Below are 142295 nucleotides of genomic sequence, written 5' to 3'. Positions count from 1 at the left end.
CGTCTATTTGCGGAAGAATGGATCTACATACACAACTGCAGGTATGTTGCACTGAATCAATTGCACCAGTCACACTCGTATTCTACCTCATATCTCTCCTTTTGTACCACACAACAATCAAATGATGAGGAAAACAATCGAATCAATCTACACAACAAGCCCACCTGTTTCATCATCAAAAGGTGACAAATCCACCAAAGTTTGATCACTGGCTTCTCCTAAGCTCAAAGGATGTATCAATTAAAAGAATAGCAAGTTTGTCACCAAATCAAAATTACAAATTAACTTAGACCTAGTCCATCCATCTCTCAAGAATCCCTACTCAACTGTTCATATGTATCCCTCCTACACTTGAATATCAAACTCAGCCACTGAAAATGCACAGGTTGCTGCCTGTAGATCATTTTTCAACTAACACCCTCTAAAATTCAACTTGGAAGTTGTCATAGAAATGTTTTACACACAAATATTAGTCCATACCATGCATTACATCATGAAAGGCCTCTACCGATCCCTGAATAAAAACAGAACACCTATAACAAATGCATGTAAATGACACATATTAGACATAAAATTAATACTATTGAATTAAGAAAAAAATTACCTATATTTCCATGAACTAAACAATAGATTCTGTCTATTTGACATAAAAGGTAACACCATTATGCAGCCCAATAGCTTTTATTGACTCAATCATAGGCCAAAGTCCATGAAAATTTGCTCTCCGCCTCAGCTTATGATAATTGAATTAGGACACGTGTCATTACTAATGTCGTTTCAGAAAACTTTGAATAAAGTTTATGTTGACCATAAAGATTCCATCCAAGGACAATCTAAGTGTTTTGATGATAACAAACCATTAATGGTGTTTAAAGACTAATGTTTTCATTGAGTGTTATAAATGATTTACATTCAAAAAAGAACCTCAATGAAGATCATAAAGACCATTCCAAGTATTCCACTACTCAATATCACATCATGGAAAACAAGGATACAAAGAAGACTTCAAATCGCAAGGAAAGATAGCTTGGACTACAACGAGCAAGAAAACAACTCTAAGAAAGGAAGAAGACAAGTCTACCTAAAAGCCTATACGATCATGGACAAAGCATGAAAAAATGGTTAAATAGGTTGGTGAGTGTTTAGGATTCAATGTCAAAGTATTTATGAATCCATTTGAAGCTCATCTTTATAGGACCATGCATATCATTACATCATTCATATGCTCCTATATCCATTAGCAATAGACTATGCACTTCATTCATATAATTGACACAAGAAGTCTTTGCTAAAAGAATGAGTTAGTTCAAGCTTGCATAAACTTAGAAAGAACTCATCACTTGTGCTAGAAATGCTAAGACCATGCACATCAATCACATGATTCATATCGGTCAACGATTAAGGCATATGGAGCCTTCATTACCATGACTTGGTAAAGGACTTTAGGAGCCTTATATGCGCATCATGAAAACTGTATTTTTGGCTAAGTGTGAAAAATGAATTTTTGAAGAAAACATTTTTTCAAGATAATTTTTTCCGGTAATTACTCCTTATACTTCAACTAGCCTAAACTGATTTTATCAGATTTTTTGACTAAGTCTACATTGGTCTACATAAGGATTCATTTTTACTAAAACTGTCGAAAATCCAAATTTGCACTAAAACTGAATTTTCACATTTTGATTTAGTTGGATTTCAATTTTCTTATATTTTTTATTGAATCCAAATGGGGGGTACTTCCTTATTTACATTGTAAATTTAAAGTAAATGGACATATAAATCCTGTGCAGATACATGTTGCAGAGCACTGAACAGTTTCATTTTTTGGTATAAATGCAACTCAGCCGACTCAGTCAGCAATCCAGCCGACTGGATTAGGCCAAGGCTCATCAAAATCAAAATGCAACTCAGCCGACTCTCTTCTTAACTCAGCCGACTCAATTAGGCCGAGGCTCATCAAAATCAAAATGCAACTCAGCCGACTAAATTAATAATTCAGTCGACTCCCTTCTCAACTTAGCCGACTCCCTTCTCAACTCAGCCGACTCAGTCTTGAACTGAGCCAACTTAGTTCTCAACTAAGTCGACTTAGTTGATGGTCAACCAGATCTGCATTGAAATCCTCCATATTTTAACCCGTGCTTCTCTTTATGCTTTTACAGTTTGACTCACATGGGTTCACTGACATATTGTGTGTCTTCTAGCTCTTGTCTTGATGTCAACAGCCATTTTATCTATTAAAGGATCATACACATGATTTCAAATCTTATCTGCCCTATGCACTGAACACCTCTGTCAAACAAGGAATCTCTGTCATGGGAAGCTTCTCTACTAAATGAGCTGTGACAAGTCTTAATCAAGAAAAGGATTTTCAACAGCTAAGTCAAGGGTTTACAATGGCTATTAACCAAGGAAGATGTCTATATATGCTAAGTTATGTTGTTTGCAAATGGGTGTGCTTGAGCCTCAAAAGACAAAGTTGTTAGAGCCATTTTCGTGCATCCAATAGAGCTTTTGCTCTACCATTCTACAGAACTTTTGTTCTGGTATTACTCCTTGAGAAAGCTCTTGTTCTGAACAATCAATCATATTCTCCTACACAAGCTTGCATAGCCAAAACAGAGAGAGAGAAGCTGCGAATTTACTGAGCATTTTTCAGACCATCATTCAGAGCTTTTGTTCTGAGATATTCACATTGATACAGAGCTGTTGTTTAGTTTTCCATCCTCTCACATTCATTACACTTAGAAAGTGAGCTTCACTTGTATTCATTGATTCTCTAGAGTAAGCTATAACCTGTAAATCAGAGAGAAAGAGAGATTTGTAACACTTCTATATTACCAACAAATCTATTGTAAGCCTAAGAGAAGGAGTTCTCTTAGCAAAGTTATTGTAAGGGCTGGTTTGGCCCAAAGGAAGTCTAAGAGAGGGTGTCTCTTAACAAGAAGAAGCAAGGGAGTTGCTTCACTACAAGGTTTGCTCTCCACCCGTAAGGAGAAGCCATAGTGGATTGGGAAGTCTCAAGAGGGGTCCTGAGCCGAGAAGTAGGAGTTTCCGAACCTCGCTAAAATCACCGTGTCTATGTTTGCAATTTCTCTTCCTTATCTCTCTTATAATTGTGCTATTTAATTGCTGCATTCACATCTACATTATTGCACAATTGCTATAAGTTACTTACTGGAAATTGGAATTGTATAAACTAAAAATCAACCACTGCTTGCACTACATTAATGTGTTGATTTTGTTTAGCACATATTTGTAAAATAGAATTTGTATCTTGTTCATCTACTTAGTTTTTAAATCTGTCATTATTAGACAAGGACTCTATTCACCCCCCACCCCCCCCCCCCCCCCCCCCCCCACCCCCCTAGAGTTCATTCTTGGGCAACAAGTGGTATCAGAGCCTAAACTCTATCTAAAAAACTTAACCGTCTTAGAGTACGATCATGTCTAACATTGGTTCATCCACCTCCTTAGAAGGACATTACATTGATAGACCTCCTTGTTTTGATGGAATTGATTATATCTATTGGAAAATTAGAATGAAGGTCTTTCTAGAAAGCATTGATATTGATGTATGGGATGTCATAGAAAATGGTGATCATATCCCCGCCAAAGTTATTGAAGGAAATGAATTTCCTAAATCAAAAGAGGAATGTTCTGAAAATGAGCATAGATTAATTCATTGCAATGCTCTTGCTATATGCTATCTTTATTGTGCATTAAGTAAAAATGAGTTTAATAAAATTGTCTTTTGTAATACGGCTAAAGATATTTGGAACTTACTTGAATTAACCTATGAAGGCATATGTCAAGTTGAGGAATCAAATATGCACCTCAATGAGTATGATTCTTTTAGTTTAAAAGACAATGTATCATTTCATGAAGTGCATTCTTGTTCAACTAACATCTCTAACCATTTGAATGCTCTTGATAGAACTCACTCATACTCCTATAGTGAAAAAGATGGAGTAACTCAAGAGAAGAGTATAGCTCCTCAAGCTTCTAGCAAAGAAGCAAGTGCTATCAAAGAGGAAATTAAAAATCATGAAGATGATGCCTTGTGTCTCATGGCCTTCGAAGAAGAGGTAAACTCTAATATTGACTCATTATGTGATGAAGATATTTCTTACAACAGCATCCCTAAAATCATCATGCCTCTATGGATTAACCAGTTGACCCTCAAGCACATTGAAATCAGGCATAGTCGTGTTCAATGCAGGGACCTATATTCTAGCTATAAATGATAAGCATGCCTTGTCATTAAACAGCACCTGCGGACACCACTAAATGTTTTGATTTAGAAACCTCTAACTATGATTTTGGAATTCCTTCTTGCATACTACGGTTATCAAACCCACTTTATTTTTAGCCAATAAATTGAGTTTCCTTCTGGCAGCAAAGCATCCATAAACTATGTAGTTGATTAAAATTTCAATCCTAATTTGATTTTATTCTTCCCCATATATTTTGCCACTGTAAAAAGATCTGGGTTAGTGATTCATTATCGAACCTCATCTTTTTTTGATGACCCATTCAAACAACAAAGCTCATCACTAGGTTCATATATTGTCTCGTTGTCAGAGATATCAATAGTATCAGTTGCATCATCCTCAAACTCATAATCTGGTGTATCAAAATATGTTTGACCTTCACTAGTTTGCAGTGCTTGAAACTGTTCAACGTCAACAACAAATACATCCTCTTCTTCTCTATTGCTGCTACAACTTACTACTACAAGTTCGAAAAGCGATTTTGTACCTCAAATATCTTAAAGCACAACTTTTATCACTTTTTAATAATTTCAAGCCCTCATCCCCATCAGCCATACTTGGTATCTTTTTAAATAATTTTTTTTTCTTTTTCATTTTGCAACGAGAAATTATGTAATTTTCTCACAGCTAAGTGACAATTTATAGTATGAAGAACAAGAGGTTATTTGCAAAAGTGCAATAGTTCATGGTTTTGTTTTTTTCATTTTTTTCCTTTACTTTCAATTTTAACTTAGGTTATATAAGAATCAATTACCACATAGACGAGCTAACTTCCTTACAAATTATCTTATTGCTAATCTATTTCTTTGTTCATCTTAGGATTAAAAATAATTTCTAAAGGTCTTATCAAATTTGCCATTGAAGCAACCATATAGGCAAATAAACAAGCAGAATGCAAAATATAGTACAATGCAATAGGGCATGTAGATTCATTGCATTTACTTTGAATTGGTTCACTTTGCATCTTATTTTGTGAAACCTTAAGGAAGAAATATAAATTCCTACTTACACAAAAAAAAAAAAAATTTAATTCCTCTAAAAATACAAGTACCAACATACTATTAATTACCCACATTACCTCAAAGATAATTAAATAATTATAAGAGCCCAGAAAAAAGGGGAAATAAAATAAAATAAAAGAGCAAGGGGTTACAAAATTCTTCTTGAACATTCACCACCATTATTTGTTAAGGCATACGACCAAATGACATACATTAGCCACCAAAAGTTTCATTTCTTAATTGTTTTAGGAGATCATGATTTCTTTATAAGGTACTTTTTGTCTAGCCATACAAATAATCAAATATATATATATATATTCCTTAAACATAATGTGGCTCCATAACAGTATTGCAAATGTAATATTAAATAAATTATACAGTGCATTATAAAACTCAGGGAAAGAATACTAAAAGATTATCAAAATTCAATCTTACCTTTTTTTTATTTGTTAGTTAATGTTGCTCCTGAATCTCATTGCCAGCATTAGGTGAAACAAGGCTCTCAACATAAGTATCACTTTAAGACAAGTACGGAAATTATGAATGGAATGATACCTAAATGTACCCTCTTTTAAGTCATATATAACTAAAAACCCTCAAATTCCAACAAAATATCACCGTTCTTAGAAATGCACAATGGTGCCGAGTACTGACAATTCGCGGGATCTTTCAAATAGGGAATACTGACTAATTTAGTCCAATAATCTTTCACACCGTATTCATTCATAACCCATACATTAGCATGTTTTCCATGGTAGTTACACAACACACGTAGGCATCCTCTCAAAATCCCCAATGTCAAATCGAAAACACCATCTCCGTACTTTGGTTGCACCACCTCCTTGTATGTCTCATTTGTTAAATCAAGGGAAACAATCACTCAAAAATAATTTGATCCGGTACCCCAAGTCACAACCCAATGGAGAGCTCCATTTGCAAATTTACCCGAATCATCGATATGAATACCATAAGGGAAGTCCTGAATCCTTCTCCAGTATTAGTCCTTAAGGTATAAACCTTGACTTCGGTTCCATAGGAACCCCCAACACCACCAAAGACTCCTACCACCTTCTAATCATCAATGGATTCATTATAACCAAACCTGTATTTCATAAAACAACCGCACCGCATTCAAACTTTTAAAATTTCCTAATAGATGGGACCATATGAACAGAGCAACCCATTACAAGAACCCACTAGCCAAGCCGCGTCATGGGATCCTTCAATGGAGAATCAAGCTCAGAGGCACCAGCAAATGGTTTATACAATACAGAGTAAATGTGAACAAGACTTGAAACCAAATTTTGCTCGAATTAAGCACAAAATGACTCGTGTTTATAGTCATCGTCTTTAGTTGACATACTAAGATGGGTTTTAACGAAATGTGAATCAGAAATCAAAGAGTACCATGATTTGCAAACGCACCTGAATTGTAAAAGAGACTTGACCGGTAATATGGAGAGTATTTTGACGATGATTACATGGGGAAGGTTCGCCAATAGCTTTGAATTTTCAGGCAGAGCAGTGCTCGGTTTGGTCTTATTGGTTCTTTTCTCTTTTGGTTCTGCTACGTCCCTTTCGCTCGCCTTCGTATGTATGGTGCTGCATTGCGTTCTAAGTCTTATTTGTGTGCAGAGAAAAAGGGGCCATTGGCCACTGGCCACAGTATATATGGGTATTAAATATCCCAATGGTATTTTAGGTCAAAATATAAAAGCCCCTTTTAATTTGTCACATTTCAAATAAAATTTCTAAAGGTTAGAAATCAATTATTGTATAATTTTTCAGTAAATTTTTTTTTTCATTTTTTAAAAATTTTATGTCTAATTTTATAAGGCTATATTAAAGTTTGAATTTATAAATAACTTAACATGAGTATATTTAGTTAGTAGGGTATAAATGAAAATTTAGGGATTTAAGAATTAAATGGAAAAGAATAATTTACACTTAGCTCCCCTGTATGTCAAATCACTTTTCTAGTTTGCATAATTTCGGTTACCTCCTTTACTTTTGAAACTTTGTAACAAATACATCCCTCCGGTTAACTTCCGGCACCGTCAATGCTGACATCATCACTATCTCACCCTAAAATTGACTATACTACCCCTTTACTAATGTTCTGTATTATTTAATGAAATTTAACTTACGAAATTAGACCCTTACCTCCTAGCTTTTATCTGTATACACAGACCCACGTTCTATATATATGTACATGTGTTGTATACACACTTCATTGTAGGAAGACAAAGGTCATGGGTCTCAAGAAAACTAAGACAATTAGTTACAAGGAAGATGAATATAGAGGAAGAACTTATGCCAATGTGAAGAAGACCTAACCCTAACCAATCCACCTCAAAAAGATTTTAAAATTACCCACGTTGTCATCCCCCCTTGCACTGCCAATTAAGTCACCATCGTCGTTGATGGCGTTCCCAACAGCAAGCCATCTCAATAAATCACGGATTCGCTTCCCGATTTGAAGCGTCAACGGGCTTGTGAAAGGTGAAGATGTCACCATCACTGGCACGTATCGAGCACGAGTTATCGTTTCCAAAATTGTTTGAAGCTTCAGCGTTCACATTAGAAAATTTTAAAGCGCATGATTCGTTCATCTAACCTCCTCTGAAACCCTTAGGAAACTTTTCCACCATCGTAAACAAGTCCTTATTGTCATCAATGCAAAGATTATGATATATATGTATATAGGTGTCTCTCTCTCTCTACATATATATAATATATGATTCATGGTCTTTTTGGAGAATTAAGGATTAGATTTAATGATTTAAATGTTGTAAGGCTTAGACACATAGGTTAATTGTTTGAATTGGTGGTGATTGAGTCAAATTGAGGTTCATTCATGGTGGAAATTGTGAAAACCTAATTATTTTCATGGTGAAACTCTCTCTATATATATATATATCAGAATTTTTTTTTTTTTTTTTTTTTTTGAAGAAGAAGAAGAAGAAATACTTACCTAACAGTTTTGACAGCACTAGTTTTGGTGAGAAACATATCGGAGGAGTCACAAAGCTTACGCTTCTGTTGGTCCCACCTTTGAATTAGGGTTGGCCCATTATAATGTTAAAAATGTTGTCTCATGTCCATTTCAGGGAATTATCCATGATTCTGGTATGCTCAATGCATCACAGTGTCATACAGGGATAGTATGGTCATTGTACCTTCATGAGATAACATTTCATACAGCTTAAGGAAGGTACATTGTGTTGGCAGTACAATTTATAAGCCCTAATAGTGTATTGTTTCTGGTTTTGCAAGTGATATATGGCTTCAGATGCTTTCAGGGGAAAATATATATTTTCACAGACGTACCCTATCATTTTACACTTGCCTGTGTTGCTGCATTGTAGTGTACAGCTCAAAAATCCAATGCATTTATAAATACACAGTTGCAGCTAAAGAATTATGTATATATTGACAAGTGCCCTTCTCAAGGGTATTTTGGTCATTACAAATGATTATCACTTGTGTGACACGTGTCATGTGGTCCTAGTGTGGGAAACTAAGGCATGTTATGCATTGCTTAGTGATTGAGCTTGATACATACTACTAATATATATTCATTCACAAGCTATCAAATTGCATGTTTACTTGAAGATAAAATAGTGAGTTGTACCAAGGGTATTATAGTTATTTCACTTAGAGAATGTCAGAATATTCTCTGGACAATGATTGGTAGATGGGGCCATGTGGATTTCCTCTTTAGGGTATGACTACATTCCAATGACACCTATATATCTCATGTTATAGCAATGAGACTCCGAAGCCTTATGTAAGCGCACTTGTGAGCTACATTGTGACATATACTCAAAACACCAAGAACAATGAACAATATCTGAGATTTGAATATAATTTGTAAGCTAATTCAACTCAAAGATCCATATAGTGTGTGTATACATTTGAATATAATGATCAATGTTGTTGAATAACTGATTTGCTGCTGCTGAGAGGTGGTTCAGAGGTTCAGTACAAGCTTGAGTTCATTCCAAAGATTCCTAGAGGCTGGGACAAGTTTGTTTTATTATTTCTCAACTGCAGAATTAGTATTCATGTTCATGCTCTTGCTGTTGTTGAGTTTGATGTCTCAACCCTCTATTTGTGCTTTGTTTTTCTAGTTTAGCCTTCTGATATAAGTGCATATGTATGATATTGTGTTGTGATTTGAACTCTTATCATCTATACAAGTTTATATAGCTAAATCAAGGCTATTGAAGTTGAGTTTTGCACAGGATTATGGTCATTTGTGGTTTTGACCTTTCAAACCCTAGGTTTTAGGATTTTTTGCAGAATAAGGCCTTTTGAATACTGTCATTGATATACCATGTTTGTTTCATTGTGTTCATCATCTGAGTATGTGTAGATAGTTGATACAAATTTATGAGAACCATTTTCTGGTCTGTGACAAGAAAACATACAGAAGTTAAAGGAGCTACCAAGGCAAGCCGCCCCAAACAAGCCACTAAGGGAGAAATTATAGGAAGTTTGTTTCGAAGGTTGCCTCAAGTAGTACTACTAGTAAATAACTACCCAAATAGTGTAACACCTGTTGAGGAAATTGTTGAAATTAAGCAGAATGCTGAGGTTTCCATCTGCAGGTCCGAACATGCTAAAAGTTTGTAGCATGCATTCAACCACCAAACCAACTCTTCAGAAGTTGCAGATAATGATAGAACATGTCCTTACATGTGTAACCACTAAGTGAGAACCAAGGAGTGCTTGGGGAACATAGTATAATTGGGATAGTCCAAGGAGGTGGCAGTAGTGGTAAATGTGCTTATGGAGGTGGCGATGGCGGTGGTGATGGTGGTGATAGAAGTCGGTTGCAGTGGCAGTGGAGGCGTTGGTGGATGTGGTGACAATGGTGGTGGTGGAAGTCGGCTACGATAGTGGCGGTGGCAATGACGTGGTGGTGATGGTGAAAGCGGCGACAGTGGTGGTGGTAATGTTGATGGTAGTGGTGGTGGTGGTGGCAATGGCGGTGGTTGAAAGTGATAGTGGTGGAAGGTGGTGGCATTGGTGAAAGTCAGTGTTGGCGGTGGCTAAAGGCTGTGGAGGTGGCGGTGGTGTGGTGGTTGAAGGTGGCAACAATGGTGGCATTGGCAATGACGGTGGTGGAAGGCAATAGAGTGGCGGTGATGGTGAAAGTTGGCAGTGGTTGTGGCAGAAGGTGGTGGTGGTGGTTTATGCACTTGAAGCATAAGGATGTCTTAAGAACTTGATTTTTTAAAAAACATTAATTGGGAATGGAATAGTCATTCCATAAGTTTAGTTGTGGAATAGATTTCATTCCAATGAAATGGTCATTCCCACTATTTTAAATTGCATATTAAACAAAAAAAATGGTTAGAATGAACATTCCATTCCATTTCATTCATGCATACCAAACATAGCATAAAAATATCATTTGCCAATAAATTCTCAATCGCATCTTCTTAGTTAGGCAATGTAGTTCTCCTTGTGCCAAATAAATATGCGAAACCTAGAACTTCCCAAACCCATTTTTCTTACCCCACTGAAAAAAAAAAAAAAAAAAAAAAAAAAAAATTCTTTAGCTTGGCTAGTTGATTTGACAGTGCTCTTGCCTTGAAATTTTGATGAGGTTGTGCCCTAATTCCGTTGACTTTCCTATCCTGTTGGTCTGTTATTTCCATTACTGTTGTTCATATTCTGAATGTGGATTAAGGGCAATTGACTTGGTTGGGCGTGTTTTGGACTTCACTGTCTGTGACTTTGTTGTCTTGGGCTTGATTTGTGTGTTGGACTTAACTAATCCATGTTTTTAGCCCAAGTTTTGTTTGCTGGTTAGTGTAGCCTGCTCTTATCCGGGAGTATGCCCCCTTTGTCTATTGTACATGTTTTCTTTTGCCTCTGTTTGGTTAGATAGAAAAAAGAAAGAAAAGAAAAGAAATATAAAATAAAAGAAAAGTAAAGTGAATGAAAAGAAAAGTTGTTTTCTATGAAGCATTTGGTTAGTATGAAAATTTATTCAGGAAAATTGTAATAAAATATTAGTTTGTTAGTTTGGATAGTATGAAAATGAAAAGAAAGTGATTATGCATACCAAAATTACCATTATGATTTCAAATACTAAAAAAATAAATAAATTTGTGTTTAAATTAAAACAATACTTCAACACTTCTGAGGTAGAACCCTAGAAGCAAAACTATCTATTCATTTAAAAGAAATTAGGAAGCTTAAAAATAAAAATAAAAATAAAAAATTTAAAAAAATTTGGACTCATGGACTCATGGGCTTTCAACCAGAAAACACAAAAAGAGAAAATTATATATATTATTCTCTGTTTATATAATAAAGGTGTATAATATATCTGATACAATGTATATATTTAGAACCCAAAAAAAAAAAAATTCGTCCAAATAGTATTTTAAGAAAACATGTTTAGAGAGAAGTTGCCTTCTAGAGTCCACTAAAATATAAATTGTTAAAGAACTTGCCTCTAGTAGAAAAGAAACCCAGTTAGAAAATAAAGAAATTAATTATTTTACTTGATTCAATTGTTGGATAAGATAGGAACTTAAAATAAAAAGAAGCAGTTTTCACGAGAAAATATTATTTCCCCGTATTTTATGTGAGAAAAATTTTGGGAGAAAGTAGTCTAATGCGGGAAATTATATTTTCTATTACAATTCTTTTTCCATCTATCCAAACTTAAAAAAAATTTAAAAATTTTCTCTTTCCTTTCTTTTTTAGTTGATTCCATCTAACCAAACGAAGCCTTGGAAAATAATAAAATTAACAACACCAGACTGTTCTCACGCAGCTGTGGAGCCCACAACATATATATATATATATTGGATACAGCCTTGGGACTTTTCACTTCTGTTAGTTTACTCTGCTCTCCAGTCGCCTTTTGGACACATTTTTACTCCTGTATAAGTATAAATGCAGTGTTGGTGTTGAGGACAGAAAAGCACACCAGAAATCTGATTAAATACACAAATTAAAAGTCGAGCTAATAGTGAGCAATTGGTCTTGGCAACTCTACTTTTAAGTTCTAGTTTGACACTTCAATTAAAAGTCCCATGTGCCAACTAGACCATTGTTAGATATAAAATTCAAGCCCTTGACTGTTAATTTACTGATAGGAGTGATATATACTGCAACTGATTTTGAGAATCTCCCATCAATTAAATACACAAATTTCATTTTTCCAGATTTTTTTTGTATTCTCTCACTTATGGCAGTCATTGGAAATCAAAGTTTGAAGACGTTAGCGAAGGAGGCATAACCCTTTAGGCTTTATGTGCACAGCATTTTACTGTATATTTCTTGTTTAATTTGTTCTTCATTTCTCTCTTCCATATACCTTCTATCAGTATTAGTTTGTTTATCAAGTCTTGCACAAAAAAGTATGCAAGATTTAGAAACCAGGATGACTATTTCATACATCCAAAGAAAGCAAACAATGTATTGAATCCAAGACATATGTCACACAAGAAGGAATGGGGTTGTTGGTGAGAAACTAAGGAATGTTGGAAGTGACCATCCCATGTGTTTCCATTAATTTCTTGGAAACTGTGGTTTCTATATGGAAGGTTTCAGATCAGTGACAAAAAAAAAAAAAAAAAAAAAAAAAATAATGTAGAAGCTCCAAAGGAAAAGGGACAGAAATACAACTGTAATTCCCAAGTTGCAATCTGGAAGTGGTGCAAAATCCAAAAACTCAAATCTGTGCGTGAAACAAGTTAAGAGAACTGCTGCATGTTATATGTTATATATGTTTTTAAATTGACCTCACATTAATATATATATATATACATTGAAAGATCTTAGTTTGAAGAGAAAGGTTTCTGCATGTTTAAAACTTCAAATCAACAGCATGGGACTCATATGGGTTGTCTTTCTATATGTTTTTTATTTTATTTTGGTCATTTAAGGAATATTCATGTTTCATATATATATATATTTTTATCATATGTAAAATGAAAAAGTTAAAACAATGTTTGAACACGAGGGGAAGGAAAATAATTGACTTACATGGCAAGAGGATTTTCTTGTGGTTATGTTTGGTTTAGTTGTGGTGATACACATTTCTTATGATGTGACTATTTCATATAAATGGTTGTGAACATTTATTTAATAAAATGGAAAACTATTTTAGGGTATTTACTATTTACTCCTTTTCACTTGTACTAAATTGGTTCTTGCAGATTTCATTGCAAAGACATATTTAATAAAAACAACACTTTCCATTTTATTTATACGGTTGACATGACATGATATAATTAAATTATATTAATAGATAAGGATGAACCATCATCCTTCTATTTGAAAAGGTGAGAAAATATTGGTGGTGATTTGGTATCAGTTTGACCAACCTAAAAAAAAAAAAAAGTAAGTTATTTTTTTTTTCTTTTTTATTTATTTTTAATTTTATAAAAAGACATATGATTCAAATAACACATTAGTTGTAAGGAAGAAAACATTATTTGAGCCGAAGTTACGGTGCACCTTACTCACGATAGTGGTGGGATCCACTAATAGAGTCCACTTTTTATGCGAATAAGCAGCATTATACCTCCGATTCAAATAAGTTCTTCTCGTTGTAAGGAGTCATTTAATAAAAGGACAATACTAGTTGTTTTGGTTCAATTGGCCTGCTAAATATTAAATGATCTGAAAATTTATTAAATTATTCCGAATCAGCAACCCTTGGTGGCAATTCAATTCATAGTCTTTGAAAATAATAGTCCCACCCAAAAGTGTGTTGGTAAAAAAGGACTATAAAGTTTAAACTGGGCATCAGTGTTTTACTGTTACATGTTGACTTTGGAAAGGGTAATTTGTGGAAGAAAGAGGGTTGAAATTCTGTGATAGGCTTTTGGGAATTCCTAGATCTTTTGGGAATAGAGAAAACTTCATGCACTCAACTGTTTACTTCGGAATTAAGATGTCTATACCTATATGTGGTCATGACTAGTAGAGATAGATGTGGCAAACATGCAGAGTATTGGAACACAAAATTGATATTGGTCAAAAACTGTTCAATGGACCTAGATTTAAATATGAATCACACAGTCACTGAGCTATAAATTATGCCAAAACTAGAGAATTCACCTACACATTCCTCTTTATTGCTCATCCTCGTTGTGGGCTCTATCCATGTGCAGGGCACCACAAAATAGAGGATTTCATGTATATAGTATATACTTTTTTTTTTCGGAAATTATATAGTATATACTTCCTAAGCAAGACCAGTCAAGACTTAGTGTCAGTGTCGCATTAAAGGGAATATAGATGTTAGAAATTAATGGGAAATGGGCCCACAATATTTAATGGGCCCTCTTGTGGACCAGATAATGGAGATAAAGCCCATGAGTCTTATTAATAACAAGGTGGACCAAAATCAGATTGTGAAGACTGGATAGGGAGGAGAGAGACACAGTCCAATTCAATTTTACTTGGATTAATACAGAGTCCTTTTCATTTCACTTGGATTGTTATTGAATTTGTATACAAAAAGCCTTAGAGAGAGAGAGAGAGAGAGAGAGAGAAGTTCTTTTCATTTCACATGGATTATTGAATTTGTATACAAAAAGCCTTAAAACTAGAACATCAAAAAGCCTCATCTTCCTATTCACAAAATGCCCAAACCCTGCTAGGACTTGGTATTCTCCTGAAGAGGGCTGCTCTCAGTTTCATGTGTCCCCTTTCTTGTTACATTATTTTGTACACAACCCGAACTTAGTTTGATTAATCTGTAACAATCTTTTTTTTCTTTTCTTTTTTTCTTTTTTTCTTTTTTTTTTCCTAATCTGTAACAAGTTAACAAAGGAAAATTGATAAAAAAAAAAAAAAATGGCAGAGACATCCTTATTAGTACTAAATCCACCATATTAGCAATGTGATTTGCATCTTCTATGGCGAGCGACCGCGACCGTGACCGAATGTTTTTTGTGGTTTGTTTCTTCATTCCAGATTTTGCCAATGTCATGAGCTACTCTAATGGCATCTAATGATGCACCAGAGAGACCTCTCTTTGTGAACCCAACTGCATAGAGACCATCTTTGGCTTTCCACCCATTTGGAAATGGAGATTTGGGAATCCCACTTCGGGAAAAGAATTTATTTTCCTGAACAACACAAACAAAAAAAAAAGTTATTAGCCCATTTATCCTCTTATCCAGGAAAATAAGTCCCTATATAGCCAAACATTCAAGACACTTTTACAACATTTTTCAACTCAAATGGTTAAAATAAAATACCAAACAACACCCAATCAGTTGTCAGCTGCAATTATTTCACAGACTACATCAACATCGATCAGCTAAATATAAAGTGCTGGTAACAATTTATCAGTATATCTTGGAAAATTTAATTCCACAACATAGTTGGATAATAGAATAAACTTCTAAAAAATATGTTTTTTTTTTTCTTTTAATATTGTAAAACAAATATGACAATAAAACCACCAAACAGAGCCAACAACCTGATCAGTAACAGGATAGGAACAGAGAATCTACAAGAAACCCAACTTCCATAACTGTCACATGAATCCATAAATAGAAAACATAGCATATAATATAAAATGTTTTAAGTATAGAAATAAAAAATAAAAAAATAAAAAAAATTTCTCACCTTTAACCATGAAGGGACATTGCTGCAATACCCTGTTGCCAAAATAACAGAATCAATCTCAAGATTTTCACCATTAATAAGCTCGGCTCTACCGGGCGAGAACTTTTTAATTCCAGGGACAATCCTGATCTCACCAGATCTAATTTTCTGTAAAGCACCAACGTCCAACACAGGAGTCTTTCCTTCAGTGTTCTTGAGCTGTAAAGGTCCCATTGATGGCCTTTTCAGACCGTACTTCTCTATATTTCCAAGCACCATTCTTGCAATAACAAGCAGTGTTTTATCAACTAGCCAAATTGGCAGCCATTTCATCATTGAAACTGCTAATTCGAACGTCGATTTCCCAAGAACTTCCCTTGGCAAGACATGAACCTGTTGTTGAATGATCAAAACAGAAAATACCCAATTAAAATTTAGACCTAAAGAGGTACAAATGTGGAGAAAAAGAGAAAAACTTAATTGAGTCGGACCAGCCTGTTATAGCGATGACATGATATCACCAACTTATTACATATTGCGAGGATACAACCTACTAAAATAAAATAATTTTTATTTATGTGACATGATACAATTGGTTGAGGACACCGATAACGAAGTATTAAAGATGCAACGAAGTTTTTCTCATAGATGTGGTAGTAGAAAACAACTTTGACTTACCGAGCTTCGAACCACCATAGATGGATGAGCATTGTGGTGGCAAAGATCAAGAGAGACCTCCATGCCTGAATTGCCACAACCAACTACTAACACACGCTTACCACGATAAGTCTCACCGGACTTATAGTCACAAGCATGCATGACATTGCCACCAAAGTCCTGCAAGCCCTCGAATTCAGGCACCATCTTCTCTGCATTCTCTCCGGTGGCCACCACAAGCCATCTACAAATGTACTCAACTTCACCCTTTATTGAGCCGCTGCTAGTAACGGTCTTGACACGCCACAAACCACAAGTTTCATCATACTTAGCAGACTCCACAGATTCATTGAACCTTGGGCTTATCTCAAAGTGCTTTGCATAGGACTCAAGATAGTCAATGAACTGATATTTTGTTGGGTATTCTGGGAAGTTGTTTGGGAATTGGAAATAGGGTAGTTGGCAGAATTGTTTGGGAAGGTGAAGCTTGAGGCGGTCATACGTATTGTTTTGCCATAGAGAGGCAATGCAATTAGCTCTTTCGAGCATTATAAATGGCACACCTTGTTGTTTAAGGCCAGCGCCAACTGCTAGACCAGATGGACCTGCACCAACAATGACGGGTCCATTAACCCATAAGCATCGACGCGCGAAGAAGTTTTCAGGATCAAAAGCATTAGCCATAATTGGGTAGTAATGTGTTTGGGGATTATGCAGGAGATTGAGGTAAAAGTAGTAGTAAAAGATGAGACAGAAGAGAGAGAAAGAATGGTACAACTTTTCCAAGTGTAGGAAATAGTTTATCTACGTTGATAGATGGATTGGGACAAAGAAGAGTGGAGAAGAGAAAAGAGTGTTGTTTGTTTTGAAAGAAAATGTGTGGAGGGGGGTGAGAGGGATGGAGAGGTTTAAATAGGGAAGCTGTCCATGAGAGCTGCATGTGCTTGGAATTGGAAAATGTTTCTTTGAGGCTCTTCTTCAGATGATAAGCCTGTGGTCGCCTCCATTTGTTTAATGCATACACATGTATAAATATAAAACACACACACACATATTTACATATAACACTCTATAGGTATATCTATATATTAACTCTCAAATATTATACTATTTCTTTACCAACGTGAATGTCACTTGTTAATGAGAAAGTAAATTGGTAACCACATGTGTCCAGGGGTCGCAATTCGTATTGGCAGGTTATGTTCGTGTGGTGTTAGAATATAGGTATTCTATTATATGGGTCGAAACGAACACGACACGATTATTAATCGTCACACAAACACATCACAATTTTTACACGGGTAACATGGCACGACACGCGTAACCCGTTTAATAAATAAGTTAAAACTTGACAAGACATGAAATGACACGTTTAAGTCATTTCTGACACGAACACAATATGTTTATTCAACACGTTTAGCTAAACGAGTCATTTTTAACATGAAAACAACACATTTATTTAACATATTTAATTAAACCGATTATAAATAGATTAGTAGTTCAAACACGAACACAATACATTTTATCTTATCAATTCGAGTCGACATAATTATGACACGAATCCGATTAAGCCAAATTCAAACCCATTTATTCAATATCGTGTTCGAATCGTATTCATTTAAAATTTAACGTTTCATGTGAAATATTATCACCCCACCCATGTTTAATATAACTCTTTAACAAAAGCATCCAATATTCTTCCAAGTTTTAGCCATATAGTATCCTAGACTCCTAGTATGACCCCGAAACTAGCTTCTAACACTCCATACCCTATATGATAAGAAAACCTAAAAAGTTGGCACATGCATAATCTGCATCCTTCCAAGAGTTGGTAGACCCAAAATGTTGCCCCATTACTTCGATTCCGGTAGCAAATCAAGTGTCCCCAAGTCAGCCTATTTACTTAGAATTTAACTGGCATGATAACATCATTGTTTTTCCGTGTCAAACTTTTCTTAGACAGGAAATTCATACACACGTCTGTGTTTACGAGAACTTGAACTTTCACCTCACTTTAAGATATTAAAAAAATATTATTAAACTATAACTTTTAAACTCGAACCCTCACATTCCTAGAGAAATTAGTACAGTTAGGCCGATACAAGTGATAATCTGATAAAGGGTGAATGTACTAATAAAGGTGATGATACATTTACCAAATCCTAGAGCCGTATAGGGGAAAGAGAAGTTCAAAACCATTAGATGCAATTAAGTGGGACCACATTGCATCAATCCGGCTTTGTTGCATGCAATGGCTTTCAATCTATCGGTCAAGAATGTCGGCTATAGTTTTCCAGTTCATCTACTAATTGAAAAAATACAAAAATGAGCCTGTTTGTACTGCCAGGTCTACTCCTTTCCTTCAAATGAGTTGAGAGGCTGTCAGCAGATTTTCATCTGAAAATAGGCCTCATTTACTATTACTTAATAGTGAAACTAATTGGTACTCTATGTGAAAGACAACGTCAATCATACATGCCTATATTCTTGATATAATCTTCCTTTCAACTACTAGCTATATCAATAAATGTCATTGCTCATGTCATAGTAAAATATTTCAATTTAATTTCACATTAGCTTCTGATTAGTAAAAAAAAAATACTTGAGTTCAATTCAGGTTGAATGAACTTCATCCAACTTGTTAATGTGGTCAATAAAATTGCGACAAATATTAAAATTAAATTAACTTAGTAAAATATCTCAATTTAATTCATTCTAACAAGCAATTCTATGCAGCAGTCATAGCTTGCTGTAGCTAAATAAGTCTTCCATGCACGTATGTATTGGATTTTTCACAATAAAGCACCATGAACATGCATGATCCTAGTGAACAATTAAATCTTGCTAGATTTATGGAAGGCATGTGAGTCGGGATACGAAAGTGGTTAGTAAATTTAGTGGAAGGGGGTGAACCAGACCTAGAGGTGGTAAATATGTCTTCTTACCTGATCTTTATGATTTGATTAATTATTCATAACAATTAAACATTGACAATCGCAAAATAAAATAATAAAGTAAAGCAAGCTAGGGAAAAACACCGAACAATCAGACCTAGAGGGGGTGATCTTCTTATTTGATTCACCAGATTTCTCTTTAAAATAAAATTTCTTGAATGGTAAAAACAAACAGGCGTACACCATTTTGTCCACGTCCGGGTTCAAACTCCTCCCTTCTTTTTTGAGGATAGAAAAATTATATCGCTAAGCCAAAAGATATTTAGTTAATATATCAAAGTTGAACCTTTATACTCTAATAGCATGTTGCATCAAAGGGCTCTCAACCCTAAGATGCATGCATTGAGACTCAATGTTGATTCTCAATACATGCATTTGGGGGCTGGTAGTCCTTTGTTGCGATTAGAGAAGCATTGCCCTTAAAATAATGAGACGGATTGTTATTTACATTAATAAGAAGGTAACAAATGATTAATCAAAGACGACAAAATCTGAAATACCACCGATTGTAAATAATAATGATATTTGCTATATAACTTATTGATTACTAGCATAAAAAATAATAATAATAATAAAGTCGGTAATTACTTCATGTACAACTTTTTTTTATTGTATGGGGTTGCTCAATGAGTCCCTAATCCCCTGCAACGTCTATAAGTTCCCAAAACCTTTATATATATATATATATATATATATATATATATATGTTTCTAGTTATGGATAATATAGATTAATTTAATCCAGATGTAAGAAGTTTGATTGCTGGACTGCAAAGTCACATATATTCTTCTACTTTATCAAGTTCCGACATGGTCTCGTAGTTGGGTTTCAAAACTAGCGGCTTCAAATTCAACAGGTTTCTGAAATTACATAATAATTAACCTCAACCATAAATAATATTTTAATAATAAATGTTATATTACATAAATAAAAATAGTATTTTACGTGTATCGCAGTAGTCAAGATTTCAAATTTAACATAAATCATACTTTTGATCACACCTGAGGAGCAAAGAATATATATATATATAGAAGACTGTTTACTGGTTTATTGATATGTAAAAAATTTATGTACGAATTCAATCTTAATCATTAGATATAAAAAAATAAATATATATTTATCAAATAGTCACACACTTTTTTTTATTATCCCGAACTCGAACTCCCCCTCCTTTTCTTTTTAAGAGTTAGGAAGGTTTTATCAGTCAACCGGAAGTTAATGGTTTTCTTAAGTGGATTTCAAAACTATGGAAACAGCAAACTATATAGTATAAGGAAGAAACATTGTATCAAGATTGGCTTCCCCCTCTCTTTTTTTACCTGCAATTATAATTCAAAATAATTATTGAAAGTTGTGGTTAGTTTCTCTTTTATCTCTTAAAATAGAAGTTAACCGTTATATTTGTTTGGTTTATCATTCTAAAAATAATTTTTTATTTTTAAAATATTAAATTAAAATTTAAAAATTGTACAAAAATTCTGTCTGATTCAATTTTCTTAAATTAGTTTTTTTTAAATTAAGTTATAAAAATGTCCAATTGTCTTTTACAATTTTCTATTTCCAAACTATTTTTTAAGTAACAAATCAAGCAAACCCTAAAATCACAAATTCTTGTAAAAAACAAAGTAGGTGTGTAAATTATTTATCAATACGTACATGAATAAAAGATTATAATTCTACAAATTAAAATATTATTTAAATAGATATGTGAAGTGATATTTCTTCTACTTTTCAAAAAGTAAAATATAAGAATTTAAGATCGTAGTGGCAACGATACTTGGTTTCTTGTCAAAAACAAATTAATATATATATAATCGAGCTAACCGATCAAACAAGCAAATACGTTAACCGAAAGAATTGGGTTCCACACTGTGCATGGAACAGTTGCCACACATTCGGTCTTCTTATTATGTTAATTTGGTCGGTTTAAATAACATTTTTTTTATAGAATTTGTCAAAACATTGGTGAGAGTGAAATGAATGGTAGTGGTGGTAATCTATGTGCGGTGGTACATTGACAGTGGCGGTGGCCGTGCCTAGGAGAGTGCAATAACAGGCTTGGTGGAGGTTCTGATAGAAGTCATAATAAAATGGCGTAACCTTTAAATTCACAAAGAATAATAAATGTAATCTTTATAAAGATATAATTATTTTATAATAAAGATATATATTAGTTTTGGATGCTTGTTAAGCGATTACTTTTTTTTTTCTCCATAATTAAAGTAAATTGAGATTAGACACAAAAAACTATACAGCTATAAAACTACATAATTCGCATTTTACAGTTTATACTACACTAGAATTGATTAGCCTAGGTCCTAACATGCATTGTTCACAGCAATGCAATCTTGCCATTATAAGAGAAAAATGGGAAAAACTAATATATTAGATATTATTTTTATTTAGGAAAATATATATTCGTTTATGTATTGGATGCTATTTAGGAGGAAAAAAAAATTTGTGCCCGTTACACTAAGTAATAAGCACATCTAATTATTTATTATCGTGTCTGTAGACACCGACACATGTATTACATAGACATACATATTATATAAACGGTCTGAATGTGCGGCCCAAGAAAGTTTCTCTCTCTATGTATATTGGAGGCTATCTAGGAGGCTATTCAAATCTAACATCAAATCATACCACACCAGATTTTGCCCTAAATACTCCAAATTCACCATGAAGGTGGAATTCCATCATTCAATAGCCTTTCGTGTCAATTCCATCATTTGATTTGTGAAAACGAGAAACCCTAATTAAGATTTTGGGTACACAAATTCCAATTTCAATCAACATCGAAGGTCACAATCATCATTCTACCTTAAGTTGAACACATCATTTTGAAATATAATTCATCCAAAGCAGCCCCCTCCCCCCATTTCTCAATTTCACCATTTTATCATCAAACCATTAGATTGACACTTTCATAGTAAAATTCCCGTTATTTTACCTTTAAACTGCCAAAATTGCCCTTTAATCGGATTACTTCCATGTTGGATTTGATGGGAGCCCCAAAATTGTGAGTTCAACTATATGGAATGGTTGTGAAAGTTTAATTCAAAAATAATAATATAGAAGGGTGAATAGGTTTAATTTTCTTTTTTATCTAATTTTTTATTATTTTAATACCAAATTAGAATGAAACCAATTGTACAAAGCAAGTAAATTAAAGTCCGATAAAGTAAGAGATGACACAGAGACTAATTGGGAAAAGAATCACGAAGACTTATTTGTCTCAAACGAAATGATCCACTATCTCGAAACAAATTACAACAGACTCTATCTCAGGCTCACACTCACTCCACTCTATCAAGAACCAGTTGTGCGCAGAACACCTCCGGCTTACTCTTGTGACTCCTCGTCCAATTATTACCGACTTTTGGCCTACTCCTCAATCCTTGCAAAAGGATTACAAGAAAAACATGAATGGATCCACGAACACTATGTCCACATTGTAATACAATTGGTTCGGCTTCCTTACAAACATGATATTTTAAGGAGAAAAATAAATCCTACTTTCTGAATGGAATCATCCGAATCTTCAGTAAGCTCTGAAACGTGATCAGACTGAGAATACCATCTTAATTCACTCACATGCAATAGTATGTGCTTAATTTCAAAGAAAGAAAAATACATAGAAAAAATCAAAGGTGATTTTTTATGAAAAATACTCTTGAACAATCTCTTACTCTAAAAAATAATAATTTCTATGTGTATACCAATTCATAGACAAAGAGAATATTTATATAAATATAAGTGTCCTTATATAGGTTGAAAATTGGGTTAAAAATGAACAAGGGCATCCCAAGAAATTTAAATTCAAAAAGGAAACAAAACATATTCAAAAAGCAAAGTCCGAGTTGATTCTGGACAAGTGAGACGAGTCATAAAAAAAATTGCGACTGGTCGAACTTCTCTTTGCAGATTCCAACCGAGAAAGTAGGACCAGCCACAAAAAGTGAGACCGGTTGGACTCCGTAAAGTTCCAAATAATACATTAGAACACTAAATTTGCAATCCCAACCAAACTTAAACATATGTGTAAGGTGTCGTCACTCAACATACCTATTCTATATGGTGTTCTCATTGAGCTAGCCAAAGTAACCATGCACTCGTTGTTACACTTTTTGAAATTGAGACTCAAAATAAAATAATAATTACAATTCGATCAGACTTGTTTTGATATCAAAATTTTTCAACACAAAATTACATATCTCACAAGAATTTTCAAATCGTGTTTTAGAATCATGCACCCCAAATGTGTGTTTGACTTCCAAAATTCGGTATAAAAAAAAAAAATACGCATTATTGTTAAAAAAGGATAGGAAAATCAAAATGCCACACCATAAGGTGCAACACCTTCCCAAAATTTCTGTGAAGCACCATTGGTTCAAAAAGTCTATAAAAACACCCCCTCCTTCATCATAATTCGAACTAAAACGTGATTGACCCTCCTATTCCAATTTGAATCATCCCTAATCCTTTTTGTATAGTTTTAAAGTAGTTCTCTCTAAAGTCCAAGGTATTTGATCAACCAACCTTCTGTTGGAAACCGGGCATACAAAACCGAAACTTTGGATGAAATTTGGAGTAGATTCCGCTAAGAGTTTTTTGCAAATCTATAGACGAACGCGTTCTAGTTGAATGATAAATTAACTCTAAAGTGAGGTGTTTGATAACCCTAAATGGATATGCAATATATGGGAAGTGCTTGTCCCACATGGAAAAAATGCTAAAACCATTTAGAGTTTAAATAAGCTAAGTATGGGATTTGGGTTTGGGCCCAATGTCACTTAAGTTTTAAGAAGGGGAGGACCTAGGCAAGCTTGGGTCCAAACCATCTACCATACACGCACCCAACCCGATGGGCTTGGGCTTGGACTTGATTGGGAAATACAGTTAATTTTTTATTAAACGGAATTTAGAATTTGGGCCGGTTCGCCTATTTCTTCAGTACTACCGAAGAAAGACAAGTCATTGTATCCTGAACGAATCTGTCTTAAGGATATAGAATCAAATTCTAGCCTCGACTTATATTCACATTCTTTTATTTTATATAGTTTTATTTTATTACTTATATATAACTATATTTTATAAAATATATATATAGATTAATAATATATTATTATTTTATAATAATAATTATATATATATATATATATATATTATATTTTTGCATAATATTTAAATAAATAATACTATAGTATATGGCATAATTAGACCATATCTTGGACAACACCTTCTAAGTTCCAAGATCATTTCATAATCGTCCATTGAAGATTAACTAATTAAGTAGAAAAAGACTACTATATTAGAGGGGGCTTGTCCCATATTGTATCCAGACGGGGAAGGACATTGGCATATATGGAATGAAATGTAGCATTACCTAACAACTTAAAGCTTTTGAGTCAGAAACCAAGCACCTAACTCATTACATAGTACTAGAGTCAGAACTAGTTCTTGATCTAGTGGCACAACAAACACCCACCTAGGTGAAGTCAGTCCTTCTTCCTAGAGTCGTGGATCATATAATTAGACGTACATCAAGATTTCAATTCAAGGACATGAACATGTCATTAGTTACCTCGAAAATTTGGGAATTGTGGATTATTGGAACAAAACTAGTGTTCGATAACTATGATTAAGATCGGCTTCTTGGAAGTGAAAACATGGTGGTGCTTCAATATTGTGCGCGTATGAGTCGGTGCTGACAAGGATATGTGGAATGTGCCTGGCCATGTGGAGTAGGTGATCTTGGAACCCCAGTTGCATCTTGGGGGGCTCACTTCCCCTATTGGAACTTGGAACCGAACCACCACCTACATCTTGTTATCACATTGAGATTGCAATTTGGTACCATGCAGGCCAGCTTCACATTATCCTAGTAACTTTTGAGATTGCAAATGTTGTCACTTATGTCCATTTCTCTCAACCACTGCAATTTATAATTAGAAACTCTAGTACATAAGTGGATTTACACACTAGGCAAAAATGCTCATAGGGAAGAAGAAGTGCATGTGCATGGAACTTTGTTGGGTTCATAGAGTCTCTTCTTTTCATGCAAGAATAAGAAGGTTTGTGTTTGGTTCTTCTTAAGATATTTTTCCAATTGCTTTGGAATGGGAGTACAATTATCATCCCAAAGTTGTCAATGGCCTCTTCAATATAATTAAAAAAGAAGATAGCCTCCAAGTGCAACACTATATATATACATACAAACATATGTGTGTCTATATTTATATATATATATATATATAGAGAGAGAGAGAGAGAGAGAGAGAGAGAGAGAAGGAGAGGGAGGGAGGGAGAGGGAGAGAGAGTCGCTCCATTTTAATTATAGTTCAAGTATAATAAGGATGGGTGATATATATATATATATATATATATATATATATATATATATATATATATATCATACCCTAGCTTTCTCAACTTTGCAAATTGAGCCATCTTCAGCCAGCTTGTGAGAAGGCCTACTTGGGGCCATATTGCCATTCCCAAACCACTTTTTAGGATCACTGAGATAGGGTCACAATCTTCTCTTCTCATTGCTCCTTTAATTCCATCAAAAAGTTATATATATATAGAATTATAGTATCGGTGGTGGGTTTGTACTTTCTATAAACTTATGAAGCAAAAGCGTTGCTCAATCATAATATGTTATTTTTTTTCAATCACGCGTAAAAAAAGGGTTCTTATTCAAGTTGGGAATCATGCAGTAGGCAATTCATCATAGGCTTCTAAAAGTTGATGATCTCAAAATTTAAATCATATTAACAATACTATTCATGTTCTAGTTGACTTTAATAACTAAGACTTTTTTCCCTATAAAATAAAGTATTATATAACTATCATGCAATGATCTCGGATTGTGGTATGTCACCTTCCTCCTAGCTCCTTCAGCCTTTAAACACAAACAACCAGCAAAAGTGAATAATGATTAACTTAGCCATTTTATTAATTATTTAATGATCAATACCTTTATATATCTTGTATATTTCAAAAGAAACTATGAGAACAATTGTTTAAAACATGTTAATTGTTGCCAATCATCCATCGTAGGGATGACAACGAAGCGAGTATGGGGCGGGATTCTTTACCCTGTCCACATCTCCGTTTAACAAAGTAAACCAAAATTAACCGTTTAGCAAAAAACCTTCTGCAACTGGTTCTTAGCTCGTTTAAATTCTCCTGGCCACCCCATCTTACCCTGTTTAATTAACACTTTTTTGTTGTATTTAATTTATTACCAAACAATAGAAAGAGTATTATGTTATAAGATTGCAAAGGGCTAAGATATTAATTTATGAATTTGAATTTGAATTTGAATTTATCAAATTGAAAAGCTTGAAGCTTGAAATTTTGCCATGTGTCTATTGATCGACCAGTATTTGAAGACTTTGACCTAATCAAGAAATTTTGACACTTTGACCAATCAAGACACTGATTAGATCATCACAAAATTTATGTGTTAACTATGCAATAAATGGGGAGGTTCTAGATAATTTGTCGGCCCTAATATGAGATATCTCTAGGCATGCATGGACTAAGTACAATTTTTGAATTGGTAAATCAATTCTCAATTTTTAAAATTAAAATATATATATATATATATAAATATATATATATATATATATATAAATTTTTTTTTTATAAGTGTAAGATTTATAGGTAAGAAGTGAATATAAAACTCCAAGAGAAGTTAATTTTATATCTCATGAAGTATCAAGTGGTTCGAATCTTCTTGAATACAAATAATTCTTTGAGTTATAGTGTGAGTACCAATGAAATTTTTTTTGCTTAATATGTACAACCAATGTCAGACGTAATAATTAAGAAAAACTTCTTTGCATTTCTAATACTTCGTTATCTATACACCATCAACCAATTATATCATATAACACAAATAAAAAATTCTTTTTAATAATCATATTCTTCTTCATTTGTATCATTGTTTAAAATCAAGATATGGGTCTCGGTGGATTCACTTTTATATAACCTTCTCCTTTTCTTAATATATATACTTCCTCTCTGTTCAAGTAGTCGTGAAAAGATTTCCCTTATTAGTAGTTGTTCTTGTCCTTGGTCAATCAAGAAACTTATTATGGAAAAGGCTTTTAAGTTTAGTGGACAAATTTAATTATAAATAATTTGGGTGGGCGGGGCTCAATTAATGATTAGAAAAGCCCCTAAAGTTCTTTTTTATTTTCAAATCAATGAGTAATCTTTTATCCCATGTTGATTATTTTTACATATCTACTCATCATTACATCCACAATATGCAAGTTCTTTAATATTACGTGCGGACGAATAAAGATGATATTATATATATATATATATATATATAGATTGGGAAAACTGAATGGACGGCCTTCCAAATGAAACTAAAATATGCATTAAGGCTATGTTTTGTTTAGGTGTGAAATATTTTTAAAAATATTTTTTTATTTTTTGATGTCTAATTGTCATAAAATATTTAAGAAGAAAAAAATATTAAAATCTAACAAAAATAATTTACTTTCAATCTTCAGCAACTTATTTTATATGTCTCATCCAATGCGCTCGATTTAGACCTTTGTCAAATATCAAAAAATAAAAATAAAATTAACTGTAGCCTAGTGGTACAAGGCCCTACTTCTCAAAAGGAGATCAGAGGTTCGAACCTCAATGGAGGCAGTGTGTATGAGTACCAATTAGCCTAAATTTCAGTGCTCCTAATATAATTTTTCAGTATTTCTTGAAGATATGATTGGTGAAAATGTTAGGATTGAGTAAGTGGCTTAACTATATTTGATCCTTTAGACTATTACTGCGAATTTTTAACCATGCTTGATTAATTCCATTATTAGCAAATTTTTATGTTATTAAAATTTTCTATTAAACCGTGTGGCTCAGGTGGTATAACTCTCTCTCTCTCTCCCTCCAAACAATGGTGATATATATTAGTAATATAAGGGTGGTTGTCTTTTTTTTTTTCTTAATTGGTGCTCATACACACTTGTCTCTTTTGAGATTTAAACCCCTGACCTCCCTTTAAGTTTCAAGTGAAACAAAATTATGAGGGTGTGAGTGAATTATTAATGTAACCAAAATAATAAAAATTAAAAAATTGTATTATATATATATATATATAATGGTGATATATATTAGTAATATAAGGGTGGTTGTCTTTTTTTTTTCCTTAATTGGTACTTATACACACTTGTCTTTTTTGAAACTTGAACCCTGACCTCCCTTTAAGAGATAAAAGACTGATACCGCTGGGTCACTAACCCGTTTGTATAAGGATGGTCATCGTGTTGCTCACTTGCTTTATGTAATTACATGCTTATGTTTATGCACGCACAAACTGCATGACACACTAGAAAGACATCGGCTACTGTTGATATGTAAAAATGAAATCCTGATTTGATGTGGGGTTGATGAAACTTTTCATATTCTCCAATTTTTATCTACTTTTTTATTTCCCTCTATTCTTCGTATATTTTCCCTCTTCTCTCACATTATGTGGTCTCCTTCCTCTCATTAGGATTTCAAGCTCTACAAATAACAGATGTTTTACTTCAATTATAAAAAATAGGGAATATCCTAAGAGAAAAAGTGAAGCTAAATGTTTAACAACATTTAAATTTAAGAATTTTGAATTTTTATTGAGTATGAATATTTGGTATGACAGCATTAATATTATGCATATCTTGAGATTGTAAGTTTTTATTAACTAAATTAATAACAAATAATAAAAACTCGACGGTCGAAGAAAAACAGATTCAAGGAGTTTGACTTTAATAGCTCCTATGGCTCGAGAAAAATTTGGTTGCGCCCGTTACACCATGTAACGGACACATTAAGAGGGTCCATGTAATACACGCGTGGTAATAAACAGCCCGTTACATAGTGCAACAGACACAACCAAAATTTTCTCCTATGGTTCAATGGAAAACAGTATTCCACATTTTCTCAAAATCATTGGCAAATGATAGTGTCTTGAACAAACCCAATCATTAATAAAAATTTCCTTGAGTAGTGCCTTGAACAAACCCAAGCATTGATAAAATTTAGGTCTACAATCCTCACGTTACTCCTCATGCAAGATTTTTATCAAAAACTGAAAAAGAATATCAGTTATATACAAAGTGAGGTCATGACGGACCTCAATTTTGAATTTAAACCCATAAAAAATTGGAGGGGAATTATTATTAAACGTACCTATATAATTTGGGAATCATTGAACATGAATGAAAATCATAATTCGGCCAATTGTTTGCTTGCCACTTCTTCCAACAGCGAGATTCGGTTAATGAGGTCCATAGTTGAAGTTTGAATGAATGGAGACCATCTCTTTCATTCATCCAAAAATACCATGGTGTAACTAGGGATTGAACCTGCCACAACCAAAATCTTCCTAGGGGTACAAAACCACCCACACTAGATTTTGTTTGGATTTTCAAAACTTACAATTCTCAACTCCTAAATAAAAAAAAATAAAAATAAAAACACACGCATGCACCCACACACAGGGTGTTAGAGGGATTGAACCTGCCACACGCACACATTGTTAGAGGGGTCTTATCCCACCTCGGATTTGAATGGTTATTGGGTATGCAGTACTACCCAATAGCTTAATTTTTTTATTCAGAAGGCAAACATCTGATTCGTTATTGTTGATACCAAAGTCAGACTTAATTCTTGATCTAATATTACACCAAGCGTCCATCTATGTGTGTCACCTCAAGGGGTGCCTAGGTCCAAGCCGAATAGACATTACACTTGGAATTAAATTCCACCTAAACTGATTTAAGACGCAAGAACCCCCTTCCCCTCGGCAGCCGAATAGACTCGAGACTAACACAAATAAGGCTCATCTTTAAATAAATAAAAATATAACAAGTATATATACTATATACACACATATCATTTCCACAATTTTTCGAATGGAAATCGCGCATGGTAGTTTGTTTTATGTTTTTATGTCAATAATGACTTGGAACTAAATGGTTGGCATCACCAGAAATGGATGACTTTCGAATCCACGTTTAGTTTAGTTTTCATAGAGCATAAATATAAACTATGTTTGGAAGCATAAAATCGATGGGCATCTTAAATTGGTATTGAACGAAAGTCAAATATGGTAATGCAAGGTACTTTAGCTCCACTTGACATAAAAATATATGATTGCACAATCATTATTTATTTTATACAACAATAACTGAAATAGTATCAAACATGATTTTACTTGCTCAAATATTCTAATATATGCAACTAACTCCATAACTGCTATAACTGAAATCATATTAATCTACATTATAAAATGGAGAGTCAATGTTTAGCAAGTTGGAGAATCAATTAACAGACATGGAAATTCATGTGGTCACATTAACTAAGAGGAGATGGGTGAGACCATTGCTGAAGAATGGTCAAAGAAAACCCTAATTATAAAGCACATTTTCAATTATATATTCTTCTGCCATGTGCAGCTTTTCATTATATTCATGTTTGGGTAAAAATATGTTTGAGAGAAATACCCTATTTAATTAATTCTTTGAGATTTTGTGGTAATTTTTGCTAATGGTGTCTTACATATATTTTGTATATCTAAACATACAAACAAAGAAAACTAATAATAAAGCTACAGTGACAGAAGAACTAATATTTTAGAACATCCCCACAAAGACGGAACTATATTGTTTTTTATTATTATTTACCGAAAAAAAATTCAAAAATAATTTTGAAGATACGAGTATAATGATGTTTACAAATTTATGTTAGAAAAAATGACCATAAATTTGTAAACATCATTATACTCGTATATTCAAAATTATTTTTGAATTTTTTTCGGTAAATAATAAAAAAAAAACTATATATATATATATATATATATATATATATATATATCCTACATTCTTAGACTAATCAATCAAATCTGAATAATATCTAAAATGGGTATTACTCATTCAATATATATTGATATGAATTGGTAAAAAAAAATGTTTCTTTTTATATTTGACCAAGAAAATGATTTAGAATTCAAAAGGAAAAACTGAAAAAAAAATTTATATATTTTCTATAAATCCAGCCAATTAATTTTGTGAAAAATCATATCAATTTTGGTGAAATAGCAACAAAATTGGGTGTTCAAGTGCATTTGAAAGGAATTCCTAGAATTTTAAAGCCCTATTGACAGTTTTAGATTAACATAGAAGACCAAATTGAAACAACCTCTATGGGCCGGATTTGGCCCATTTAGGTGAAGAAGTGGCTACAATCACATATTGGGCTTTAACCAATAACAAGATTATGGTAGAGTTCTTGAAAATTAATGCTATAAAAAGGCCCAGAAACAAATGACATAAATTTGAAAGTCATTGGTCCATCTAAATTGACAACCTTATCAAAATCACACGTAATATACAGGAACTCACTCTCACATTTTGAAGGTCGAGTGCTCAAATTTCTTTTAAATCATTCAAAAAAAAAAAAAAAAAATCGATAATTGCCTTGTATATATGGGATGGACACTGCATGTTAGATGTTTGATACCACCATTATCGACAAAAAAAATAAATATATATATAAATATTAATAACAAAGTGCATACAAGAGAAAGCAAGGGTATTAAAGAAACAAAATCAATAAATAAAATATAAATGACCAACTCAATTGCATAATTTTAATATGCTTTATTGTCAAGCTTTATTACATTTGACCAGAGCTTTCTAAAAAGAAAGTCTGACATCAATGGATGGTTTTACTAATACCATTTCAGGTAGAAGCAAAACCCTAACAATACCTAAAACAAAAATTACAATAGTACCCCACTTTAGCATTATTGCTAAAGCTTTTATTACATTTAGATTTCTCTTCTTAGTAGAAATCTCAAGCAACAATAAAAAATTTCACCTATACCCAGAGAGAGCTAGGCAGAAGCAACAAACCCTAAAAAATAAAAAATAAAAAAACTAAAATAAAAAGCAATAGGTCCCACACGCACATCTGATAACGGGTTCTTCTTTCATTCACTTCTTGTCTTGAGCTGCAGGTAGAGCTTCCTGAGCTGTTTGGGCTCCCTGAGATCCATGAGGTGCACCCACTCCAAGTGTGTTCTTCACACCGTCTATGGCACCCTGAGCCATGTGCATCACTTGCTCTCCAGTCTGTATCAAATTCATACAAATTATAATCAATAATATCTATTTACGAAGAGAGTAATGATACAAAAATCGATCGGTTTTTGTTGAGATTTCATTAAATAGAGTTCAACAAGGAGTAAAGAATAAGCCATGTCAATTGGTACAAAACCCTAATCCACTTTTATATTATTTTCTTTATGAACACAAAATAGTCACTGGAGCATGAAGAACTATAAAGCATTTTACCAAATGGACGAAAACACCCCTATCCCAAATCCCCATTCCAAACCACTCCAAAAAAATACAAAATAAATGAGTAAAAGAATAAAATAAAAAATAAAAAAACTCCCTTCGAAACCTTCCTGTTAGTTGGGAATGATTTGTGTCACACCACTATGTACAAGGTAGAATAAAGAAATCAGATTGGGACAAATCCAATATTTTTTTATAAAAATAAAATAAAATATCGAATTATAAACAAATACTTGATAATTTTGTGTATTAATTTTACAAATTTGTAACAGAACTATAAAAGATCATGAAGAAAAAAAATTGAAAATTAATAGAACAATAATCGAAATATATTTGCCCCCGGAGGCAGGGCAGTGATGATAGGAGCTCGGCCTGCCACACCAACGGCCCAGGTTCGACTCCTCCCAAGCCTTCCTTATCTTTCGACTCACCCGATGTTATCCTTGGGGCGAAACTCTTACACACCCAGATTTGTAGTTTAGGGTGAGTCTCGAAGAGGCCCTGCCTAGGTGAGTTCCTGATGCTAACTAAAAAAAAATTTATTGAAATATATTTTTATAACTAGCAAGATGGATTTCTGGCTCTCCTTTCCAAACTTTCTAAATACACCCAAATCCGGGTAAAAAAGTCACATCCATTTCCACCTTTATATATATAGATACGTGTGTGTGTGTGTGTGTGTGTGTGTGTATATATATATATATATATGCGTGTGTGTATATAATATATACAATTATACATATATGATATATCTGTGTGTTAGAGGTGAACCTGCTGCAGGAAACCAGGATTCTGCTCCCTCTCCTGTTGGGCCGTGTCCCTGGAGTCTGCCACATTGTCACAGGCCCTATTTGTTGCATTTTGGGCCGAATTTGCTGTATTTTGGGCCGACTGCACCCACTCTTCTGTCTTGGCCTGCCCATAGTAAGACCGTAAAATTTTTAGAAATACAGGGGTAACATAGTCAAAACACAATATACACACAACTAATCGGGAGATTCATCTTGCCTGAGCGTTGCCACGGGCTTGTCCAGCATTGTACTGAGCAGTAGACATGTTTCCTTCGAAAATTACGAAAATGGTACAAGTAACTTTTTGCTTTTTTGGCTTCTTAGATCTCAAAATGTTTCTACTTCTGAATGTTCTGTGATTTTGTTGATGTATATATATATATATTGTATCTGAGTGTTTGAGAGTGACACGTGGCAATTGATGGGGAGGTGTTGAGCGAGTTTTCTGGGACTAAATGGTCAATAGTTGTGGTCATCTGCGTAGAGTATGTACTTCCATTATTTGAATGCCCTACATATGTGCAATGTGTGTGGATCTTTTGTCCACTCTATAGGAATAACGTGCCTCTCACGTGATCATGAAAAAGTCCAAGTGAGTACCGTGTGAATTGAGTCGTGATATAGGAGTATCCCACCCTCCACAGGACCAAATTTTTATCCTTTATATTTTATGTGGCATGATCAGTGAGAATACCAATTTTGAGGCCAAATTTGACACTGCAATCAGTAAATTTTTTACAAAGTGCTCATTTTACCCATTTCATGGGAGCTCAATTTGCAAGTTCTTGGAGTTCACACCCTTAAAGTTTACTTTGCGTAACATTTTTATCTCTCATTTAAAAAATTATATAAAAAATATCTCTAATCTTTTCACATTGTGTAAAAATATCCCCTCTAACATAAATTAGTGCTGTAATACCCGTTTTGGCCTTTTGCTCTTCCGAAAATTCCCAAGGGATATATATGCTACTAATATCATAATATGGGGGTGTTATGTGTACATTACCTAATATATATATATATATTGAAACATTTTTTTATCTATGTATTTCTAAATATTTTTTTAAAAAACTTTGAAATTTGTAGAACATGGATTTAAATTTTTCGAAATTTCAGTTTACTCTTTTCTACTAATTTTTTTTTATATATGTTTTTGTTTTTTTTCATACCAACACTATTAAACAAAAAAAAAATCCCAATATCAATGTGCACTGATTTTCAAAGTTTTGAAAAATTTTGCTTTCTTTATTTTGCATTTTATTTTTGTTTTTTATTTTCTATTTTTATGTTTACTTTTCTTTTATACTTTTATTTTGTATTTTTTATCTTTACTTATCCATTGTCGGCGTCCTTGTCATTTTCGGTCATTTTATAAAATTATTTATTTTTATATATTTTATAAAATGGTTCAATAAGGGTAATTTAATCAACTTATGGTTTAAATTTGTCAGATGGACTTATTTGTACCATGTTTAAACTTTAGGGGTGTTTTTTGCACGAGAGGAGCATCCTCCAATAGTGTCTTTTTTAATTAATTTACAAAATTATTTATTTTTATATATTTTATAAAATGGTCCAGTTAGAGTAATCTAGTCAAATTAGGGTTTAAATTTGTCAAATGAACTTATTTGTACCAAATTAAAACTTTAACGATTTTTTTGCACGTGTGGATATGATATGCACTTTAAGCATATTTTAGAGATGTTTTTTGCACTTAACCCATTATTTCTAATCCCATGATATGATTCGACAAAGGGAAAAATCTGAAAAACACCGTTATAGTTTTAAATTTGTGCAAATTATACCCATATAATTTATTTTGTTTATATAAATTCATACTAAAGATGAAAATGTGCAACTAAGCACCTGACGGTAGAAAAATGGGCGTTTGTTGGCACATGACCATTTTAAACAATTTACTTCCAAAATTGCCCTTTTTATATTCCTTTACTACCCCCTCACCATATTATTAACCCTAATCTCTCTCTCCCTTTCTCGATGCTGATCCGAAATCTGACTCTATATGGCAGGGTTGCTCATACATAGATTGCATTTACCCAATCCACCACAATGCTTCTACAGAAGATTTAGCCCACTGAAAATAGGAAAAATGAATGGATCTTGGCTCAGTCTCAATCTCTTCGCCGAGAAATAGGACTCTTCTTCTCATGCGCTGGAATAGCCTTTAGCTGATTAGAGCCTTTTAGCTGGGTAATTTCCTTACTGTACGTTGCATAAGGAAGGGCCTCTTTGTTTTCAATTGGCGAAAACTCCTCATCTGAGTCTCTCGTCTTTCTTCCTCCTTCCTCCTACAAAATCTCGTCGATCTCGAATCTCAAGAGAATCGCGATCATTGATCCCATGCCAATAGTCCCATCGTGAACACATTAGCCGCGGTCTCTCTCTCTCTTCACGATCTCACAAATTTATGCATTAATTCCAACACCCTAGGGTTTCTTTATCTGGTGGTGGGCTAAAGTAGTGTTCTTGCTCAGTTTTTTGTGTGATATATAAGGTATATATATATATATATATATATATACAAAAACGTCATTGACAGAGGTTTCTTTGTCTTTTCCTATTTTATGTTATTTAATTATTATTTTTAAATTATAGATAGAGGGTTATTTTAGTCATAAGAGAGGTGAACAAACAATAGGGATTATATACACTATATCGATATCACGGGGTGTAAAGGGTGTAAAGTGACCCTTCGATAAATAATAATCACTTGAGCAGTAGATTGCTACTTTACCTTCTTATACATTAAGAAAACACATTGCGTATATGATTTTAATAAAACAATTAGAATATTTACTTTGTCCTTCGTAAATTTTGATCCTAAATTGAGTAAGCCTGAGAATTTTAATTTTCATCAAGTATGTAAAATTGAGTAATCTTAATTTCTAAGCACTGACCCATCTTTAAAATTAATGTGTGCTTTAGCTGAGATGGTCATTTCATTTTCAATTTTTTTTTTTTCCTTTGAAAGATAATGTTTTGTTGAGAAGAAGAAAATGACTCTAGATTTTCTCTTGATTTGTAACTTTTTCATCTGAAGCATGAGACATGTTGAACTAAAAGATTCCATAAGGGAATCTTGATCCTAAATTGGGTAATCGTGAGAATTTTAATTTTCATCAATTATGTAAAATTGAGTAAGCTTAATTTTTAAGCATTGGCCCATCTTTAAAATTAATGTATCATTACTCACATAAGTTGGAATGCAATATATTTGGTAAATCATTACAACTTTTTTTTAATCATATACACCTGCATTTTGTGGCACTCTCACTTAAGAACAAAAAATCATCTAAATGTGTTTTTTTTTTTAATCATATGCACCTGCAGTTTGCCACAATCATGATAACGTCTATCTTTCGTCTTTCTTTCTATTGTCATGACTTCAAACATTTACCACACCTTTTGTCTCTCTCTCACGGGATCAATGAAGAAAATTCGTTGTTGAGGAATTTCACTTTTTTTTTTTTTTACTAACCCAGAGTTCGGGATGGCACGAATCTTTAGGGTTTCTCAACAATCCGATTAATTCCCTAGGATTTGAAAAGGTGTCTCTCCACTCGAGTCGAGTAAGTCACTGCAGGAACAGCGAAAGCTAGCCACAAAAAATATTCAACGGGACTCAAATCACACACCTTGAGCTTACTAAGCTCCAAGGTCTAGCGAGTACACTGTTGAACTATATCCGAAGTGAATGAGAAATTTCCCATTGCTTCTTTGCACATAACTATTATTTTCTCCGACTCTACTTACTTTCATGCCTTCCACTTGTTCAAAAACTATTTTCAATGACCTAGTTAATAGATCAGTCCCTTCTTTCTTGACTAAACTTCATCAGTGATAGTAGGTGCAAGTTGAAATAATTTAGCATGCCTTGTGGAAACTTACTTATCTTATATATCGTTAATATCCACACCATCTTTGCCTCCGATACTTTCGGCTCTCACAAACTTCATCCATTTTTTCATGATATAATATTTTGACAAAAATATATAATTTATTTTTTAAAAAAAATTACAAGAACGTGCCTTGGAACCAAACATGAGCAAATCTAGCCGAACAAAAATAAAAACGGCGTAAAAAATACCCACAGACACACTTTTTTGAATACGCCGGGCTTATTGTAACTATGGGAGACAATTAGCAAACTCCCCACTCCCATGGAAAGGAGCGCAAAAGGAATAAGATGAGGACTTGTTTAGGGAGATAAAGGCAGTGAGAGGAGGGAGCGTTTTTCTTGTTAAATTAGAACTTATATCAATCACTTTCATTTGATGTTGGTAGAATTGATTTTTTTTCCCAGACATATTGGTAGATCATATTAGTTAATTATTTAGTTTTATCTGTCCATTTTTTATTTATTATTTAAATATTATTTTCTTTTAAAAATTTTACTTTATAACTTTTTAAAAAGTTATCATTCTATTTTATTAATTTCGAGTGTAATTAAATCCAATTAAAAAGTTTAAGTGTAAACTTACAAAAAATTAAGAAAAAAATAAGAAAAAGAAAAAAATCTAGGATATGTAGTAAATTTTATAAAAGTGAAAGGTTTTTTTTTTTATAAACTAACAAAATATAAAACATTAATTGCAGAGAGAAAATTTATATTTGAATCACCCCATCCACGTGGAGAAAGAAGACGCGTTCAGCCTCTAATTCGGGTTTAAGAGTTTGACAATTCTATCAATACTCTCTATGAAAAAAGGAAATATAGGTATGCAATTAGTAATAGTCACAGGCAGAAAAAAAATAATACTTAGGTCCTCACTAGTGAGGATATAAAACATACTCAACTGATGTGGACCAATAATAAATGGATATGTGATATTTAATTATCAAATTAAAGATGGTGAGGTAGACTTATCAAATCAAAGATGGTGATTTAATTACCATTTATAATTTGGTAATTAAAATAGGACGGGTCCATTTATTATTGATTCACATCGTGAGTATGTTGTAGGTCCTTAGTAGTGCGGACCTAAATATTGTCCGGAAAAAAAAATGAGTTTTGTTATTTGGTCCGACAAATAAAAACATACTATTTTACCGAGTTTATGTGGCTATTCATGTGTCAAATTTACTGGGACCTATTTTAAAATGAATAATACTTAGATCCTCACTAATGAAATCTACACCATACTTACTGTTGATGTGGATCAATAATAAATGAACATGTTATCTTTAATTACTAAATCAAATACGACAGGTAGATGCCCACTTACCAAATTAGAAATGCTTATTTGATTACCATCTATTATTTAATAATTAAATAGAATGTACTCATTTATTATTGGTCCACATCGGTGAGTGTAGTGTAAATTCTCACCAATGAGGACCTAAGTTTTGTAAATCATCACCGGTGAGGACTTAAGTATTGTTCTTTTAAAATGTAAGATAATTAACTATTTGAAAAGTTATAATCCCTTTTCTAGACTTATCTTAATGTAGTATATTTGTTGGCAATTAAAATTTCAACCACAAATATTGTCCGCAAGTTTACTGGCCATTAAAGTTTCAACCACAAAGATTAAGGACTATTGAGATTCATTAATATCCATCTATTATTTTGATAGGCATTTGTTAATTGCTATAATGATCAAAGTTAATGATCTGTTTGACTCCTAGAAACAACAATTTTTTAAAAAAATTGCAAGTATGAAAAAATTATAAAAACATTGCACTTTTTGCTTTAGATTTTGTACAAATCAAATTATTAAATTTGAGTATCATGAAACTTGTTGTGAAAACAAAAAAAAAGATAATACGGATGTGAAAAACTAAAAAAATGGAAATGGGATATGAAAAACTGAAAAGATAAGGAAAGGAGATGTGGAAAACTAAAAAGATAAGGAAAGGATAATGGATGTATTTTATGGAAACAAATTATAGTAGTAATAATGTCTGTTTAAATTGAAATTTTAGAATAAACGTCATATTTTAAGTCAGAATATTAAATTTGTCAAAAATATCACTTTTCAAAGAGAATTTTAATTCTATCTTATAATATAGAATTATTTATTTATTAAAAAAAAAAAAAAAAAACATTTGTGTCCAGAGTGTTTCCCAGAATAAGTATACTTTGAAGAATAAATTACTATTTATTAATAACCCACGTTTGTGCTTTAATGACGTTTAATCATTATGTACTTTAATGACAATTTAAAAAAAAAACTTTTGTGTTATTTGGAGTCCACAAAAAGAAAACATTTAAGAATAAAGTTATTATATATAACAATTATAATTATTTATTAATAACCCACGCTGTTTTCTTTGGGGTGGTCTTCATCAAAAGAAAAAATCTATAGACATACAATTAGTAATAAACACAAAAATAAAATTTCAATTCTATCTAATAAAATTTCAATTCTATCTTATAATATAGCAAATATATATATATATATATATATAAACATTTTTGTCCTCTGGAGTAATGTTCCCCACACAAAGGAAACATTGAAGAATAAATTATTATATAGTAATCTTAATTATTTATTAATAACCATCGTTTGTGCTTTAATAAGGTTGAATCATTATGTGCTTTAATGAGGTCTGAATCATTATGGCCTTAAATGAGACTTTTTATGAAAAAATAAAATAAAAAATATTAAGAAATTGAGAAAAGTTTCATATTTTTCTGAAACTTGTAACTGCAAGCTAGGAACTCCAGAACCTTTCAAAATAAAATGTCTTTTGAAATGCTCTTCTGATTTAATACGAAAACATCCCATACTTGACTCAATTCCTGCGTATTCTAATGGTAAAACAACACCAAGAACATGTATTCCACATGATTTGCAAAAGGCAATTATATTCTAATTCAGGAGGCACTTAATTCAAACAACAATTAAAATTTGAAAATGTGTAATTAATCACATTAAGTTATCCTTGCATTGATTTTTTGTAACACAATTTAAATATATTATTTTTAAAACTATACACTACTTAAAACGTGTTAAAATTTTAAGGTGACAATTATTTCATTTATCACGAATGTTGAACAGTGATAAAAAAGTACTTCAATTTAAAATTAACGCCAACACTAAATATCAAAATTTTAAGATTTTTAATACTTAATTTTTTATTTTATCAAATAACACTGTATACCCATATTCATCATAAAATCAAGGCAGGATGGATGTTAGGTGTGTCGCCGCACCACAAGCTTAAGAGTGTGAATTTTAAGGCGAGGGTCAAGAGTTTTACATTTATAAAAGTCACTACTACCTTTCACTATAAATATAGTTAGGGCGAGTAGGGATCATCCCAAGGGATTGGAGTCGTACTTGATTGTGGAATCGCAATTAGGGTTAGTAGGTTAAGTGATAAAACAAATGGTTGATTGGTTAAATAAACTAGAGAGTAACTAAATTAAACTAAGTAATTGAATGTAACAAAGAGTAAGTGAGAGAGAGAGAGATCTTGGGGTTTAGAGGTTACCACCAAGTAATGCTTTTCTACACTTCTAGCTAGTGACTAATGAGGATAATGTGTGTTGCAATATTGGTGTGTGTGTATTTGGTTGATTCAATTAGCAAGGGTGACCAATTAAGCATACGTTGTCTAATCAACATGTGAAAAGCATAATATATCTAGCAATTAAGTATGTATTATCTAAATAGCATGTGAAAAGCACAACATATCTAGCAAGTCATTAATCCTTTCATTAAGCTCACAAGCTAAAAACACCACAAGTTTAGAGACATATGCTACTTGCATTCAAAAGTATGGAACATCAAACAATTAGCATGGATTGTCCTCTCGTTTAACAACTATGCTATCACTACACTACAATTAAACTAATGACATGAAATTAAACTAACTAAGCTAAGGGAGAGGCATAATCCACCAAGTGATGAGCATGGACCATTTAGAAAATCACAAGAGAATTCTTTTAAGCACAATGTTTTGACAATCTCTAAATCTATAGCATTAATACATATAGACATGCATCAATAACTTAAGAAAAAGAGGCTAACACATGAACATCTATTATAGCATACATAGACATATGGATATAATGAAATGATCAATTGGAAGCATTAAACCACCTAAATCATGGAATAAACAAGATCTATATATATCAAAATGTCAAAACATTAATTATAACACTAATCCCTCAATAATACACAAGATTAAGATAGAGAAAGCATGCTTGGGGCTAATTCCTAATTAATTCCACAAATACGATGTTGCCTAATCCCCGGCAATGGCGCCAAAAACTTGTTGGGCGTGTCGCCGCACCACAAGCTTAAGAGTGTGAATTTTAAGGCAAGAGTCAAGAGTTTTACATTTATAAAAGCCACTACTACCTTTCACTATCAATATTGCTAGGACAAGTAGGGATCGTCCCAAGAGATTGGAGTCGTACTTGATTATGGAATTGCAATTAGGGTCAGTAGGTCGAGTGATCAAACAAATTGTTGATTGGTTAAATAAACTAGAGAGTAACTAAATTAAATTAAGTAATTGAATGTAACAAAGAGTAAGTGAGAGAGAGAGAAATCTTGGGGTTTAGAGGTCACCACCAAGCAATGTTTTTCTACACTTCTAACTAGTGACTAATGAGGGTAATGTGTGTTGCAATATTGGTGTGTGTGTGTTTGGTTGATTCAATTAGCAAGGGTGACCAATTAAGCATATATTGTTTAATCAACATGTGAAAAGTACAATATATTTAGCAATTAAGTATATATTGTTTAAATAGCATGTGAAAAGCACAACATATCTAACAAATCATTAATCATTTCATTAAGCTCACAAGCCAAAAACACCACAAGGTTAGAGACATATGCTACTTGCATTCAAAAGTATGGAACACCAAACAATTAGCATGGATTGTCCTCTCATCTAACAACTATGCTATCACTACACAACAATTAAACTAATGACATGAAATTAAACTAACTAAGCTAAGGGAGAGGCATAATCCACCAAGTGATGAGCATAGACCATCTAGAAAATCACAAGAAAATTCTTTTAAGCACAATGTTTTGACAATCTCTAAATCTATAATATTAATACACATAGACATGCATCAATAACTTAAGAAAAAGAGGCTAACACATGAACATCTATTCTAGCATACATAGACTTATGGATAGAATGAAATGATCAATTGGAAATATTAAACCACATAAATCATGGAATAAACAAGATCTATATATATCAAAATGTCAATACATTAATTACAACACTAATCCCTCAATAATATACAAGATCAAGATAGAGAAAGCATGCTTGAGGCTAACTCTAATCCCAAGAGGATGTCTAGCCACTCATGGTGATGTTGCTCCAACCCTCAAGGGCTAACTCCATGGTTGAAATCTGCTCCTTGTTGATGAAGAACTCCAATGGTGTCTCTAGCCTCCTCCTCCTCTAAGCTTCATTTTCAAGAGATGATATGAAAATCAAATTGGCTCCCTTTGTAAAAAGCAATCCTTATCCTTATATAGGTAGGTCAAAATGACACCTAAAATGAGTTGGGGTCGTGCACACAATATTCCCCAATAATTGGATAAAGGATAACTTTCAATGAGATGGAATTTTAACTTTTTTGTACCGGAGGAAGTTCGATTGATCGAACCTTGGACTTGGATCAATCGAACTGGCCGAGATCTATCGAACTTAGGCAGGATCGATCCGCTGAGCTTTTTGGAAAAAGACAAATCTGAGATATTTTTGGGAGATATTTATGGGAAAAAGACAAAAGTGGTTAGTGAGTGGTACAGTTGTGGATATGATCAATCATTTGAATAAGGACAAAAGTGTTCGATCGATTGAAGGATGGTGTTGGATCGATCGAACTTTTGGACTTTATGCTTTTGGGCCAATGCTTGGATCTATCTTGAAGTGCTAAGATCGATCATTGTTTGATCAAACCTTGAACTTGAATCGATCGAACTTTACTGCTTCCCACCTTTGGCTTCATTTGCTTCTCTCTTTCTCCACTTTGCTCTTTTCTTTGTTTAATCCCAGAATTGCTTCAATTAAGCTCTTATTTGGCTGAGTTAACTTATTTCTGGGATAAGTGACTGAAAATGAAAATAATACGAAATCAATCTAAAACGGTAAAGTAAGATAAATAAAGGTATTAAAATACCTAAGTTTAAGGGGTTTAAATACGCTTTTCAACGCTCATCAATGGACTAAATTGAGAAGTGCATCTATTATATCGTGTAACAAACATATTCTCTTTGCAGAACAGTCAGTAAACAACATATGCAACTATCGATATGGATATGTAGTATGACTATAAATGATAGAATTTGAAATGATCACAACAAATTAAAAATAAAATAAAAGAAAATTGATTAAGCCGTTTAAGCATGTATATAAAAGATCGTCAAATGCACTTATGAGTAAATAATAGGGGATGAGGAAGATCAAATTTAATATAGATGAGTTGGTAAGAAATTAGTCGATATACAACAGTATGTAAATTAACTAATATTATAACCTCAAATAAAACATATTAGAAATGTAGAATTCATGTCATGTACATCCTAAATTATAATGCATTTTGGCCATCAATGAAGTTTAAACCAGAAGGTGTGCTTGGGTGGTGGTGGAATCAAATAGAGTTATTCTAAAGATTTCATCCAAAAACAATTTAGGAGTGAAGTGCAAGACTTGACTACAGAGTGTTCTAGACTTCATTGGTCTTCATACATTATGTTTTTTTTTTTTTAACAAAAAAAAAAAACACGTGTATTTCACGTGCTCCTAAAGCACGTGTGATTTCTAACAATTACACTAATTAAGAGGGCATTTCTGTCAGCGACATTAGAAGTAGCCCAACCCAGCCCCCGAGTTATCAACGTCTTAACTCTCCGACCTCGTCTCTTAAGGTTTTCTTCTTCCCATTTTGCCCCTCGACGAGATCTCTACCTATTAAAATTTCATTTTTCTCTCTACTTTCGTCTCACAGTTTGAGGGCGAGAACCCAATTGAGATTGTCTCTGTTCTGATCCAAAATTTTCCCGGAAAGTCTCTGTTTTTTTTCTCGGAGAAATGCGGGAAGATTACAGAACATGAGGCTTTTCTCGGGAAAACAATGAGGTCTTCGTTCTGGCCAGACGAATCCAATTCTCCATCTACCTCAAGCTCACGTATTCCTCGGGCTGTCCCAAGCCTCCCAAATTCCAAGCACAGGTGAAAATGAAACCTAATTCTATGTTCTCTCTGATTTAGTTGTGTAACTTTATAAAAATGTTGTTTTTTTCTGTTAAATTCTTTGTTGCGATCCAAAATTTGATGCTTTTGAGATCTTATTTGTTATGTGTAATTCAACTGGGAATCGATGTTAGATCTGAGGTTTGAACTTAGATTGGAACTTAAAGTTATTGATTGTGCAAATGATGTTTTTTACAGCTGCAAATTAAAGTACCTAGAAATTGTTGCATGATCCTTTGTTTTTTTAATCTTTATTGTTTGATAAAGAAACTGAATAAATAAATCAATGAATAAATAATGCAGTAAGAGAGTATTTGAATTGTTCCCCCTGAAGCTTACTAGTGTCATATTGTGTTGCAATTACCATTTGAGTTCTTTTTTATAGTGCAATCGAAAAATAAGTTGTACTTTGAAAAAATTCTGTGGGCAGTAATTTATGGAATTTTAAACAGGATTCTCAATTTGTGTTATTAAATACCATGAGTGCATTATTGATCTTTTATTTTAGGCAAAATGATTGCTTCTACTTTGAGCTGAAATTCATTTGAGACTTCGAATTGATTGCATGTTTCTGATTTTATTTGTGTTGATTGTGTTTGGTTTTACAATGATGCTAGTGATAGGAATGTCTTTCAACTCTTAGCAAAGAGAGAGATATCTCCTAGGGCAAAGCATTCGTCGAAAAAGCTATGGAGAGAGAATTCTAAGCGTCATGCTGATTCCTTTGGGTTACGATGTGAAGCAGCAAGAGATGCGAGACATGGTCTTGTGTCGTGGTAACCACTATGTTCTCTGCTATATTCTGTAATCTGTATGATATTGTTGTGTGTATGTATGTGTGGGTCTGGGTTTGTGTTCGGATGTTCTTCTTGTTTTATCTCAGTTGATTGAGAAGAATTATTGGTAACTTGTTCATTTATAAGCTTTTAACCAGAACTAGTTATCTTCACAAATTTTGACCTTTTTTCAGGGTGGAAGCAGAGTCATTGAGGCATTTATCAGCCAAGTATTGTCCACTGTTACCTCCTCCTAGGTCAACTATTGCGGCAGCCTTCAGTCCCGATGGGAGAACACTTGCTTCCACACAGTATGTTGTTGTTTCCAAGGGTTGAGATGAGGCTTAGCTGACTTCAGCCATATTTTTGTCAAGCAATGCTTGTTTTGTGAAGCTGTGTTTTGTTTATGTGCTTGCAGTGGGGACCATACGGTAAAAATAATCGATTGTCAAACTGGGCGATGCTTAAAGGTGTTAAGTGGTCATCGGAGGACACCTTGGGTGGTAAGCGTTTGTTGTGAAACTCTGTGCCCCTGCTCATTTTGAGCTAATGAAACTTGCTGTAGGTAGATCTTTTGCTGGCATGAAATAATAGTTAACTGTTTGGAAGAAGAACTTCCATTTTGAACGATAGAGAAAGGGAAAGAAGAAAATGCTTCACTTAAATAGTGATCGAACTAGTTTTACACAATTTGCCACATATCATATATTATAACCTGTAACCAGGACTGTATTTAATTGAATGACCTTTTTCTGCTCACTTTCATGAGAGTCAATAGTGTACTGGTAAATGCATTTTGAATGACAAGTGATAGAGGATCTGATTTCATTGGTAATAGGCTTATTTTTTGTCCTCTGTTATGCCTAGAGAAAATAATGAGAATACCATCTCAAACCATTGTTGTAGAAACTAATGGTCTTGTATGTTATTTTGTTGGCTTAAAAACTTTCCCTAGCTATAAACTCATTTGTTTAAACTGCCTCACAACAAAAGGGGTCTGCATTTCTTCTTCCTTAGTTATTTATTTTGCGTGTTTTTGTTTGCAACTTAATTGAGCGTTGTGACGTGTTTCCTCACCCACATTGTTCTGTGTGTTTTATGGTTTTTACATGATTAAAGCATCTAAGTTAACATTTTCCCAATCTCAAAATCTTTTTATAAGCTATGGCCGCCTCATTTGTTAATTGCTTGGATTGTGTACTACATTAAGCATTGCCGACCTTATGGTAATTTTGAATGAATTACTATTATTCATATCTATAATTTTTTTTTTTTTTGATAAGTAATTCATATCTATAAATAACTATGAATAATGTAGGAAATTGTCTCAAATTCCTATTCTAATTAGGTTTCTATTTTAGAGTCCTCATGAGACTACATCTGTCTCAATCTCATAAGTCTCAACTAAAAAACCTAGGTATTTATTTATAGAGTTCCAAGCGCAATTCCTTGTTGGACAACGATTGCAATTCCTTGGAGCCCAAGACTTGCTTAACAAGAAATTTCCTAATACAATAGAACTATTTATAGAGCATATAATGTATTTAAACGCTCGGTAAGTGTCGGCATTTCTGAATCTAACTTTTGTACACATTTTCCCATGTCCTAAAATTTGTGAGTCAGGAAAGTTTGACACTTAGGCACACACCCACACCCACACCCACACCCACACCCACACTCATAACTTTGTTCACGCAGCATAACCCATATTTAACCTGAAGCTGGTACCTGAAGATATATATAGCCAGTAAAGTTTCCACTGGAAGGATCATTTTAATCACCCATCTCCACCATGCAGCTATCAATGGAAGGACATATACCAACGCAATGCATTTTGCAACTAATATTGCCTACAAGTCCAGCCTAAAGCTGTCGCTGGAAGGGCTGCTACAACCAAGTATAGTAAGATTAAACCTGAAGTTGTTACTGGTAGAGTTAGTACTAATTCTACCTACGGTTGTACCCATATACAGCCTGAAATTGTCATTGGCATGGATATGTGCAACTAAGCTGATCCAAACTGAAACTTTCACCTAAGGGATCTAATGCTAGTAAGTTGAATCTCCTAGGGGCCTCCTCCAGAGATTTTTTTCAGTAATTGCCTGGTGCATGTGGATGGGGGCTGCATGTGCCCAGTGGTGGATTATGGGGTGCTCTAAGACCCGACACCACCATTGTTGAAAAGAAAAAAAAAAAGTTGGCATATGTCATCTCAAGAACATGAATGGTGCATAATCTTTAACCAAAACGTTAAAGTGACATTTCCAATTTTGGTTCTGCCAGAATAGGGTCTTGGGGAGGAAGGACTTGAGATAGAACTACTATTTGATTTTTCATTAAGTGGCTATTCTAAGACTCGAACTCTTGCCAATGGCATTTGTTGGGAATTTTGTCTTAAATTCCTAGTTTAATTAGGTTTTTATTTGTTCACAGTTATATATATGAGAGGGAGAGAGAAGTTTCAGACTTGTCTATATTCATTATACTTGAAAAACCTAATAAAGTGTACAAGGCTTATATAAAGAGTACAAGTCTTACTTAACTACACAAGTCTCAGTTGTCTACTACATTCGTTCCTAAGACTGTGCATGATGCATTATCTGATTTGGGCTGGAGGAAAGCAATGCAAGATGAAATGGATGCTTTGCATAAGAATGGCACGTGGGATCTTGTTCCATTACCACCGGATGTCAAACCTGTTGGTTGTCGCTGGGTATATACTGTGAAGTATCTTTCAGATGGGTCTGTTGAGCGTTTAAAAGCACGTCTTGTTGCCAAAGGTTATACCCAAACTTATGGTATTGACTATGATGAGACATTTTCTCCCGTTGCTAAGATTTCTTCTATTCGTGTTTTGATTTCTCTTGCTGCTAATAGACATTGGCCTCTGTTTCAGTTAGACGTTAAAAATGCCTTTTTGCATGGTGACTTGGCAGAAGAGGTTTATATGGAGTAACCACTTGGGTTTGTTGCTCAGGGGGAGTATCTTCACACTGTTTGTCGCCTTAAAAAGGCTCTGTATGGATTGAAACAATCTCCACGGGCTTGGTTTGGAAAATTCTCTGAGGCGGCGTTAAAATTTGGTCTTAAGAGGTGTCAGACCGACCATTTGGTGTTTCACCAGCGCACTAAAGTTGGCTTCATATTTCTTGTAGTGTATGTAGATGATATTGTGATCACAGGTGATGATTCTGAAGGCATTGCTAAGTTGAAGTTGTTTCTGCAATATCAATTCCACACTAAAGACTTGGGTAAACTTAGGTATTTCTTGGGCATTGAAGTTGCTAGATCCAAGAAGGGTATAAGTTTATCCCAACGCAAATATGTGTTGGATTTTTTAGAAGAAACAGGTATGTTGGGTGGTCGTCCGGTTGATACTCCTATGGATTCAAATACAAAACTTGTATCTGATGAGGGTGATCTATTTAATGAGCCGGGCAGGTTTCGTCGCCTTGTTGGGAAATTAATTTATCTCACTATCACTCGACTTGATATTTCATATGCAGTCAGTGTTGTAAGTCAGTTCATGGGAGTTCCTAGAATGCTACATTGGATTGCTGTTCTTCGGATTATACGATTTCTCAAGAAAGCTCCAGGTTTAGGGTTACTATATAAATCAAATGGTCATCTCAGGGTGGAAAGTTTTACAGATGCTGACTGGGCTGGTTCTCCTTCAGATAGGAGATCTACTACAGGATACTATACATTTTTAGGAGGAAATCTTGTTACATGGCGAAGTAAAAAGCAGACGGTGGTAGCTCGATCTGGTGCTGAAGCTGAATATAGGGCAATGGCCCATATCACTAGTGAGTTGACATGGATACAACATTTTGTAAAAGAACTTGGGTTGATAGTTGAGGCTCCTACTCTATTGTTATGTGATAATCAAGCAGCAGTTCACATTGCATCAAATCCTGTGTTTCATGAGAGGACCAAACATATTGAAGTTGATTTGTCACTTCATTCGAGAAAAAATATTAAGTGGGAGCATCTCTACTCCATTTGTGAAGTCTGAAGATCAATTAGCTGATATGTTTACCAAAGCATTGGGTCATAACCGGTTAAGAACTATCTGTTCCAAGTTGGGATTATTTGATATATATTCTCCAGCTTGAGGGGGAGTGTTAGAATGTTATTTATATATATATATATATATATAAAGTGTTGGGCTGCTCATAATTTGTGCACGAAAAGGCTCATATGCTGATGATAAACCAGTAAAAAAACGGACAACATTAAAGTCCGCACGCTGTTGTTGCATACTGCGAACATCACCTGTAATGGGCTGATACATATTCAGCTCTTCACAGACTCCCATAACTTTAGAATAATACTCTTCTATACTTTGAGTACCTTGTTCAAGATTGAAGTACTGCTTACAGAGCTCATAAACACGAGTGATATTACTTGTCCCAGAATACAATTGCTGCAATCTGTCCCATATCTCCTTGACAGTATCCAAATAAAGTAGAGTTGAACTAATTTGGGGTTCAATACTGTTTATCATCATAGAGATGATCTGAGCATCTTCTTTTTCTCATGCATCAAAGGAGGCATCAGCTGCCTTGGGTTTCTCTTTAGTCAAATGAGAACCAAGACCTCTACCTTTGAGGAAAATGGCAACAGATTTAGCCCACAATATGTAATTCTTCCCATTCAGTTTAACTGAAGTCATGGTAGAATGAAGACTGTTCGTGGGTGACAGTAAATCTGAACTAGATGCCGTGTTGAATCCAGCAAAACAGAGAAGAAAAACGCGAGAGAGAAAAAAAACAGATTCTGTATTCTGGCCGAACCTGGAAAACCGGGTCGGATCTGAAACCGGGTCGGATTTGGTCAATGGACCTGGTCAAACGGGTTGGACTGACCTGGGCTATCCAGGTTTAGCAAACCAGGGTTGAAGTAGCCATAACCGTGTAGCCAAACAGAGGTCTTCTTCTTCACACCTTCACGGACATCGGGGAATAACGCAGCGGCAACGACGGCGACTCAATCACAAGTAACGGCCGAACCAATAAGCAGCGATTGCTGCAACTTCCGGCCAACAGAGATGAACCTCACCTCTGCGAATCAAGATTGCAGAGGTCGATGAGCTCGCTGGCAACTAAAGAGAAGCTGCAGGTGACGACGAACGCGGCAGAGACGACGACGAGCAACTCCCAGATCTGACGACGCCGCAGATTTGACGACGATGAACAAGCCGCTGCTGATGACGACTAACAAGGAACCGATGAACCGATAGTAGAGATCACCAACACCACAACTGCAATTCAAATCTTAGACAAGAAGAACCCAATTACAGATTCTCACACCAATGATCGTACGCTCTGATACCATGTTCACAGTTATATATATGAGAGGGAGAGAGAAGTTTCAGACTTGTCTATATTCATTATACTTGAAAAACCTAATAAAGTGTACAAGGCTTATATAAAGAGTACAAGTCTTACTTAACTACACAAGGGCCCCTATCAACTTTCTGTAATTACATAATAGCCCAACACTTATATATATATATATAACATTCTAACACTATTTTAGAGTTGTATTTTATTAGGTGATTTCTTGTAAGGCAAGTCTCTGGCTCCAAGGAATTGTAATCCTTGTCTAACAATGAACTAGGTTTGGAACTCTATAGGTACCTAGGCTTTGAGTTGAGACTTAAGAGATTAAGAGAGATGTATTCTCATGAGTGAGTTGATGGATAGAGGTAGTTTGTGAAGTGCTGGGGTAAGAAAAATCAGTGGTGGCACTGGTAGCGATGAGATAAGCTCATGGAGTGATATATGGTGAAGAGACTTGTACGCGTTGTTGGTACTCACATTGTAATATCTCTACAAATCATAGTGGAATCTTTTCTCATCCGTGGATGTAGGCCGGTTTTGGCTAAATCACGTTATATCTTGTGTTTGTGTGTGATTGTTTTCTTGGCTTTCATTGGATCTTTGTGTTTGTGTGCTTCCGTTGCCCCAACAAATTGGTATAAGAGTTGACAGTGAGGAGATCCAGAAAACACAAGGAATCTCAACATGTGCTGCAACAGTTTCAGTTGTAGGCGAAGTTAATTGGTTTGGTTGGTCGCGATGGTCAAAAAATCATGATGGGTTACATGGCATGGAGCTTGAGCAGTCAAGGTGGAGCCTTAGAGGTTTAACTGATTGAACAGTCTTGATCAATTAGAAATTTGTCTCAAATACCTAGTATAATTAGGTTTTGATTTTAGAGTTGTATTTTATTAGGTAATTTCTTGTAAGACAAGTCTTAGGCTCCAAGGAATTGTAATCATTGTCCAACAAGGAATTAGGTTTGGAACTTTATAAATAGTTACCTAGGTTTTGGGTTGAGGCTTATGAGATTGAAAGAGATGTAGTCTTATCAGGGAGCTGATGGGTAGAGGTAGTTTGTGAGTTGGTAGTGTAGGAAAAACACCGGTGTCACTAGTAGCAAGGAGACAGGCTCATGGAGTGCTACATGGTGAAAAGACACGTACGCGGTGTTGGTGCTCTACTGATGTAATATCTTTACGAATCATAGTGGAATCTTTTCTCATTCGTAGATGTAGGCCGGTTTTGGCTGAACCACGTTATATATTGTGGTTGTGTGTGATTGTTTTGTTGGCTTTCATTGGATCTTTGTGTTCTCGCGCTCGCTACCCAAACATCATTCATGCTCAAGTATTTTACTAAACTAGGAGAAATGTTAACTAGGGCAAACTATTATGGATTTAATATACTTTCCAAATGTTGATATCAATATCATTCCATCGTTCATGTATCTCATTAAATAAATTTATAGTCATGAGGCTAAATGGATATGTTAATGCTAATAGAACATTTTTTATTTTTGGTCTAATGTTTTTTTATTTTTTATTTTAATTTTTTTTTTTTACCTAATAAGTTAATATCACTAATTTATTATTATTTAATTACATTAATTTTCACATTTATTATTTTTCCTAGTTATTCTTTTATTATTTGTTTTTAGATTTATATAAAGCACTATCATTTTCTAAATTATGCATGTTTTTCTAAGTAAGCAACACACCCATTTTGGCCCACTTTGTGCTTGATCCTTGGCCTCCTATTTGGGAGGTGGATATTATACCATCCAAGCCATGGGCCTGGTGGTTAATTTATAAACTGAAACACACCTTTCGTTTATCAGCACAATTGCTCCTTAAAGTAGTTATGGTTCTCCTTAAAAATCACTGAAACACACCTTTTGTTTATATGCACAATTGTTCCTTGAACAAGTTAAGGTCTTCCTTAAAAATCCCTGAACTTCCATAATAATTTTTACAACTAAGGTGCCTTATGATGCAATATATATATATATATATATATATTTTCGGGAAAGTTACGATTTAATAATCCTTAGCAGAATATATCGAAATTCTAGCATCCACCAAAATCATTTTGTAGGGCTACCCAATTATTGTCAAGTCCCACTTTTGGTAGTCATAAATTCACAATATAATATGTAATAAAACCCCAACCAAATCCATCTTTAGTATTATTTTCATTATTTTTATAATGATTAATACAATTCATGTAATTATGTGGAAGCTAATGAGTCCTCGTTCAATTATCAATTATGTCTTGTGACGATTAGATGGCTTCTTAGGATTAATAACCCATATATTTCAAGTGTGATTTCTAATTACGTTCACAAATGGCATGTATTGTCACCTCTAGTAAGCACAAAAATAATTTGTAAAAAACTTAACGAGTCAGAACTATTTAAAAATATACTTTAACTGGTAATTATTAGCTTCATTTCTGTCATACAGATTCATTAATTAGATGCCACATTTTCACACCAAGGGATATTAACCATTAAAGCACATTAGTTCTAGGTTCACAAAGAAGCAAGGCTACATAAGTCCTAATTCTAGACCAGGACCTCTGAAAACCTACAGCATAAAGCTCCCTCAGCTCTACCAATGCTTCTCTACATGATGCTTCTGATAACTGTAAATTGTTAGTCCCAACTTAATACAAAAACCTACTACCCTCCTTAGAGGTAAACCTAATCTCGACATTTCCATACTCAGCGATCAGCAGTACTTAATCCACCTTTATTCACTGCTCCTTACTTTAGATATGAGCAGGAGATCATATATATTTTCTCCCAATAGGACTAAAAGTTTTTTTTTTTTTTTTCGGAAGTTAAATCAAACAAACACACCCATACCCACAAGGGCCACAACATGCTCCTAATGTGGCTTGAACTCTCAACCTCCTCTTTGGAGAAGAGGGATAATACCATCTAGACTAGAGGCCAGGTGGTAACAAAGGTTTAATGTTCTCAATCCATAAATAGCTCAATTACCGCCACTTAGCTGTTATCTTCACTTATCCTACTTCTCGAGTGTCCTTTATTCATGATTCTAGTCCTCGTTAATGTTAATTGAACTTCCATAAAGTATGAAGACCAAATCACTTCCAACGTGGCTTTTGTTCTTTTTCCATTTTTTGAGTAATTCCATACATTTATCTTATATCTTACAATCCAAAGTAGGAATCTTGCAAACCCAAAATCTTAGCCTTCTAATGACCACACCACTTGCTTAGAAAATTAATGCTCAATCAAAAATCAAATGAAATAGCATGATTAATTATTAAATTTCAAACTATGAAGCTCGAATACTCCGTCGGAGATGCTGTGGTGGTGTCGAACATGCTAAGAAGCACAAACACTCCACATAGGGGTGCCGCGGCGGTGTTGGACGCTTGGACACGGCCCGGATACGCTGACACGGCTCGGACACGTGTCAGACATGGCTAGAAGTGTTCTGAAATTTATAAATATTTTATTTTTTGGTTGGACACGGCAATGACACGTTTTGGACACTTCCAAGACACGACAGGGTGATTTTGTAATTATTTTCTTTAGAAAAATGAAATTCAATGGATATTATGGACTAATACAAAAAATAATATAAAATTTAAAATAACAAAAATAAAAAACATTTAATTCTAAACTCCAAATTAGTGCTTTCATTCATGATTATGTGGATGAAATGATTAAAAATGATTATTTTTCTATATATATAATAAAATATTATATTATTATATGTGTCCTATTTTTTTGAGATTTGTCGTATCGCCGTGTTTGTATTGTGTTGTACTCGTGTCCGTACCCATGCTTCATAGTGAGCACGTGTTGAATATGGACACGTTGGGCATGTGTAGGATATGGCTAGAAGTATCCACACAAGGACACGGTTAGATACACAAGGACACAACTGGGACTCTTTTTAGGATACGACAGGGTCAATTTGTGAATATTTTTTTTAAAAAACCATACCCAAAAAAAAAAAAAATATAAGCATATTTAGATCTTCTATTTGTTCTTTTGCCTGAAGTTTTGTTTTGACTTCTCATATCAATATGTAAGCCAAATCAAGAATGTATATGTTATTATTGAGAATTGAAAAAGTTAATTATTATTATATTTTGTATAATAATATCTTTTTATTTCTTTCTTTTTTTGTCGTGTCCATGTCCTATTTCTTTTTTTAGATTTGTCATGTATCGCCATATCTGTATCGTGCTGTACCCGTGTCGTATCCATGCTTCCTAGCTTTTAAATTGCCTCAATAGGTACTACTTTACTAAATCCAAAACCTTAGTAAATATAGCCACATAAAATATTTAAATTTATCAAGAAGTGAATAAGAGCATATGAAATTAGTGCACTTTGTGAGCTCCTACATCTTTTCTTTTCTATGTATACCTTAGTCATGGTAGAACTTTGCTCTAATAGGTTACGCCCTAAAATCTATGTGAAAAAATTCATTAAAGTGCACAAGTTGAGGCATTAACTTAAGTATCCACAATTTAACCATTTTAAATTAAATGGTTGTAAATTACGCACATTTTATACAACCCAGTAAATAAATACACCTACCCTTAGCACCCTTTTTTGCTGGGTTCTTGGGAGAAATTGTAAAACCATAGAGAAGTTTGTTGATCTTTTGGGTTCTTTGAGGGTTTAGAGGTCCTTTTTGGCCTTTGTGTAGCTTTTGAGGGACGCATTCCCCTTTTGAAAGCTCTTTAATACATTATTTACCTATCAAAAAAAAAAAATTATATCTATACTCGGATGCTATTTAGTTAATTTACTCTACAGGTTAATTATTTGAAAAATTTATTCAATGACCTTACCTTTTGGGAAATTAGACAATACTTAATGATTTTGAATCATGATCACTTATTGTCTGGAACGCATGGATTTATAAAAGATAGTGCAAATGGGAAAAGTTATTAAATTAATACTTTCAATATGGGAATCTATTAAACACGTTGAATAAATTGATCATTATTCAAATTTACCAAGTAAGTGTTGTGATAATGAATTTTTCATATAAAACTTGTGAAATTATAGTACTACTGAAAAGCATTAAACTAAACTCAATGAACAAAGCCTTCTTCGCAGTTGTCCATTTTGTCAGTCCCCAGTTCAGGAAATAATTGATCACAAGTGAGTATACGCATAAGAGTAAATGAAAATGAGATGGACGCACAAAACTAATTTGAATGACAAGCATAACATGAATAGTATGCTTATGCACAACTAGTTTATCTTTCCAGTGATGACATGATAATGCATGTTTAAATGATATCATCGTATGTTGAATGCTCCCTGTGGTTGCAAGTTGCAACCTAACCCAACTTGAAGCTATCACTGAAGAGTGGTGCAGACCCAAACTGTATGACCTAACTTGAAGTTGTCACTGGAAGTGTTGTTACTATTGGACCTACCATATCGAACGTGAAACTGTCACTGTAAGGATGTGTATGTACAATTCCATCAACAATTGTCACTCATGCTGGCAAACCCAACCTGAACCTATCACCGGAAGGGCTAATACTAGCCCAGTATGACTTAACCTGAAGTTGTCAATGGAAAGGTCCTTACTAGTTCTACCACAGATTTATCTATATCCAACCTGAAGCTGTCACTAGAAGAATACATGTGTTAGAGGATTTAAATATTAAAGTTACACTCTCTCTAACTTAAGTTTTTAGAGTAAATGGTAGTTAATATTGTATCAAAACAGGTAAGGTCCTGCGTTCAAACCTCACCGTCTCCCTAATAATTGAAATTGAAAGACGGGTTGGATCCAAAAGAGGCCACATGTGAGGGGCATGTTAGAGGATTTAATTATTAAAGTTGCAACTCTCTAACACCTTAAGCTTCTAGGGTATATGGGAGCTAACAACATGCAATCAGGATGACTTCGGTGGAATCGTTTGAATAACCCATGTTTAACATGACACTCTCTCTCGAAAGACTTATCAAGGCAAGAGGGGCATGTTAGAGGTTTGAATTTTTAAATTTGCACCTCTCTAACACCTTAAGCTTCTAGAGTAGATGGTAGCTAACAACATGCAATGAGGATGACATCGGAAGGATCGTTTCAATAACCCATGTTTAACATGACACTGTCTCTCGAAAGACTTATCAAGGCAATGTATGATGCAACTATTAACGCCAACAATCCCATCCTTAAGTTGCACTTGAAGGACTTGTTGTACATGCTCTTTGTTGGGTCAACAGGATATAGGTTGGCAAGTTTCATTAAAACCTGTACTTTTGATTTTATGATAAATTTTTTTTTTTTTTTTTGCAAAATTTGGTATAGTTAATTAGTTAGTTACCTCTATCCAAGGGCATAACGGATATATCAAACTTCAAACAAGGGTATAAAGGTAATTGAAACTCTCAAGTTTGTGCAAAAACTAGTGTTCATAAGCATGCATTTTTTTTTTTTTTCATAAATTGCATGCATTCTTATAATTTAATATGTTTCGGTTTTCAATTTGCATGTTTTGATCTTTAATTATTATTATTATTTTTTAAGTGCGGTAAACTATTTCTGAACCAGAAATCATAAAGGGAGAATATGGGTGTTTGATGGATCGAAGGATCACTCAAAGCTATTGGATTAGGTTCGACCAATTGATGCCTGTGAAAGACAGTTTTCAAAGTAGATTCAAATTTCTATTACACTCGAATCTCTTTCAGCCTCTAAGGTCTATAAAAAGAGCCTTCGCTTTCAGTGGAAAAAAAAAAAAAAAGAAAAAAAAAGGAAAAAAAGAAGAAGAAGAGAGTATACTTTGATCATACTATAGCATTGAAAGGCAAATATTTTATTTCTTTTATCCATCATTTTTGCATTTAGATGATGAGTGATTTTGAATGTTAATATGCCAATCCTAGAGCTTTAAGGACGTCAACACCACAACAAATTCCCCACAAAAATTAAAAGATGAGAGGACTAGTCATGACTTATGGAGATCAAAGCATGAATGAAGAGCGGATCACGTGAGGAGCAGATTTGTTGACTTGCAGCAGTGGAGTTTGAGGAGAATGTGTGTCATAAGTCTGGATTATAGATAACTAGATAATTCTAGAATTAGAATGAGACCTATTTTTGTAAACCTTTCTTTTGTTGGTTGATTTATCTGCCTGGACTAGGTTCCGAGGTTTTTATCCTTTTGGGGTTTCCATGTAAAATTTGGTGTTCGTGTGTTTGAGCGTGGATCTTTTTATGTGTTTGTGCTTTATTTTTTTGCGGTATGCCTATTTTGTATTCTTATGGGCTAATATCTAAATTTCAATTAATTGAAGTAGTTTAAAATTTGAATCTCTGTTAAAGTAGTTATTTTAGTTTCAACCTATTTACCCCACCTCTAGTTCTAGTTTGGACCTTAGCATACTCCGACTATCAGAGCCTAGGGTTACTCTCCTATCCTTCAAGACTCTCACTCATACGACTATTAGATCCAGAATCGCGATTTTAACAACCTTGTGTGAACCAGGAGATTTAGGATTTATTAATGATACGAAAGTTTAGGATTATTTTGTTGTCCTTTCTTTTCGTGTCTTTTTATATTCTCCATCCTAATATATTCTTGGGTGAGTTCGATGGACTGGAATCAAGGGCAGAATTGGAGTCTTGGATATCTAAAGCCCAAGAATTTTCTACTCTGTAAAAAACTTGCCATGATCGATATCCATGTTCCAAACTTGAATGGGAATGTTGATATATTCTAGGTGCTACTGGACTTAGTCTATTATATATTAGATAGGTCAGCACATGTGGACTGACTCATTTTAGTTCAAAGAACTTATTTTAAATTGCATAAAAATAGGTAAGCATTTTTAGAAATTAATTTTTTTTAAGACATTATATTATATTCATGTTTTTCATGTTGGGATTATGCAAGTAATATTAACAGCCAGGAAAGAACCAAAGTAAACAATTTTGTTAATGTTATTTTTGAAAGTTCGGTGAAAATCTGATAGAAGCAACTGGGCTAGACTACCGATATTCTGGCGTTATCTGAGCTTGGAAGCATATTGTGATCGCCACCGATAATAAACATGATGTGCTGAGTGAATTGGACCCTCTTAAGTCAGCTGAAAAGGCTGACAATCAGCAAAAGATGCTGAGAAAAGTTGCTGGCCTAAAGAGCGAGGCTGTTCTGTAACTTAAACTCTAGAATTATATATGACTGACTGAATTATTGGAATGGGTGAAATGTCTTATATATCCCCGAACATGTCCAATCTCGAAATGAAAATTTTTGGTCTCCAATATTCCCAAACATCTCATACACATGCATAGATGCCGAGTCAGGATGCTGATTCCAGATAGCCAAACACTCCCTTAGATATATATATATATATATATATTTAACCTGGTGAAAGCAAACACATGCATGTTTAATTAATATATATGTATTCACATATGCATGTTATACTACAATGCCTTTTAGCAACCTTTTTTTTAAAAAAAAAAAAAAAAATCTCTCCTGCTAGTTTAGTTTATTCTTCTTATCTCTATTTGTTGGGAGTTTGTGTATTCATCCTTCAGAAACATCATTTGAGCCTTACCGTTCTATGCATTGTACAGAATTTTGGATATGCTATTTTTGTGAAGCTACCCTTTCCATGTTATATACTGGTTGAACTTTTGCAGGTTAGATTCCATCCATTATATCCTGAAATTCTTGCTAGTGGAAGTTTGGATCATGAAGTTCGCTTATGGGACGCGAACACAGCAGAGTGCATAGGATCGCGTGATTTCTGTAACTATTTTAATCACTATATTAACATTTCAAAATGTCGAAAAAGAACATTTTGCAAGTTTTTTATTTTTTGGTGGTTGATTTGATTTATCTATTTGGTTCCTCCATGCAGATCGTCCTATTGCTTCTATTGCTTTCCATGCCCAAGGGGAACTTCTGGCTGTAGCTTCAGGGCACAAGGTAAGGAATCTGGACTAGAGCATCACATAAAGTGTTTTACCTTAAAATTTTTATGATATCTATGTCCTTAAATTCTTTGTTAGCTATACATATGGCACTACAACAGGAGAGGGGAGACATCTTCACCAGCCATAGTACTGAAGACACGCCGTTCACTTCGAGCGGTGCATTTTCACCCGCATGGTGCCCCATTTCTTCTAACTGCTGAGGTAACTTTTTTGGACCCATTGAATAAACATATTTCCTTTGATTCCAATCTTCCTCATCCCATTAATGTACTGATTTGCAGGTCAATGAGCTGGAGGCATCAGATTCCACAATGACACTAGCAACTTCTCCGGGTTATTTGCACTATCCTCCTCCTACTGTATATTTGGCAGATGCTCATTCTGGTGATTATTTTAATTTGGCAAGTTAACTACCTCTCATCTCTCTACCATTCTTGATCTGGCCTTGAATTGGTAGAGATGATGGGAAATTATCTTCGCAGCATACTGATAAAGATGTTGATTCAACTACTGCAGCTCAGAGAGTGGATCCTTCTGCTTCCGTGCGGCTTCTCACATATTCAACTCCGTCGGGGCAGTATGAACTTCTGTTGTCTCCTGTTGAACCTAGTAGCTCCCCTGTACTGGAAGAACCAAGAACTAATTCTTTATTGAGGGAAATGGAAAATGCTGTTTCTCAACCTGCAATTGATGCTATGGATACTGAAGTGCAGACTGAAGAGAGAAGCAATCGGTTCTTTCCATTTGGTGACCCAACATATTGGGAACTACCATTTTTGCAAGGGTGGCTGATTGGTCAAAGCCAAGCTGGCCAACGCACAATGCGTCCACTTAATGGTGGTGCTTATGAAAATTCATCTGCATATAGTGAAATAGAAAATCTCCCTCCGATGGTTCCCTCAACAATGCCTACTAGTGTAGGTCAATCTACAATTACTGCAAGATCTGGTTCACGGCACCGTTCTTCACGCTCTCGTATGATGCCCATAATTGGATCTGGTGAAGATGCTGCTTTCAATAATGTGGCACGTGATGAAAGTCGTCCCCAACCTTTTGTTAGCCGCATCCAAACTGAGCTTGCCACATCATTGGCTGCAGCAGCAGCCGCAGAGTTACCTTGCACCGTGAAGCTTAGAATATGGTCACATGATGTTAAAGATCCTTGTAACCCTCTTGATGCAGACAGATGTCGCTTAACTATACCACATGCCGTACTTTGTAGGTATGGTCTTTTTCATGTTTTAAATTATTGGCAGTTTCCCACTGTTCAATTTCATTATTATGAAACTCATAATTAGTTCTTATAAACAATTGAAAGCCTGTACAATGTACATGCTTGCAAAATCAGTTTGTGCGTCCATTTTTCTGAATGTAGTTATGGGAGGAATCTCTCAGTTTGATTATGATGATGCGGCCATTATTAAATCTCCGTACAATTTCTCCTTCGCTATGTTTGGTTGCATGGATTTGGTGCCTTGGAAATATTTTTTTTCCCAAATTGGTGCCTTGGAATTGGAATTGGAGAAAACTTAGTTCAAAGTTTAAACTAAATTTTATCCAATTCCAATTCCAATGCACGAATTCATGTAACCGAACATAGCAATTGTCTTTTTATGATTTGAATAGTATACTAGCCAAATATCTTTGATTGTTTACAAGTGACAATTTGTTTGCAGCGAAATGGGCGCCCATTTTTCGCCTTGTGGTAGATTTTTAGCAGCCTGTGTTGCATGTGTGCTGCCACATCCAGAAGCTGATCCTGGTTTACAGACCCAGGTGCACCATGATGTAGGGGCTGCAACATCCCCCACACGGCACCCAATTTCAGCCCACAAAGTCATGTACGAACTTCGGATATATTCCCTCGAGGAAGCGACGTAAGGCTTAAACCACTCACACCTCTGCATCATGTGTTCATACATTTTCCTGCTTTCATTATAGGTGCCTTTAGTTGTGACCTGATGTCCTTTTTGTGCATCCAGATTTGGTTTGGTGCTTGCATCACGGGCAGTCAGAGCTGCTCATTGTTTAACTTCAATTCAGGTCTGTTGCTTTATGGAGACTTATGTGCATCACTTCTTCTTAATACCTTATGCTTGAAAATGGAGTTGTTTGGAGTTTCAATGATGATACGAGTAAAACTGAATTTTTTTCTTTCATTTATCTCCATATAGAGTTTGAAAGAAAGTCAAAATTAATAAACAAAATATATAATATCAAGAAAAAGGCTAATGTACATACAGTTGCACACCTTCATCACCACCTTATTTACGTAGCAGTTGATGCAACTATTTGCAGGAGACTATATGCCACCAACAAAACTATGATAGTAGTTTGATTCTCCTACATCTAAGTGGGATAAAAGAATCCCTAGATCATAAATTCACTTTTAATCCATAAGAAATCAGTGAAGGCCTTCCCTATTCTTCTGGTATTGTGTGCACGTTCTTCTTAAAACCATCATACTATGCTTTAAACTTACTTTGAGAAGACTTGCATAATTTTACTTCTGCTTGAAATACACCACCAAAATGTTGTGAAAGCACACACACACACACACACACACACACACATATATTGTTATTTAATTTGGTTGGTCAGTGGGGCTTCATGGTTATATTAGTAAGGTTAGAAGGTGAGGACATAATTCAACTAGGGAGACTTGAATCCAAATTAGTGATGTTGCCTCTTCAATTAATCTGTGATTTTAATTCCATTATTGTTGTTGCTTTTGTCGAGTTGGACTTCGATCATTTTCGTCTTCATCTACTATGTACGCAAAGTTATCGTTTTATATATTTACTTGTTATTAAGGTTACATATCTCAATATTTTTCTTCCTCCACTGGGCATTGCTTAGCTCATTTACTTCATGTCATTTCATTTGCATGCGAATATGGCACTCAGTTGGAAGTTTTCATTCTTTTCACTCTTTTTATTTATTTATTTATTTTTAATAAGGAATGATGATTGATATTAGTACATAAAAATAAGAAATAATAGTGTGAAAATATAGCAGGTAATAATGAGAAATTCTCCAGCTGTGTATGCAAAAATGTGCAGTGCTGGCAATGAAATATACTTGTGGCCATCTTCAAAAAAGAAAAGACATGGTTGCAAGTTGTGAGATTTGATAGGATTTAGTTAAACTTTCAGTCAAAATGCTTTAGTAGTTGAGACTTCATCATAACCTGTCTATCTATAGCAAAGATGCAAAATATGTACTACATATAAAAAAAAGGAACTTTATAATCTTATTGGACATTTTTTGAACTGTAAATTCATTTTTGTGTTCGCAGTTCTCTCCCACCTCGGAGCACTTGTTACTCGCCTACGGCCGTCGCCATAGTTCACTCCTTATGAGTGTTTTGATTGATGGAGAGACAACAATACCCATTTACACCATTCTGGAGGTAAAAGTCTACATTCTCTATTTCTCTCTCTCTCTCTCTTTTTTTTTTTTTTCCTACTTACGGCCTATTTGTTTCTAGAACTTCACGTGCAAAAATTTATTTTTATAATATTCGAGATTGGAAGAGTTTGCTTTCATTTCTTTCCTTTGTTGCACGTATCACTTATATGATTCAAAATCCAAGACCTTTGCCCTTGATTGATCTCGTATATTTTGTTCTGAATGTGATTGGGATGCTACATAATCAGCACCCTTATCTAAATGGTCAGATGTTGATAATCATTATATTCTGTGACTTGCATATATCTCTAAAATTGGAACGTAAATTTTATAAACAGCTGTTTGACCAACCATACTTTATGGGATCAAATGTTGGGCACTAAGAAACAAAATATTCATAAAATTATTGTTGTAAAAATGAGAATCTTGACCTAACAAAAAAAAAAATATTAATGCAAATATTGTGATGGATGTGTGGCAGTAACTACATGCCCTTATTGGGCTTGGAAATAGATATCAATATATTTGGAAATGCATCAGAAGCACTTGGTAACATGAAGTAAATTCTATTCCTGAAGAAAGATGAGCCAAATAATTGATTTGTTGAATATCTGCATGTCTATCCATGCAAGAGGACAATTACGCCCATTAACCCAGAAAAATAAAGTATAGTCTTGGAAGTTCTAATGTTTATCTTTTCTTGTAATCTTGAGCTATTCTAATCAAATATAAAATTATGACGTTATAAGCTCGAACTGTGTAAATGTACAAAATAGGCATTTTGACAAAAGCTAAAATAACAAACTGAAGAAAAATAATTAGCGAGGTCAAATGATTAGCAATGTATATTATGACAAAACTTTTTCCCTAATTTGCTTTCCTCCATATTCTTCTGGTTTTCTTCATTATCTGCTATTTCTAGAGAACCTTGGAGATATTTTACTGCATTTGGAGGAGGATTGAGGATTAAAAGATATATTTTTTTGTTTGTTTTTATTTTTATTTTGTGTGATTGATGTCAATACAAACAAATATTGACTATTTTGGTTCGAGTTGAATGTTTATTTGTAGTTTTTGACAAAACAACTTTGTTTTGATGGGAAATGACCTGTTTTTCTTTGGGTTTAACTTGGAAACAGAATTTTTTTAACAGTTGTGATGGAAATGAAAACAGATTTTTGATCCTTGTTTGCTGATAAAATCGTGCAGGCTTATCAATATGGTCATTCCATCCTAAACCTTCTCTGTAGAGCTCCATTTAATAACAGTTCAAAACTATTTGTTGGATGGTTTACAATCATATTAGCAATCTTAGGGGCATGATTTTTGTCATTTCAGAAACTGGCATTTCTGAGTGTGTCATTTTCTGTTATGTTGTTTCTCAGAAATGATTTGAAGCTGAAAGGTTTAATGCACAATAACCTACTTATAGATGTTTACACAGGGTGGTCTATCAAAAGAGAAATTCGAGAAGAACAAAGTTAAATAATCACTGTCAATTGCTTTTCTTTTGTCCACTTCCTTTTTCCTTTTCAAGAATGAAATCCGGTTATGGAAATGGTTCCACTCACGCATCCTTAACTCTTCATGTATTGGTTTTTATATATTTGTTGATCTTGATTCTATTCTTTAAATAATCTCTATGAACAACTATATAAGAGAATCAGGTACAAACATTCTTACTGTTTTTGAAATATGGTGCATTCTTATTGTACTACATAAACAATTCAAAAGGAGTAAATTAAATTGACGCACTTCCAATTTAGCTTTTAGAGGCGTGTTGGTGGTGATACCGCTTGCCTAGGTTTGTAGGGTCGTGATGTTCCCTTTGCATTTGTTCTTAGCTAACTTTAATTTTTTTTGTTTAATGAGTGATTCTCATCATTGGACTTGTTGAGGGTTTAGAGGTCCTATTTGGCCTTGTGTAGCTTTAGAGGGATGTGTTCCCCTTTAGAACACTTTTTATACAATCATTACTTATCAAAAAAAAAAAATTGCTTCTTTTCCCTAGATTTTTTAACATATATTTTTATCATTCCATATGTCATGCAAGGTCCCTTGTGAAAAGTCTTGAGAATAATAGCCATTGCAAGTAAATTAGTAGTAAGACAGTTGACAAAAGTTTTACAATTTGGATAGTGCGAAGTGAATTGGCAGCAACTTTCAAAACTTCTTCGTTCTTACATCCGCGAAGGACTGCTCTCTTTCTGGATATCAGATGATTGGTAGTAAAATCTTGTAGAAAGTGGTGGTCAAATGACAGAATAGCACCTTAAGAGGAACAGGCTCTATCTAGTTTCAAAATTTCCTACACCATTGACACTAGTGTGCTGTATATGTTGGTTCCTGTATATGTTGGTTTCTTTCGAGCCTTTTTCTTTTGGGTTCTTTATTCCTTAGCTGATTATGAGATTATATAATGGGCTTTCTGAAATTTTGACCACCATACATGCTGCACTGGCAGGTCTCTAATGCATAAAGGGTGAATAGTTTTATGTGGTGTTTAGGTCATGACTCGTGATTTTAGATAGATATGCTGAGGGCTTCTTTTTGTCTCCAGCTCCTCCATATTATACGTTTATTTCAATTTTATCACTGCAACATTATTGGTAATTCGTCCTCAAAGTCTGCTTTTATCATTCAGGTCTACAGAGTTTCTGATATGGAGCTCGTGAGAGTTCTTCCTAGTGCAGAAGATGAGGTCAATGTAGCATGTTTTCATCCTTCTGTTGGGGATGGCCTAGTCTATGGAACCAAGGTGAACAACTGAATTTGCTATAAATTTGACTTTGGGTTTCTGTAACTAATTTTCTGGACTCCCTAATTTAATTGGTTTAAAAAATTCAGGAAGGGAAGCTGAGGATCCTCCAATATGATAGTTCTCATGGCTTTAATTACACACCATCCTGTTCTCTTGATGAAAACATGCTTGAGGTATAAGGCCTCAAATTTGTGGTTTACTTTTGAGCTTTCTTTGGGATAAAGCTATGATTTGTTATATATTTTGGCAGACGCCTTTTTTTAAAATAAAAAAATCATAATTGTGTGGTGGACATTTTTCTTTGGTAAAAAATTAGAGAAGATTTTACAAATAATAAGGATGAGGAATCCTTCAAAGCTCAGGAATTTTTGATGGTTAGGGACACTACCAAAAGATGCACAACCCCCTCCACCATAATGCTGCAATGGCATTTGGATTTTATAAAAGAATATTAATACGAACTGTGCTAAGAGAGTCATATCAGTCATCATAAGTTGTCCTTATATGGTTCAAAAATCACCACCCCAGCCCCTTTGAAAAGAAAAAAAAGAGAACATTCTGGAGCCATATAATAATTAAAAAAACACTAGTAATTGTTGAGCGTTTAACACGTGATACTATGATGGTAATAATACAGAATTGAATTTCATTTGGCAGTTAAGTATTCAAGTTAAATAATTTCAACACATATACCTAAAACATGCTAAAGAGGACAAATCATTCGTCATCATCTGCATGTACAAAAAACATGCTAAAGTGGACAAATTGTTCATCATCATCTGTTGTTTTCTTCAGCCTTTCCCACCTTGAAAACCTTCACCAAAAAAAAAAAATAAAAAAAAAAATTCTTCTAGGAACTTGGAATGAAGCATTTATGGACTGAATTGTCAAATAATAAGATACTAGAAATGTTGTTACATAATTTTATATGGGAATCTTTGTTGCAACAAAATATTGATTTATAAGGTGCAATTTCAGCGCATTGCCATTAAAGAGGCTCGATTTATCTGTGGTTGTCTAGGTTAGTGGACACTGTTTGTCATGCAATATTGTCAGTTGTCATGTCTTGCAGTTAACATCTCCCATCTTTGATGATTTCTTTAATATTTGCTAAATTTATGTTATCGGGTGAAAATATAGTCTTGGCCTCTGCCAGGACAGAGATGAGTTGAGCTTCTTATCTCAGTGTCAGCAGAGATTCCGAACCATGGTCGAGTAATTAGGTCCTTTTAAGTGGTTTCTGAAGCAACAAAAAGCCCTTGCAATAACCTTATCTAAAATTCATTAACAAGTATATTGTATGATTTTGTATACATTACATTATTAATTTGACCTGAAACATGCTGACTTTTGCCAGTGCCAGGTTGAAACTTTTGAAGAACACTATTCAAATTTTAGTCTAAGGTGCCTGACGCAGATATATCATTTGTAGTCATCTGTGGGAATTTGGGTTATCCATGCAGATGGGTCAGATCCATGTTGTTTTGAATTATTTGTGTCTTTGGTAGCTTATGACTTACTAGTGGCTGTGTTTTTTCATCATCAAGCTTTGAATATGAAAACTGCATATGGTTGACTAAATCATTTTATCAGATTGTCAGGGAAAAAATTATTTAGGTACCTATTTGTGTTCCCTACAAATGCGTCTGGATAGAGAAAGATATGCACACTTGTATAGGTCTCAAACCAAAAACTCTTGCTATGAAACTTTAGGACATTGTTAAGTTAACATCAGAACATAAGGCAATGTGTTTCATGATCAACTTGTGGCTCCATTCATATTGATCAGCCACAAATCTCACTTTCTTTGCTGGGGCAATTGGTACAAAGTTTGAGTAGTTGAGGAAAGAACAGTGTTTGCTTTTTATTGTCTTAGGAGACATGATGGTGGAAAACAATAGCAATTATTTTAGTATAAGTTTCCTCTCTTTTCTTTAAGTTACAAAATTCACTTTGGCAGCTTATGTACAACAGACGTATATAGTGACAGCCATAAAATCCTAGGAGAACATAAATGAATTTAAGTTATCTACAAAATCTGAAAACTTTTAAGCATTCACCCTCCCTCTGATCTATGTGACATGCTAAAAGATCTACTCTTTTGCTTACCTATATACTCATTCATGTCAAATTGCCTCTAATTCCACTCCCTCAGTTCACAACATGAGACAGTGGAAACTGCATCATACTTCTGCCTCCTACCTTAAAATGTGTTCCAAGCTACAGGCTATGAAACAAATCAGACACATATGGGGTATACCCATGAAATCTCAAGCTACATTAAGAGAACACAGAAGCACATCTCTGTAGCCACCTTGCAATAAGTGAGTAGATGATCCACTGATGACCCTTCTTTCTTGGACATGCAGCACCAATTGGAGGTAAACTTTCCTCTCGCTAGCAAGTTATGGACCATCAAAATCTTTCTGTGGGCCATTGACTGCTCAGAAGATGCCAGTTTGGAAGGAACGTTAGGCTCGTTAGCCTTCTAGGCAGGAACCACCTGTTATACAAAGTTCCTACTTCAATTGTCCCTCCCATGAACACATCCATCAAATCTCATCCTTCCCTTCCCCTCCCCATCTCTGCTTTGTGGAGCTTCTGCAAGTAATCCACCACAAAAAAAGCAGCCACCTTCCCAATTTTTCATCGATCTTCAAAACTGCACCTTCCCAAACCCTCTGTCCTCTTTTCTTATGTAATTTCCTGCAACTGACACATCATAATTAACTTCCAGCCTAAACAGTTAAGGAACCGCATCTTTTAGTGATCTCCTCCTTAACACTTATCTTGGAAAGAGTTAATTTTGTTACCAATCCCCACCACAAAGTGGATGTATTTACAGAATTGCTCCCAACCCATCTTAATACCCTCCACACCACATAAGAAGAAGTTGCCTCCAGCGTTGTTTAATTCCTTGCCTTATCGTGTTCAGAAACCATCACTTTTTCCCAAATACTGTCCACTCATCTTTAAATCTCCACAACCACTTTCTTTGCGGCACCTAGTTGGACTCTCTTAATTATCTAACAACCAATCTTCCTCCTGATTGGATAACAAATAGCTTGTGAATCTACCAGATGATTTTCTCTTCCAAAGAAAATCCTACTGCCATCTCTTCAACTTCTTAGCTATAGAATCTGGAATGGTAAAAAATGACATAAAAATTTAGGAGGCTTGGAAGCTTTGCACTTGCTTTAGTTTCCGTTCTTTCAAATTTGTTATTTTTTTGTGTGTGAACCTTCTCCCCATCATTTACTAAAACCATGATTTCATTATTGCCTATTCTAGCAATACCACCCATCAGAGCCATCGTGAACCATTGGTCGTTTAAGCTTATTCTCCAAATACCTATATTAACAGCTGTGGAAATAGGGATGTTATTTGGTAATACACCAATTTGACCACTTTAATAGATAAATTGATTTCTTTCACTTCTAATCCTTAAGCAGTTTGATTGGGGGTTCAGTAGACAAACAATTAAGGTCACTTATTCAAATTACTCTCCATAACTCAGTAATATTATGCTTGCCTGCTTGGTGATTCTAATTGTTAACAACCATCTACTCCAAAAGCTTTAGCTGTTAGAGAGGGTGCAACTTCAATAATTAAATCCTTCAACATGGCCCCTCACGTGCGGCCTTCTTTTTGGTCCAACACATGTTTTTGATTTTAATTTTCAGGGTGATGGTGAGGTTTGACCTTTGGCTCTGATCTCACGTTAATAACCATCTACTCCAAAAACTTAAGTTGTTAGAGAGGATGCAACTTTAATATTTAAATCCTTCAACACGGCCCCTCACGTGTGGCCTTCTTTTTGGTCTAACACATGTTTTTAATTTTAATTTTCAGGGTGATGGTGAGGTTTGAACACGAGACCTTTGGCTTTGATACCACGTTAATAACCATCTACTCCAAAATCTTAAGCTGTTAGAGAGGGTGTAACTTTAATATTCAAGTCAGTTTATGAGTTTTCTTCTGTCAAAACTGAACAAAAAGGGAAAAGAAAGATGTTTCATGAGTTGAGTCCTCATTATTTTAACTAGTTGGTTATGAGGCATGCATGTGAAACCCTAAAAGATTGTCATGATACTATCAGTTTCGTGCTAAATGCCACTCTTGTAGCAACTCTAGCTTTGGCGTGCTTGTGCATGAATCTAAGAACACTGGGATTGTCCTGTGCTTTACATGTCAAAGGGTGGGCAAGTCACTAAGTCACAGATTCTGATTTCGATAAAATTTTGGTTACTTATATTATCTTCTTATTTGTTTATTGTAGGTCCCGACCTATGCTTTAGAATGCTAGTTACTATTGGTCTTTGCCAACATATGAAAGGTATGACTTGGCTTGGATGGTTCGTTTCTTCTTCCAATTTTTATTTTCACCTTTAAGATGCTGATATTCTATTTTCTCTTCTTTATTATTATTATTTTTTTGTTAAATCTCTTCGATGGGGCATATGTTGTTAATTTAATGTTGCTATACTACATCAAATAAGTATTCATAGAATGCAGATGAACAAGTTGTCATGGTCACCTCTAGGTCTACAAGTGGACTGATCTGTTAATGTTTAGCAGGGTAAGGTTCGGGAAGTGACCCATTGAAGCTCAACATAAACATAAAATTACAACTCGATTCACATGTTTTGACACTAATATTTGCCAGCACAAAAACTAAGTTTCTCACACAGTTTTATTCACATCCATGTAGAGCAGCAGTGTTGGTTCCATTAATGTGGACTGCTGGGTGGATAGCATGCGTACAAACTAACCTTCAGCATTATTTGCGTGAAGTAAATTACTTTCTGATTTGGAAATGGTTTTAGCATTGCACCAAGCAATGGTCATTTTAGAATACATGGTTATTATACATGTTTATAGTTGCATTCTTGTAGCTTAAAAATGCCATGTCATTCTAGTACGTGGCTTTCATTTATTATTATTTTTTTTTTATCATTTCTTCAACTTTAGTTTTTAATTTTGCACAAAGTTTATCTTTGACGTTAACTTCTTGATCATTGTTCTTATGATCCAGGGAGAAGTCAATGGCATGCAGATCATGGATATGCCGCGGCTGACTGCTGTAATACCTGATTCTTATAGTAACCCTACACCATACTGACGTTGCCGTGTCTGAATGCTCCTGTAGGTTCACACCTGGTACTAAAATAGGAGTTTGTAATTCTCATTTTTTAGATGTTTGTATGTTGTCAACACCATTAGGAAATATCCACAGCTAGAATGCTCGGCTAACTTGCAAAGACATGGGTCAGCTCCCAGCCAAGAGGGGTCATGTTGTATAAAAGTGTTATCTTCATTCGGGGTTCTGAAGGATTTTCCAAAAGACGTATGCGTGAAGACGAGCAATGGTGACAACACCATAGTGTGGGAAAATGCTTTGAGTTTTAAATTTATCGAAAATAAACTAGCAGTTGTTTCTAAAACATCTTCTTAATGTAGAATTCATTGCAAGGAATGTTGGCTTGTACATTAGAAATTTATATGGTCATTTGATTCCAGCTTAAAAAGAATAGCAAGTCTCTTTCAGATCAAGAGTGATATGATTTCTTTCCTGTACAGCTTCACTTGTTTGTTATTCAAAACACATATTGCTTGCTTACTTGGGCATTAGAGCAATTTACTTGGAACTGGATGTCAAGTTAGCAAACATTATTGACTGATGGAATATTAGGTTCAGGCTATTTTACTTTAGAAAAAGACAAAGAAAAAGAGGAAGAGCCTTGGTGCAAGATTGCTCCATTTGCAAAGAAACCTTCAATGGCGGGAGTATGCATTTGACTAAAAAAATATATAAAATATATAAAATTGAGTTTATCGAATGTCTTTTCTAAAGAGTTTATGCACATATATTTTGGAAAAGGCCATTCTCGGTTGTGTTGTATTCTTGTTTGTCCATTATTATTATTATTATTATTATATATGCACCAAAGTAATTAGATTTTGTGTGCTTGTTATTGAACACTTCTTGTTTATAAATGAACCTTTTTTTTATTTTTATTTTTATTTTTATTTAAATATAAAAGACGTCTATGTAAAAATATAATTTTATTTGTATTGTGTTAAAATTTATTTTTATACTACAAATTCGGCCTCCCAAGCATAAATTTCTAGCTCTGCCCTTACCCACAACGATTATTACACATTAAACTCTTAAGATTTGTTATGATAACAAACTAATTGGTTGTGGGACACTAGGAGCATCTCCAACCCATACTTACATTTTGACATACTTCAATCGATGTGTCAAATTTATTAATATTTGAAGTTTATGGTGGAGATGCTCAATATGCCAAATTTGAATTGTTTGTGGGATACATAGACTAAAATAATGGGAAAATTTTATTTGCCATGCCACTTTTTGATATGCCAAAATGACATATTTGATGGTATGCCAAATGCCAAGTAGGCATTGAGGAGTTTTTTATGTTAAAAAAAAAGCTGTTGCAAATGCCATGGAAGATTTAACATATAGTTGGAAATGTTACAATATCTACGTAAGTATATACTGTATAAGTCATAATTATTAACTCAAGGGAGCATGTAAATTATTTAAGATTGGAACGCAATGTAGAGTTATTTTTGAATAACTTGGTTAGAAAGCTCAAATTTAAGAATTCGTCACTCTGAGCTAATGCATATCATTCATACCATTTAAATTGGTCTCTAGATACACTTGAACTAAAATTGCATCTTTTTCTGAAGTCCCAGACTGATAGAATAAGGAATTGAGCCTTAATTTAAATTGAAAAGTTTAAAGTTATTCAGGTGAATCTTAATTGCATCAGTGGACTTATATACATCGATCGCAGATTGGTTCAGCTAAACCAGCTAACTGTTTTGACGAATACACTATACATATATATATTTGTTCGGCTCGCGGAAAAGCGCTAGTTCCGCTTTCCAGGTGAGTGGAAAGTAGGAGTGGATGTCGGGCGTGCTAGGAACTACTGTCGTTCCAAAGTGGATATCCGAACAACTATCCAGTAAGAAATTGCAGGAATCAGGCGATTGAATGAAGGACTGGAATTACCACATTCAAGGGTTCTTTTTGCCTTGAAAAAGGACTTTCGGACTGAACTATGGCTAGTGGAAAAGAAAGCGGTATTGAAAGTGTAGGACTTCAAAGTAAAGTGCTGGAAAGTAGGAATAATAAGTGCAGGACTTGAATTACACATATTGAAATTGCATTACATGAGTGTAAAGATACATGAATGTAAGGAATTGAAGTGCTGTTTTGCTGTGTGATTTGAACAGGTTTTGCAAGTGAAGCCTAAGTGTTCTATTTATAAAGCTTTCCATGCATGCATTAACTAGGTGTGGCAACTTCAGCAGCTTCCACGTGGAATGGTTCCGGACTGCCACATGTCCCATGATTCCTCAACGGTTGTAACTTCCATCTTACCCATCTTCTGTTGTAGACTTCAACCACGTCCTCTCTAGTCTTCAACGAATTTGCATCATGGGTAGTTTTAGAATCAATTCCCACGTGTTCTCTTCGTGACTTAGCAAGTGTCCCATGATTTTATTCTTCATCCTCACATCGTTAACTCCTTTCCTTAACTTCAGACACGATTTCATCAACTACTACCCTGTCACCCATGACCCTAGATAACTTCCCTTGGTTAGTGGTAGTTTCCTTATAAGTTTTCACCACTTTCAACCGATATATTCCTGTTTAGCCAAGTGTCCCATGATTTATAATAATCCTTCACTTCTGCTAGAACCTTCCTTTCATGGCGTCATGGTTTCTAACTTCTGATAAAACTCCTCATCGTGCATAACTTCCATCTTGAGACTTTCCTTCTGAAGTTTGGAGTTCATGGTGCCATGACCTCTTTAATTTTAGCAACTCCTCTATCGTGGGTAGTTTCCCAGAGTATATATGTACACATCTATATTTCTCCAATCTACCTCCCTTTCTTCTGTAGATCACGTTTCCATGATTTTGGCAACTTCCACCTTGAGAATTTCCTTCTAGGTTTAGAGTTCATGGGCCATGACCTCCTAGATTTTAGGACTGTTTCATCGTGGGATTGAATCCAACCCACTTCCTTTCCTTTCATAAACCACGGTTTCCTTGATTTTAGGCTGAACCTTTCATGGCGTCATGGTCACCGAGTTTACATCATGGGTTATGGTTGTTGCTCTCTTCCTTAATTTTAGCAACTTCTCTTCAACCTTGACTTCCTCTGGATTTAGACCTCATGGCTTCATGGACTCCCTTCTTACGGTGATTCCTTCATCGTGGGTTTAAGCCTAATATATATATATATATATATATATATAAAGAAATAAATTAAATCCCACGTCTCGCTAAATTTTAGCAACAGAAGTTGACTTAGCTGAACCGTTGTTGAAATCTCCTAAAAATAAGGAGAAGGTTGCCTTCACGTCCCCATGACTTAGTCAACTTTTATTTAATTGGTATCCTGCTAAAATAGGATCTTCCAAATAAATTCAACTTTAACAAAATTAATCCATCGTGGCAAGTTTAATAAAGCTCGCCATGTGTCGATAAATTATTGGTTGGCTAACTTTAGCCTTTTTATGAGATTGTACTCATGATAATAACTCCACGCCGTTTTCTTTTCCTTTTAGGACATTATATCCTAAATTTGGTAAGTCCTAAAGGGACTCACCACTTGTCTTTTTAATTTCCATAATTTAAATATTCCAAGGTGGAATATTTATCAATATTGCAGTCTAACATGGCAAGTTCCATTGGAACTTGCCACGTACCTTTTTTCTATTTAAGGAACCACATTAACAATTCCATGTCACACCCTCTTTTCCTTGGACAATTGTAACATTAAATCAATATGGTAAGCTTTGTCAAAACTTGCCACTTATCTCTTTTCCATTGGGTAAAATAATGGAATAAACATATGCCCCCCAAATTCCATGCCTTGTAGAACAACTTGAAAAATAAGGCGTGGGATTTGATTTCCGCCATCAGAATACCATCATGGTCACTTGATTTTCCAGCCCTAGCCACAACTAATTTCTCGGCTTCCATCATATTAATTTCCTTTAATCACCAATCTCCTAGATGCCGTGTGCCCCTAAAAGACCTATTCGCTACTTCCCATAAAAATCTCTTTACTTTCCTTTTTTGAATTTCAAAAATCCAACTGAAACCCTTCCAATAGCACCCTTAGGTTTTTTTTTTTGAACACTCAAGACAATCATTAAAAAGGAAACACGTGGCTGTTCCCCTTGTATTTTCTGAGAATATCTCTAATCACTGATTTTTGTATCTTCAAGGAGATCCTAACCATTTATGGCATGAGCCTTTAATCTTCTCAATCCTCATTATTTCCTTTTCCTTTTAAAAGTCCTCCTCTAACTACCCCTCCTGAAAAGGCGTCCTTGAACTTTGAAAGATTTCACCGTAAACGAATAAAATCTTCCACGTGTTATTCGGGTGGTCTCTTGATTCTACCATGTTAATCTTTCTAGCCGCCAAGCACATTCCGTCTCCCAATAAACCACTCATCCATTTATTACACCATCCAGCTTCCAAAACCTTTTAAGATTTCCTTTTGAATTTTGAAAAAAAACCAACCACCCATCCTAGGAAAATGCCCTCAGCCTTTACTTCCTTCCTTATCGTTTCTATATATATATATTCCCTCCATCCTTATCGTTTGCCACCAATTCTCCTTCGATCATCTTTCCTCCTTCTGAAACCCTAAATAACATCTCTACCCACAAAAAAATTACAGACCATGGCTCCCAAAAAACCTTCCAAACTAACTACTAGCTCATCCCTGCCAGCTCCTTCTATTCAAACCAAGACCAAAATTCGAAGCCATAGTCACCAAGTTCAAGTACTCTTGAAGTCTTTAAACCCTGCTAGGCTTCATCTTGAAACTCTGATCAACTTCAAAGATGACTCAGTTGGATTGGGTCCAGCTTTTGCCAACGTGGCCCCCTCTAAATTGGCCGAATTCTACCCTTCTAGTAAGTCTCCACTTCCTTTCGATTCAGAGTTCCCTCCTATTTCAAAGAAAGGGAAAAAAATAAAACCCTCATTCAGCATAAGAAACTGGCTAATATATCGTTCATCCTGGTCTTCATGGGTGAGTCGTCTTTCCAAGGACGAGAAAATTTCTTCACAGTAGAAGAAACAAGGCATCTATGACATTATCCAAATCAGTAAGTCCTCCATAACACTTGATCCGACCCTCCTCTTTCCAGCCCTTTTCTTTTGGTCTTCAACCACCAATTCTATGCATTTTAAATGTGGAATGATGTCTCCCACTTTGAGAGATATTTGTTGCATCACAGGTCTTAAGCCTCATAGAGATGACGTAAGTGCCACTCTCTTTGTTGAACAATTCCTCTTTCCAACCAAGACCACTGGAAGTAAGAAGTTTATCTTCTCTCATCTCCCTTTATTAAACACTGTAAGCAAACTGGCCCAGTTCTAGAAGATGAGCACATTGCTTTCATGATTTGTTGGCTTTCTGGCCACTTGCTATGCGTTCCATCTGGCCAAGTCACAAAAGACTTTGTTCAAGTGGTGGTTTCCCTAGCCAGAAATGGAGACTTAGCATTAGCCCCCCTTGTACTTTCTCATTTATACAGAGGTCTTCACGATCTCCTTACTTCCAGGTTTTCAAGGTTCCAAGGCCCATTCTGGTTGTTCCAAATGTGGCTTAAAGTGTACTTCTAAAACAGAACTTCACACCTAGTCACTCCAACTGGAAAATCCTTTCTATGCCATTCTTTGGCAACTGCAGATCCCTCTCCTTTCAGCTTTGCTGAAAACTTTGAATATTTCTATAATCAATGTGAGACAGGAAACGATGAGTTCTTTGATTCATTCACTGCCATTGGTCGCATGCCATCATGGTTGGTTCCATCTCCCGGAGTATCCACCAAGAAACATTCTGAAGATTGGAAAAATATTTGGGCCAACTTCCTTATTGCTCGTGACCTCCATTACAGCACTGCTCAATCAACTTTGAAGAATAGTTTCTGTGGAGTTGAGTTCTACAACCCAGCCCAACTAGCAAGGCAAATGGGCTTTACCCAAATGATTCCTTTGCCACCCTACAAATCTTACAACAGATTATTTGACCAACGTGTTCGTCTTACAGATACTGAACAATTTGCAGCGATTGACCAAGCCTACACAGCAGAAAGAGCAGCTTTTAATTTCAAAGGCCATACTAGCAAGCCTCAATCAACCAATGAATTCGATGTATGGTGGTCAGCTTATATCTCCTCCACCCGATCCAAGAATCATAAGGCTGTCTGTGATTCCATACTGGCATCTTTCAAGCCTCTGTCTCCAGGTATTAATGTATTTACTGTAAATTCCATTCCCTTTTGAAATCTATCAACCTTCCATATGCTGAGACTTGGTTAATTTCAGATGAAGAAGAGGAAATATTTGAAGAAAGTGAAGAGGGAGAAGGTGGAGAGAAAACCACCACAATGGCTAGTAAAATTGAAGGTGTAGCCGAAAATGGTTATGTAGATATTGAAAGTCTTTCCTCAAGTGATGATGAAGAAGAGGAAGAAGAAGTGGAAGAGGAAGAGGAGGATGCTTTATACAAGGCAAAGGAAAAAGGAAAAACTTCTCAGGTATTTCAATGTGGCCGAACTTAACCGTTCCATATTCTGGACCTTACTTATACTTCCTCTTGCAGGGACTGGCCATTGTCAAAAAAGAATTTCAGGCCCAACTATCCTCCTCTGATGAAGATTTTTCTAATGGCGAAGTTGGCATTTCCAAAGGGCGAACCACTACTTAACATTCCAGCAAAGCCCTAAAAATGCGTAGCCCTTCCGGAAAAGTTATTGGAAATGCTAAAAGGAAAATCATGCCTGAACTGGAAAAAATAGAAGAGTTCAAACAAACAGGAGACTCCCCAAAACACAAGAAACCAAAGTCATCCAAAGAGCTTGTTTTGGTAAGTCTCAATCCCTATCCTTCTCCATCTCATTACTTTATATTTAAAATGTTTGTAACTTAAACTTAACCAATAGGGCTCTACTATGGGACACAATTTCATGAATATCCACTTGGATCAACAAGTTGCACAAGGAGAGGATTGGCCCTTCAAGCTTCAATTATGGAAAGTTTGACCATAAAGAATGAGAAAAGTCAGCCCATTCCAACTTCCACTATTGGAATATCCATTCTTTCCGGAACTGGTGGAACTTCTACTGGTCATACTCCTTCCATCCCAGAGGTAAGTCTTCATTCCTTTACACTTCGCCTCATTTCTTTCTTTCTATCTAATAGAAACTTGTTTCCGTTTCAGGCAACTCCTTCCTTATCTACCTCAACCTCCTTTATGATGCAAAGGAGAGCCTTTCTAGCCTTAGCTGATCTTTACAAAGTGATCAAGGCCACTAAATCTTCTAGTACTTCTACTTCAAGTGCAAGTGTCCTCACACTTCCAGGACCTTCAAATGATGCTATCATGGTGGCTAAAGAAAAGTTGTTGTCTTATCTTGCCCACGATGTGGAAGATGTAGTCTCTTTCCACTCAAGTCTAGCCAGTACTATTATGACCCTCAAAAAACATCCGGAATTTCCTAATTCCATCTAGGCTTCTTTGACCAAGCTGTAACACCAACTCCAATTCATTGTTGCTCATGTGAGCTCCAGTACTTCTATAGTTTTCAAGGATGAAAAAGAAGCCAAGCTCAGAGATAAAGCTCTTGAGGATTTTCAACATTCCTTAGAATCCTACCCAGAAATCAAAGATCGGGTTGAAAAGCTTATGATCAAGAAAGAAAAACTGAATGAAGAACTGGCCAAAGTTCAAAGGGAATTGGAACAAGTGGAACGTGAAGAACTTGAATTGGACCAAACAGCTAATGCCCTTGTCAATGCGTCCGAACCTTTAAGGAAAGAATGGGAAAAATGAGTTGAAGCCTTTCCTAAATTTGAGGATGCAAAGGTTAGAGCAGTGGCTGTTCTTAAAGAAGCAAGGAAAATTTGGAATGAACTTGGAGGTGTTCTTGCCTCTATCTGATCTCATGTGTTTCTCTTTATGGTTCTATCATGTGGTTGTTTTTGGAAAACTTGTGGATAGGAAATAAGTAATGGGTACTTTTGCATGGCCAATCCTAGGTTTAGGAGGCCATTTTTGAGTTTTGTAATGAAATCCAGTATCGAATGAGATAACGCTCTATTTCCCAACCCTTTGCATGTGCCTCTTTCACAATTTATATGGAAAAGAAACTTATAAGTCACTAAAACTGGAAAACTTCTTCACATATATTTACAATGAGGCATAACCATATAATTGGTTGTCCATAACAAATGAAATTCAAAGAAATAAAAGAAATTTCCATAATGGAAATGCATGTATATACAAACAAGATGAACAATTTCCAGTATGATCAAAACCTGGAACACGTAGCGTAGCCAGTTCCTTAATGAAGTCTTCCATACTTAGGAAATCAGCTGATCTTGGAAATTCAGCTAAGTCCGTGTCATAACTTTAGCCAATGTACTTTTCCAAGTACTTAACTTTTCCTTCTTGGAATGGCCGAATGGCCATTTCGCTTCCTTTCCAACTTTCCGGTTTACTTGGAAAGGAAGATACCAGCCATTCTACATGGCCGGTTGAATGATTGTGGATTTCCAATTTTCATAGATGAAAGGGTGGTACTCTTTCAAGTACACACCATTCATAGAATGCCTATGAGACCCTCCATTTATATCCATTAATCTATAAGCCCCTTTTCCAAGGATTCGTTCTACCAAATAAGGACCTTCCCAATTAGGAGTCCATTTTCCATACTCCAAACTTTTAACTCCAGGTAGAAATTTGACCTGCCATACCAAGTCTCCTTCTACAAATGCCTTCGCATTGACTTTCTTGTTGTATACCTGCATGACTTTCTTCTTTTGAGCAATAATATGATCTAGGGCATTGAGACGAACTTCATCAAGGTCTTCTAATTCTGCTAACATGGCATGGTTGTAATCTGCTGGAGTTAGCCTATTTTGGAAAGCCACCCTTGCAGACCTGATTGTCATCTCCATTGGAAGGATATCATCATGTCCATATGTAAGCACATATGGTGTGACGCCTGTACTTGACCTTTTTGAATTTCTGTAGGCCCAAAAAGCTTCAGAAAGCAAGTGATGCCACTCCCTTGGATGATCCTCAATCATATTTTCAAGGATGTTGAGAATTACTTTGTTGGAAGCTTCTGCCTATCCATTTGCCTGGGCAAAATATGGAGTGGAATTGATCACTTGTACACCGCACTCAGCACAATAATCCAAGACCTTGCCTCAAACAAACGAAAGACCTCTGTCAGTGGTGATAGTCTCTGGAATTCTAAACCTATGTATAATGTGTTTCTTGATAAAATCAATCACCGTTGATTGCTCACAAGTCTTTAGTGGAATGGCTTCTACCCACTTTATGAAATAATCTGTTACCACCACTATGTGAGTATGGCCATCTGAAGATGGAGGCCTTAGCTTTCCAATAAAGTCCAAAGCTCACCCTCTAAATGGCCATATTTTTACTATCGGCTGCATATTAATAGCTGGAACTTTTTGGATCGGGCCATGTTCTTGACATGCAGTACAAGTCTTGGCAAACTCTATGCAATTTTTCAATATGCCTTTCCAATAATAACCATACCTTCTAAGGAACCACCTCATCTTGATTCCAGCTTGATATGCTCTGCATATTCCAAGGTGTGTTTCCGCCATTACCCTCATGGATTAATCTTTTCCAAGGCATCTTAACAAAAGTTCATCTTCTTTACTTTTCTTGTAGAGGTCCCCATCAATCAGAATGTAATGTTGCGCCAAAAGCTGAATTCTCTTGTCCACCTTAGAGCTAGGCTCTTGCAAGAATTGGATAATTGGTGTTCTCCAATAATCCAAATCTAATCCATCTATATCAATATTGAAAACCTCCCATGGCTTATTGGCAGGTTTGACTCTTTCTGGCTCTTTAGATTGGAAATGACTTGCCATCTCATACCGTAACTCTATCGAAGGAAGAGTTCTTCTTTTAACTGTGATCAGAGCTTCTTCCACACCTAGTGGGACTTTCACTCGAGAGGCTAATTGTACTAGATCATCAGCCTCCGTATTTAAATGTCTAGGCCAATATTTGAGTTGAAAATCATCAAACTGGCAAAGTAACTCTAAGGCCAAAGAGTGGAAAGGCCTCGGACGCCAATTAAGACATCTATATTCTTCAGATAGTTGGCTAAGTATCAAGTTGGAATCTCCAATAATTTGGACCTTCTCCACCTTTAGCTCTAGCAGAATCTCCAGCCCAATAATTAGTGCCTCGTACTCAGCTTGGTTGTTTGTACACTTGAAATCCAAGAAGAAAGAAAATTTGGTTTTCCTTCCTTTAGGAGAAATGATGACTATTCCAGCTCCACCTCCATCATGAGTGCTTGATCCATCAAACATGAGAGTCCAAGGTGTATAGTCAAGGTAGAGATTATCCACCTCATCACATATTTCTGAATCTATCTTAGTAGATGGATGATCTGCTAGAAATTCTGCTACCGCTCTTCCTTTGACTGCCTTTTGTGGAATATACTTGTAGGAAAACTCCATTAAGGCCAATGGCCACTTTCCAATACGTCCAGTGATCAAAGGCCTTGAAAGCATATACTTAATCAAATCAGTTTGAGAAATGATATATACGGCCACTGGCAACATATAGGTTCTCAACTTCATAGCCGCATAGTATAAGGAAAGACACAACTTTTCAATGGAAGTATACCTACATTCCACTGGAGTGAGCACTCTACTTAGATAATAGATGGCTTGTTCTTTCCCCTATTTATTATTCTGAGCTAATAAAGTTCCAATGGACTCGTCGGCGGCCGATAAGTATAATCTTAAAGGCCGCTTCTTGATTGGAGGCATCAGCACTGGAGGGTTGGCCAGGTAGCTTTTCAAACCTTCAAAGGCTTGCTGGTGCTGTTCTGTCCATTTGAATTCCTCAGCACCCTTTAGTTTTAGCAAAGGGGAGAAAGCATGAGTCTTTCTAGTATGGTTGGCAATGAACCTCCTTAAATATCCAACCTGGCCGAGGAATTGCTGCAATTCTTTCTTAGTAGCCGGTGGCTTTGCTTCAATAATTGCCTTTGCTTTATTTTGATCTATCTCAATACCCCTTTGGTGGACCAGGAAACCTAGGAAATTTCCAGCTGAAACCCCAAACGCACACTTCAAAGGATTCATCTTCAACTTGTGCTGCCTCATCCTTTCAAAAGCCATTTTCAAATTGTGGAGATGTTGATCTTTAGTCGAGGACTTGATGACCACATCATCAATGTAGACTTCCAAGAAATGGCCAATCATGTCATGGAATATGACATTCATGGCTCTTTGATATGTTGCTCCGGCATTCTTCAACCTAAATGGCATGACAACCCATTCAAAGGTTCCAATGGAACCTGGACCCCTGAAGGCTGTCTTGGCAATATCTTCCTCTGCAATGTAAATCTAGTTGTACCCGGAATGTCCATCCATGAATGAAAGAATTTCATTCTCGGCAGCAGAATCTACTAACTAATCAGCAACAGGCATGGGATACTCATCTTTTGGAGTTGCAAGATTGATATTTCAGAAATCCACACATACCCTTAGCTTGCCATTTTTCTTAACAACTGGAACTATATTGGAAATCTAGTCAACATACCTGGCAGTTCTTATAAAATCAGCCTTGTGTAGCCTTTCTATCACTTCTTCGACCTTTAGAACAACTTCTTGGGACATCCTTCTTGGAGGCTGCTTGAAAGGCTTGAAACCTTCCTTAATTGGCAACTTATGCTCTACCAATTCTCTGGAAAGACCTAACATTTTCTCATATGTCCATGGAAAGCAATCTTTGTATTCTTCAAGTAAAGAAATCAATTCATCTCTAAAGATTGGTTCCAAAAGCTTACTGATGTAAGTAGGCCCTAGCAATCTTTGTATTCTTCATGTAAAGAAATCAATTCATCTCTAAAGATTGGTTCCAAAAGCTTACTGATGTAAGTATGCCATAGCAATCTTTGTATTCTTCAAGTAAAGAAATCAATTCATCTCTAAAGATTGGTTCCAAAAGCTTACTGATGTAAGTAGGCCGAGGGTCTTGCTCCGTTCCAAGATTGATTTCCAATAAAGGATCTTGCACTTCGGCCTTAAGATCATCCAACTTCACTGGTGCTGCCTTCAAGTCTGTCAGTTGGATAACATCCAACTTGTCTTCAGCATCTTCCATAATCTCCAAAACATTGGTTGAAAATGAAGTACCAACAACAGCAGCCCTTTCCAACCGTAGTTCGGCTAGATATGCTTTCAACCTCGCAAGGCAGCAGTTAACTGCCTGGCCAAGTATTCTATTTTCTTTAGGTTTCTCTTCCATAAAAACTTTTGTTTGAAATATATTGCTGAACACCGATCTTGGGTAAAATTGTTGGCCTTGGTGTTTCTTGGAAAAACTCCCTCACATCTTCTTCCGTAAGAGTCCTTCTCATGGTGGCCTTCCTTGGACGGCCCTTGCTATCCTTTCCAATAAATCTGATTGGAATGAATTCTTCACTATACAACTCAACATCTGCATGGTAATCCCTTGCCACAAATGTCCGGCTATTAGCTTCCACCACTTTTACCTCATCTCTATCCCAAAATATTAGCATTTGATGGAGCGAAGATGGAATGCAAAAATTTGGGTGAATCCATTCGCGGCCTAAAAGCAAATTATAAGCCGCTGTGGACTCAATAACAAAGAAGGCTGTGATGGAAGTTCTATCTCCCACCGTTAACTCCAACGGTAGGATTCCTTGCGTCTTCACTATTCCTCCCGTGAATCCACTAATGGACACATCAGTTGGAATGATATCTTCAGGAAACTTTCTGAGCATGCGCATAACATTGACTGGAACAACATTTAACACCGAACCATTGTCCACCAAGACTCTTGCCAAAGGCCTTCCTTCCACAAGCACCTTGATGTACAAAGGTTTGAGCTGCTGAGTCATGCCATATGGTGGCTTTTCCAACATAATTTTCTTTGGCCTCGTAGGGCTGCTCTTTTCAATCACAACCCTCTTTAATTTCTGGAGATGCTCAGCTTCTTCTTCGAAAACCTCTTCTATATGGATACCTTTGTCTGGTTCCATTATGAATGGCCCAGAGTTAGACTGCCCAAGACTTTCCATAGGTGGACTTATATCTATTACATCTCCTTCAATTGAATTGGGCTGATCTGGTTGTGGCTCAAAAAATAAAGGAAGAACCACTACCATATTGCAAGTAAATTCATCTAGAAGGCTCCTAAAGCAGATTTTCTTGCTGCTACTGGAACTGTTGGGAATTTCCAATTCTGTTTTATCTTTCGTAGGAGGATTATCTGTAGTCAAGGAATTTCCAACCTCTGAATCAAGATCTAGAAAATTATCAGGATCTTTCTCATTTCCTCTAGATGGAAATTCTGACGGCCTAGTAGTCTTCTTTGGCCAGCTGGACCAGCCATGGTCTTTCTCCCATAATCTTTTTCTATCAGCCCTCTTCCTTTGCTGCCTTCGCTTTTGTGTGCGGGTCATATAGGAATCATCATGGATAGGGAACTTGGGATGATCAAGCCTTCTCCATCCCTCATCTTGATAGGTAGGAGGTCTAACCATTCTTGGTCGGAGATGCTCACTCCCCCTTCTAACCCATACCTCCGAGGCCATTTTTGGCCTGGAAGGCCTGTCACCTTCAGATGCTCTATCTTGCCATCTACTACTTTCAAACTTTCTGCTAGGAAGACGAGAACCTGGCTGATAGGAAATTCTACTCTTTTCCAAATTCTTTGGAAGTATCTCAGATTTCCTCTCAACTGCCTTTCTTTCTGGATGAACCCAGTTTTCCTTCTCTGGAATGGTTATAGTAACTGTGTTTTCCATCTTTTGGAAAGTTAGCAGGTCATGGACTTTCCTTTTCTGACCTTGGTCACTATTGGAGGGCTTTTCATTCTGCTTCTCTTTTGGAAAATCTTTACGGCAACCTTTATTCTGAACTTTACACTTGGGGCAACAACCTTGTTGGATTAAAGCAATCTGGGCCTCTCGGAGTTGCGTCTCCAACTCAGTTACTGTCTTCTCCATAGATGTTGCCGCCTTTGGAATTTCTAACCTTCCACTGGTTGCTGGATTTACCAAGTCCACCTCCTTTTTGGAATGCTCCGGAACCATGGAAGCAACGTTTGTTGCAACAACCTTGGGGAAAGGATTTCCATTAACACCCATGACTTTTGATTTTTCTGGAAACTTCAAACGGCCATCTTCGATTGCCTTTTGCACAATGTTATGGAAGATAACACAATTATTAGTGGAATGCTTCCACGAATTGTGGAACTTGCAATACTCCTTCTCGGCCATTTTTGAAGCCGACGACATCTTATGGCCTGTTGTGAAAATCAGTTGCTTATCAGCCATGAGCAAATCAAAGATTTGCTCGGCTTTAGAAATGTCAAAAGAGTAAATTCTGGAAAGGTCTGCCCCTTTCTACTTGGAACCAGAGGCGGCTTGTAAGTTGGCCGTGGCTGATTTCGATTTTGTCAAGGCCTCACAAGTATAAGCCTTCTTTATATTGAGCTCGACTACGTTGACTTCAAACTCCCCTTCAGTTTCAGTGGTATACACCTCATAATTAGGATCACGATAGTAGGTGCCCTTGGAAGAGTTCTTCCTATCTTGCTCCTCACGAAGGAGCTCTTCATACTTAGCCACTTTGCCAGCCAAGTCGAACAAGTCATGAAACTGTATACCTTCAAACTTCTTGCGAAGTTCAAATTCTAGGCCGTTCACAGCCATCTTCACATATTCTTTCGGCGGCAAAGATAAATTACATTTAAACTTGGCCCGCCTAAATCTGGAAAGGAAGCTTATCACAGACTCTCCAGGTAGTTGATAAAGTCTGGAAAGGTCTGCCATGGACACTTCAAGCTCAGCTCTATAGAACTGAGTATGGAATAAATCCTCAAATTGCTGCCAACTTTGAATGGAGTTGGCTGGCAAGTTGGAATACCACCTGAAAGCATACCCAGTCAGTGTGTTTGGAAACAAGCGTACCTTCATCCATGGATTGGCTGTTGCTTCTCCACATTGGACAGTGAACCGACTGATATGTTCCAAGGTAGACTATTCGCCCTCTTCATTGAACGTTGCAAACTCTGGAATTCTGAAATTCCTTGGAAATTCAACTTCATCAATGAACTCTGGATAGGGCTTTCTGTAAGTTGGCCTTCCACCCCTTCGAGTTAGGCCAAATTCCTGTTGAAGGAATTATACAAATTGGCCTCTGTCAAGCGCCATAGGTTGTGGAGGGTTGTTGTCTGGCCAACCTTGAGGTTGATTAGCCACTTGATGCCCCCTGCCCGCCATAAGTAAGGGGTTGGCATCTGCATAGTTGTTCCTGCCATGGTTCCTTCCTCTTTGGTCAAGAAGTGGCTCCCTTGGAAAAAGTTGCCCCCCAACCGCCATAGGAATGACCATGGGTGGCCTTGCTGGAACAGGTGTGGTTGGCAGAATGTTCACAGGTGGAATATTCTGTTGTGCTTGTGGATTGTGGTACGGCCATGGTTGGCCAGGCTGATCATGCCAAGTCTGCTGTGGAAATACCACAGGTGGAGGATTCTGAACTTGTTGGATGGTTAGCATGGGCGCAGCTTGTGGAACAGTCATCTGTGCCACTGGAGCAGTCACAAGTGCAGCTAGAATATAAGTCTGTGCCATTGGAAGGGACTGCACCTGCTGTTGAGTTGGAGGGAGTGGCCCTGCATGTTGCTGAGAGGAACTCCCTTTAACAAATGTTGCCAGCCTACTAGCTTGGAAGGCCGACTGTTGAGACCCTTAAGAGTTGGTTGGCCGAGGGGCCAATCCTTGGTTTAAGCTTCCAAGGGTTCGTTCCAACATGAACTCGAACCTTCGAGAGATTTGGTCCACCATTTTTGCTAAATTTCGCTCTTGAGAAATAACAGCTTTAAATTGGTCTTGAGCAACTCTAGCTAAGTCTTGAGCGACTTTAGCTTGGTCTTGAGCAAACCTATCTTGCTGCATTGCCATCATGCGGATGTTGTCCATGATGGGTCCATTTGCCATTGTTTGAGCAAATTTTTCCACCGTATCATTTTCATCAGGTGCAAATCGTGAACTTTCCACTAAAAGTTCACTGGCTTGCATCTCTTCTAGTTCGGCAGGGTCTTGGACAGACTTGCCTTGCCTTCTTCCACTGGCCATTGAATAATCTGTTGAGAGGTCCCGCCGGGCGTGCCAAGAAATGTTCGGCTCGCGAAAAAGCGCTAGTTCCGCTTTCCAGGTGAGTGAAAAGTAGGAGTGGATGTCGGGCGTGCCAGGAACTACTGTCGTTCCAAAGTGGATATCCGAACAACTATCCAGTAGAAATTGCAGGGATCAGGTGATTGAATGAAGGATTGGAATTACCACCTTCAAGGGTTCTTTTTGCCTTGAAAAAGGACTTTCGGACTGAACTATGGCTAGTGGAAAAGAAAGCGGTATTGAAAGTGCAGGACTTCAAAGTAAAGTGCTGGAAAGTAGGAATAATAAGTGCAGGACTTGAATTAAACATATTGAAATTGCATTACATGAATGTAAGGAATTGAAGTGCTGTTTTGCTGTGTGATTTGAACAGGGTTTGCAAGTGAAACCTAAGTGTTTTATTTATAGAGTTTTCCATGCATGCATTAACTAGGTGTGACAACTTCAGCAGCTTCCACGTGGATTGGTTCCGGACTGCCACATGTCCCATGATTCCTCAACGGTTGTAACTTCTTCCATCTTACCCATCTTCTGTTGTAGACTTCAACCACGTCCTCTCTAGTCTTTATTGAATTTGCGTCATGGGTAGTTTCAGAATGAATTCCCACGTGTTCTCTTCGTGATTTAACAAGTGTCCCATGATTTTATTCTTCTTCCTTACGTCGTCAACTCCTTTCCTTAACTTCAGACACGATTTCATCAACTACTGCCCTGTCACCCATGACCCTTGATAACTTCCCTTGGTTAGTGGTCGTTTCCTTATAGGTTTCCACCACTTTCAACCGATATATTCCTGTTTAGCCAAGTGTCCCATGATTTCTAGTAATCCTTCACTTCTGCTAGAACCTTCCTTTCATGGCGTCATGGTTTCTAACTTCTTATAAAACTCCTCATCGTGCATAACTTCCATCTTGAGACTTTCCTTCTGAAGTTTGGAGTTCATGGTGCCATGACCTCCTTAATTTTAGCAACTCCTCTATTGTGGGTAGTTTCCCAGAGTATATTTGTACACATCTATATTTCTCTAACCTACCTCCCTTTCTTTTGTAGACCATGTTTCCATGATTTTGGCAACTTCCACCTTGAGAATTTCCTTCTAGGTTTAGAGTTCATGGGCATGACCTCCTCGATTTTAGGATTGTTTCATCGTGGGATTATATTCAACCCACTTCCTTTCCTTTCATAGACCACGGTTTCTTTGATTTTAGGCTGAACCTTCCATGGTGTCATGATCACCGAGTTTACATCATGGGTTATGGTTGTTGCTCTCTTCCTTAATTTTAGCAACTTCTGTTCAACCTTGACTTCCTCTGGATTTAGACCTCATGGCTTCATGGACTCCCTTCTTACGGTGATTCCTTCATTGTGGGTTTAAGCCTAATATATATATATATATATATATATATATATAAAGAAATAAATTAAATCCCACGTCTCGCTAAATTTTAGCAATAGAAGTTGACTTAGCTGAACCGTTGTTGAAATCTCCTAAAAATAAGGAGAAGGTTGCCTTCACGTCCCCATGACTTAGTCAACTTTTATTTAATTGGTATCCTACTAAAATAGGATCTTCCAAATAAATTCAACTTTAACAAAATTAATCCATCGTGGCAAGTTTAATAAAGCTCGCCATGTGTCGATAAATTATTGGTTGGCTAACTTTAGCCTTCTTATGAGATTGTACTCAAGATAATAACTCCACGCTGTTTTCTTTTCCTTTTAGGACATTATATCCTAAATTTGGTAAGTCCTAAAGGGACTCGCCACCTGTCTTTTAATTTTCATAATTTAAATATTCCAAGGTGAAATATTTATCAATATTGCAGTCTAACATGGTAAGTTCCAATGGAACTTGCCACGTACCTTTTTTCTATTTAAGGAACCACATTAACAATTCCATGTCACACCCTCTTTTCCTTGGACAATTAGAACATTAAATCAATATGGTAAGCTTTGTCAAAACTCGCCACTTGTTTCTTTTCCATTGGGTAAAATAATGGAATAAACAATATTTAATCTGCATTTATGTGTATGAGACATCATTGAAACAAGTTTTTGTTATATTATCTTGACTCTATGATTGTCATTTTACACTAGTACACATCTATCTACGATTTTTTCTTCACTGTAAATAAAGTGTGTAAAAGTTTTATTCTTGATTTGTAAGTAGGGTTTAGAGGATTCCTCGTGGATTTGCGCAGTTCGATTTTTCTCTTATATTCTGTTTGGTAAGATGGAAGGAAGAGAAGAAAAGATGAATGAGAAATCATTAGGGAAGGGATTATGTACTTTCCTCTTTTTGTTTAGTTGGATGGAAGAGAAGATAATATCATCTTTTTGTTTGGTTGGATGTTTGTTAGGAAAGAAGGAAAGAGAAATGACTAATTATAAGCAAAATTTTGTAATTTAAAAATATTTACAATAACATTGCCTTTATCTTTTGTGTCTTTTGTTCATATTTAGACGCGTTTCTGTAGGTCTTACTGTAACCGGTTTGTCGGGAAAAATACGTACCCATATTTTCCCACCACGACGTGCATTTCGTGTCATTGGTCGTCGTCCGGGTTCTATTTGTCTAGATGTGATCCAAGCGGGTTCAAGTGCCTGAAGAGCATATTTACCAAAACAAATATGATTACTTTGATAAGATATTCCCTTCATTCTTCCTCTATGTTGTTTACGTAATCTGGTTCTTTTGGGGTTATAGTTGATGGTTGTTTCTCAATTCCATCTTTTCTAAAGAACCGGACGTGAGAGTTTCTTCTCATTCAGCTGCTCGCGAATAAAATGATTCAAATTAAAAAATATTTAAATAGAATTGGAGATATAATATAGGTGTTTAATATTTAATGAATAATACATTGAATCGTGGGATTCTTATCCTTCGTGTCTTTTTTCCATATTTAGAGGGAAGAAAAGTTATGAAGGATGATGACTCATCTATAATTTTTTCTCTTCTCTCCTTACTCATCTTTACCAAACGAAGAAAATTTGTTTCTTCTTCTTGCCTTTCCTCCACTCCTCTTCCTTCCTTTCTATCAAACGAAGCGTTAGTGTCCGTTTGATTAGACATAATTTTTAAATGAAATTTTTGATGGAAAGTGAAAGTGAGAGTGAAAGAAAGAAGTTTCTAGCATATATTTGGTTAGCAAGATGGAAAATATTATTTTGTTGGTTTAGATAGCGTGAAAGAGAAACAAAAATGATTCCAACTACCAAAACTATCTTCACGTAGGAGAAAAACTTTATTGTGTGTTGCACGATGCAACGAGCGTATTCGGACCGTTCATGTAATACATATGTCCACGCCATGTATGGACGATTGGATGCGCCTGTTGCATAATACAGCAAACGCAATAAAATTTTTCTCCTCACGTAAAATGCAGTTTACTTAAATTATTCACCACAAATTCATGTTCTTGAATAGTAAATATATCATTTTTTAAGGCTTTAAGAAAAACACTAAATGCTAGCAACACTAGCTAAATATTGTCATGCAAAAATAATATATTCTATTATTCATGCATAATTTACCAGTCACCTCTTTTTATATTTTGTGACTCCAAACCACTAGTATGCAATTTTTTCTTTTTGTCACACCTGGTTCAAGTAGAAAAGGAAAGTTGAGTTGCTAATGCATTCAATTATAACTTAGATCAAAGCACTAAAGAAAGATGTTATAGTAATTCCAATACATCTGAGATTATTGGTTTCTAGAGATAATATAATGATTCGAATCCATCTCTTTAACACTATCTTCCGTATTGAGATATGGTGAAAATTACATCAAGTATTTTAACTCGTAATTAATTCTTCTTTTTCTTTGAAGTTTTGGAAAAAAGAAAAGCCAACCAAGAAGAAGAACTAATAAAAAGCGCAAAAGAGAAGAAGAGCTCAAACTAGTATTACATAAAACGAGAAGAGTGCCCGACCTCCAACTTTTATTTATAAAAATTTTAAGTTTCATAATACCAATAATAATAATAATAATAATGGAAAAAGTTTCAATTGTGCTCCATACATAATGGTTTCTAATTGAAATTTTGAGAAAAGTAATTTTTATCTAATCAATAAAGACATGAATTCTAAGAAAAAATATGATTGATGTATAGTAAAATATATATATATATATAATTGATTTTTTAAAAAAGAAAGTAAAAGAGTTGAACAAAAGTAAAAAAGAAAAAAGAAAAAATATAATTGATGTATACTTGACTGGGTGCAAATCCTCTGGAGTCTGTTTTTCTTGCAGTCCACTGTAGTTTACATTGTTGAGGCCTTGCTTTGGCCACGTATTCCATTTTAACAATTAAAATCGCTTTCTCCGTTATCTCCGTTAAGGGAACTTTTTTTTTAAAAAAAAAAAGAAGGAAAAAGAAATAACAAGAGTCAACACATTAGTGACATTAGTTAATGAGCACTGTGTCAATACTTAGCTTTAATGGTGAAGGTGATCAGTGTGCCTATTTATTAAACTTGACAATGTTTTTTCTCTCATAAATATCAAATAATAACCTCTGGAATGTGTAATTGCCGCATACATTTAAGACAAAAAATTTTGGGTAAGACATTGGTTCTTAATGAGGCCAACTCAGTTCAAACAATCAATTATGTAAGATTTTACATTCACTATAATGCTTATTGAAGATTATAGAAGAAAACCCTACAATTATCCAAGATTTCAGAAACACTAGAATGCCTAACCAATGTCAATTTCAACTAAAAAAGATCATAATTTAGACTAACTGATGACAAATGAATGAATTAAAAATTCTTAAATTTATTTGTGCCATTAGTTATTCAGCACTATGTTAATACCTAATTTTGATGGTGAATGTGATCAGTGTGCTTATTTATTAAATTTTACAATGTTTTTTCTATCCTAAATATCAAATAATAACATCTGAAATGTGTAATTGCCGCGTATATTTAATACCAAAATTTTTGGATAACATATTGGTACCTAATGAAGCCAACTCAGTTAAAAAAAAAAAAAAAAATTATACAAGATTTTACATTCACTACAATGCTTATTGAAGATTATAGAAGAAAACCCTACAATTATCCAAAATTTCAGATAAACTAGAATGCCTAACCAATGTCAATTTCAAGTAAAAAAGATCATAATTTAGACTAACAGATGGCAAATGAAAGAATTAAAAATTCATAAATTTATGTGTGATATTAGTTATTTAGTACTGTGTCAATACCTAATTTAGATGGTGAAGGTGATCAGTGTGCCTATTTATTGAACTTTACAATGTTTTTTCTTTCATAAATATCAAATAATAACCTCTGGAATGTGTAATTGCCACATATATTTAATACCAAAATTTTTGGATAACACATTGGTACCTAATGAAGCCAACTCAGTTCAAACAATCAATTATGCAAGATTTTACATTCACTACAATGCTTATTGAAGATTATAGAAGAAAACCCTACAATTACCCAAGATTTCATATACCCTACAATGCATAACCAATGTCAATTTCAACTAAAAAAGATCATAATTTAGACTAACAGATGACAAATGAAAGAATTAAAAATTCATAAATTCATGTGTGACATTAGTTAATGAGCACTGTGTCAATACCTAGTTTTGATGGTGAAGTTCACTACAATGCTTATTGAAGATTATAGAAGAGAACCCTACAATTATCCAAGATTTCAGATACCCTAGAATGCATAATCAATGTCAATTTCAACTAAAAAAGATCATAATTTAGACTAACAGATGACAAATGAAAGAATTAAAAAATCATTAATTTATGTGTGACATTAGTTATTGAGCACTGTATCAATACCTAATGTGGATGGTGAAGGTGATCAGTGTGTCTATTTATTAAACTTCACAATATTTTTTCTCTCATAAATATCAAATAATAACCTCTAGAATGTGTAATTGCCGCATACATTTAATACCAAAATAGGCACACTGACAAATGAAAGAATTAAAAATTCATAAATTTATGTGTAACATTAGTTATTCAGTACTGTGTCAATACCTAGTTTGATGGTGAAGGTGATCCGTGTGCCTATTTGTTAAACTTCACAATGTTTTTTCTTTCATAAATATCAAATAATAACCTCTGGAATGTGTAATTGCCGCATACATTTAATATCAAAATTTTTGGATAACACATTACACATTTCAGAGGTTATTATTTGATATTTATGATAGAAAAAACATTGTGAAATTTAATAACTAAACACACTGATCACTTTTACCATCAAAATTAGGTATTGACACAGTGCTGAATAACTAATAGTACAAATAAATTTAAGAATTTTTAATTCTTTCATTTGTCATCTGTTAGTCTAAATTATAATCTTTTTTAGTTGAAATTGACATTGGTTAGGCATTCTAGTGTTTCTGAAATCTTGGATAATTGTAGGGTTTTCTTCTATAATCTTCAATAAGCATTATAGTGAATGTAAAATCTTGCATAATTGATTGTTTGAACTGAGTTGGCCTCATTAGGAACCAATGTCTTATCCAAAATTTTTTGTATTAAATGTATGAGGTAATTACACATTCCAGAGGTTATTATTTGATATTTATAAGAGAAAAAACATTGTGAAGTTTAATAAATAGGTACACTGATCACCTTCACCATTAAAACTAAGTATTGACACAGTTCTCATTAACTTCCGGTAGTATCGTCGCCGGTAAGAATGTCACTAATGTGTTGATTCTTGTTATTTTTTTTTTTTTTTTTTTTTTTTTATAATAAAAAGTTCCCTTAACGAGGATAACTGACAAAGCGATTTTAATTATTAAAATAGAATACGTGGCCAAAGGAAGGCCTCAACAATGTAAACAATGTAAACCCCGAGAAAGTAATTTTAATTGTTAAAATGAAATACGTGGCCAAAGCAAGACCTCAACAATGTAAATTGCAGAGGACCGCAGGAAAAACAGACTGCAGAGGATATGCGCCCATACCTGACTAGCCACTAGAAAGTCCAATCTGTCTGGAGGCTGTACATGTTCGGTGGTGGAAAGATATATTAGTGGAGAGAATCAGCCAACGTCTATGGGAAGATAATGGAACTAAAAGCTTGTGAAAATGGAGAAAACTATTCTTCTCCTTACATACCCATCTTCTTCTATATTCTTTCCTCAACAACCCAGAAGCCCTGTACCCACTCTCTCCTCCCAAAACCCTCCTCTATCTTCTCACCTCCGCCACATTACCCACTCCCGGTATCGTCGTTGGGACTCAAATGCCGAGACCTTTCGAACCCAGAACTTCAAGTTCAACCAAGAAAACAACGACAAAGAGGAGGACGACGAGGGCACTGGTTTCGGAGAGAAGCAGCGCAGAAGTTGGTGGTCTGACGATATGCCGAAGGAGGTCGACTCTGCATCTGGGGGTCTGGAGGATCTTCTTGATAGCGTTTGGATTTTCAAGGTAATACTTGTTTACCAGCTCAATTTTTGCTTTTGGGTTGTTCGAATTTTGGATTTTTATTTATTTATTTATTTATTTTTTGTGCATTTAAGATATTAAGTTTTGGAAGTTTGGTTAACTCAGCTAATTTTTGCTTCTTTAAGTTTATTTTATACTATTTTATTGATTGGTTTTTATGTTTTGACAGTTATTGCCTGTTTGAATCTCATTATATGATGCAAATTATAGTTATAATGTTATGCAGCTATATATATCTTTGTGTGTCTGTGTGATGATGATGACGACTTGTTTCTTATGCACTCAATTGCTGTTTATTTGTAAGTGTTTATTCAGCATAAATTCTATGTTCAGAACAAGTTGGGCTGGTTTGGTCTCAACTATATTTCTGACCTGTTAAAACTTGCGCTCGAATTGCTTTTTATTTTCACAAGTTACCAAGCAATATCTGAGAGGGATCGTTGAGAAGGATCCTTGCTGGCCTTATTGCACTTGATAAAGTACACATGTTAATGTTATTCCCTTCTTAGCATTGGCTTAAGAATGACCTAATCCACCAATATTTGTCTTTTGGTGGCACATTGGCAGGTATGCAACAGAAAATATGATGTATATCATTTATATAACCCCTTTTCAATTTCACTCTTTCATTCTATAATGAGGATCAGTGGCTTAATAGAAGACTATTTTTGGTAGGAGATGATATTAGAGGATTCTCTTCTTCAGTTTTTTTGGCAATATGTCAAATTGATCCTGATCCATTTTTTTAGAAGTAAAATTTCATTTGCTTTAAAGAAAAGAGAGAGAGGAGGAAAAGAAATACTAGATCTTAGAATTGTGATGGGTGGAGCAAATGGCATTGGTTATACTTTCTACTATTTGATGTTGGTCACATTAATTCCTTTATGTTCCGGGCAATAATTTTAGTAAAACCACATGTTACTTACATTTTTTTTTTTTTTTTTTTTTTTTTTCACTATTTAAATTTTGGTCATCACCAATGGGGGGTGGCCTAGCGGTATCAGGTCTTTACTTCCCAAAGGAAAGTCAAGGGTTTAAGCCTTAGTGGAGGCATATGTGTGTGAGTACCAACCAAGAAAAAAAAAAAAAATTGGTCATCTATTACCCTATTATTATTTATTTATAAGGTTTTGTACATTAGTCCTCACTAGTGATTGCTTATTGCTTTAGAAGTGTTAACTTTTACATCTTGGAGAGGATGGGGTTTGGGAAGACTTGGACGAGATGGATTGGGTTTTCTATCACTACGGTGAGGTTTTCTGTTTTGCTGAACGGATCTCCAACTTGTTTTTCAGTTGCTTGTGGGGTTTGAGCAGGGGATCTTCTGTCACCATTTCTGTTCATTATTGTGATTTAGGCGCTCAGTAGGCTTTTGAGGAGGGTGGTTGAGGTGGGGTTCATCAGAGAGTTCAAAGTGGGTAGGGACTCCTTTGAGCAGGATCTCTCATTTTTTGTTTGCAGATGATACCATCGGCTTTTGTTATATGGATGAGTCTCAAATAGGGATGAAGAGTCAATGAATCATTTCCTTCTACATTGTCCAGTGGTGCGGGATTATTGAGACTTGCTCATTGGTCTATTCGGGGTCTACTGGGTCATGTTATTTTCCACAATGTCTTTGCTTGAGGGTTGGAAAGGGTGTCTAGTGGGGACTGAAGCCCGTGATGCTTGGAGGGTGGCCTCTCGTGTTTATGGTGGAGGAGAGGAATATGAAATCCTTTGATAGGGAGGAGACTCCTATTGGAATGCTTAAGTTCTATATTATTTGTTTGTTTGTTTGTTTGTTTTTTTTTTTTTGCTGTTTCTTGAATGGGTGTGGTTTATTAAAATATAAAATAGAAGAGAACAAGTAACACAGAGGGCATGCCCTCTAAAATAAAACCAGACAGCTAGGAGTGGACATGCCTACTCTAGCAAACAAATAAAAAAAAGCTGTAAAAGTAGAAAAACTTCAGAAGTGCTAAGCTTAGCAGATTCAGAAACCTCAAACAGAATAGACGTAGCAAGGTCACCGGCCTGTTTTGAGGAGTCCTTATGCATGCTGTCATTTCTTTCAGTCCACAAAGCATGAATAGTGGCAGTAAAAATCATCCTACCAATCTTTCCTTTCAAAGTATCAGCAGTAAAAGTAGTCGCAAACTAGTCAGCCAGCAGCAACTGACTATGCACCACAGGCCATTCCCAACGAAGCAAATTAGCAAACCAGTGCCAGACAGAAGCAACAAACTCACAATGAATAAATAGATGGTCTGTAGAGTCTTCATATTATGACAAATTGAGGGAACAGGCAACCCTCTCTTCCTGAGATTACAGAAAGAAGGAAGCTTGTCATGTAAAGCAAGGCAGGTAGTGAAAGAAAGCCTTGGTCTACCTGAGTTCCAAACCAGCTTAGCCCATTAAACATAAGGGTTATGATGTCTATACTTGTCCATTACTTTACTAAAGGTAAGAATTCCATTATTCCACAGGACCCTCTCCTGCTCATCCACATAAATATGAACATAAAGCGAGAAATTCCTCAGGTTGATCAGCTCATTAGAGTCCAGTACAGTGAGGTTCCAAGCACCATTCAACATTAAAACATTCAATTTAGCAGACCTGTCAAACTGAAGTAGCCTACTAATTCCATGACCGTATCTTTGTTTCAAAGAGAGACCAGAGCACCATGGATCATCATAAAGCTTAATGGAGTCCCCATTGCCAATCCTAAAAGAAATACCTTGCAGTAAGACATCTCGAGTTGAGATAATGTCCATCCAGACCAGAGAGTGTGAGAAAGCAGGTGTACAATTCAAGAATGAAGCATTTGCAGCATACTAAACCTTCATCCAAGCTACCCAAATTCTGTCCTTGCTGAGCAGGTAATCCGAAGCCAAATAGAATTTTGCAGCCCTAGAAAGATCATAAAGCTTCCTCAAGCCATAACCACCTTCTTTGCTTAGGATTAGAGACAACACCCACCTCAGAAGGTTCATCTTCTTTGCAGTATCAGAACTCCCCCACAAGAAATTTCTAATCCTTCTCTCAAGCATCCGAATGATAGCCATTGGCAATGAAAAAGATGAACACCAATATTGAATGATGACATACACCACATACTTGACAAGCTGAACTCTTCCAGCAAGAGAAGGAAGCTGAGTACCCCAAGAAGCTATCTTAGAGCTAACCTTGTCAAGCAAGGCAGAGCAATTGTTCCTCCTTAAACCCTACACATTCAAAGGCAAACCAAGGTAAGGTCATGGAAAGTTACCTTCAGTAAATTGCAGAAGCCTCAAAAACTGTCTTTTCCTTCTCACTGCCTTAGAGAAGACCACCACACTCTTGTCCTTGTTAACACCAAGCCCAGAGATAGACTCAGAGTCTGCAAAGACTTTAGTGATTGAGCAAACTGAATGCACATCAGCATGACATACAAGGAGCAAATCATCAACATAAAAAGATGTGAAATATGAGTATTGGTGCTTTGCACAACTCTAGCAGGGGTGATGTTTCCTCTAGCCACCTCAGCAAAAAGCATAGTAGAGAATACCTCAGTTACCAAGGTAAACAAAAGAGGGGGCAACCTATCTCAAACCTCTACCTGGTTTGAAGAAGCCATAAGGGGGCCCATTGATCATAACCGAATACCTAGCAGACATGAAAAGTTCCTGAATCCAGTGTATCCATCTGCTGCCAATACCCATCCTCTGCATAAGCTCAAGAAAGAATGACCAAGAAACAAAATCATATGCTTTCTTAATATCAACCTTTAGAGAAATTGACGGATAGTACTCGGAATTAAAACCCCTAATCAACTCATGGGCCATAATGAGGTTATTTTGGATTCTCCTGTCCTTAATAAATGCAGACTGTTCCTTCCCAATTAGTTTAGGAAGCAAGTTACTCAACCTGTTAGCTAGAATTTTGGAAACAATCTTGTAAGGTAGATTGCAAACAGTGATGGGTCTAAAGTTGGTCACCTTGGAGCTGTTCTCTTTCTTAGGAATCAGAGTAATGAAGGCAGAAGAGGCTCCAACAGGAAGTGAACAAGATGAGAAGAAGTGCTAACAGCTCTCACCACATCCAATTGAATGATATGCCAGTAGGATTGAAAGAATCTAGCTGGGTAACCATCTGGACCTGGTGCTTGATCAGGTTTGGAACTCATCACAACTTTCCTAATCTACTCAACAATGACATGCATCTCCAAGTACTGAGCTTCCACAGATGAGAGGGAGTACCTAGGACTGAAAGGAAGAGCAACATGAGACTGGCTTTCGTTGAAAAAGTCAGAGTAAAAGTCCACAATCTTCTGCTGAATAAGCTTCTGGTCATCCATCCAAGTACCATCATCATTCTGTAGTCTTACAATGGAGTTAACTGCTCTGTGTCTCATCACCCTCTGGAAGAAGTATTTAGTGCATTTGTCATTGGAACGCAGCCAATTGCCTCTGGCCTTTTGGTGCATCAAAAGCTCCTCTGCAGCAAGCACATTCTCAAGCTTCAACCTATTAGCATTCTCTTACTGAATAAGAGTGTCATTTAAAGGATCAGATAGCAGTTGAAGCTGATACTTGTGAAGAGTATCTCTGGCCTGCTTAATTTGATCAGGAATCAGTCCAAAGGAATTTTGGTTCCATTCCTTAATGGCAACCTTCACAGCCCTTAACTTCTTCAACAAAACATGGGAGGGGCTGCCAGAGAGTTCTGTCATCCAAACCTGAGTCACAATAGGCTGCACCTCCTGCTGTTGGTTCCATACCCCTCAAAAACCTGAAAGGCTTAGGATCAGTAGCACAGGTGTTAAAAGACATATCCATAATAGAGTGATGATCTGAAAAGCTTGCAGGACCAAGCATAGCTTTGGAATCCCTGAATGCTAAATGCCAGTCACCATTCACCAAAACCCTATCAAGTTTGGCATAGATCCTTCTGATATTATTCTGCCTGTTACACCAAGACGTACCTCCATTAATGCAAGACAAATCATCCATACCTATCTCAGCAAGAACTGCAGTGAACTCATCCAAAATGTCTCTAGGAATCGTGAGACCCCCTCTATCTCTTCATTAGACTCAACAACATTCCAGTCACCCAAAGAGATCCAAGGACCAACAACCATTGAGCCCATGAGTCCCAAATCCTCCCAAAGCTTCCTTCTGTCAGAGACCACATTAGTAGTATGGACGAGTGAGAAAAAAGGTTGAATTTGACCAAACATAAACCATCTTAAGTAGCATACACCGATCTTTAAGAACTAGAACATCCACATTCTACACAAAGCATGCTGAGAGTAATTATTATCCCACTTCCACCTAGGATTGATCTTTTTAGAGATAGCAACAAATTTGTGTTCTCTAACTCCTGTTTCCAGTGAACAAACAAAGTGACAAGAGGATGTAGACATCCATCTAGCAACCTCTCTTTATTTGACAATACAAAGGACCAAATATTTTTTGCTCTTTATTTATTATTTTGGGAGAACTATAAATCTATAGGGGAAGTTGTGGATTTTGTGGATATGTTGAGAGTGTAGGGGCCCTATTTGGTACTTGTTTTGTGCTTTTGGGATGCTCTGCCTGGTTGGGCATGCTTTCAATGAAACGTTACCTTTTTTTTTTTTTTTTTCAGAAGAAAAAACTCTGATTAATTTATTAATTCCATTTTGGTCTCTACCATGGCATCTCTGACACTGACAGTTCACAGTGCTTACTTATTGTTCGTGTGTAATTGTGTAAATACAGTTGGAATGCTTTCACCTTAGTATTTTTCCATTTGGCATTATTTTTGATGGATTACCTCTTAGCCTATTAAATTTCAAATAGTTTTTATTCTCATTATTGGTTAAACTTATATATTACATTGCTTATTTGCCAGGAATATGGTTGCAAAGCTTATAATACTTCTAGGAAGCCTATTTGATTAATGTACAAACTGCTACCCTAAAGCTTCTAAAAGATTTTTTATTCTTGCTTCTGCTAATTTAGTTTTAAAGTAAAATGCTAGTATTTCATACTTCAATAAATAGATAATTTGGCTGTCCTTCTGAACAAATGATTTCCTTTAGATACTTGCAGTGATTGAGTGTGTAACAAAAAGGAGTTCATTAGACTAACAAGACAAATTAATTCAATTGATTGGAATACAGAGCAGAAGGATTGAACAACCATGGAGAAGCATATTGAAATTCTATTGACAAAGCGGGTCAATGGCCTGAAGCCTCTGGTGTGAGTTTCGTTACAGTCTCTGTTAAGAAGTAACTAGGGCTTCTAGGGTATGGGAACTGTTGACCTAGTTGTAGCTTGTTCTCATATACTGGATTGTTCATAGGTGGACGAGGTCTCGTGGTTTTTCTCTTTTCAGGGTTTTTCATTTAAAATTTTTGGTATTCCACTATTCTTGCTCTCTCCTTTATTTCTATGGTTGTGTGATTGGATACTAGCTACAAGAATAACTGTAACAAACTAAAATTCAGAACACAACTAGCAAATAATTATCATTATAAATTAATATCCATAAGACTTATTCAGCCCCTCTTAAGTTTTAATTTTACTGCCTGCACTCTGACCTGTTAAGAGCTTTGAGTAACGGTCCTCTAATCCATCAGTTCATTATTTCCCTAATAAAACTTTGTACATTTACTTCTAATATGTTATTTACACTGTTATAAATGTTCTTAAAATCTTTGTTTTTTGACCAGTGCAGGTATTCAGATCCTATGGTTGGATGCTTCCAGCCATCATCGCATCGACACTCCTAGCAACAGGTCCCAAAGCTTTCCTCATGGCATTAGCACTTCCCCTTGGACAGTCAATGCTTTCTTTAGCATTTGAGAAGTTGTGGGGAGGGAAACAAACCAACCCAAAACGCAAGACAAGGACCAAGAAGAAACCAAGTGCCCGCACTGCAAGTAATTTTGAGTTGGAGGAGGAGGAGGAGGAAGAAGGCCCAGGAAGCAGAAAGGGAAAGAGGGGATATCAGTCATGGGTAGCTGAAAATGATATTTCAGTTGACAAGGGTTCCCAAGAAGAGCCCAGTTTTGGGGGATGGGATGTGCTGGATAGACAAAAAGAGTTTGATATGAGATCCCGGAAGAGGCCAGCTCGAACAGCAGGTAAATCACAAAGGAGGACACCCATGGAGAAGGGAAAATTGAGCAGGAGATTGGGAAGAAGTGACACACCCTTATTGTTGAGACTGTTGATTGCAGTTTTCCCATTCTTGGGTTCATGGACTAAGATGCTATAGTCATTCACAGCAAAGCTTAAACTTTATACTTGGCTTGGTTTGGTTTGGTCAACTAAGCTCGTTGAACAATCCTTGCATCATTTTTCCTATGCTGATAGGAGATTTCCTTGCTTCCCTGACCTTTCTCTGTGTGCCGAGTTTGAATTACTCAATGCCGAAACAAATTTATCAAATACATGGAGCTAAGTTGCATGCCAATCATCAGTGGGAATGACAGTGTGGGATGCTTCTTCTATGACTAATTGCTAGAGCCACTTTATACTGCATAATTTGGGTACCAGAGCCTTCAAAAGTACTGTGTACCCTTTTTTTCGCATGCATTGTGTATTGTTCACTCGTACCTTAGAATTCAATACAAGGTAAGTCGGGTCTACACTGGAGACAATTTTCTGAGTGGGAAGTTTGTTCCATTGGAATCAATTTGTTGTTCATGTAATTCTTTGTTGCTCTGGGCAACATATATACTATAAAATTATCTATACAAAGGACAGATAATTCAGAAGGTTTTAGAATTTCAGATCCATTACAGTAATGGGAGAGAGGGAGAGAAATTAGAAATTATTCCAGAGTTTGATGAATTTACATTTTGTGTGAGAATAATGATCTTTTATTTTATTTTATTTTTATTTTACTACTAAAAAATGGATGAGGCCCGCAAAAAGATATGAATCTTTTTTATGGAAGACCCTGATATCACAATTCAAACGACAATATCTTTGTACAACATACAATGGGGATACACACCTTTTGTTTTGTTTTGGATAAACACAACCCACACCACATGATTTAAATTGCATGTGTTTCACATTCTAAGTAAAACTGTTCTTACAAGATTTGGATTTGTTCAATTTGGAAGGTTGATCAGCTCAATTTACTTCTGAAAATAGATAGTGAGGGTTTGAGTCCCTAAATAAATTAAGTATGTGTGTAAGTTTCTTACTAATAAAAAAAAAAACGAAAAAAGAAGGTTCTCCTATGATTTGGATTTGTTTAGTTTGGAAGGGTCTTCGGCTCAATTTACCTCCCCAAAAAATATTTGTTGAGATCAATTTTCTTTAAATTGATTCAAAATGTTATATAAAAAAATTGAAAATGAAGTATAAAGAATTTTAAGAGCTAATTTTAAATGCTGAAATTTAATTGCTAATTCTAATTTAAGAATATTATATAATCTGTAGTTATTTTATTTTTTTTTTGACTTTTAAAGTGTTTTTAGTATTTAGTGAAAAATGAGTATCCTTCATTTAAATTTTTTATATTTTAAGTAATATTTATTCTTTTGAGTGATATTACTAGTTATATGATGTTTGAAAATATTATAAATTAATAAATTATTTAAGATTTATTTTTTTCCTAAATGGAGGAATTTTTTTTTATAAATATAAACAATAAATACAAGAGACACATGGGACGTACCCACATGAGACACAGCCTAAACAAGACATAAAACAAAACATCTTTAGGCAAACCTCTAGATAATTATTTTAAAATTTGACACATGTACCCAACGACATTCCTAATGTTTTTTTATTAATGCATTTCGTAGAATAAATTTAAGGAAGATCAAATTAATAATAATTTATCCAAACTTAGATAAGTGTAATTTACTATTATTTTTGTATTATTATGGTGTTGTTATCAAGTGCCAAATATGGTTAAATAAAACCACGTGTACTATTCTACCCAAAATAACCACCACGCTCAAACTCATGACCCCTTTGAAAAAAACAAAAGGAAAAATCAAAACTTTTTAATCTACCCATCCAATGGATCCAAATCCAAACCCCCATCTCATTTGATAGAGAGGCAGTTGTAAATGCAACACAAACCACACTTATAATGCCACTGTTGATATCCAGAGCCGCCTTCTTCTTGCACCCAAGGCCAAGGTTACTTTCGTCCATGGCAGATTTAACCTCCGTTAGCACCCCCAACGTCTGTACCAAGGCAAGGCTGAGAGGCGTTGTCTTCGACATGGACGGAACCCTAACGATCCCAGTTATCAATTTCCCGGCAATGTACAAGGCCGTGCTTGGCGAAGAAGAGTATCTGGCCATTAAAACCAAGAGTCCTTCGGGGATCGACATATTGCATCATATCGAGAATTGGAGTCCCGATGAGCAGAAAAGGGCTTATGAAATCATCGCCGATTTCGAAAATCAGGGTCTTGATCGCCTCCAAATCATGCCCGGTTAGCCACTTTTTCAATGTCATATGTTTGTATATACTTATAATCTGTGTATGTGGTTTATTTATTTATTATATATTATTATTTATATTTATTTATTTATTTATAATTATTATTATTATTTTTTTGGTGAAATGGGTTTCTGGAAATGTTGGTTATTTTGCATATTATGTTAGATTTGGTTTCAAATATGACTGATTTCATATTAGTTTGAGGTGGGCATAGTTGGGTCTGGTGTCTCATTACTTAATATAAACCTTTTAGTCACAATGTACTTGTGTGATATAAAATTTTCTTGATTCAATTTTATTTACATAAATGGTGGTTTGATTGGTTGATGCTTATAAAGCTCAATGAGAATTGGGTTGATGTTTGGCTGGTTTTACAACCTTCTTTTCTTCACTTAAATTATGGTGGTTTGATTGGTTGGTGCTTGTAAGGCTTAATGAGATTTGGGTTGATGTTTGGTTGGTTTTACAAGCTTCTTTTCTTCACTTAAAATATAGGACTCTCATTATTCTTTTCTAATTTGTCTAAGCTTTGGCTTCAGATTCTTTAGCTTCTATTTGACTACTGAGTACTGAGAGATCAGAGAAAAATGAAAGAAAATAAAGTCATGCCACTTGTGTTGTTTTCGCAATATGGATATTTACTTGCAATATTAATTATAGGTGATTTTTTTCCATTTTTTTGGGCCACAAACAATGGAAGTCTGTGATTATAAATATCTTTAAGCTGTGAAAAAGAGCGAGAAAAGTTTATAGATTGTCATTCCCTGTATCACAAACTTCAGCTCAGATCTTATACTAGTAACCATAGAATTTGATATGTATACCTTCTCAGCTTCCAGAGTGAGAAAAGTTTGATGATTTCAGTTGCTAGATCTTATTTGAGCTTAAGTGCGTCCTTCATTTGGTTTCCTTCTAATAAAAAGGGCAAAAAACTTTTAAAGATGAAAAGTTCTCTAACAGAACGTGTCTCTGTCTTGTCTATGCATACAACTATACAAGTTAATGTTTGTTATTAATCCAAAGGTCTCCACTTGCTGTATCCATGTCCAAACTAATAGTATACATAAACTGTGCTCTTTCTATAGTGCCTCTATTGTGACAATCATGAATATGGACACATGATAGATATATGATAGTCACAAACATTTCTGAGAGTTGAAGTTGCGAAAGAGGCCGAAGGAATGGAATCAACACCAGGTTTTGAGTGTTTTGAGTAAATTATTATTAATTTTCTTCAAAGAAAAAAAATAAACATCAAGATTTTTGAGTTTACTTTTTGGTTAGAAATAGGAAATAAGCATCCTTCTGCATTCAGTTTTGAATCTTTTGATTCTTCTGAAGAAAAGGTTTCACGAGTTTCAACTTGGTGCATTTGAAATCTAAACCAGGGTTTTGGTGATGACATTGAATTGATTGATACCTAGCAAGTGATTCACTGATTTGGTGCGTTAAGTGCTTCACTTTGCATATCTGCTTGTATATTACATGTAGTTATTCTGTTGGCGCACTTCTCCAATCCAAATAAAAGTGGCTGAAAGTTTAAAAGCACAAATACTTCAAATTAGTAGAGGGATTACAGAAAGGCTCTAATGATATTGTGAAGTCGGGTTTCAGTTGTCCAGTACTTATTAGTCAAATTGAGATTCTTTTTTAAAAGAATAATTTTGTACTAGTTTATGTTTTTATTTTTCTCCAATCACTTGATAGATATTTGATTTGACTTGCTGATAAGTCAATTATGGTGCAGGTGCATCAGAACTTTGTGGTTTCCTTGACTCAAGGAATATTAGGTAAACTTTTCTCACAGATGTTTCTTTTTATGTTGTCATCGTCACTCCTTTCCATTGTATTGTGACTAACTTATGGCTGTTTGAGCTTAATCTCTGGTTTTTCATGTTAGACGGAGTGCTTTCTTTTTAGTTAAGCCTTCTGCTTCCGTTTTAAAAAAAAAATTAAATTTGGTTCAATCAACGTGGCTTGTCTTATATACAATTGGTGTCATGCCTGTTAGGCCTTCATTATTTCCCCTCACAATTTAATATCTCATCAATTTTAAATCTGGGTTTTAGATATCAATGGATCAATAGGAAGATATGAGAATTGCATATTGCATGCTATATGCGGTTGTCTAGTTTATCCGTTCTTACCCATTCATTTAATTCCAAGTCCGATCCTTCTCATGTTCTCAATTTTATTGCACCATCTTTTCTATTTTTGACTGTTAGTTTTATTTGAGGATGGGATTGATGAGTTGATTACTTGTTTTATTAAGAATATATATGGAGGCTAATCCTATATACATGCAAAGAGTTTGATAAGAACTAGAAATGAAAGTGAATTACATTCATAAAGCTTAAAAGAAGTGTGTGAAACTCTTCCAAGATGTGATGAAAATATGCGTTCCAAAATGGTCTGTGACGTTTCCGATTTTTGCTTTTTTTCTTTTTCCGGAATTTCATTGATGCAAGGGTATTTCGGTCTTTTCACATTTTTCGTACGGGATTGTGGATGGGTCCAGTTGCATTTTGTGCATTTTGAATTATGTGATTCATGTATCATCTAATTGGTGGTGCATTATAAGTATGTGTATAGAGTGTAAAATGAAAGAATAAAGAAAAAGAGAAAATAAAAAGAAGGTGGAGGGCCCCACCACTCACACCTCTAAGTGGTCTAGAGACCACATTTGCTTGCCATTTTTCTCTCTCCCCGTATTCCTCTTTCTCTCAATTCTTCATCTTGCATTTTCTTTTTTTTTTCAACCAAATCTTTGAAGCAAGATTTCTCTCTCAACACTTGGTTGATTTGAGTGCCGTTTGAGGCAAAATGAAGCCTACGAAGAGCTCTACGCATTAGTACCATCAATTTCAGTTTTTGGCCTTCCATTGGAGTTCGAATTTGGGGGCCCATTTCAAGGGTTTTACTCAATCTTGAGGTAGGGGCTCTTAATCCACGAGTTCTTGTGCTTTTGTGAGTTAATCTCTTTTAAATGGTTATTTAGTATGTTTAATTTGTATAGTTCTAGTTAATTGATTAGTTGTGATGTATATTTGTCAATTTGGTGTAACTATGTGTGTTAAATGGTCTATGTGAAGAGCATGCCTATATGTTGGTTCTTTATATGTCTATTATACTAGATGTTATTGGATGGAAGCATGTTGTAGTTTCCATAGAAATCCTTGTGAATGAATTGTGCTTTGCTAAGTGAATTTGAGCTAATTTCAAAATGATGATCATGGACATGACATTAAATGCATCTAGGCATTCACATTGGGAATGAAATGGGAGAAATTGTTTTCGAAATGAAAATGGGAAGTTTTAGGGAAAAGTGTTTTGATGAAAACTTTTTGAGAAAACCCGGTCGCTGCGGAGTCACCAACGGGCCGGTAGGTTAATGTAACCTAGAGGGAATTAGGGAGATTGTCCTAGCGTGGTTGAGCCATCTGGGCCCCATAATGACGCTGCGGAGTCACCAAAGGTCAGGGACAGTGACCAATCCTTCTCTCGGCGCTACGGAGTCACCAAAGGGGGTTACATTAACAGTTTGAAAGTGATGGTTTTGAATGTGAAAATGGGGAGCGACATTGACATGCATTTCATTTCATTTCATAACATTCTATGATTTGTAAATGAGATTGGTAGACATGTTGTACTTTCCTGACATGGTATGACCCCGATTCCCATTGCTCTATTCTTTGTATGGATTCACGGGGGCACAAGAGGTGTGTCTTAGGTGTCGCCTACTGAGCAATATGCTCACCCCACTTTATTTAATATTTTTCAGGGCACGGCGAAGGATTGGTGGATGATAATTCATCATAGACTTGAGAGAACTCGATGAGTATTTTGGTTATCTTTTGTAGAACCTGGACTTACTTTGTAAAGTACACGATACTAAATGTATTAAGTTCTTTTGGTTCTGTAAATTATAATGTAACTCATTATTGAAACCATTTTGATGAAAAATGTTCATGATGTAAAAGGTTAAGTTGAAACTCATGTGAACCAATTTCAATGATGCTTTATGTGAACACGAGTCAGTACTCTAGTCTTTGATGTTTAAGAAATTCATCTCTAGTGATTTATTCCGAGTTTTGAATCATTGTAAAACTCCCATTTCAGTTTCTATTTCATCTTCAAGGTGCAGCAGGTTAGGTTCAGGACCTGGGCTCGATGGAGCCATTTCGGTCGACCGAAATGGCACCTCGGTCGACCGAACCAGCTGAAGTGGTCTCAGGATCTCCTGTTTCGGTTGACCGAAATGGGGTTCGGTCAACCGAACCTTCCTCACCCTCTCGGTATCTCACCTTCTGGTTGACCGAAATAGGGGTTCGGTCGACCGGTTCTGGAAGGTCTGCTTCGGCCGACCGAAGCTCCACTTCGGTCGACCGAAGTGCTCCTGTTGGGTTTACTTGCTTCTTCCTTTTAGGTTATCCCTCTTCTAAACTTTGGAATTAGTCTTGAGCCCTTGTGAAGTTTCGTTATGATCCCAAAGGTGCTAGATGTGTCAGGTTTGACATAGGTGACCTCGGGTTCTAGCAAGGACCCGGCTAACGGTTCGGGCCTCCGAGTTTGGGTCGTTACATGGTCTTCCTGGGTTTATGAGGTAATAAGTGTTGGGGTCTATATACTCGGGGTCAACTTATAAGAATTTTTGGTTGGTTTTTGTGTATTAATTGGATGGTTGGAAAGATGAATAATAAATGCATGTTGAGAATGAATGGAACCTTCTGATGATGTAACTTAAATTTGAAACTTGATATGTTCTCCTCCAGTTTATGAGGTAGAAATTGTTAAATTTTTCCGCACAAATATGGGTACTCAAGTTAAGTGGCATGTGAGTTTACTGGCTTCTAGATGTAGGCGGGACATAGATAGCAACAGATATTATAATACAGATTGCATACTGGGTCTTTCTACTGTTTGCATCTGGTTCTTGGCACTAGCTAGGGTTTTGAGATCTGAAGTACCATCCTGTTCTGAGACTGCTAACTCCTTTTCTTCTTTTAGAATGCTGCTCCAGAAACCCTTTGAGAAATTTGAGTTATGTAAAAGACGAAAGTTCAATTTGATCAATGTTGCAATGATGAAAGTCTAGTCCGAGGCCTGAACTTTCAATGAATTTAGAAGCCCTTTTGTTTTCCACTGATTTCTGTGAACTGTTTTGACCTTGCTTTTACAAAAGCTTCTCATATCTTCCCAGCTTAAAAAGTGGATAGGATCCCTATCAATATTTCTGGAAAATTAAAGAGGACGGTAATCTGACAAAGAGGTTGAGGATTTTGTAACTACGATTCAGTCTTCTTTCCTAGACATATTGATTGGGGCTTTCACCCCCACCAGATTTCCTTAGTTTTGACCTTGATTTTACAAAAGCTCCTCACCTCTGCCCAGATTTAAAAGGAGATAGTATTGATGTGAATATTTCTGGCAAATTAAAGAGGTCGGTAATCTGACAAGGAGGTTGAGGATTTCATAATATGATCGTAGTATTCTTTCGTAGACATATTGATTGGGGCTTTCACTCCCACAAGATTTCCTTACAGATCTGGTGATGCATGTTTAGTTTGTGGGCTCATCGGATGAGCCATGCTAGACTTTTGCCTCTATTGTTTGAGGGTGGGGCAATTGGAGCGCACGTTAGTGTATTGAAAAATCTACGTTGTTGACTAGAATAATTTAGCAATACTTGGTAAAAATACGATAAGAGAGCTCCATCTATACTCTCACGTACTATTATAAATGTTGAATTGAAGAGGTTCCACAGCTCAGTTTCGGTTGTGTTTATTGAAAGTGCTTGTTAATTTTTCCTCAGGACCATCATAAGTTGAGGAGTGATTTGCATTCGACTTCTGAGGAGTAAAATCATTATCTGGTATCTGCCACCACCTGTTTGCTTGAGTAGTATCTCTTGCCACACACGAAGCAGAGGGGCAAGATTTAAGTTTCAGTTGTACATTTCTGTGCATGTTTTACTTAACCAGAAAAAAATAAGAAAATAATTGTCTGACTTTCTGTTTGTGTAAGAATGCTAAATTACTTGTTCTCTCATGCTTCTCTCTGATATTGGTTGTATTTGCATGTGTGCGCCAGCACATTTGATCAGTGAAAACTAATAATTCTTTGTTTATTTTTCTCCAAATGCAAGTCTTTGATAATTCACTTTTTTGGTTGTATATATATATTTTTCATGTCTTTAAAAGTAGGCTTGCAATTTTCTAAATTTACATCTTTAGGTATTCTATGGTATCAATATCATTTTTAGTTATGCTGATAAAAGGTTTACTTTCTTCAGAAGGGGATTAATCACTCGCAATGTCAAGGCAGCAGTTGATTTGTTTCATAAAAGGTTCGGGGTAAGTTTTTTATTTATTTATTTTTATTTTATTATTATTTTTTTTTTTCAAGATTGTCGATTTTAACATAAAATTGTTCATACATATAAACATTTTTACATTGCCTTTTTTTGTTTTTTTTTCTGTTCTTAATTAACTTGTGACATGTATTCATTGGATTCAGTGGATCAGAATGAAAAGTGTACTGAAAACATTTTTTGCACATGTTATGTGGTTTATAATTACACCTATCACCATGTCAATCAATCGGCATAGGAAAATGTAATAGTAGGTCATTACAAAATTTTCAGTGAGGTAGACCGAAGGAATTCACGACCTTGTTCTATTCCACGTAACATTTGATTCCTTGTCCTCAGAACTATGCCTACAACGTTGTCTACAATAACCAAAAGGATACTGAAAGGCCATATTTGCAGAGTGATCTACATTTCTCGTGCATGCTCGTCTTCCAATTTTGGAGTAAATTCAGTTTTCTGCATTGACTAGTAAAATTTAAATTTGATAAAGAACATGTTTGGACATGTAAAGCACCATGACAGTGTATTAGCTACACCGTCCTTCAGTTTTTGCCTTGCAGTTAGGCGTACTGACCATTATCCATCTTATTTTAATTTGATCATTTCTTTTACCAGTATATCCTTCAAATAAGGTTACTGCAGGAGTTCAATTAGATAGTTGTGCTGGTTGAGGGAAATCTGTACTTGCTCTTGACCTGAAAGATCATTATAGATCAACTCAATTCGTTCTATTCCTTGATGAGTGAAGGGCCCAAAAGATGTGTAATATTTTAGAACTCACTGCTTTGCATATGGAAGGAGCCTGATGTGGGGTTTGAACTGTTTTACCTTAATCTCGATAAAAATTGATCAAAAAATGATAAAACTGGAAATGGTAAATCATGGAAAAAATTTCAACTAAACTTGAAGAATGACAAGGTTACAACTGACAGCATGAGTGGTTCAATGTTCCCTGCGAGTGGAACCATTCAGATTACTTATTTTTCTGCAGTTGTTTAGATTTGAGAAAAAATATGAAGGTTTTCCATTCTGCCTATGTGTTTTGTGTGGTGCTTGAAACCGGTTTAATTCCAACTATTGATGCACCATTGCAATTCTAGTGCTTGTGTTAGTGCAGATATGATAAATCTAGAACTAGCTTTTAACAAGCATCTATATGAGCTGAAAATTGTTTTGAACATTATTTGTCTCCACCCATCCAAAGATTGTTATGCATTCATACATCTCAGGAAGGAAATTTCTTCCAGACTATTCCTTCTGAAAACATTTCACCTTATATGTGAAAGGGTACCAAGAGATATAATTTGGTGGATTTTACAAACAAAACAAATCCCTATAGAAATGGTAGTGGTTTTTCAGGATATGTATATGAATACAGAAACCAGAGTTCGCACTATATGTAGTGAGACTAGTGATTTTTCTATAAAAGTAGGATTTTACCATCACAATAATTTTAGAAGAAACCACAAAAGACTTAAAAGGAGGCATACCATAGAGTATGTTGTTTGCCGATGATAAAGTGCTATGTGGAGAAATACATCATAATCAAAAGGCTAAAACTGAATGTGGAATGTAAATTTAATAAAGAGTCAGATATTGATAATATAATGTTCACACTTTAAAAACCAAAGGATTATCTATAGTAACCATTTTCGATATCTCGGCTCAATAATACAAAAGGATAGCAAGATAGATGGAGATATTATTAATAGAATTAGATCAGGTTGGACAGAATGGAGACATGCTAATGGTGTCTTATGCGATAACAAAATAACAAATAAGTGATAGAACAATTATTTGACCAACTATTTGTTATGAAACAAAATTTTGGATTTGAAAAAAGACAAGAACAACGAATTCAGGCAGCTGAAATGAGGATGTGAAGATGGATGGTATGAGCAAACTAGAAGAAAGAAGGTAACTAATGAAAGTGTGGGGGATAAATTAGGAGTGATGGCTATTGGTGTTAAAAATAAGAGAAAAAACACTTAGATGGTACCAATATATACAATGAAGACCGATGCACCAGAGAGACTAATTTGTGTAGAGTTTTTTTTTTTTTTCCCCTCGGAAGGTTAAGTAGAGAGTAAGAGATAGAGAGAGCGATTGAAATTAGCATGAGAAGAAGTTATTAAAAATGATTTTAGAAAGTTAAATATTATAGGAGAGATGACTAGAATGGAAAAAGAGAATTCATGATTTATGGGATAAAGGCAAAAATGATGATGATGATGATGTCGATTTTTGTTTAAGTATTGATTTTAATATTATACTATATGTTGTTGCTACAGCTGCTATTTTCTCCAGCACTAAGCAGGGAATTTCGTCCTTATAAACCGGATCCATCTCCGCTGCTGCATATCTGTTCAACTTGGGAAATTCCACCTAATGAAATAATGATGATCGGAGATAGCCTTAAAGATGATGTGAGTATATATATATATATATATATATATATATATATTATTTTTCATAAAACAACGTTTGTTATTTATCATGCTTGTATCTATATTAGGTTCTCAATTTTTCTGCCACAATTAAGTTTTCATTTAGTTGATGGCATGGTGTTAAATGATTTGAAACTTAACAGTGAATGGTCCTTCAAGATGGTCTTCGACCATTTGATTACCATGTTAATATAATGAGTGGAGAAATTTGGAGAAGCCGTTCAAATCAAATGGTTTAACAGTTCCTGTAATTTAATATGGCATGTGGGTAAGTCACTTGGCCCTAGTGCCTCATGAATCACGAGGTCTAAGGTTCAATTCCTCTTGGGTGCAAACAATTCCTTGATAGGCGGGCCGGTGGGGTGGGGGATGTTTGTGTTGTCTGAGTGGAAAAGAAATGGCACATGCTCTCTGTCTATTATTTTTTTATTAGTAAGTTACCACATATTTTTCCTTTTGCTACTCTGTATTGCATTATGTGTGCTGGTGTGAATAAATTCATTATAACTTTGATGTATGATGTATCCTTGAACTTGAAATGCAGACAGTTGTCACTGTGTTAAACAGTATTTGGCTATTATGATGTCGTATTTGCAGGTGGCTTGTGGGAAACGAGCAGGAGCATTTACGTGCTTGCTTGATGAAACAGGGAGATATAATTCTCCAGAATATGCATCTGTGGAATTTCAACCAGATTACAAGGTATCTTCTCTTGCTGAAGTCTTTCCGATATTGGAATCAAATTTTGACCTGGCACCATGATTGCCAAATCCCTTGATGGTACAAACTTGGATTCTCAAATAGAGGAGCATACATTTTGTGTGCTATTCGTGTAAGCTAGAACTAGTTACAAGTCATTGGACATGTTTGCTTGATTCTGTAATGATTTTGTTGATAGTGGAAACCCCCGTAGAATGAGAAAATGGAAATGGGAAAATACCGAAGAAACATTTTGCTTAAGTGAGAGAAATTCCTTTCTCCAATCCAGAAGAGCAAAGTTTTGAGACTTTGTCTTGTGGTGTGAGTAATGGCCTGCAGAGTAGCCAGATTTCATCTGTTGTAAGTAATTTGTCAGTAGCAAAGTAATATTTAACAGAGATTTGCAAATTCATCTCTCTATACTGTTTTCGTATTGTATATTTGTGTGGCGGCCTCCTTTCTTCTTGCTATTCTGTGTGTGTGTGAAGGTTACTAAAATCCGGACCCCATGTTTGGATCGATTCGGGATCTTCAAGATTGGAACAAGAATCTCAAAAAAAATGAGAGAGATAATACTTTCTAATACTTACAAGGTTAAATATAACTTATACCGGATGAACTTGCATCCTGGAGTGGTCAAAATATTATCAATTATGTTAATATTTATTACAATATTGTAGTTGCAGGTAGGGTTTGTAGGTTGCAAAAATTTAACTTCATCTCTTAATGATTTTTTTCCCCCTCCCTAGGCAAACTCTGAATGCTTTTGAGAAACTCGAACCCTTCACCTTTTGTTTTGAAAGGAGAGCAGGTGCCATTAGGGCAAGTTCTTTGTTATCACATAATGTTATTTCAGATGCATTGTTCACATGCATCTTTCAAGTGTAATGATACATGGATCTGATATCGTTGTGTGACTTTGTTGACGGGATTTTATCCCTATAATAATGAGTAATGCTAAAAAAACCGATCAGTATTTTGTCGGACTCCAGGGCTCCAATAAATAAAAAAAAATTTTAAAACAAAGCATTTAAAACGTGAAATTTTAGCATTAGATGTATCTAGTGGGTGGAATGCCACAAAATGTTACGCAATGTGGTTATAACATTGAAATTTGTACTGTATGCAACTACGAGCAAATACTTGTCAAAGTACGTTGCAAAGCAAACAACATAAATTTGAAAACTGCAGAAACTGTGGAAGTTATTTGTAGACCATTAAACCAAAAAATGTGCATTACAAATTTTACAATTGTTTATATGCATACACCAATACAATTTTAATATTCCTTTTCATTTGTGTCTGTACACACAAATTTTGTAATTCGCAAATAAAATAAAATATGGAGCAAAATAATAATTTTATTAATTTATGAATGTGGAGTACAATCCTTTGTGATAGCTTTTACAAAAAAAAAGAAAAGAATGGTCCTCTGATTCGATCTCCTTTTTGGTTGATTGGATTCAAGGGCTGCACGAGCTTGATCTTGAATCACCGTGGATTTTTGAATGAAGAACGGCACGATTTGATGTGCTTGGTGTTCTTCGTCTTTATAGAGGATTTGTTGAATTTGGTGAAGAACGGCACGACTTTGGATGTGTTTGATGTTTTTCGCTTTTAGGTTTGGATTCTGAATTTGTGTCTCTGACTTCTGAGTCTCTTCTGAATTCTGAATTTGTTTCTGGACTTCTGAATTCTGAATTTGTGTCTGAATTTCTGGACTTCTGAATTCTGAATTTGTGTCTGAATTTCTGAACTTCTGAATTCTGAATTTGTGTCCTTTGTTGAATTTGATGAAGAACGGCACGTCTTTGGATGTGCTTGTTGTTCTTCGTCTTCAGAGAGAAGAGAATTTGTTGAATTTGGTGGAGAACGGCACGACTTTGGATGTGCTTGGTGTTCTTCGCCTTCAGGTTTGCCCTCGGGATTTCTGGCTCTCTGGATTTCTCCGATTCTCTCAATTTCTGGACCTTCTGGATTTCTGGACTCTGAATTTGTCCCCCTCTTTCTTCCTCTAGGCCTCTATTTATAGGCTTCTTGGGTTGATAGGATGATGACACGTGTCATCTCCTGATAAGGATAAAATTATAACCGGGCCGGACCGGTTATATTATGATAATTATCCTTAAAAATAATTATTCTAAATATATTTTATTAGGAATAATTATCTGTTTATTTAACCTTTTGGGTTGGGCTTAGGGATGGCAACGGGGCGGGTTTGGAGCGGGTTTCCCTAAATCCCGCCCCGTCCTTTTTAATTTTTGTCAAGTCCATGCCCGCCCCAAAACCCGCGACGGGTTGGATTTTCATGTCCAGCCGCGCCCTGTTGGGAAATACTATGCCCCCGTGCCCGCCCCACTAACAAATTTTTTTCTCCCACTTTTTGGAACTTAAGTTCCTGTTATTTAAATGTGGAAAGTCTGGGAATGGCATAACATAAATGAAATTATGTATACCAACAAAAATAAAAAAATAACATGCACATAACATAATTCGAGAACATAATAAACAAAAATAAAAGTTTAATACAATTAAATCACAAGAAGTTCTAAGCTCCAACTTCTACCATAACCAAAACAAAATCAAATTTAATACCAAGTTTATATCCCAAATTAGGATTGTAAGAGATGGGTAACTGGGTAAGTCGCTAAAATAAGTTATTAATATTATATATATATATATATATATATATATATATATATATATATATATATGCTTAGCGAGGCGGGGCGGGGCGGGGCTCCTAGGATATGTATATTGAACCCTTACCCGCCCTGTGATCAGCGATGGGTACAAAATATGTATCCATGCCCGCTCCAACGGTATAAAAAGTGTTCCCATATCCGTTATTAACGGGGCGGGATGGAGCGGGACCCTGGCGGGGCGGTAAAAATTGACATCCCTAGTTGGGCTAATTAAATAATTTAAATGGACCAAGCTTAGGCCAATTAAATAACTTAATTAAACATTAAGCCCATAATGGGTCAATTTGTCAAAACCAAAGCCTACTAAATTTTTAGTGTCTACAGTGTCATTTCAAAATGCTTTAAATGTAATGACTAGAATTTGACTCGCATTGGAGAAAATTATGAGAAATTTTTGACCTGGCACCAGAAGTAAATATAAATTTCTATAATTTTCAATTGAAGAAAATATTTCGCGGTCAAATAAATGAAACCTCAGACAAAATATTCACAATTTTTATTTTTATTTTTTTATTTTTATTTTTATATTTTTTGTGTTCTATTTGCCAAACAGTCTCTTTCATACATTGGGCTTAACCTCTCTAATCAACATCCTTGCAACAAACATGAAACAAACTAACAAATGCATGCTACATTCGCTCACGTTTAATTGTACAAAACATGCTCTTTTTTTCTTTCTCTTTCCGTAAAGTTTCCTGTTCTCACATGCTATAAATTTCCCACTAACTCCGTTTGTTTCAACCTAAAATATTCTTTTTAAAAAATATTTTTCTTCTTCAGATAAAATATTATTTTATTTTTACTTTGTTGGTGTTTGGCAAAGATCTACATCGAGGTTGATGTTGAGTTCATCAGACGGGGCATGTAAAATAACTTGTCGAAAATTTATGAATAAATTATTTTTATTAAATTTTAATATTTTTTTCTTCGTAAATATTTTAAGACAACCAAATATCAAAAAATAAAAAAATATTTTACTTCCAGACAAACGGAGCCACAACGTTTATCTACACTGAGAAAGAAAATGGAGATTTTGTTTGGTACTACGCTAGTGATGCTTACGTGCGAATAGCTTCTTTGGAAGAAGTTCTTCGATCGCTGTGAGGCTTACATCTTATTCTATGAAAAGATTTGATAGAGAGTTCTACTTTGCATTCTTTAATATGTTTCTCATAGGGCTTGGGCCCTTCGGGGATTAAAGCAATCCCTATAGGGGAGAGAGAGATAAGTTACGCCACGCAGACGCCCAATAGACAATGACATGGCAGTTTATAAGGACTGAGAGCTTTCAGTTGTTTGGTGAGGAGCAAATGAACTCCCACCTCTTATTTATAGGCCCTTACAAGAACATTGCTTGGAAAGGTCCAAAGTCATGACACAGAGCTTTCTTTTACTTATATATATATATATATATATATATATATATATATATATATATATATATATATATTTCTCCTATTGTATTATAAGGATAAATTACGCTGTTCACTATTATTTATTTGAATTTCTATTAATATATGTTACACTAGTGTTGGGGTTATTTGAGTATTTGTATATTATTATTATATTATTAGTTTTGACGCAACAATCTAAAACTGCTATTTATATATATAAAAAAGAAAAGTAGTCTGTTAGATATATATTGTACTTGTTGCAATTTTATAAAAACTCTATCACTTGCCTGCATAATACTAATTGTAATATACAATACATCAAATATATATTCATTACACTATTAAATTTCTTTTGAAACGTGATATAGGATATATACTATATAAATTACAAATTATATATATATATATATACCCTTTTCAAAGTGTTTGAAATTTTGTGTGTATATATTTATTTTATTTTAATAATAAAAATAATAACAATGTTCTGACTGCTATAAAAATATATTCTTTATTGTAACAATAATTCAAAACAATACTTGGGTTTTAATAGATTTACCTCCTGGAAATAAAGGTATAGGGTGTAAGTGGGTTTTTAAAAGGAAGTTGAAACCAGATGGGAGCATAGATAAATACAAGGCAAGGCTAGTAGCTAAAGGATTCACAAAAAAGAAAGGTTTAGATTAATTTGACACTTATTCATCTGTGTCTAGTATCATAACTATTAGAATACTAGTAGCCTTAGCATGTAGTCATAACCTTGTGATTCATCAAATGGATATAAAAACTGCTTTTTTGAATGGAGACTTAAATGAAGAAATTTACATGGAGCAACCTAAGGGGTTTCTAGTGAAAGGACAAGAACTTAAAGTCTGTAAGTTAGCCAAATCCTTGTACGGTCTTAAACAAGCTCCTAAACAATGGTATGAGAAGTTTGATAAAGTGATGCTAGATTACAGATTTAAGATAAACGAGTTTGACAAATATGTTTACTATAAAGGAAATAATGAAGATTATGTCATACTATGTTTGTATGTGTATGATATCTTGATATTTGGGACAAATTTGAGTATAGTGAAGGATATTAAATCATATTTGTCTAGAAATTTCGATATGAATGACTTAGGAGAAGCAAATGTGATAATGGGAATGAAATTAGAAAGATCATCAAAGGGTATCACTTTAGATCAATCGAGTACAATTGAAAAAATGTTGAGAAAGTTTAACTACTTTGATAACAAGCCAGTATCGACTCTTTATAATCCTAGTGTGCACCTAAAGAAAAATAATGGAGAACCTGTTTCTCAACTGAAGTACTCACAATTGATTGGATCGTTATTGTATATTGCAAATAAAACTAGGCCAAATATTGCATATGTTGTTGGGAGACTTAATAAATATACACATAACCCTAGTACAGATCATTGGGATGCATTAGAGAGAGTTTTTAAATATCTTAAGGGAACTATAGAGAAATCATTATGTTATCAAGGATTTCCTAATGTAGTTGAAGGATATAGTGATGCAAATTGGATAACTGATAATGTAGACATAAAGTCTACCAGTGGTTATGTATTTCTTCTAGGCGGAGCTGCACTATCTTGGAGTTCAAAGAAACAAACTTTAATATCTAGAAGTACCATGGAGTCCGAGCTTATAGCATTGGACATAACTTGTAGTGAAGCTGATTGGATTAAGAGCTTATTGTTGGATATACCAATAGTTGACAAGTCTTTACCAACTATATCTATACATTGTGATTGTAAAGCTGTTATAGACATTGTAAAACAATCTCGTACAAATAAAAAGATGAATAGACATATACAAGTCAGATACAAATCTGTAAGGAGCTTATTAAATAAAAATATTATTTCATTGGATTATGTTAAATCTGATCTGAAAAGAATATCGCTGATCAATTGACCAAGGGTCTATCTAGGAGTGCAATCCTAGACTTGTTGAGGGGCATGGGCTTAAGCCCATAAGGGAGTCACCTATGGAGGTAACCCAACCTTTGTGATTAGAGATCCCGTGAAGAAGGTTCAATAGGTAGCAACAGTCCACATTGCGTGACTCATCTTAGCACTATCTTGAGGAGACACTCTTCTGTTTATCCCTATGGCATTAGTGCTAAGTATTGTGACATTAGGATGGGTATTGACTCTGATTGAGTCCGAGGCAGCCATTTCTGTGAGGTACAGGTCACATGTACCCTTGGAGGACTCACCTAAGTGAGAGTTGTTGTGAGACCGCAACCGTGAGAATTGGGCTATTCTTTAGTAACTCTCATGAGAATCAAGATACGGGCACATGGCCATTAATAGTGCTAAACCGCAAAACTAAGTCAATCATCAATACTATGTGTGTGATATGTTGAAGTTTGGTTAAAAATGTTTGAGTTCAAGACATAGTTCACTCCAGACCTTCAAATGGAAACTATTAACACTAATTGTAGGTTCAAACCCGGAAGGTTCCTACACCTATTACATGGTATAAAGTTGCCCCAGTTTTTTTTTTTTTTTTTTTTTTAACTTTAATTTTATTTATTAATTTATTATCATTATTATTATTATTATTATTTTTAAGAGGTTCAGAAATCTTGTGGGGGATTGTTAATATATTATAAAGATTTATAGAACCTCTTTGAACGGTTTCTTTGGAATCCTTATAGTTGAGATTTTTGAGACTGAGACTTTCAACGTTGTTACGATTATTTCTCAACGTTCTAGCATATTTTTCTCACACTTTATTTACTATCGTTGGAATCCTAAGTCTATAAATAGGAGTCCAGTAATTCAGAGAAAGATACAACAACGCATTAAATTATTCTCTTGGTTTTTTTCCTTCCTCACCTATGTGATACCCCCAAACTTCTAAATGCGAGTTGGCGGTCTCACGCCCGAATACCCGAGGATATAAAAAACAAATCAGTAATAATCGAACACAGAATAAAAATATGATAAAAAAGAGAAATAAAATGCTGAAAAGAAACTAAAATGATAATCCAATAATTCCTCATAATAAATTTCCATTAATAAATTTTTGTGATACAAATAATCCTCCAATTTATACAACTCGGGAATCCATACTATATGGACCCCTAGAAAATCCAAAACTGAATAATCAACGATCAATAACTAAATACTAAATCATAAAGGAAACTCCTATGTAGATAATCCGGAAGAGTGAAGTAGACTGATCCCTGCTCAGTACGAACAATCTCTACTCTTGACGAACACTTGAAAAATAATGATAGGTCAGACCCACAAACAAGTTCTACCCTACTACAGTCCAAGCAGAGACCCGATACACGTATACATCCTAGTCAATCCAACAATATCTAGTAGTCCGTATATATATATATATATATATATATATATAACACTAAAAGGGGTCTTACTGGCTATAGGGCGACCTCAACCTGAATAGTAGGTAACATGCAAAACACACATATAGTGGGCATGAGTACCTAGACCTACCAGGGCACATAACGATCCACTATATCCAGATAATCATCCCATGCAATATACGCACCCTAACCATGATCCTGAGACTCAAGCTCATATCATGTCACATAACTATATATATATAATTTGTCCTACCCAAACATAAAATAAATACCCGGTATGTCATCCAACTAATTCAGTTAACCTGACAGGAAAATATGTAGGATTTAATATTTTAGTTAATCCATTCCGTTATACATGAATAGGTAGGACTTAACATTTTTAGTTAATCCGTTCCTAATATGCCACCATCCCATATTGGTGCATATAATGCATACAATCCATAAATGATGCAATAATTATAATATCACATCAAATACATCCAGAAATAAGCATAATAGAAATCAAATATATATATGATCATATTATGCAGCCAATATATGATTAAAATCATACAACATCCATATTAATTGCTAAGTTATTTTTAAGCAATTAAATCCTTCATTCCATCCAATAATTGATGAAGTAATAAAATAATACATCAATTAAATCTATAAACAAGTATAATCAAAATCAGATACAGTGCATGATTATATTATACTGCAAATATATGATTAGGATCATCTAACATTTAATTTAAATTGCTAAAACAAAATTAAGCAAATAAACCATCTATTACCAATATGCAAATTTACTTAAAATATCATATTGTTTAATTTCATAGCATATGTATGTAAATTATGCTTCTTGGGATTTAAATATGTCAAATAATAATATTTTAAACCTTCATCATCATCCAAACCATCACTGGAACCCTAAAACCCCAAAATAGTAGCCAACTACACATCCCGTTGAAGTCCCAAACACGGAGTATGCTCCCTTTTCAAGGGAGCAGGCTCTGTCCACAAGGAAGCCGGCTCTCCCCAAGAGGAAGCCGGCTCTCGGCCTGAGGGAGCCAGCTCTCTTAACCATGGAGCCTCTGAGAGTCGTGTGAAAAACAAAAGGGAGCCGGTTCTCAACTTACTGTTACCCTTCTTCTTCGTCTCTGACGTCCTCTGATCATTTTGATCACCTTCGTTAAGGGTCTTCAACATTTGTTCTAAGTCCCAGACTCTTCCCATTAATTTATAAAGTCCATACACATCTTAAACACAAATTAAAATAAGGTTTCATACAATAAATTTCAAGATCAAGAAAGAATACGGATAAACACATATAAACATATATATTCCGTTTTAATTCAGTTTAATTATGCATATAAGGTTGATTTATTATCTGATTAATCCCTGTAATTAACTAGGCATGTATAGAACACAGACCTAAGGGAAAGAGTAAGAGTAAAACTTGCCTCAAGTTTCAGATTGAAACTTTAAACTCTTCTTCTTCCTTACTTTTCCGGCAATCTCTCTTGCCGTCAAACCCTCTTTGCTACTCTGGTTCAACCCATAATCCAACCTCTTTCTTCCTCCTTGGTTCAGCCTTGAACCCCTGGCGAAGCTTTCTTTGTTCTTCTCTTTCTCACGTCCTCTCTCAACTCTCTGTTACCTCTTTATTTCTATATATTATATATCACGTATATAATTTCACTGCCCTCTTTTTCTACAGACTTAAGGTATATATATGCTATACAAAACCCTAATCCTTATTGTAACCCAACTATGCCTAAAAGGAAAAGAATAATAAAGAAAAAGGAAAAGAATTATATTCATATATATATAACTATGTCACGTGATTTCATAAATATAAATATACTATATATTTTATAACTGCATATATATATTTATTTATACTGACTCTAATAATTAATATTACTAACTATAAACATTAATAATAATTATTATTATATTCTCCTTATATATGCATATATACTCATATATATGTATCACCAATCCATGCGTAATTATTTGTACCATTTTAATCTTCTATTGAAGTAGTCCATGCGATCTAATTAAATGGTCCATTACTACTATCCATAACCATCTATTTAAAAATATAAAATAAATTAAAATAAAATTTAAATTAAAAAATAACTACTCATCATCAAACAACACTTAAACAAATAAATACAATCAAACAAGCACATCAATAAAGCAAACACATCAGACGACAATTTAATTCAAATAAACCATTTAAGCACACACAATTTAAATTAAACAACTAAATTAATTAAACATATAACAATTAGCCAAATAATCAATTAATCAAATAAAAATGCAATTAAAACAATTAAATAAATACCGAGACTATCCTTTTAAAATTAGGGGTATTACAACCTATCATTATTATAATACTTTATTTTTGGGCAACTGATCCACGACTTGGTTATATACTTCCTGTCAACGTGCTAATAAAGGAGTCAGTGGTTGGGGTTGTACCTTGAAATTGCTATAGCCATCACCGCCTACACGAAGGGAGAAAATAGCAGTTTTAGGACAGCGTGTCCAACATGTACATGCCTCACCATATCCTACGCCAGAGCTTTCTTTTACTTATATATATATATATATATATATATATATATATATATATATATATATATATATATATATATATATTTTTTGCTGTTGTATTATAAGGATAAATTACACTGTTCACTATTATTTATTTGAATTTCTGTTAATATATGTTACACTAGTGTTTGGGTTATTTGAGTATTTGTATATTATTATTATATTATTAGTTCTGATGCAACACATTTATAAATTGCTTTCAAACTGCTTTACTATTTTCTTGATCAATTTTATTTTGTTTTTGTTATAACTATTTTTTGTCTCGGAATGGCGCTTTTTGGTTTGCAGGTCATGCTTTGCTTCATGGCTAACCCTATCACTTGAAATTCTGCAGGTTCTAAGGGATGCTATTTGTCCTTCCAAAGATTTCACCATTCTCTTGGCATCTGTACTAGTGCTCCGGCCATTTGCTCATGGTACTTTGTTTTATACATTGTTGCTCGTGAGTCGTGAGGTCTCTGTTGTATTGGCCTTGTTCTCTCTATGATGCTCTATAGTTCTGGTCCTCAATGTTGAGATGATCTGTTTGTTTATGTTACTTTAAGTGTAACATATTGCCCTGCTCAGTTTGTTTATGATACTTGGAGCATTTTTCTCAATAGAGTAATCCTTCTACTTAATGCTTATGAGCAGCATTCAGTTTCTTTAAGCTAGTATTACTTGATTACTCTACTTAGTCCAGTTTCTTCGAGCTTAGAATTCCAGTTTTTATTTTTATTTCTTAATCATTAATCCTATTTTCCTTCGTCATTCTTTTAAAAGATGCAAAATTTGAAACGTTCTTGTTTCTTTTTATGTTTTTTGTTCTCTTGCGTAAAGCATAAAACCTTTTAGCATGTCCCATTGATTGAACGAAGAACTTACCCTTCTGGGGTTTTCAATTTCTACTACCCCAAATAGATGCCTCTGGTATTATGTTCTGTCCTCCCAATTTGGATCGAACTTAGAAAATCCACTTCAATTCTGCTTTAGAACACTTCTCTCGACGAAGTCATAGCCCTAGGCTCAAGAGAATCAGGCCAAGTATTGCTTTGTCTTCCTTTGTTTTTCTCTTGTCAAACAACTCTAGCTTTGAAGCTCACTTCATTATTCCACTTGTGTGTGTCCTCCTTGTTAATGCTGGGGCTATATCTGCTGCTAAAATGGTCTGTACCATAAATCAGGGAGGGTGTAAATCCTTTTAGTTGGGAAATTATTACATGGTCTGGGACTACATGGTCCCGGCCAATTACAACACGACATGCAAGCAAAACACTGAATAAAGCTGACACATTTGCTTGTGTGTGGAGTTGTGATTGGCCGGCACCATATTGTCCAAACCATTTAAAATTTTCGCCTTTTGGTGAGCTGGTTGTGATGTGATATGCCCGTAGTGCTATGGAGAGCTGTTCTGCCCCTACTTTCTTGTCTTCGTGCACCACTCTACTTACACTCCTAGTTCAGGTTTGTGGATGGCACTTTGTTATCAGAAATAAAACTCTTTTGGGTGCCAAACCTGCATAACCCTTATGAAATAAGAAATTATTACATGGTCCCGGCTAATCACTCAAGCAAATGTGTCGGTTTTATTCAATTTTTTGCTTGCGTGTTGTCTTGTGATTGGTCGTGACCATGTAATCCTATACACTCCCATGTGCTTGAAATTGCATGTATTTCTTTACCAGTTGTGTGATGTCATCGTCTATTGTGGACCAATAATTTCCCATCTTCATTAATCATTTACAAGTGCACCACTCATGGTTCTAGCCGATTGCAATCTGTCATGCAGGCAAATGTGTTAGTTTTATTATGTTTTTAATAGTTTTATTATATTTTTAACATGAATTGTGATTGACCGAGACTACATGATTCTGGACCATATAATAATTTCTCCCTTGGAGTGAGGCACTCACATTCTGCTTGGCATTTATCCTTCAAGACTTAAAAGGGTCCTAACCCGAGATATTTTTGCGTAGGTCGAGAGACTACATGATCTAAGCCAATTACAATTCTACACACAAGTAAATGTGTCAACTTTATACAGATTTGTGCTTCCATGTTATCTTGTAATTGACTGAGACCATGTATTAATTCTTCGTCCCAACCCACCTCGCCCGGCTCTCATAGTTGTTGAAGTGCAAATTGGCGCGAGCCAACTTGAACTCGACCCGACTAATCAAATCCCATTTTTCATTGAGTTTCCCATTTTTCATTTTTTCATTTTTCTTGGGCTTCGAAACTGGGCGGAGCTAGAGGGGGGCTTGGGCCAAGGCACCTCAAAAAATCTTCAAATTTCTTATTTATGGCTCCTCAAAAATAGTTATTTTGTAAATAAACGTAACTGGTAGGGGTGGCCACGGATCGGATCGGATTAGGCATCGATCCTATTTCGATCTACTCCCAACGGATTAAAATTTTTTTAATCCGCCACCGATCCGTTATCCCACGAATCGGATCAGATTCGTATAATAACGGATCGAACCGGATTGGATCAGCTGATTAGGTTTTATCTAAATTATTCATTATTATTATTATTTCTATTTTTATAAGTAATATTATTTATTTATCTTTTAACCTATGTCACACGATCCTTTTCAACTTTTTTACGCTCCGAGTGCGCTCCCATTCTCACGCTCCGCGCGCGCTCTCGCTCAAATTCTCACTATTTATGACATAATTTTGCCGTTCTCACGCTTCCGCTCCCGCTTTATGTGACTTAGCTTTTAACCCTAACACAATACATAAAATTTTATAATATTATTATTAATTCATATATTTAAATAATTATTAACTAATGCATCTTTAGAGTATATTAAATTATCATTAACTAATATATTCTTTGAAGATATATATATATATATATATATATATATATATATATATATATTTCACGGATCGGATCGGATTGGATCTGATTCACGGATTGGAACAGATTTTTAACAGCCCAATCCGTGATCCAATCCGTGAGTTACATATTTGATTTTTTGAATCCGCCATCGATTCGTGGGTGTAGCAATTCAATCGGATCTGCACGAATCAGACCGGATCAGATCGGATTCATGGATTATTTGCCCACCCCTAGTAACTGGCATCTAAAATAATAATAATAATAATAAAATAAACATTCATTTATTGACCTAAAAATAGAGTTAGGAATAAATTTAACATGTGTCTTCTTGAAAAGAAAAGTAAAAAATGTAAGTTTTTTATTATTGTAATCCTTATTTTTTGCAATTTTTACCTCAACGTATAGTTACTTCGTTTGCATACACTTGTGTATGAATTCAAGTGTAGGAACATTTTTTGTTAGACATTTTCCTAAGATTGTGTTTACAAGAAAAATATAAAAAATTATATACTAATCTCCACCTAAGTCTTTGGAGCATTGTAAATGAGGGAAACTAAAGTGTTCGGAAAGTAAGATGGGAAAAATACGAATAATAACAGTGATATCATATATGATAAAATTTTTAATTGTCACTTGTTAAAGACAAACTATTAACTACTCTTTGTATGAGTTACTAAAATTACTTTTCTATTTTGTTTATGATAATCCTATTTTGTAGAAGCTCGCCAAATTTTTTATTCTAATAATTCTTTTAATCTTTTATCAAGATAATAATGTGATATCTTTTCCAAAATGGAACCAATATTCAAAAAAATATATATTCATAAATTGATTTTTTTTAAAAAAAATAATTTTCTAACATTTTTTTTTCTTAATCTCTTTTCTTTTTACTTGTAACTTTTTGTTTCCTCCTCTTTATGTTTTCTCTTTCTCATCTCAGTTATCCTCTATTTGTATAGGTTATATTCTTCTCATTTTTGGATTATAATTTTCTTAAATATATTTATATATATTAAGACTATTATTGTACTTTCTCATATTAGTTTTCTTTCTCTATCTATTTAAGTTGTGTTCTTCTCATTTTTGGGTTGTATTTTTCTCAAATTGATATATATATACACCAAGACTAATGTTATAAATAAAAAATTATATTACAGTAAATTTATAAATTTGTCAATTTTTAATTACATAGTAGTAGTCCCAACACAATTTTTAATTACATTTAATTTATAAATGTGTCAATTTTAAAAAAGCTTATGTGGCAAATAGGTTATTCAATCCACCAATCGACACCCCTCCTCGCCTACCAAAAAAATAAATAAAAAAAGTAAAAATTCAATGAAAAGTTTCATAATATTTCTTAATTATTCAATGTTAGGACAATTATACTATTCATGTGTATATTTAAATCATAAACACAAACACACACACATTATTCCAACTGAATTCATAAATTTAAAATTGTGATCAAATTTGAGGCACCAAGTCCAACCTTTTTTTATTATTATTTTTTTTTTAATGATTTTTATGTAATTTTGATATTTTATATTTAAGAGTGACTTAATAATTTGATAAGTCTATTTAAAGAGGAAATTTTTAATATTGAAAAAAAAAAAATTGACCATCACTAATTGGAGGGGACCGATTTACTGTTACGCATGATAGAATTTGATTCTTGCAATGCAGATCAATGAAGCTTCAGACTAGTATAACTTCATGGTTAAGATGGTTAGATCATGTTGATACATGAAAGCAGATAGTCACCAATAAGACTGGTGGAAAATCATGTTATGCCTATGATGAGATTCTCATGACGAATCCCATGACTTTATTATTGAAAATCAAATTGTGCAGAATGTAGTATTTTTTTTTTTCTTTACTTTTCTATTATTATTGTTGTTGTTATTAAAAATGGGTAAAATTATTTTCAAAGAAATAGTTTATAGTGAAATAAATGAAAAGCCAAAGAGGGATTTCATGAAGAGGGAAAAGAGAGATAGATATGCTTTGAGGCTTTGAGTGAGGAGAAGGTGAAAAGAGATGAGATAAGAGGAGAAGGTGAAAAGGATGAGATAGGAGAGGGAGAGATTCTTATTTGGTTGAAAAGCGCACTAGAAAGGTTGGAGAGAGAGATTCTTCAGTTGAAAAGAAAACTCTATTTCCATAAGAAGACACAGTTTCTCAGTTGAAAAGTAAGTGAACATGAAATAAATCAGAATTTCATGTTCCATCCCAATCCCATGGTCATCATATTTTTTTTTTTTTTCGGGTACGTTCCATTCCAATCCGATGATCATTTTGTTTTTGTTTTTGTTTTTGGTTTTTTTCTATCTTATTGTTCGATTCATAATTTCTTTTTAAAGATCCGATATTGTTACATACTTGCATGAACCGACTGATTTGATTGTTTTACATTGATATTCGTCGAATTCGTTACACAGGGACCCAAACTATGATCCAAACACAAAAAATACAAATAAAAAATACTTTTAAGTGTATATACAAATAATATAGGCAGTTTATCAGTTTATTTTATTCTCATTATTATATTTTAGCCTCATTCAAAAGGTTTACTTAATTGAAATTGATAACCACTAAAAATTGTTTTAATTGTTCTCAAACACATTTGAAAGTAATTCTTTAAACTAAAATCATTTTTAAGTAATTAAAAAAACAAGTTCAAAGGGTTCAATTCAGTAGGACTTTAGGGTAAATTAGATTAAATTGATCTCAATAATTTCTAAAAAAAAAATGAAACAGATTGTCTAATTCTAATATTCATTTCACTATTTAGATCTAAACTATATCCAACTCTTATGTAACTTCCAAACATTTAATATATATAAAAAAAACGAGGCCCTGCAACTCATAATCAAAATAAGCACCAATATTGCAAATTAGCGCATAAATTCAAGGTGATGTATATGTGATTGTCAATTTAAAATAATCCGATGACAAAATTTAATCAAGATGTCTTGGAAACTAGGGCTCTGGTATCTTAATATAACAACATTCAGATGGGAAAAAAATGTACTTACTATACTTACCCAAAAAAAAAAAAACACATATGGCAGTTACTCCTCAAACAATAGCAAAAATTGAGGCTATTATGTGTGTATATATGTGATATACAGTTGCTGTGTTGTGTATCTATCTTATATTATTATTTATTAGTATTATAATATATGTGTGTGTATACATATATTTGGTTTGATTCACCGTAGACCAATGGTTTGTAATGTTTCGGAATTTTTGAATTTTTGGGTACTATTTATTTAATTTTTTATACCTCGTTATTGTGCGTGTCACATGGGCTCCAAAGGTCGTTTGGGACATTTTTTTTTGAGTTCACGAGTTTTAAAAATGCATTTTAATTATTTCCTGCATGCTAAATTTTACGAATTTTTTAGAATCGGGTTTGCATAGAAGGTGCTATCGGTAGCCATTCACATAAATGGCCATCACCATACCATTCCATCTGATGGCATTACTGACCCAGGAGCTGGCAAAATCGTCACTATACTATACCGTATGGCCTAAGAAGGACTGCGAATGAGTTCGCTCATGGTCTAGCACATTATGCCATGCGGAGAAAAAATTCAACAATTGCAAGATATAAATTTATCATGTTTTGGCTATGGATATGCTAGAATTAAAAAAATTACAAGTATTCTTAATTTAAAAAACAAAAGCAAAATTCATAATATTAAACTTGATTTATGTTATATTACTTTCAAAATTTTAAAAACACGAGGCATGCATTACTAAACATAATTTTATTTTTTATTTCAACTCCAAAAAATTAAAATTATGATTTTACTTTTGACAAAAATAAAATTAGAGATTACTTTCTGTTAGTAAACATGTCCTTTATGTTTGCCGACTTGGGGCTATATTCGACTCAGAAATAATTTTTCAAAAATTGAATGATATTATGTGAAAATTCATTATCATAAATGGAATTACCATTAATTTAATAAATACACCATGTGAAAGTTAGATTTAATTTTTATATTTATTTATTTATTATTATTAACACGTTAATTCAAAGAGCTGGTCACATTAAATACATGTCACCTCTTGTGTTTTGAATCCGTTTGTCCAACGCATTTCTTGCCTCAATTTTTTTTTTTTAATTTGAAATATTTGATTTTGTTTTTAAGAATTTTGGATTTTTTTTTTTCCAGTAATTAGAATTTTGGATTATTTAAATATTTTCATTGTTTTTAATGATTCTCAAAAAGAAAAACTAAGAACACAAACACGCACTTTTCCAATTATGGAAAGGGTGGCCCACAAGATCAATGTCATCGTAGTCCATTAGTCCAACAACTACCTTTTTGTATTTATTGGCTATCTGTTACTATATTATAAGTAAGAAGAGAGGGCTTTTTATTGATTTATTTTAAAATTTAATGTTTGAACAAGAGAGCCAACATTAGGCCACACGTACTTTAGCTTCTCTCTCTAGACTCATATATTTTCTCTCTCTGCCCTCTCACCACAGGTTGAAATCATATGTTATGTGGTTGCCCAACAACCACCTCAATCCCCATCTCTTTCTCTCTCTTGATCAGCCAATATCTTCTCGTTTCATAATTTCCTCTCTTCTCAAGCTTTAAAATCAAGTTTGTCCACAAATAATCTGCCACCAAAGTCTATTACAGTACCATATTAAGTAATATTTTAGCTTCATTTAAAAATTGAAAAAATATCACTTGCAATCAAATTATACTATTATTATTATACTATCAATAAATTTTTTTTAATTTTAAAACTATCACCATTTTTTTTTTGTAAGTTAAAAAAGCATGAATAAAGTTACAACAAAGACATAAAATAAAAACAAAAATTTTAATTAGTGGTAGTGAGACGTTTCAGCAGTGAAGTGATTTTTATTTTGTTTGTTATGGTCGCTATAAAAAGTGCATAAAATTTTCTGTTATATATTACATCTTTTATATATTAATATTATATTTAAATCAGTTTAAATTAACCTTAATCCGATATACAATTTATTAATATAAGGGATAATTATCTACATAAAACCATCAATACAAAGACCAACAAAAACAAATGAGAGAGAGAGAGGTCATGAGGTTGTAGTGGCTAGGAAAAATGATAAGTTCATGTCAGTTACAGGTCAATATGATCAAAACATTCATACCACATGCATTGCTCAATGCACTTCAACTTACGGATTATCAGATGATCAGACATGTATATACGCAATGAGTTATACTTGTACATGGATGGTCCCACAAAATAAGTTGACTCAGGTCAATAGCTAGTCAAATTGAAAAACAACTCATATATACATGTCTGAAGACATACACACAGTCACACACATAGTCACACTCATAAATACACGTCTGAAAACATGCACACATAGTAAGCAAAATCTGTATTCTACAAAGAACCTACTGAAGAGACTCTGTTGTTCCCAAGTCCCATCATCTCTCTCTTCTCTCTGTCCTTAAATCTCTCATTTTCTTCTCTCTTCTCTCTGTTATTGTGATCTTCACAACCAAAACCACCAACAGCTGAGGTTTCGGCGTTTGACACCCTATTCAGGTATAATTTATTTACAGCCTAAACTCACCTGAATGGCCTTAAATTTTACACACACAAACAGAGACGTGGATTCGTTGCAAAAAAACAAATGTTATTGATGTCTTTTCTCTCTGTTGTTTAATGCAGACTGTTCTTGGTGTTAATTATTTTCTCTCTGTTATTTAATGCTGACTGTTCTTGGTGTTAATTCTAAGTGGTGATCGGTTCTGGACACTGCGTTTAGAAATACAGATAGGAATGTAAGCCATTTCATTTCTAATTGTCAAGATTTGGGAAGTAGTTTCAAGTTGGCTTTTGTGAAAGTAGTTACAAACACAGAAATTGGTATTTTGTGCAGTGAACTTTGAGCTTTCTTCTGTAGTTTGAGGGATGTCTTAAATTTTTTCATAAAATACGTACTACCCTTCTCTAAGAGCATGATAAGTAGTAGGGATGTCTTAAATTTATTAAATTTATGATGAATTGGGTTCGGACATTAGAACACCACAAACAACCTTTCTGTAATTCTTATGCATTGAACTTTTTCCTCTCCCAAAATTAAGCACCATACACACACACACAGACATTTACAAAAACAGAAAGCAACTCCATGAAACATATCAGATAGTCAAATGCACTTGGATAAATCAGCAAGTTTAGAAATAGCTCTGTGAGCAGCATATTTTTCTTCCTTTACGAGCAAACATTGTAAGCACGTACCATTTATCTCTTCTGCTCACCTATATAGATTAGCAAGTTGTCTACACTGCCATTTTTAGTAGATTAAACCACTGTGTGTAACAAAGCACCCTACTGATTCATGAGCTAACACCTCTAGCTGTTGGCTCCATGTCACAATTAGACCTCTTTCGGATACATCATCTGTGAACTTTTCCGGGAGCTTGGCTTCTTCAGATGCCCTCACAACCCACAAGAAGTAAAACATGCTCTCCTTCAATCCCCAAGCCACTTCTTCCATTTGCTCGGCATCAACTTCTGCCATGCTACCAAATGCTACATAAAAAGAGCCTCTTGGCTTTTCATTAAGCCAGTTAATGCACATAGCAGCCTTTGGCTTGAAGAGATTGATATCATGGTCTGTATCGTCTTCCATCCGCTTATCCAGATACATGGATGGAAGGGTTGGCCCTATTGTCCTCACACACCAAATTTTCTCCATCCAATCCGCCGCCTAGATATAAATATATAAAACGATTCTTATTAGAGAAAAATGCATGCATTAGTTAAACATATATAGCAATTAATAAACTAAACCTCTTTTTTCCAATTCATAGAAAATATTGAAAAGCACCAAAGCTCGATTCATAGGAGAACAACATAGGAAATAAAGAGTACAACAAATGAGAGAACAGTAAAAGCAGCAGATAAAGAGGATAAGCAGTAGCATCATAAGCTAGAGGTGGTTGAAGAGAGTGCATAAATTGGGATTACACCCGATTAGATTACAATGTTGAGGTGGTCTTATTTTAGGATAAGCAGATGCCATAGATTTATGAGATTTAACAACTGTGGCTGCCAGGACAAGTCTATGGGAAAGGTGAAAAACATGATTAGTCCAAGCAGGGGCGAAGCCATGAATCTCCATTTGAGGGGGCCGAAGTAGATGAAGCTAAAGCAAGTAGGTTTTAATTTTGTGGTTAATAAGCTTTTGAAAATGACTCCAGATTGTTGAAGAGAAAAGAAGGGGTGGGAGTGGGATACAAGGGCTGCAAAACAAAGGTAGCATTAATGAAGGTACCAAATGTGCTTTGTTATGGCTGCTCTATTTAGATTAGCCAAGTCCACCATTAAGCTCAGGGGTACAGACAAGTGGACATGTGACCATAGAAAGTTTCTGATCAGTGGATTCATCCAATAAAGCTGCAAACTGTAGAGGATAGCTGCAACCTGCTAGCATGAGAGCCATGATCAATGGGAGATTCTTCCAGTGTTTTTATTAATAAGTTGTTGCAATATTGTTCCGGTGATTTGAAACTTTCATATTATATATATATATATATATATATATATATATATATATATATATATATTCTGTATATTATCTGTCTAGCCGAAGCATTACCTACAATATATTAAATCTGCAAGCAAACGAGCCAAAATGTGTCTCTATTGGTCCTCATTATAGAGGAAGACTGGAATACCAATATATGGAGACTATGAAACTGCAGTATTTGAAATCATTCCTTCAGCAAACAAATGAGGTCATTGACAAATTTGTGACTGCTATGAGGTGTGCAAGTCCCAAGCCAATGCAACCAGGGACATGGTATGCAGATCCAGTCAACATCAGTGAAGATGAATATGTTGAGATGCTAGTCGTTGATGGATTATTCATAATTGAGCTTTTTAGGCACAGTGGGGGTCAAACTTCAAAGGGATTAAGTAATAGCAAAATGCTGAAGCGTCATATCTATCAAGAGGTTGTGCTTGACCTCATCATTTTGAGAAATCAATTGCCCTTCACCATCCTCCTCAACTTAATTATACCATCTGATAAACCCTCCCATGGAACAAACATTGGCAAATCTGGCCCTCCATTTTTTCAGTAACATATTGAAAGAGAGCGTTTTGCTGCCAAAGGATAATGATTCTGCCATGATTTTGCTCCCCCAGAGAAGATGACTATGATGAGTCAGGTTTTGAGCACTTATTACAGTTTCTGCATTATATGTTGAGTCATACATTCATACCTGCTACAAATTTGAAGATCAGGAACAATAATTTGATGACAATGAAGAGCAACAAAGAGCTGCAAGAGGCAGGTATCAAATTCCAAATCCCTGCAAATGCTAACTCCCAATTCAACAAAACATTTCAAAATAAAGTGATGGAGCTTCAACCATTGTTTTATAAAAATGACACACAGAAAATATTGAGAAACTTCATTGAATTTGAAATGCATAACGAGGAATCGCTGGAAAGACTTCCTTTCTGCCACTATGTGACATTTATGAATCAGTTAATTAAATCTGAGGAGGATGTTCATCAGCTGGGTCTATGTGGCATCATCATTCAGAGTGTAACAAGCAACGACAAAGCAGTGTTAGCTATGTTCAATTACCTTTCTGAAAGTGTTGGCACAAACCATCTACAATCATATTATTTGGAGATAGTTGATTCTGTGACCGAACACTCTGCAAAACGCAGGAACACATGGCTAACCAAGTTGAAGGAATACTTTGATGGTCGATGGAGAACAACCTCAACCATAGCTGCTCATTTTTTGGTTATCTTCGCATGTTTACAAACCATCTTTGCAATTCTTTCATACCTTAAACAGTAATTTGGAATACTTGTAAACTGCATATGTTTGTTATCTTAATTCTTAAGACTTATATGCTATATGTTAATCCATTGAGACATGCATCTTCAAGCTCACTACACGCTGATGGCCCCTGCTAGTTTACTAAAAGGTCATAGGTCAATCTGTGCTTACAAATGGCCACCCTTTCGAATGTTTTTCTTTTTCTTTTGTTTTTAGTTTCTTTCTTTGGGATGGCCTTTAGGAGGCTTCATTGGGGTAGAGAGCTCGCACATTGCTGCAAGTGACCTGGAAGCTAGGTTTGCTGTCCTTGAAGGTGATCGATTTTATAAGAACTAGGCGGGGTCGTTCTGTTTCTGAAAATTCTTTTGTTCCTTTCTAGCCAACTAGCATGGACACAGGCTGCTAAGGCAAGTTTGTGGCCTAGGACAAGGGGTGAGGAGGTCCAATTGGATCATGTCCATTGGACTTGTTGAAATTATTGATCCAGAAATTGTTGGAGATAACCAGACCTTCTCAAACACACTGATGTTAAACAAAATACAGACTTTGAGGCGTATATTCACTTTCCTTAAAGTGTTATTTGCCCCCACTCAAATTGAGTTTGTTAACGGGTTCTGTAGCAAAACACTCCCAGGATACAACAAAGTCTGAATTCCTTCAGTTAGCAATACTGAAGGAATTCCCTAAACACTCGTTGAAACTGTTATGACTAGAAAACACAAGAAAGAGAGTAGAAAAGTATGTCTAGAATGTGTGACACCATCGCTATTTATAAACTATCAAAAGTTGCAAACCAAAAGTCACATATCTTCTGAATAGTTGTAACCTATTCAAGAGTTGCAACCAAAAGTCACATATCTTCTGAATAGTTGTAACCTATTCAAGAGTTACAAACTAAAAGTCATATACCATCTTAATAGTTGCAACCTATTCAAAATGTGTAAACCAAAAGTCATGTATTATCTGAATGGTTGCAACCTAAAATAAAAAGTCACACACATACACACATATATATTACAATATATTTAACAGGACTAAAGAGGGCCAGCTAGGAGGGAGGATTTTTACAGCAAATGGATTGAAAGTGAGTTCAAATAGAGTTGAGAGTAAGGGCATTAAAGAAAGAGGTGGTTGAGGAATTCATTGGCTGACAAGTAAACTATGCATGCATTAGGGGAGGTGAGATGACTCATACTGGGAGAATCAAGGGTGACAAGATTCTGAAAAATAAGGAGGCATAGAAGAAAGCTGTGTTTGGGTATGTTGTGCTTGAACCATGCTAGGTGACGCCAAGGAAGGTCTGGGAGTTTAGGACTGATGGACTACAGTGTGTGAGCTCGAGAGAAGGATGATGATGGGGATGGGAGCCATTTGGAAGTGTCATGGGAAGAAGAATTAATGGATGAGAAGAGAGGTTTCTGAGTTCAGGGATCAACTTCCCCTGCGTTCTCCTTCTCAGTCAATAAGTGGAGAATTGGTTGGTTACTTCTAGGGGGTCGTCAAAGTCCTCTTACAAGGGGACACCCCCACCCCCCTCACCATCACTTTTTTTTTTTCATTACCAGGGAACTATTTCCTTCCATCACCAAAGCTTCCATATATTCAAATCTATTGTGCAAGGAGCTCTCCCTCGCACACATAAACTTTGTAGTCGGATAAGGCCTAAAAGCTGCATTGGACCTCACCATAAACTATTAAAAAAAGCCTACTGTTCCTACTGCCATTGAGCTTCAAATCTTAGCAATTTTTGGGTTCGAGAGGGTGGTTTTCCCAATGATTTCTACCAAATTAAAGGCAACTGCTTTCTTTCTTTCATTCCTTTTTTTTATTTTATTTTATTTTATTTTATTTATTTATTTATTTATTTATTTTTTTAACGATTTTGAAAAACAGAGCAGAGGTAGCAGCACCCTTAAGAAACAAACAGAGATGACTAAAATTTGATCAAGAGCCAGTAAACTAACTAGCATTTTCGTCAAAATAGATCATTATTTCACTGAACTCATCACTAAAATAGATAAAAGAAGACTAAACAAGATACAACTATCCTCCATTTCTTCTTTTAAGGTCCTGATTCGTTTTTACCATCATATGGAACTGCTATTCTACCAAGCTACTAACGAGAGCATTAAACTATTCTAATATTTGAACCTGTAATTAAAACATAAAAAAAATTGGAAAGAGGATAAAGTCCTCTGCCAAAGCTTAATTAAGACTACAAGAAGGCCTCTGCCAAAGAGAGGGAAGATAAAGTCTAGGATTTCAGCATGCACTTTCCATTCCTTTGTTTCTGTGCCAGAGAGAGGGAAGATAAAGTCTAGAACTTCTCAAGAGCCTCTTCAAATCACCAAAGTTGTAGAGACAAAAGCTATCGGAGTGAGACCAAATACGTAGATCACTTTTTAAGCTGAGCAATGATAGGTTCAAAATCTTCAACTAGTCCCTCTTCACCAGAATTGTAATGTTACCGATTTTCCTTATTTTCTAATTTCTGGAATTTATTTGATTTTTCTGAATTATTTTAATCATTGCCTCGTTTTGCGTGCCATGCGGGCCCCGAGGGGTGTTTTGGTCATTTTTTTTTTTTACCCGAGGGTTTTAGTAGTGTATTTTTAATTATTTTAAGTCAATTAAAAGTGACAGTATTATTTTTAGAATTTTTGGAGGTCGGGACGATTTCCGGATTTGAGAACTTCTCTAAGTTTTGTCATTTTAAGAAAGGGCGTAAAGGATTTTTCTCACATATTTGTATACATCTATATCTATATATTAGAGGTAGATATTTGTGGGGGTAAGAATAGCATTTCATTGAAAGAGGAGGGGCATTATAGTAACTTGGCTTAAATTGGAAATCACTCAAATTGTGACACTTGGCACAACCTTGGCCATGGAAGATGAAAAATGGCCATTTGAAATTTGAATTTTCACAGGTTCAATCGTCCAAATAAATCACTCTTGAGGTTCGGTCGACCGAATTGGTTTGAGGATGGCCATCATACTTATTTCAGTAGACCGAAGGATTCTTGTTTTTGTTTCGGTCGACTGAAACTGCTTCCTCCTTTGTTCAAAACCATTCTGTGAGAATCGGACGAGTCGATGTATTTGGTCTCTCTATTTCGGTAGACTGAAACTCTTAAAATAATTTTTCATCTACTTAGTTCGGTAGACCGAACTGAGTTGGTGTTGCATTTCGGTAGACCGAAATACTATAGAAGCTGTGATTCAGACTCATTGATAACACCGGTCGATCGGTTTAAATTATCCTTCCATTTCGGTCGACCGAAATGGAACTTCATCTTTAGGAACTTGTTTTGATGATATATTGAACTTGGTCCTATGTTCTTTAGACTTTATGGATGAGTTTCTATCCATGATTTTCAGAGTGTGAACTTCAAGATGTTTATACATGTTTTAACAAAGGTTTCCTAAAAACTCACCATCCTAGCTAACCCCATTGATGAGATCTTGATACCTTCTCTTGAATCTTGATTCCTCTTTGTCATATCTTGATGATGCTTTTTTCCTTTGAGCTTTAATATGTAATGACTTATCTTGATGAATACTTTTGATCTGTAATTTTGCTCAAGGTAGACATTAGTACACATAAAACATCATTAATGAATTATGATCATCAAAAGCCTTAGATTCAAGGTCAACACAAATTACAAGTAATTCAAACTTTGAAAATAAGCTATTTTATTTACATTAAATACAAAAGGGTAATACAGTAATTTGATTATCATCATTTCCTTTCTTTTCTCTCCTCTATTTTATCCAAACAACAATATTATGCATTCCTTTCTTTTCTCTCCTATCTATCCAAACATGAATATAAATTATAGCTATTATTTCCTTTCTTTTCTTTTCTCTCCTGTGTATCCAAACGAAGCCTGAAGTCTAAAGACAATGACCATATAGATGCCGATGGCCTTAAATCTCACTCACAAATATTTGGTTTGGTTCAATCCGTATTCCACATCAGATCATTCGGTTCGATTCAATCTCTTTGTTTCCAGTTGAAGCCCTAATACCTCACTCTCACTCTCACTCTCACTCTCACTCACATTCGGTTCAATATTTGTATTCGACATCAGATCGAATTGCTCCAAGTATTTCTTTCTCTTTATATATATCGATATTTGGGTTTATTTATCCGAGTTGATCTTGTGACAAATTAATACATTCCTTGTTATTTTGTCGGAAAGATATATAATGTTTCAGTTCTTAACCTTTTAAATTGTTTTCACATTGTTCTAATCTTAATTTTTAAATTGATTGACAGATTAAAAAATGATATATAGTTTCTATTGTATTTCCCTTTCTTAGTGCTAAGGAGCCTCACATACAAATTGTTGTTTACAATTTCAATCTTTTGTATAACAAGTGGATAGTATAAACTATAGATGATTTTTACCCACATTTGATACCTTCCAGTGCCTATCCCACCTTGCCAATTTACCATCCATGTTGGACCAAAGGGTTTTGGTTGTTAGGTGTGGGAATTTTGGTATGGAAGTTAGCTTAGACCCCTGTAGACATTTTGCAAGTCCTCATATAGTGGTTCGAAGCATTGTATGTTCTCTATTTTTATAACTTTTTTAGTACATTTTTTTATTATAAATTTTGTCAATTCTCTAATTTGGGTATGTAACAAAAATAATTTTTAGCAGTTCAAATCACTTAGTATGAAACCCATATTTCAATTAAAGAATGCACTGCCTGAATATGCTGTAGTATTTGCTCAAAAGTAATTATTATAAACCAGTAGTTCAGTGCAAGTCTACTTTTATATTTCTAAAAATCCATCAATTTCTTCAAAGCTTATGAACAAGACTTCAGCCTAACTTGGTTGTACTCTTACTTCTCATGCTATCCACATCATGAATGCCTTTTTCTGCCCAATTAATTCGCATATATATGAAAATATTTGGTTTGTTAACATTAGGAGGTCATAGATCTTAACTGACAATTTATTCTTTATATTCCATTATTTACACAACTTGCATGTGCATTGGTTATGGCAGGTGAGAATCTAGACAATCACATTGATGTAAAGAATGTTCTTGTTGAGATGGGGACATACTTTCAAGTATAGGTGATTGTGTTATATACGGAAACCAAAACTTCTCATACAGTTCTTCTATTTCTGTTGAGAATTCTTTCTTTTTTTCTCAATACATAGTGGAGACATGGATTTATCCGTGTGTAGCTGGCACCCTAATCTTAGGGTGTAAATGCTGGCACCCTAATCTTAGGCTGATTGTTTTTTCCTATTTAATGTTGATTTGATTCTTTCCGTGTGTTGACTTTCCTAGTTTAATTCCTATTTATTTGTTACTTGTTTTATTCCATCAATTTAGGAAATTGAGTAGCTGATCTGTAGCCTTCAAATTTTCCTATTTATGTATTGTTTCTGTACAATTTCTAAATATGCAATAAGAGAATTCCTTCTTCTCTTTCTCTTGGGGTATTCACCTATCATCATTATGGTATCAGAGCAGAAATAAAGCTCTTGCTTGGCATCATCTCTCCGACCTTTCTTAAGCTTTATTTTTTTTTCCCCCTTGTATCTTCGGCCAGTTTCACAACTGTCCCCTCTTGCTCTGTTCAAAACAGAGTACACTCGGCAGGAAAGATCAGCCCAGAAATTGCCCAGAAGAATTAAAAAAAAAAAGAAAAAGAAAAAAGAAACAGGATGGTAAAACACGGCTTGGCAACCGACAGTCATAATAATACCTCGGATATGACATCTACTCAAGAAAAAACCATCCTCAGCCATGTCGGAGGATACGAAGGCTCAGTCTTACCAATTATCGGACACAAACTGAACGGAAACAATTTCCCTCAATGGTCTCAATCCATCATGATGTACGTTTGTGGCAAAGGAAATGACAACTATCTTACCGGAGAGATTACTGCTCTAGCGAAAGAAGATCCAAAATTCAAAAATTGGAAAGCTGAGAACATGATGGTTATGTCATGGTTGGTTAATTCCATGACTACAGAGGTGGGAGAAAACTTCATATTCTATGCAACAGCAAAGGAGATGTGGGATGCAGCAAGAGAGACTTATTCCGATAATGAAAATACATCAGAACTGATTAAAATTAAGGGTATCTTTCATGATCTACGACAAGGTGAGATGTCTGTTACCCAATATTTCAATATACTCACTCGTCATTGGCAGCAACTAGATATGTTCGAGACCTCTATATGGGATACTCCCGGAGATGCAGAAAAATATAGAAAGATTGTCGAGAAAGAACGAATCTATAAGTTTCTGTTGGGTCTTAATAAAGACCTTGACGAAGTAAGGGGAAGAGTCCTCGGTATTAAACCTCGACCAAGCATCCGTGAAGTATTCTCAAAAGTTCGACATGAGAAAAGCAGAAAAAAGGTGATGATGGGTAGCCAAAATCAACCTGCTTCAAAAGAAGGATCAGCCTTGGTTACCCAAAACTCCAGTCCTTCAAACTATGACAACCGTCCTCGGAAAGGCAGACCATGGTGTGACCATTGCCGCAAATCAGGTCATACCCGAGAAACATGCTAAAAAATACATGGAAAACCACCAAACTGGAAGCCAAGATCAGAAAAAGAACCACGAGGATATCAAACTGCAGCCAACGGTCAATCACCGGTCCCTGTTCCAGACAGCCATAGTTCTGGTGTCTTATCTCTCAACAAGGACCAGATGGAGCAGCTGATCAAACTCCTTAACCAGTCTAGCACAAAGTCCAGCAATCCTTCGTCTTTCTTAGCCCAAAAAGGTAGTTTTAAAATTGCTTTAAGTGTCAGCAAAAAGGAACCTGGATCATT

At 35.0% G+C, this 142295-nt stretch overlaps 9 protein-coding genes across 10 annotated transcripts; 4 read left to right on the top strand and 5 right to left on the bottom strand.

Moving 5' to 3' along the window:
- Positions 1-14863: 14863 nt before the first annotated feature.
- Positions 14864-17212, bottom strand: LOC132300818 (probable indole-3-pyruvate monooxygenase YUCCA3). Its single transcript, XM_059798094.1, has 3 exons — positions 16550-17212; positions 15893-16264; positions 14864-15387 (listed from the first exon to the last, which is right to left on the bottom strand). The coding sequence occupies exons 1-3, from the start codon at positions 17210-17212 to the stop codon at positions 15151-15153; spliced, it is 1272 nt and encodes a 423-aa protein (XP_059654077.1). The 3' UTR covers positions 14864-15150.
- A 14907-nt stretch (positions 17213-32119) lies between these two features.
- LOC132300740 (late embryogenesis abundant protein 1-like) lies at positions 32120-33988 on the bottom strand. Its single transcript, XM_059797993.1, has 3 exons — positions 33873-33988; positions 33636-33779; positions 32120-32636 (listed from the first exon to the last, which is right to left on the bottom strand). Exons 1-3 carry the CDS (start codon positions 33918-33920, stop codon positions 32499-32501), a joined length of 330 nt encoding a protein of 109 aa, XP_059653976.1. The 5' UTR covers positions 33921-33988; the 3' UTR covers positions 32120-32498.
- A 10580-nt stretch (positions 33989-44568) lies between these two features.
- Positions 44569-71666, top strand: LOC132299799 (uncharacterized). Its single transcript, XM_059796624.1, has 16 exons — positions 44569-44830; positions 45469-45627; positions 45822-45938; positions 46046-46130; positions 59621-59729; positions 59842-59909; positions 59993-60118; positions 60199-60301; positions 60434-61139; positions 61594-61794; positions 61900-61960; positions 63216-63329; positions 65973-66086; positions 66176-66262; positions 70369-70425; positions 71125-71666. The coding sequence occupies exons 1-15, from the start codon at positions 44733-44735 to the stop codon at positions 70393-70395; spliced, it is 2175 nt and encodes a 724-aa protein (XP_059652607.1). The 5' UTR covers positions 44569-44732; the 3' UTR covers positions 70396-70425; positions 71125-71666.
- Positions 71667-79692: 8026 nt separating this feature from the next.
- LOC132274234 (uncharacterized) lies at positions 79693-80259 on the bottom strand. Its single transcript, XM_059775475.1, has one exon. The coding sequence runs from the start codon at positions 80257-80259 to the stop codon at positions 79693-79695; it is 567 nt and encodes a 188-aa protein (XP_059631458.1).
- Positions 80260-80823: 564 nt separating this feature from the next.
- Positions 80824-81804, bottom strand: LOC132274230 (uncharacterized). Its single transcript, XM_059775466.1, has one exon. It carries the CDS (start codon positions 81802-81804, stop codon positions 80824-80826), a length of 981 nt encoding a protein of 326 aa, XP_059631449.1.
- A 12531-nt stretch (positions 81805-94335) lies between these two features.
- On the top strand, positions 94336-102566 carry LOC132299792 (uncharacterized). Its single transcript, XM_059796614.1, has 2 exons — positions 94336-94798; positions 101501-102566. The coding sequence occupies exons 1-2, from the start codon at positions 94454-94456 to the stop codon at positions 102041-102043; spliced, it is 888 nt and encodes a 295-aa protein (XP_059652597.1). The 5' UTR covers positions 94336-94453; the 3' UTR covers positions 102044-102566.
- Positions 102567-103780: 1214 nt separating this feature from the next.
- On the top strand, positions 103781-114228 carry LOC132299777 (haloacid dehalogenase-like hydrolase domain-containing protein At2g33255). Of its 2 annotated transcripts, XM_059796593.1 has the most exons (5): positions 103786-104234; positions 105990-106032; positions 110535-110595; positions 112904-113038; positions 113657-114228. In XM_059796593.1, exons 1-5 carry the CDS (start codon positions 103883-103885, stop codon positions 113819-113821), a joined length of 756 nt encoding a protein of 251 aa, XP_059652576.1. In that variant the 5' UTR covers positions 103786-103882; the 3' UTR covers positions 113822-114228. The 2 variants fall into 2 exon arrangements, with proteins under 2 accessions (XP_059652584.1, XP_059652576.1); XM_059796601.1 differs by lacking the exon at positions 112904-113038 and having other exon boundaries at positions 103781-104234.
- Positions 114229-132965: 18737 nt separating this feature from the next.
- Positions 132966-134117, bottom strand: LOC132274222 (mogroside IE synthase-like). The gene is made up of 2 exons (XM_059775452.1): positions 134034-134117; positions 132966-133382 (listed from the first exon to the last, which is right to left on the bottom strand). Exons 1-2 carry the CDS (start codon positions 134115-134117, stop codon positions 132966-132968), a joined length of 501 nt encoding a protein of 166 aa, XP_059631435.1.
- A 241-nt stretch (positions 134118-134358) lies between these two features.
- On the top strand, positions 134359-135812 carry LOC132274213 (uncharacterized). The gene is made up of 3 exons (XM_059775442.1): positions 134359-134756; positions 134825-135437; positions 135693-135812. Exons 1-3 carry the CDS (start codon positions 134359-134361, stop codon positions 135810-135812), a joined length of 1131 nt encoding a protein of 376 aa, XP_059631425.1.
- The last annotated feature ends 6483 nt before the right edge of the window (positions 135813-142295 follow it).

Source organism: Cornus florida, unplaced genomic scaffold (assembly GCF_030987335.1).
Source record: "Cornus florida cultivar Cherokee Brave unplaced genomic scaffold, ASM3098733v1 CherokeeBrave_3.0.0_Hap2_Chr01, whole genome shotgun sequence".
Classification (NCBI taxonomy): domain Eukaryota; kingdom Viridiplantae; phylum Streptophyta; class Magnoliopsida; order Cornales; family Cornaceae; genus Cornus; species Cornus florida.
The sequence above is the reverse complement of the archived record's forward strand: the minus strand, read 5'-3'. Positions and strand labels throughout refer to the sequence as shown.

What these genes read in the sequence shown, in the direction of transcription:
- LOC132300818 (XM_059798094.1), bottom strand. Translation starts at nt 17,212, where the DNA reads ATGGCTAATGCTTTTGATCCTGAAAACTTCTTCGCGCGTCGATGCTTA. An exon ending in CTATGGTGGTTCGAAGCTCG is followed by an intron (nt 16,265 to 16,549) that starts GTAAGTCAAAGT and finishes ATTCAACAACAG; the next exon opens with GTTCATGTCTTGCCAAGGGA. An exon ending in ATGTCCCTTCATGGTTAAAG is followed by an intron (nt 15,388 to 15,892) that starts GTGAGAAATTTT and finishes TGTGTTGTTCAG; the next exon opens with GAAAATAAATTCTTTTCCCG.
- LOC132300740 (XM_059797993.1), bottom strand. Translation starts at nt 33,920, where the DNA reads ATGTCTACTGCTCAGTACAATGCTGGACAAGCCCGTGGCAACGCTCAG. An exon ending in AAGCCCGTGGCAACGCTCAG is followed by an intron (nt 33,780 to 33,872) that starts GCAAGATGAATC and finishes TACTATGGGCAG; the next exon opens with GCCAAGACAGAAGAGTGGGT. An exon ending in ATCCTGGTTTCCTGCAGCAG is followed by an intron (nt 32,637 to 33,635) that starts GTTCACCTCTAA and finishes AATTTGATACAG; the next exon opens with ACTGGAGAGCAAGTGATGCA.
- LOC132299799 (XM_059796624.1), top strand. Translation starts at nt 44,733, where the DNA reads ATGAGGTCTTCGTTCTGGCCAGACGAATCCAATTCTCCATCTACCTCA. An exon ending in CTCCCAAATTCCAAGCACAG is followed by an intron (nt 44,831 to 45,468) that starts GTGAAAATGAAA and finishes CAATGATGCTAG; the next exon opens with TGATAGGAATGTCTTTCAAC. An exon ending in ATTGTTTAACTTCAATTCAG is followed by an intron (nt 61,961 to 63,215) that starts GTCTGTTGCTTT and finishes TTGTGTTCGCAG; the next exon opens with TTCTCTCCCACCTCGGAGCA.
- LOC132274234 (XM_059775475.1), bottom strand. Translation starts at nt 80,259, where the DNA reads ATGATTGAGGATCATCCAAGGGAGTGGCATCACTTGCTTTCTGAAGCT.
- LOC132274230 (XM_059775466.1), bottom strand. Translation starts at nt 81,804, where the DNA reads ATGAAGTTGAGAACCTATATGTTGCCAGTGGCCGTATATATCATTTCT.
- LOC132299792 (XM_059796614.1), top strand. Translation starts at nt 94,454, where the DNA reads ATGGAGAAAACTATTCTTCTCCTTACATACCCATCTTCTTCTATATTC. An exon ending in ATAGCGTTTGGATTTTCAAG is followed by an intron (nt 94,799 to 101,500) that starts GTAATACTTGTT and finishes TGACCAGTGCAG; the next exon opens with GTATTCAGATCCTATGGTTG.
- LOC132299777 (XM_059796593.1), top strand. Translation starts at nt 103,883, where the DNA reads ATGCCACTGTTGATATCCAGAGCCGCCTTCTTCTTGCACCCAAGGCCA. An exon ending in TCGCCTCCAAATCATGCCCG is followed by an intron (nt 104,235 to 105,989) that starts GTTAGCCACTTT and finishes ATTATGGTGCAG; the next exon opens with GTGCATCAGAACTTTGTGGT. An exon ending in CTTGACTCAAGGAATATTAG is followed by an intron (nt 106,033 to 110,534) that starts GTAAACTTTTCT and finishes TACTTTCTTCAG; the next exon opens with AAGGGGATTAATCACTCGCA.
- LOC132274222 (XM_059775452.1), bottom strand. Translation starts at nt 134,117, where the DNA reads ATGGCTCTCATGCTAGCAGGTTGCAGCTATCCTCTACAGTTTGCAGCT. An exon ending in CTGATCAGAAACTTTCTATG is followed by an intron (nt 133,383 to 134,033) that starts GTCACATGTCCA and finishes ATTTATATCTAG; the next exon opens with GCGGCGGATTGGATGGAGAA.
- LOC132274213 (XM_059775442.1), top strand. Translation starts at nt 134,359, where the DNA reads ATGGAGACTATGAAACTGCAGTATTTGAAATCATTCCTTCAGCAAACA. An exon ending in TCTGGCCCTCCATTTTTTCA is followed by an intron (nt 134,757 to 134,824) that starts GTAACATATTGA and finishes TTGCTCCCCCAG; the next exon opens with AGAAGATGACTATGATGAGT. An exon ending in CCATAGCTGCTCATTTTTTG is followed by an intron (nt 135,438 to 135,692) that starts GTTATCTTCGCA and finishes TTTTGTTTTTAG; the next exon opens with TTTCTTTCTTTGGGATGGCC.